We start from the raw sequence: 117,240 nt of genomic DNA on the forward strand, positions 1-117,240 counted from the left end.
TGACAAATAAAAAAATGAATCCATAACTGATAGAAAAAGAAACATGACATGGCCCATACCAGAAAAGCTTTTTCAATTACACAAAAAAGAAACCAGAAGCTGGAGTGAGATCGGGCACCAGAAGCTGCTCAGCGTTGGTGCAGAAGGACGAAGAAGAACAAGACGCAGATGAACAGAGAAAAGAAAGAAAGAAAAAAACAAAAAAAATTGCCCCGGGATGAAAATGCCCCCTTAGAAAGTGGCACGTGAGATGCATGTTCTTGCCATGTCCTTATTTGAAACAAATTTGACCACTTCAAACCCTTATTTAATACATTATGCACTCTAGACCTTTTTTTGATGAACGGATTTAACTTCAGGCCTTTATTTGGAATTTTCCAGAACATATATGAGACCAGCAAAACAAATTCAACAATTACCATATCCATAATATTATAGCACATTAGAATGGCATTTCTCAACCGACCAAGTTAAAAGTTTCAAGTAAATTGAACTAAGTTAACTCTAGAGTCTTCACTTACCTCGAATGGAACTTGATCAATTCAAAGCTCTAGATGGAGTCTTTCTTTCATACTCACACTTGAAAGTAGAGAAGATCAAGTTTTCCCCGATTATGTTTCTCATCACCTCAGAACTAATGTGCCAACTCTTAGGTAAAGAGAACACAAGTGTAAGCTTGCATGAAGAAGGAAGGCTACGTGTGATAAATTTACAAAGTTTTCATTTTACATTGCCATGTGCTGTACAAATAGAACAAAAAAGAGGATTAGCTCATATGAGAAGTAATGATGCCTAACCTATATGTATGAGTGTCTTCACCTTAAGAAGACCACTTAACCTTCCATGCAAGAGTAGAAGAGAACATGTGGCCTCTCATGCAAAGTTTCTTTCTTTAAGAGACAAATGGCTTCTTAGGTGGATTCATAAGAGTGATGAAGACGTTTTGTGAGAAAGAATCCTTCTTCCTTCGGCCAAGTGGGGAAGAGTTTGATTACTAATTTCTTATGGTAATGACACTTTGTCTTTAGGTGTCAAGTTAGCATAAGGTCTCACTTGGAAGAGACACATGGCTTTACATGTATCGTTAGAAAGGCACATGAGCATTATGTGTCGAGATTGAAAGAGTCTTGACACGTAAAGATAAAAATAAGTGGCTCTCATTCTATTTAAGAAAAACAAGTGGCTTACTAAGAGTGATTAATATTGTGAGAGTTCTCCTCCCACGGCCAAATAAGTAGGTCTCTATTAATATAAATAAATTGTGATTAGTATTAGTTAACTAGTATTATAAATAAATAAATAAATAATGTACTTTATGAGACTTGATTCAACCAAAATTATAAATAAATCGTATTGAATGTTAAGAAAGTCTCAGTTTAGTAAATTCAAACTCGAAAATCATATAATTTTGAAAATGTCCGCCCCCATCGACAAATAAGATGACGGTAATTTAATTAGCAACACTCCAATAATCATCGTATACGTCGACGCATATCAACTGAATTTCAACATGTTGAATTCGGGACGATTACGTTCGCGGGAAATCATCCTTCGCGACTCACAAGCTTTATGATCCAACTAAGATTTCTACGTGTCCACCCGATTTCTAATCTAAACAATACTTAATTTTATAGCCAAATTATTATTATTGGACACGGAACATTCCCAATACTACATCAATATGGTTTTGAAAAGTCGGGATGTGACAAAAGCGAGCTAGTATGGCTGGACAAATAAAATCCAGCCGATCGTTTCCGTTTTGTCTCTTCCTGTATTTACATTTTGTGCGAGCGTGCTGGCTTGAAGTAAACAGGACAGTCATCACCTGATTTGGTGGGATCTTGGCTCCAAGAGAAGACTTCCACACGCTGCTACTCAATAAATGAAGGGAGACTCCTCTCGTCTCCTAGCAGCACAATGTAGAAATCTTGAAGATAAGCAAAGAAAAGCAAGACGGCAATCATTGTTCTTGGAGGGTCCCTTGGTCCTTTTTGTCAATGTATCCCGGAAGGGACTTGATCTCATTCTCTTTGGCGCATTGTGAGATTTGTATTGGGCGTAATTTAGCCCTGAAAACACTCGAGTGCGAAAGTGATTGTAACCATCTAATTCTCCGATTAATAAGTGGATTAATTATTTGCTAGCTCTCACTCGTGGACGTAGGTTTCGACATTTGGACCGAGCCACGTAAATTTCCGGTGTCAATTATTGTTCCTCGTAATTATTTTCTCTTATAATTTCATCCTTTCATGTCTCGACATAATTGTAAAGATTCAATCCGTTTTCGCGACATTTTTTATGATAGTGGCAAGTGCCGTGATAGTTCATTGTTGTTTAAGCTTGCAAGTCGAGGTGTCAAGGTGGTTTCGAACCTCTTGCTCTTATACAAGTCATCATTGAGATTCTCCTTGACGGTGGCTTGAGTTCGTGATAGATTCGTAAAACTAATGTGAGTTTACAAGTTGAGTATTTTTGGCTTTGGAATCAGGTCAATCCAATCTGTATCGACAAAGTTATAACCATTTTCCCGAATTAGGGCAGAATCGAAATTTCTGCTTGTGCTTATGACGTAGTTTCCGTGTGTGCAAGTCACTTTCCCGATCATATTGTTCAAGTAGTCAACTTTGGGCTACATCAATCCCTAAAACATTTAATGAGTGGAAGATGCATAACCACTTACAAAACATCATCAAAATCATATAAACATGGTCTAATAAGATAGAGTTTCTTTGTATGAAAATTGGGTCAAAACTTATATGAATTTTGTCACTTTCAATTTATTAAGGGTCATGAGTCATAATCAAGCTTGGAAAGCCACACATGATTCAGATTATGACATTCCACGTCGCTTCTCCCGATCAAAAAAGTCGAATGTTGGACTAGAACGGTAAATTTTTTATAAAAAAAAACGAGGCCTAGTAGGCTAAAAAACGAGTCGTCTGGCCTAATGAATCTGAATAAAACGTTACGTAAGTAATTATTCAACGGAATCAAGATTCCGCAAAGAATCATTAAGGGGAATCATTAGACCTGCTTGCGATTTGTAAATATTGAGGGCAACAATTAGCAAACAAACCATGAAAAACGAAAGATAGGGGCACAAAACTGTCATGGCGGGTCATTAAGTTAGAGAGAGAGAGAGAGTTTAACCCATTTAACGTTCATATTTATTTGAGTTTTGCCGTGCCAAAACTCGTATACTAGATCTCATTAATTCATATAACGATTTAACTCATTAAATATCTTAATAAAAAAAATTCAAAAAATATGAAATTTTTTAGTCGAATAAATTAAATACGAATTTTTTTTTTTGTCAGAATAAATTAAGTCTGATTAAAAAGTGAGTTTATAGCTCATTTTGCCAGTTGTAGATGTAGTTGTAGAGAGGGAAGGGGACCAATGGTCTCACATTTTCCAACCACTTGTGCCACGTGACCATCGCCATGTTGTCCTTACTCTCTTCAGTCAACGCTTGGCCATTCTCCGCATTCACCGGCCCCCCGCCTCCCTCCCTCCGATCGCAGCTCTCTAATTCCACGGCCATGAACCCGCCGGAACCTTCCGCCGGCGCCGCCGTCGCGGCCGGCGATGCCGACCCTCGCGTCCCGCTCTCCAGCCTCTCCACCGTCCGCCTAAGGATGGACTCGGTGCAGCGGTTCCTGTCGCAGTCCCTCAGCAGCAACACCCTCCTGAGCAAGGACCAGATGGACATGGTGTCCGCGGAGATCGCGTCCGCGATCCACCAGATCATCGTCAACGGCGCCGCCCTGTTCAGCTTCTCCCGCAGCTCCGGCTCCGATCCCGAGCCGGAGCGCTCGCGTCCGAAGGCGCCGGTCCGGGGACCCGCGCACCCTCCGGCGGCGCCGCCGGCGGAGGTCGACGTGAAAGTCGAGGAGGACGAGGTCGAGCCCGGTTGCAAGATCGTGGAGCTCGACGCCGCCAAGCTCCTCGCCGAGCATGCCCACTTCTGCGACGTTTGCGGGAAAGGGTTCAAGCGGGACGCGAACCTGAGGATGCACATGCGCGCGCACGGCAATCAGTTCAAGACGCCGGAGGCGCTGGCGAAGCCCGAGCGGTGCGTCGAAGTCCCCCGGAAGACCCGGTTCTCTTGCCCCTTCCAGGGGTGCAATCGGAACAAAGGGCACGAGACGTTCCGGCCCCTGAAGTCGCTGATCTGCGTGAAGAACCACTTCAAGAGGAGTCACTGTCCGAAGATGTACTCGTGCAACAGGTGCAACAAGAAGAACTTCTCGGTGTTGGCCGACTTGAAGTGCCACTTGAAGCACTGTGGGGAGTCTAGGTGGAGGTGTTCCTGCGGGACTAGCTTCTCTAGGAAGGATAAGTTGTTTGGACACATGGCTCTGTTCGAGGGTCACATGCCCTCGGTCGCCACCGATCACGAGGAGAAGGCATCTGGGGTTGCTGCTATGGAGGATGATGAAGATGAGGATGTCAAGGTTGAGGACGAGGAATTGGCCGCGAATTCGGTCGAGGGTGGTTTCTTTGAGGGGTTGTTTGATGGGTTTGGATCGCTTGATAGCTACTCTTTTCAAGATCTCTTGAATGGGATGGGCAATGGTGTGCAGGGGTTTCCCGCGGTTTGACATTAATCTGGTGGATGAATTCATGTTTCGTGGGGTACTTGCTTTGTTGTACACTTGATGTTTCTGTAATCATATTGAGGATGATTCTGTCTCCGGTTCTGTGTTAATTATCGTTACTGTTATTGATCATCGTAGGATTTGTACTTCCTGGTCGTATCTTGATTTGCAATAAAGTTCTTATCTTTACTTAGCACGCCCTTCTCGAACCTGTGTTGATAGATTTAAGCAGGACGCCATCATTTTGCTGGAGTAATTAGAAATGCCTTACATAACAGAATTTGCTGGTGTTCATTCATATGAGCAAGCGAGCAAGTCCACTCCAAAACAATCTCTTTGTGCACACTGTCTTGTTCTCGTCCATGACTGTTGATTGAGGTGGTCATCTTGATCTGCATTTGCTGATGTGCCTGGAGCTCCCATTATCCTGGTTTATGTGTTATACGACTAGCTTTGCCTCGCTTGTCGCTTGACCGAGACATTGGGTTATCAAACTTGAGTAGCTATCTACAATTGTTAGCAATTTTTTCTCCTGTAATAGTAGTGGATGTGCATATTATGCGAGCTAGCTGTTTGTTAAATTAGCTGTTGTTTGATCTGGAATCTCATCATAACTGAGACAATTGGAACGTGATTATGTCCTTTCTCCAGCTGTCTGAAAGTTTTTTTGTTTGTCAGCATGTAGCTATCATTTGTCAAGCAACAATTTTGCACAGATTACTTGTACTTTTGGAAATTAGTCTGCTGTACATATCAAGCACATTCATTAGTACTCCCTTTACATGTAAGTTACATCTTACATGTGAAACTTGGTCAATATGTGGGTCAAGTCGGGCTAGACCGTGCTCTTGTAGAATGGCAAGTCTGAGGTTTGGCTCTGCTAATCTTGGTCCCCAGAAGCCTTTGCCAGGCTTGCTCATTACTTGAAAAACAAGAAACTTTATGCATCAAAGTTCAGGCTTGGTTGGACCTGCCAAGCTGGCTAGAGCTGTGGTCTTTTGAATGATGAATAAGATTTCACTGAGAAGGTACCAAGGGGGTACCGTTACCAGCACCGCCCCTATAAAGACTGGCTTCAAAAAAGGAGCCTCCCATTTACTTGATTATGAACAAAAATCTTAAGATAACCACTTGCTCATGCTGCTCCATTAATTTTTGTTACACTGTGCCATGCAGAGCTTGGAATGATAGGTATAGTTCTCTGCCCGAAGTAGTGATGGACCTCGGGGATCCTAACGCAGATCAAATTTAGAACTAAACCACATCAAATAGATTATTGAAGGACTGAAACCCAGTAATAGTAGAAATATTAGTGGAACAGCTAGAAGTGGGAGTATTAGGATTCAATCTCCTGACTAGTGCCCTCCTACTAGCCGTCTGTCCAATCATAAGATGGGCATGCATTGTGTATTCAGCATGCTTCTTTTTAGTTAACCTAGTTTCTAGCCATTATGGTCTTTCATGTGTTGAGACTGACTTTAGCGGGTATTGCAACTATTTGCAACTCATGGGTTGACTCTTTATGTTGCATCGATGAAATAGGTGATGGTTGCATGCAGTAAGGATCCCAGCCTAGTGAAGCTTAACTCGGACGGATGTTCAAAGGACTTGAATTTTCCTTGTAGCATGTAGATGTCTTAAATTTGAGTATGTTGTGAAAAAGTGATGATTTTCTGTTGCTTTTTACTCAGCCTACTCATCACTCCACAGTCTCTGAAATAGTGTTAGAGCTTTGTTCAATGAAAAAAATGGAAGGTTTGTTTACACATATTTGGTTTAGTTACTTGTATTCCTCATTACAAGCTATAATTGATGCTATATAATTGCTTTGTGGCTTCCATAGATTGAGACTGATGCACGATGGTTTTTTATTTCACTTGCCCCTATAAGCTGGAAAATTGAGCAGAAGATCTCTACTCTAGTGACCTGCAAGCTGCATTTAGTTTATCTTTGATGATGTCATTGTTAGGAAGTGAACCGCCATGTGCTGATAACTGGACAGACAGAAATTTAGAGTATTTGCTAAGCCAATTTTCGTACAGATAAGTACGAGGTTTCGTATCTTCTATATGATTGTTTGCAGGGATTAAATACTGCTCGAGCATCTATTATACTCATAAATACAAGTACTTATACTATGAACTGGGAATGAGTAACCTACTCATAAACATGCGGAAGCAATAGTTCGATGCTTTACATGAAAGATCTCTCTCCCTCTCTCTCCCCATATGTACATGAACGCCATACTGTTAAGTAGTTCTGAAATTACTTAGTAGGCGGGACCGCAGGCATTTTTTCTCTAGCAGCCGAAGCTGCAGAGTATTCAGCAGATTCCTTCTGAAGTCCCAATTTGGACCTCATTCGTGAGGTGGCATCTGGCAATCACTTCCAATGCAATTGTTACTTTTTCCGGTACTTGTTAGGACACGGTTCCTTGCAGCTTGTGGGTGCGTTGGTTTTAAGGTTTGATTGTGTCTTCGATTTTTGCATCCGCAATATTCCTTTTCCATGTACTTTTAACTTTTCAAGCACCCCTTTCTTCGCTGCCGATAGGTATCCGTGGTGACTGCTGTCATATCATTTATGGAGCACGTTGTCAGGTTCACATTCTCAGGGTTGAATGAGAAGCAAATTGCTGTTGGTGCGAGCGGAATACATGTTTATCTGTCGTCCGATGGGTAAGAGGATCTCCTCTTTCTCTTATAGACGAGGAATGTAGTTTTGTTGCGCTCAAGCTCGTCACTGCAAATCTGGCTTTAACTGTAAAAAGCCTTCATGCAGTATGTTAAGGTTTATAAATGTTTACCGGAAGGTTTCATTAGTTGTAGTTGTGCTTCCTGTTTACTTTTTCCGAGAAACGTTCGATTGTGTTCGGTGCTTAAACTCGGAGGCGACGTCGCTCAGTCGTTAACGTACGAGGAAAATGACTGCAAATGAATCCAACAACCAGCAGGAGGGGGGAAGACAATGCTCTTGGGAATTACACTAGATCTCCAACCAAACCTTGTTCTTCCAGTCCTATTGCATGGACTTGGGCTGTTACTTCAATACCACCAATAGTTCCTTGCTTCTGAGCAAAAACATGTTCGGAAGCTTCTTTCCATTCACAGCTTGTAAGCCCTTGCACTGCGACAGCAAAACAACGGGCGCACATATCAAACATATACCACACGTTCAGATCGAGTCGGACCAGAACATAAGTATAAAGTTGACAAAATTACAAAAACCCAATTCATGTAAATCAATACCATCATAGGAAATCGAATGTGTGGGCCCCTAGGTAGAACCCATGCGATCAATGGACATGATGGTATCGGTACATACAGACTGAGTCTATGTAGTAATTTCTTGCTTGGTACATCTGTAATTTGCCAAATGTACATTTGTACATCACTTCAAATCAATGTTTCCATCGGTGTTTGTAATTCGGCGCAAATTAAGGGTCATAATCCCGTGCTTTCTTCTCAATGCCAAAGCATTTTCGATAAACTTAGCGGCGTGTCAAGTGGTCGCCGGCTCGTACCAATGAACTTACAGAAACTGTCTTGGAAATCATTTAGCACACAATTGGAAATTATCATTTGATCTCAAAAATCACTTCCTTTTTTTGCATAGAACATGCCTGGTTTGAGCTGCCTCCCCATCTCTTGGTTTATATTAATCTTCAACCGAATTATTTTCAGAAAAAGAAGCCGAAGCTTATGAGCAACCCCCTTTATGCAATCATAGATGATTTTCTTTTTTTCTTTTTTTTACATATTTAAGGTGCGTTTGTTTCACGGAAAATGTACAATTTCTAGAAAATACTTTCCAGAAAGTCATTTTCCAGGAAAATGAGTTCGTTTTCCAATATTTGGCTAAAACCTAAAAAAGACTTGAAAAGTATATTCAGTTGTTTGGTTAGGAAAATCTGATGGCGAAAATTATCAAAAAAAATTTGTATTTTTTAAATTATTTTTATTTTGGAAAAAGAAAGGCCCGCGACCGGCGGCGGAGGGAGGAAGAAGGAAAAAGAAAAAAAGAAGAGAAAAGAGAAAAGAAAAATATTAAAAAAATTCAAGATGAGCAATTCCCAAAAGTGTTTTCACCTTATTAGATTAGGGAATTCACTTTCCTAATTTTATACATGAATGTTTTCCTTAATTGGAAAGTGTTTTCAGTTTATTTATCAATTTTGGCAAACCAAACGAGTGAAAGTCCGGAAAACGGATTCCCGAAAAACACTTTCGCTCAAACAAATGTACCGTTGGTCGAAAATAGATATCCCGTGTTATATATAATGCACGTTTGAGTAGTTAAACTACCGGGCTTTACCCATCTTGTTCTTGCAGCTCTATGTCATGGACGTGGGCTGTTTCTTCAACACCACCACAAGTTCCTGCTCTTGAGCAAAAACATGTTCGGAAGCTTTCTTTCCATTAGCAGCTTGTAAAGCCCCTTGCACTGCGACAGCAAAACAACGGGCGCACGTATCAAACACGCATCACACGTTCAAATCGAGTCGGACCAAAACGTAAATAAGCAAACAAACGAGCCGATTAAGGGGAAAAGTGCTGAATAAGTCCTAAACCTTTTGAGAAAGTGTCAATTTAGTCCTAAATCTATTTTTTATGCCAATTGAGTCCTAAACCTTTTGATATAGTGCCAATTCAGTCCTTTTGGCCGGATTTTGCTGACGTAGACGTCGGCTGGCCGGCAACCGGTCACCGGAGCTGACGTGGACAAAATTTAATAATATTTTAATATTTTTTTGAATTTTTTTTTCTTTTTTTCTTCTTTTTTTTTTCTTCTCCCTCTTCCTCCAGCCGGTCGCCGGAGTAGCGACCAGCCGGAGGCCAGAGGCCGGCGAGGTCGACCTCGCCGGCCACTGGCCAGGCACGCCCTCGCCGGCGACGGCGAAGGCGAGCCTCGCCATGGCTGGGTGAGGCTCGACCTCGTCGGATCTGGCGAGGTCGAGCCTCGCCGGCGGCTGGGCGAGGCTGGACCTCGCCAGATCCGACGAGGTCGAGCCTCGCCCAGCCATGGCGAGGCTCGCCTTCGCCGTCGCCGGCGAGGGCGAGCCTCGCTACTGGCCGGCGAGGTTCGCCTCGGCCCTCGCCATGGCCGGGCGAGGCTCGACCTCGCCGGATCCGGGCGAGGTTGAGCCTCGCCGGCGGCCGGGCGAGGCTCGCCTTCGTCGCCGGCGAGGCGAGCCTCGCCGCCGGGCTAGCGAGGCTCGCCGGCCCTCGCCATGGCCGGCGAGGGTCGACCTCGCTAGATCCGGCGAGGGCGAGCCTCGCTGGGCCGGCGAGGTTCGCCCGCCCTCGCCATGGTCGGCGGGCGAGGTCGACCTCGCCGATCCGGCGAGGTCGAGCCTCGCCCAGCCATGGCGAGGCTCGCCTCGCCGGCGAGGGCGAGCCTCGCGCTATTGGCGAGGCTCGCCCGGCCTCGCCATGGCCGGGCGAGGCTCGCCGGCGGCCGGGCGAGGCCCGACCTCGCCGAATCCGGCGAGGTCGACCTCGCCCGGCCATGGCGAGGTCGACCTCGCCCGGCCATGGCGAGGGCCGGGCGAGCCTCGCTAGCCCGGCGCAAGGCTCGCCCTCGCCGGCGACGGCGAAGGCGAGCCTCGCCCGGCCGTCGCCGAGGCTCAACCTCGCCAGATCCGGCGAGGTCGAGCCTCGCCCGCCATGGTGAGGCTCGCCTTCGCCGTCGCCGGTGAGGGCGAGCCTCGCCCGGCCATGGCGAGGGCGGGGCGAGCCTCGCCAGCCCAACGCGAGGCTCGCCCTCGCTGCCAACGGCGAAGGCGAGCGTCGCCAGTGGCCGGCGTGGCTTGCCTTCCGGCCGGCGAGGTCGACCTCGCCGGCCTCTGGCCTCCGGCCGGTCGCCGCTCCAGCGACCGGCTGGAGGAAGAGGGAGAAGAAAAAAAAAGAAGAAAAAAAATTCAAAAAAATATTAAAATAATATTAAATTTTGTCCACGTCAGCTCCGGTGACCGGTCGCCGGCCGGCCGACGTCCACGTCAGCAAAATCCGGCCAAAAGGACTGAATTGGCACTATATCAAAAGGTTTAGGACTCAATTGGCACTAAAAATAGGTTTAGGACTAATTTGGCACTACCCCAAAAGGTTTAGGACTTATTCGGCACTTTTCCCACCGATTCAGAAAGTCGGAAACATTACATAAACTCAATTCGTGTAGATCAACACCATCATAGGAAATCGAATGTTCGCGCCCCCACGATAGAACCCCCACGATTAATGGTTATGATGGTATTGATATATTAACAGATCGAGTCTATGTAGTAGTTTCTCACTCGGTACATCTGTAGTTTGCCAAATGTACATTTTGTACATGACTTCAGATTGATGTTTTGATTACTGTGCATAATCCTGCAGTAACTCGGCACGAATTAGGGGTCATAATACCGTGCTTTCTGAAGTGGAAAATTTCCGTGCGATCTCAAGAATCGCTTCCTTTTTTTTTGCATAGAACGTGCCTGGTTTGAGCCGCCTCACAATCTCACGGTTTATGTTACTCTTCAACCGAATTATTTTCAGAAAAAAAAGAAGCCGAAGCTTATGATATGAGCAACCCACTTTATGAAACAGTAGATGATCTTCTTTCTTCATACAATGCACGCTCGAGTAGTTAAAATTACTGGGCATTACCCATCTAGATGTTGGCTCAGATGAATTTGAAGTTCGCTGCTCTTATAGTGATTTTGGGTTCGAGCATCGATAAGAGCTCCTTCTTAAGAATGAGATCCTGAACGTACCAGATCGCTAAGGGAAGAGTCCCGTTGAGAAGGCAAACCAGTCGAGATAGCCGAAAGCTAATCCGGATACCACCTGACTACCGTAAAGAAAAGAAAGAAAGCCGACTAGTGAGATAAACCTGCAAAGAGGAAATAAAAACGATCTGGAGTTGATTACGCACGACGACCACGCTCGTCCGCTCGCCGCATAACCGAAGAGGCAGGCGGACGAGTACATACACAGGTCAACTTTGCACAAGGAAGACAACAAAAAAAAAAATTTTAATACCACGAAAAACCCCAAACTATTATACGTGTGATAAATTTACTCCCGAACTATTTTTTTAACCACGAAAAATCTCAAATTGGTACACCTATGACAATTTTACTCCGAACAAATTTTTTGACAACCAAAAACCCCAAACTAATATACCTGTGACAATTTTACCCCGAACTAATTTTTTGACCACCAAAAACTCTAAACTGGTACACCTATGACAAATTTACCCTTTGTTAGTTTCCATTAAATTTTACTGTCAAATTGTTAAGTTTGATGACACGTGGTAGTTGACGGATGTACTAGTTTGAGATTTTACCCCTCTGTTTATCACAAGTTTATAAATTTGTAATTTTTCGTGATATTAATCCAATTTAAAGGATACTAACGGATGATAAAATTATCACAAATGTATCAGTTTAAGGTTTTCAGTGGTCAAAAAATTAGTTTGAGGTAAAATTATCACAGGTATACCAGTTTGGGGTTTTTTATGGTCAAAAAATTAGTTCAGGGTAAAATTATCACAGGTGTACTAGTTTGGGGTTTTTGATAGTCAAAAAATTAGTTTTTGATAAAATTGTCACAGGTATACCAATGTGGGGTTTTTGGTGGTCAAAAAATTAGTTCGGGTAAATTTATCACAGGTATACCAGTTTGGGGTTTTTGATAGTCAAAAAATTAGTTTTGGATAAAATTGTCACAGGTGTACCAGTTTGAGGTTTTTCGTGGTATTAACCCAAAAAACTGTCCATATATATACATACACACATATATTATATACACACACACTTATTTATCGAAAATATAGCAAAAAAAAAAAGGAACCATGGGATAATGATTTATCTAATTGAATACTCATGTACAATTTGTCATTTTTTATGAGAAAAATAACATAAGCAGTCCCTAAACTTTAATATAATATATAAAGTGATTCCTGAACTTTCGATTTGTTCAATTTGGTTCTTAAAATTTTATTACATATTCAATATAGTTCCCAAACCATATAAAAATATTCCATGTTGTCCTCGAACTTGAATCTGTATAATGATAATATTGAATATTTTTTATATAATTCATAGACTGATTACCGAATAAATTAAAAGCTCGGGAATCATATTAGACATTTATCCAAAATTCAGGATTCATAATGTATATCAGATTAAAGTTTAGCGATCATTTATATCGTTATCTCTTTTTACGACGGTTTCAATGTATTTAGCATTATTTTTTTTTAGGGTGGGCGGGGCATAATTTAGCATTATTTCTTTCTTCTTCTTTTTTAGGTCAAAAGCATGTAGGCATGCCATGGAACGGAGGAAAAAGCAAACCAGAAAACAGAGGGAAGGGAGCCCACAGATTAAAGTCACCCCCCACTCACCATCACTATTTATATATTTCGTCGTCACCGTCACCTTCAACTTCGCACCATGATCGACGCTCCTCTGCTTCCAAAGCTTCGATCTTGAAGAGACTCTGAACCCGACCGACGCTCGCATCTTCTCCGGTAGAGAACCACCCATCTCCCCTCCCATGGCCGATTCCGTCTTCCATCACGTCGCTCGCGCTCCCGAAGATCCCATCCTCGGGGTAAAATCGATCACTCTCTCTCCTTGTCTGCGTGATCTGCATCTGCTTCTGGGTCTCCGGCCGAGGAAGCGGCGTCGCGAGTGGTCGCGATGCCGGGTCTTCTTTGGTACTCGCGTGTCTGCGTACGATGATTTGATCTCCATTTCGGCGCTGTGCCTGTCTGTCTGTCTGTCTGGCTGTGGGTTTGCCTTGTGTCGAGGAGGCTGGAGGTAGTGACTAGTGAGTTGTTGGGTCGTGATGTTTGGCTGCAGCTTCTTGGGTGCTTTTATGTTTTTTCTTTTTTTTCTTTTTTATCTCCGGCGAAGTTCTTGATGGTATGGTTGAATACGGATGGTGAAGTCGGTTGAAACGTTGGTTTTTGTGAGGCGTCGAGGTGTATTGGGGAAACTATCTGTTGACGGATCGCTGCTTGTCGGGAGTTGCATGAGATGCTAGACTGATTGCGAAGAGTTGTCCGTGCCCTTGTTGGGTTTTTAATCTAATGAGCGAGTGATCTGCTCTGAGAAACTGCTTTGATTTCTTTCATTCTTGGAGTTGTCTTGTCTTACAGACATTATACGCCACGCTTTGAGATTTTGTTTCTGAACCCAGCTCTGTTGCTAAACTATATTATGTTGATCTTTGTTTCCTAGGATTGTTTTGTCTTGTACATCTCGATAGTGAAAGCTTTGGCCTATTGTGCTTGAACAGGTGACTGTTGCATATAACAAAGATACTAGCCCAGTCAAATTGAATTTGGGTGTTGGTGCCTACCGTACAGAGGTAAATTATCTTCCATCTAAAACATTATGATGTATCATTGTTGGACTTAAGACACTCGAAGGTACAGCTTAGTTACCCAGTGCATGTTCTTCCTGGGTTTGGATGCTTTTATACCTTTCCTCTCTGCTCATGATCATATGAAAAATTTATGCCAATAATTTACTTCTCTAGAGTGCAAGGACGGATTCATAGTTTCTCCTTAGTGGGGCCAAACTTAACTAGTTATCATAAGGTCATAACTTATATTGATTCAAGCAAAGATGATGCAGCTTGTTTACTTGAAACAGACTGCTTGATCATTTGGTTAACATTTTTGTTTGTCTAGCTAGTATCTTATCATAAATATATAATGTCTGACAGAATTCTTAAATATGGGGCCAAAATGAAGAAAATATGCAGATCGATAGCTTATCTAAATGCTTCTTTCAGAAATTTTGTGCTGGCAGAATTCATATAATTCAAAAATATTGGATAATGTTAATAATCTGATTAAAAGTCAGTGGTGGCGATTGTCAGCAGTTCTTGCTAGAGTGTGCTTAGGTTCTTATGCACAAAGATGGATAGGTTTTGCTTCAGCATGATATTGGATGAATACAAACTGCCGCTTGGTTATTTATGTTCTATTGCTTGTGACTCATTGGGCATTAATGGCAAATAAGCAGTGATTCCTAATAGGCGCTACCTTTAGGTATATGTTAGTTGGGACTGTAATCTCAAAATCAATCGTTTAAGGTTTCTGATAAAAAAGATGGATCTTTTTTTTATGAGGTGAAAAGATGAAGCTGCATAAGTGACCCCTGAGCTTTCGTTTCAGAGTTGTTCAAAGTTGCAATAGTTGTGAAATGTTTACCTAGTCTCAGGGTTGACTTAGTATCCTGCAAGTTGGTTTTCTTAATAAGGAAATTAAATTGTCAGAAGACTATATGTTTCCTATCCTGATGCAAGCTTCTTCTCTCTTGGCTGTCTATTCATGTGAATGACAGGAAGGAAAACCTCTTGTCCTCAGTGTAGTAAGACAGGCAGAGCAGTCTCTTGTTAATGATGCGTGAGTTGTCTACTTTCATATTTCTTATCTGTAACGGAATTCAGGCCTATCATTGTGATTCATTGATTGTACGTTCATAAATTCAGATCACGGGTGAAGGAATATCTTCCGATTATTGGATTGGCAGAATTCAATAAATTGAGTGCAAAGCTCATCTTTGGTGCTGACAGGTAGAAAAGTTCACTTGGCATGATATGTTCGACGTAATTCAATCATTTGACTAAATTCTCATCTTATTTGTACCTCCTTTGTGTGTTGCATCTTTTGTGCTGTTGAATAGCCCCGCTATTCAGGAGAACAGGGTCACCACTGTGCAGTGCTTGTCAGGTACAGGTTCACTGAGAGTTGGCGGTGAGTTTTTGGCGAGGCATTACCATGAGGTATAGCACTATTTATTTATCCATTTATTCATCTTGCACGAAATCAAAATGACTAGATTATACACTTACGAAAGATCCGTCTGTAAAAACATTTCCTTGGTTTTTATTCAGCGCACAATATACATTCCCCAACCAACTTGGGGGAACCACCCGAAAGTTTTTACTCTGGCTGGATTATCTGTAAAATACTATCGATATTATGATCCTGCAACACGTGGACTTGATTTCCAAGGTGAATTACTTTTTAGCTAGCCTATTATTAAGCTCTCCTCTGTGTATACATATATATTTGCAGGCAGGTATGCACATCGGATTGTTTTCTTGAATTCATGATAGATTTATTTTTTTAGAGTATAACAATCTAGTCTCTAATGTGTTGTAGGTCTGCTGGAAGATCTTGGATCTGCACCATCTGGAGCAGTTGTCCTACTACATGCCTGTGCTCATAACCCAACTGGTGTTGACCCAATCGTTGACCAGTGGGAGCAGATAAGGCAGTTGATGAGATCAAAAAAGTTGTTACCTTTCTTTGACAGTGCCTATCAGGTGGGTTGTCGAACAGATTGATATACTTAGGATGGATACATCGTTTCATGTGAAACAACTGAAGAAATTTTTATCTTGGTTTAAAATTCTCTCTTGAAACCCTAGGGTTTTGCCAGCGGAAGTCTTGATGCTGATGCACAATCTGTTCGTATGTTTGTGGCTGATGGTGGTGAGTGCCTGGTAGCACAAAGCTATGCCAAAAACATGGGACTCTATGGAGAGCGTGTTGGAGCCCTAAGTATTGTATGAGCTATCTGTCCTTTTTCAACTGTAGAAAACTGACTCCAAACCATGTTTCATTTCCAGTAGATAATCTATTTGAAAGTTTGCTTCAGTTGCTTAAATTTCACTTTCTAATGTAGATTACATTTGTGTAAGCGAAACATGACAGAATGACTGATTCATTTTTCATGTCTGTATTTGAGTTGAATATTGACTGCTGGCCCTGAATATGTTTGAACTCCCATTTTAATCTATAGGTATGCAAAACATCTGATGTTGCTGGCAGGGTCGAGAGTCAACTGAAACTCGTGATTCGGCCTATGTATTCTAATCCTCCTCTTCATGGAGCCTCTATTGTTGCCACAATCCTCAGGGACAAGTAAGGAGTTGAGTTGTGTGCTGACACTGCAAGTGCCATGCCATAACTCGTATTTCAGAAATTCTTTATATACTCAAAAGAAGTTGATCAATTTACTTCTCTAGCCACTGATTTCTCTTGATTTTTCTTTCTACCCTCGTGCCTTGTGCTAACTTACATTTCCTCATGTGTCAGTCTTTTTTTTTTTGTGGGAACTATAAATATGGTTTGAGTGCTAAATTACATTTCTTCATGTCAGTCTTTTTTTTTTTGTGGGAACTATAAATATGGTTTCACTCAAATATGTCTACCTCATATATGCAGGGACATGTACAATGAATGGACTATTGAATTGAAGGCAATGGCTGACCGCATTAAAAGCATGCGTCGTGAACTTTTTGAAGCCTTGAAGGCCAGAGGTGGGTGCTTTTTTGAAGTTTTGTATCTGCTGAATTGAACTTGCTCAGCTATGTCGATTTATTGTTGTTTAGCTGAATACCCTTAGCTGTTTGGTTTTGTCATTTGTCGCTCTACTATGTGTATTGCATTCTTCAATAAAATCCTAATCGATTGTGTCAAAAGATTGAGTCAGCGAAACCTGGGATTTCTCCCTCCTTGTCTATCCCTTCCTCCTGAATGTGCATGATAGGTCATGCATTTCGGCGGCCAAGCAAGGCCGCGTCTCATGAATTTCAGTGGGGCAAATGTCTCCACTAAAGTCTAACTTTTGTTTTACTTTAATATGCTTTTTGGGTGGGTTCACTTCGCATATCTTTGCCCAATTCAACTCAAAACTCACTCATACTGTAACTATTACTTGCTGCTTTTGCTTGCAAGAGGAAAAATTGACTGATGCAATCAGATTATTCGACTTACTGAATGGGTCGATTTTTTGAACTACATCTTCATTATATAGGTTTATGCAAATTTCATAGTAAAACGCTTATATTTCACGAGTTTTCTTATAGGGATATTATCTTATCATTTCATTGCATCTACTGCCAGAATCTCTGAGCAATGCTCCTGCATTTTTAAATATAGTTTCTCATATCTTTGGTTGATGAGGTTGTAATTGGCCTAAAATTGCCTGGTTTGCCTCGACTCTTTAAGAGTGAGCTGTTTAGATGAAAAAATGTTTGTGCACTGACTCTAACCAACCACGGGGGAAATAATTTAGAATTATTTCACCCAAAGAAGGTTCCTGCTTAAACTGTGTAGTTCCTAATTAGACAGTCTGAACCATTTTAAATATGTTTGAGCCTGCCTGTGAGTTGGGTCTACTGTACTCATAAAGGATGAAAGGTTCTCCGGTTACTGGTTTTTCTCTTTTATAGGCACTCCTGGTGACTGGAGTCACATTATCAAGCAGATTGGCATGTTTACTTTCACCGGATTGAACTCGGAGCAAGTCGCATTTATGACACGAGAATATCATATCTATATGACATCCGACGGGTAACGAATTCTATACCCTCTTGGTTGGTTTATCTTGTATTCGACTATTTATTCCATTCGCTGTTCACGATAGTTGCTTTGAGACCATTATACCATCATGATTCTATACTTTCAGTTTGTCTGACACCTCCATGTAAGAGCATTCTCATGCCTTTTTTGAGCAGTATACCCTTTCCACAAGTGCTTCCTATGAAGTTTCTGGTTATAACCACTTAGTAACAATTAAACTACGCTCTTTAACGTAAAACCCAACACAAGAACATGATTAGTGTGCACAGAGTTGAATGGAAATCCATTTTTTCTCATAGCATTCTTATATTAAACATGCAGGAGAATCAGCATGGCAGGTCTGAGCTCGAGGACTGTTCCTCATCTGGCAGATGCCATTCATGCGGCTGTTACTGGTTCTTCCTAAATGCTCACAAGCATCATTCTTGTAAGCGTGCACGTCCTCGTTCGCGACGTGATTAGTTCATTACAATTTTGCTTACTCTTGCTTGTATCTGGTTTGAATAATCTGACCCCGACGAGTCAGGCATTTGAAGCATCCTCTTTTGTGCTGGGAACCGGAATTTAAAGACATGTTATGACAAAATATTAGGAATTCCCTATAAATTTGTTGGTGTCATTAGACCTGTCAAAATGGATGATAAATCATTTAATTAACTCACCTCTATAATTCTCTTTTCAATCTCTCTTGCCCTTACTCAATCTCGCGCTCGTTTATTACGTGCTCTCACCTCAATTTAGATGAGTTTTTCTAAATGGACAAGTATGAACAACAAATATGGATCGGATTGGGTATGAATTAGATATAGATTGCCAAATTTGTCTCATATAGAAATGAATCGAAATGGGTTAAATGTATTAATTTGGATCAGATCATTTTTTACTAGATTCACTCATTTGACTGACGGGTCTATATGTAAGGTCAAGTCGCTGGTTGTACATACATTCATTTTCTTTTCCATTCCGGTCAGTCCCAAGGGGGCCAGCATCAAATCATCTACATTTTAGTCGATAAAGCAAAATCAAAGCAACTCTGTTTTCTGATGTTCGACTAGAGCTTAGTCCTTAAGCCAAACCCCCAACAAATTAATAGCAAGTCCAGAGAGGACAAGAAATGGTTTTACCGAGGAGCACCGTGAACAAGCCAAAGACTGTAAAAGCTCTGATCACCTCAAAGATAAGCATAATAAAAGCTTAATAACTCTGATTCCTTCGGTAAAAAGAGTACAACAAATACGGACATTCTCGTACGGTGCTCGGCAAGACTAACTCGGCAACAAAAGAAGACAGATTGCCGGGCGGATCCGACCAATTCTACAAAACCTGTCCCAAAATTGATTAAGAAGTTTGGGCCTTCGACTTTCATCGGCCTACCTTCTGAGATTTGTTTGCACGACCAAAGCCAGAGTCATTCCCCCTCGAGCGAGGGTGCTTCCCACCTCTAAAATGTTTTCCTCCTCTGAAAGGAAAAAAGTTTTATCGTTACGAGAGAGAGAGAGAGAGAGAGAGAGAGAATGTTAATAAGACACGTGAACAAAATGTATGAGGTGACGAATCAACCGCACGGTGTGCATACTAACCTTCCTCGTCCACCCCTAGTATCCCGAAATCTATCCTGGCCACCACGAAGCAGGCCCCAGTATTCCTTTTCTGCCTCACCTGCGAGAATGAGATTAGCGGATCATTCAAACATCGTAATACACTTTGCAGCTTGCTGCACTCTCACCCGTGTGTGGAAAAGACATCAGAAAAAGCCCAAGATCTGATGAAAACGAAAAGAACTGAGACCAAATACACTTGCAAAAAATTTGCAGCTGCCCACGCAGTAATATTGTCTAAAGAATTTACCAAAAATTGGAAAAGAGATCAATTGTGCAGATTCAAACAACTCGAAGATAAATATCAATTAAAATTCACATCTAACCACAAGAAGAAGATACCACTCAAACCGTTATGAAATGCTGGCAAAGGGAATAAAAAAAAAGGCTCTAATAAAAGAGCATCTCCAAGTCTATTTTATAGGTTATCATACAACAAAGACCAACCAACAAAACATATCCTACTGCTGAAACTATAATTATTATACTTCCACGGGGCAATACCCACGGTCTTGAAATTGCAGACGGCACTTGAAATAGAAGCTAACATTTTCATCAATAGGAAACTAGATAGAAACTCAATATGGTAAGTGGCCACAAATGCTTCCATCAGAATACTGTCATCAATGGGAGGAAACAAGAAGCACCGAGTAAAAAGAAAGTCACTATCTACCTGTAACAGGTTCCAACGTGGCAACATAGTTTTTAACCAAAAGACCCCCTTCTTCAGCAAGAACTGCTGCAGCACGAGCTTTTTGGGCTGCTTCAGGTTCTTCAAACCTTATGTGACCCGATTCATCTCCCATCTTGAAGTCAACAAACTTCAGAAACACCCAGAACCATTAAAAGTAGTCAGATAAACGGAATAAGATAGCCACTACATCTGTCAACAAAAGAAATTCTCCGGTTCAAGGAGCCACTAACTAGACGACCAAAGCATAATCAAGCCACCGGCCTTCGCATTGTAAAGAAAGAAATGTAAGGATGTCTTTAGCTTTAAAGGTAACTGAAAAGTGCAGGCAATAATTTCCTCTTCTACATCACAACTAAATAAGCAAATTAGCGCATCTCCACAAACCAGAAAGAATTAGAGAAATGAGCAAAGTACCTTAACAGTGCCAAACTTCCCAAAGACATTCTTCAGATCCTCACGCATTACCACATTCATGTCCTTCTTATAGGTAGTGGAAGATCTCTCCTTCTCTCCATCCTTATGTGAGGCACCTTCAGCAGACTGCTCTCCACTTTCATGCTCCTTTTCGCTACTCTCTAGACCATTATTTGCACCTTCTGTTGTATCTTTCTGCAGCCCAGCATCATCATTGACATGTTCTGATGCTGCCTGATCAGCTTCAGTATTGATCTTCTCTGAAGAATCTTTAGACCCGTCAACATTTAACCCTTCTGTGTTTTCACTTGCTGCTGGCTCACGAGTGCCATTTTCCTCAGTAGAACCTCCATCTCCAATGCGCTTCAATGTGAATGCAACAAGTAAGCCTTTTGGGTAGCTGCAAAAATAAGAGAGTGGATGTCATCATGCTCGATATGTCTGAAGAAAGTAGGAAAAAGAAAACATAAGCTTAACCTCTACAATCAAGAGGCAATGTCTTACTTCAGCTGTGGATCAGAATTATTCTTGTTGTCTGAACTCATGGGAGGAGCATTCTCAAACTCTTCCATCATTTTTGCTCTTTCAGCATCAAAATCCTTCCTGAAGGGCACAAAGGCATTAGCCATACATACAACAACATAACCTCATCCACAAACCCAGCACTATCAATTCAACAGATCCCTAAACACCACAAGACACAGGAAAAGGTGATAACAGCTACAGAAGAGGATTCGCCAGTCAAATTGAACATTACAGTACAACAGCCAGCTCTACACCCCCAACTGTATCAAGCTAATGTCTCTTCTAGCAACTACAGTTTCACTAACAGAGTTTACCAAATGTAGAAAGTCTCTCTTTTCCAGCAACTTGACAAAAGATATGGAAGTGTGGTTAGGGTGCGGGATACTGGTATCTAGTGACTCTTCAAATCTCAGGACTATGATATTCCAACACCAAACACAAGTAAACTGGTGAAAATCCTATGAAAATCCTCCAGCGAAATATGTAAAGCACGCACGAATACTCATCTCATTAGCTCAACTTCACAATGTTACTAATAATTAGTCACTCATAAAAGAACTCCCAACTATGATGATCTAACACCAAACAAGTAAAGTGTCAAAAATCTTACGAAAATCCTCTCCAGCCTTAGTATCTAGAGCACAATGATCGCACAACCATCCATCTCATGACCACAAATTCATTTGAGTGAAAAGAGAATGACAATGTGATGTATCTTTTGGCAGAGTGCCCAAAGTAGTGCAACAATACATAAGGAAACTTCAAAGTTTCAAAACTAAAAGGATCTTTTTAAAACCCATGAGTCGGGTTTGTAAATAAGGAACAGAATTTTGTGTATAGATTATGCGAATGGCACAGGTCGATTCCTCACACCACCAAGTACAAAGCATTTCATGCTTAGGCCACCCACTAGGGCTTTGACTCGTGTCTTACCTGGTTCATGAAATTAGTGAGTTATTTCAAGGCTCAGGATACCAACTTAAAGTGGGCTTCCTTGTCATAAAATACAATTGGAGCTTTTATGCTCTAGCAGAAATTTAGAATGAAAGGTTGTAGTAGCAGGAAATTGAGAGCCATTAGTGTCAAAGTCAAACAGCAGATTGAGCTCTACAGTTTTATCGCAAAGATCAACCCTCAGGTACTTTTTCTGACATAGCTATCAAGACATCACATTACAAAACAGTTCCACAGACAGTAAAGTTACAGTGAACTAAGCACTTGCATGTCATTACTTGGTCCAACATTGACCATTTTCATAATGATGAAATAAAGTTACTAAAGCTTATGTTATCATTACACAATCCAATTGCCTGGAACTTGTAAAATAGCGCAAAGGTAAGCAAAGATCACTAAAGTAAATTCCCTTTAAAAACAATTGACATAAAAAAACTTACTTTGGTTTTAGCTCTAATTCAACTCCTGCATAAACTACACTCTCATTCAAAACCCTCTCAGCATCTTCCTGGGCTGAAAATTCAACCAAAGCTGTGCCACAAAATACCCTTTTGTCTGCAACATGGCGAGGTAGCCTCACACTATTAACCTGAAATAGAGGGACTCAGAACCATGTCCACATTCACAAAATGTAAAAAGAAGGGCATTATAGGAGACAAAAGAAAAGGAAAAGGTAAACCCAATCGAAGGCCTCATAAGTTAATTCTTGAAGCTCCAACTTCTACATTGCCCTATATCTCACTATGTCACAAGAGATGGAAGATCTCAAACAGAATTTCATCCACAGAACTAGTCAGGTTGGAACATCGATTCACTACATAGGTATAATGGTGACTTGGTAATCATCCAGCACATACATAAAAGCAACTTTTGCACAGATTCAGAAGGTCAAGTGCTTTGAAAAGACCTGGAAGCTTAACTCCGTCAGGGTAGTCAAAAGAGCACAAGGCACATGCTGAAGCGCAAAAGAAAGGCAAGGCAATGGCTTTTCGCCTCTGTGATGTTTAGGCGAGGCGCCTTCAACAAGCCACATACGTTTCTCACCTAAGCCATCAGGCGCACAAGGTGTCAGGTGCTCGCGTAATATAAATTGTGGGTTATGGAAACCCAGGCGAGTCTTTCTTTTACATGACACATATATCCTTTTATTTTAAAAACATAGAGAGAAAAGAGATCCAGAAAAGTAATTTTTAAACCTAGAAGAATGTGTTTGACTTTGTTTTCTTCTGAGTTGTATGACATTATGTTTGGGTTACTTTTCACTCCATCCCTACGGCTAAGAGCACAGTTTTCTTGCACAGCATTTATTTACATTTCTTATATAGTTCAAAATTTAAATATAAGGTTTATTCTTCTCAATTGCGCCTTGCTTTGCTTGGGTTTGCGCTTTTTTTTCGCCTCGCCTTAAGTAAGATAATCCAAAATTTTTGTTCCCGAATATTTAACCCATCCTAACCGACTGAATTGACCAAGTCAAACTTCCCAATTATAACCAAAGAAGGGCACAAGCTGTTCAAGTTATTCCTTAATATAATTGACTATAATTTACCAACAAAAGCAGCTTTCCACGTGCTCAGGGAAAAGAGACGATAAACATGCTGCTCTAGCATGATCTATGTGTCCTAGAACCTTGCTCTTGCAACCACTCAACACAAAAAGGAGAACCAGATCACCACCGAAAAAAATCAAATAAGATCGTGAAAAAACTCCTTAATCGACCAACACAAATGAATAGATGTGGTAGAATGAGTACTACATAAAACTCAGGAATGCAAATCTACCTATCACAGATGAAATCCATGACAAGGGACAAGAAACGCTAAACTTGCAAAAAAGATGCAAACAGAGAAGTATGAAGGCTGTCATCACCTTCGCAAATTGAGTGAAAAAGGATTCCACATTTTCCAGCTTTACATTATACTCTAGCGGTGATGCAGCAATGGTTCTTGTATCTACTTGCTCAATCACCTCTTCAGCTTTCAATTCAGTAATCCTACCAACTCTCTTCCCTGAGAGATAAAGAAAACATAAATGACAGAGTATGTGCAATACCCTAGCATCCCAAAAAGATTGTATGTGATCCAATGCTTACTAAGGTCATTCTTTCCATATCCAGGAAGTAATGTTTTTTAATGCATCTAAAGCAAGTCATGTAGCTTCATATTTCCTCAATAGCCAGTATGAAGGATCACGGGCAAACCTCCTATACTCCTCCCAATATCAACATGTACCCTCAAGCTACTTAAACCTAGGGAAAGATATTTAAAAAGTAATCGCACCACTATCTCGTCAACAATCTTACACACTGAAAGAAACCCCCCCCCCCCCCCCCAAAAAAAAAAAAATAATAATTAAATGGGTTAAATTGTAATGAAAAGAGAGTATCTCGCAGATGTATAAACATTATAGAAATGAATACACAGAGAAAATCACCATCTTCAGAAAGTTTAAGAAATTCAGACTTCCGAAGGACATCAGCCACTGCCTTCACCGTTTCCTCCGGTATCTCTTCAGGCTTGAGGGTCTCCAATCCCAGATGGCTCCTCATCCGCGTGAACGAGCAAATCAACGCTAAACTGACCACTGCAGCATAATTAAGCTCCACAACAACAGACAAGCAGAGAACTCCCAACTCATCGAAACCAACCAAAACCCGCAGACACCAAAAACCCACAAACGGCTATAAAAATAGATAAAAACAACGCAAACACGTGACCAGAGAACGCAAGCAGCAGAGGATACGCCCATCTTCGCTCTCGCCGATCGACTTCTTGAGGAAATTGTCCCTCGGAAGATTACTGTCGCTGAAATAGAACTCCACCTGCGCATTTCGGCAGATGTTAGCAGGGCTTTAGGCGAAGCGAATCGCCCCCGAAATCCCAAAAAAAGCGCGAGCGCGAGAGACGATTCGAGGAGTTCGGGAGGACCTGGCGATGAACTTTCTTGGCTGTTTCTTCGTCCAGCGACGGCGACGCCATTGATGCTTCTTCCTCTTTCCTTCTCTGCGTGATCGGAGGAAGGAATGGCGAGAGAGTTCGTCGGTGGGGGGTTTTTGGAGGCTCGGAAGGGAGAACGACTCCGCGAGAAATGGAGGTGATTTTATTAGGGTTTTAGGGGAAGGAGGAGGAGGAGGAGAGAGGGGTTGGACCGGGTTCGCTTCCGGACCGATTGTGGAGCCGGTTTCGCTCTCCATATTCCGGTTCGCTTTGGAGTTTCTTTTTCCTTCCTTTGGGTCGAAAAGAGAGAATAAAGGAAAATACAGTGTCGCCCTTTCGGAGACATCTGTGGAAAGTTAAAAATGTATTACTCATTGTACTCACATATATACCAGTTTGAAGTTTTTCATGGTATTATCTTCGTATTCCAATGTCATTTTCTTGCCATTTGGTGAATTTTTACGGTACGTTGGATTTGATGCTCAAATTACAATCAAGAGATTGATTAGAATCGAGCTTTGCTTCTATGCTGCATATTGCATATTGTTGACGAGAAATAAATGGTAAAATAGTATGGTGACGTCCCGTATTCAATTAAATGTCCGTTACAAAAAACAATGACAAAATCGGATGGCTGAGTTAGGGGAGTGTGGAAAAATAGCTCGTCTATTTGCCATTTGGATCTCTGCCCACCTCTTCCTAAGCATCGGTTCATGCTAGCTTGAGTTTGAAAAAGGCATAAAGCAAAGTGGGACTCTGAGCTGTGAATGCCCAAAATTCGCTCTTGAAATGAAAGATTCTTTTTGTGGTCGTTTAGAACTGCATTTGGAAGGGAAAGAACCGAGCTTGCCATAAAAACAAATGACTGAACATGTGCTGCGGGTCCAATTTTGAAACAGCATCTGATTCTGGGGTAAAGATGACACAGTGGGAAAGTGGAGATCAGTTTAAAACAAAGTATCACCCACATTCATTCAGGTTCACTTGACTGTGAGCTTCACTGAAGCTACTTTAGAGAACATGGATGTAGAACGAAATGTTGCAAGCTTCTATTATCAAGGATGATCACATTGATTCAAAATATGGATCTGGGTCTAGAAAACTACTAGGTAAGACAGACAATATTTAGCTTTTAAGAGTCTGAAGAAAGAGCAGAAGAGCGATAGTGTGCGACGAAATCAGCAGATTCTGTTTGATCTGCAAAAATTCATGCATCGACCTCTCTCTTGGAGTTAAAATACATGACAACCAACTCTCAGAGCTAGTCACCATAGCAGTTTAACGCAGGCCTAACAAATACCATAAAGTAGGGAAAAGAACTACTGCAAACCCATGAAATACCCCACCGCAAGCCAAACATGACACCAGATTGCAATAGACAGCTACACAAACCACCAACCAGAGCAGCAAACCGACGCAAACCAACACATAATGCATTCTGCTGCGTCGTAAGGAAGAAAAACGGATGTAACCTATGGTCAACTCTAGAAACAGCACTGATGTGACGACCAATAAAACCAAACACCAGGGGGCAAAAGGCCTGTAAGTAGCAAGCTTGTAACACCCAGAGCTGATGTAAGCAGGTAAAGGCTAACAGCGCATATGAAAAGTTGAATTCAAGAAAGACTCTTTGCATACAACTCGCAAGACAACATGGCACAAGATGATGTCTCATCAAGTTCTACAACTAAAATATTCAATCCACGAAAGATTGAGGAAGTTGTATCTGTAAGATTCTTCATAGGACACATCTCATAAAATTGCACCAAGGAACATGAAGTTTCCCCTTAAGCCTTTCCGAATCCAACACTTCCTCTCTGTACCAAGTGCACCCAGCACTTTTTACTATCATCAATAGTAGCTAGTTCCGTATAGTAGGGGAATGAATGGTGAAAGGATGGAGATCATTCATCTTTGAGGAAAGACTCCTTCTGGCCTAGGATCATAGCTGAATGACTAAATTCCCTTGTTGAGAGCAAACAACAGCCAACCACAATGCAGAATAACATTATCACATGAAGTCCTCCTCCAGTTCCTGTAAAGACTTGTTTGCAGAGGCAATTTGCTTGTTAGATGTCATATTTTCAGCAACCATCAAGCCCTTGTAGCTCCTTAGTTCTGCCTGCCTCTCTTTTTCAAGCCTTTCCATTTCCTCTCGTCGTTTCTGAAAAAGAATGTTATACTTCATGATCTAGAGCTATCCAAGAAGACCAGGAAATTTGGTCCAAGACTCATTAACACATAACAAAAAACGGGTAGTTATTGTAACAGTTAAAACACTAGCACCCCTTTTAACCCACCTTTCACCCAACCAAAATAAATCAACTCGTGAAACCCTTAAAATAACATACAATCTGGGCTATGACAAACTACAGAAAGTTCAATGCCCACTCTCAAACATTATCTGAAGTAGAAGCCGAAGGCTATAAGCCACTAACAAAACATGACAGGTATTGTACAGCAATCAGAGCAGAATGCCAATTTTGTATACAGAACAGTCAAAACAGAATGACAGTATACAGGCCTGTTTCTTTAGGCTAAAGTAAAAGCAAAAAGTACTTTTTCTGCTTTTCCACCAAAATCAAAAAATATTATACAGAGTTTACAAATTATGAAGCTATATAAGAATCTGGATGTCAACATCTATATGGTGTGACAGTTTCAGGTATTTCAGGTTAAAAAAAGTTCAAAGTGTGTCTATCGCAAAATTTGGATTAAGCAAAAAATATAAGTGAAAGTCTATCCAAACATGCTCTAATGAAACAAGCATTGCAAAAAGAACAGCTTTGGAGGATGCAAGTGTTTACGGGAAACTTTCCAGCTTTATGACAGATTCCCTTGACATCTAGAAGGAAAATATATATATAATTATTAAAACCTGAACAGTTCTCTACTCTACCCATACACCAAACCAAACATCTATCCTATGTTCCAAAGTCACGTAAGATCAAAACACAGACTGCTGTAGTTTATTGTCTATCCAACATGAGGTGTGCTGCTAAAAGAAGGATTTCCAAAGCAGTCCATGGGGAGAATCACTATTGAAGCCTCTTCCCGCCACAGTTTCCAAAAATGCAAGTATGTCATACTTAAAGAGCATCAAAACCTAAATGCAGCCAATTCAACCCAACATGAGGTGTGCTGCTAAAGAAGGATTTCCAAAGCAGTCCATGGGGAGAACCACTATTGAAGCCTCTTCCGCCACAGTTTCCTAAAAAGCAAGTATGTCATACTTAAAGAGCATCAAAACCTAAATGCAGCTCCAATTCAACCCCAAAGAAATGTTCTTTCTTCATGCCTCAAAATTAACTTTCTATGACAACTGATCAATCTGGAGAAATTTACAGCTACCCATCAGCTTTGAGGGACAGATGTTACATCAAAATACAATGATGACTGAGATAAAAATAGAAGTGCAGGAAACAGAAGAAAAGGTATATATTCAAACACAGAAAGGATTTACTTTATCTCTTAGCTGTTGCTTTCTTTCTGCTCTTTCAGCTGCATTGACTGCCTCACGCTCAGCTGCAATCATAGCCGACATATCAAATAAGCAATCTAAGCCAATATGTTATATCTATGGCCGACAACAAGTTAGGGTTGAATACCCAAAAAAAAAGGAAAATTCATACCATATAAAATAGAGTACTCTATGGGGAAGAGTGATTAAACCTATACGTCGACCATAGAGATTTGAACAATCTAGATAAATTACTGAACAGATACTCCCAGAAGTCATAAAGTACGTGACACACATAAATTACCTTTTAAGTCAGGTTTCCTTTCCACTTTTGTCCGGTTCAGTCTATTGACGACATCATTAAGCCGTTTCTCAACTCTCACAGTGCGAACCTGGATACGTTGTTAAGAAGAAACAATCTGTTAGAATCAAATATGAACCCAGTTCAGAAAAAAAAAATAGCAAGTTTGATAAACAATAGTTTCAACAAGAAGTATATACCAATATGTTGGTACAGCAAAAAATAACAGAGGGAAAAAGACTTGCCATTTTGGAATTGTAGAAACCAACTTGACCAACATCCATGGACGCCGTTTTCTTCAGATTTCCCCAAGGAGTATAAACAACATCAATGTTGTTTATCTTGTTGCCTATGGATACAATTGACATGGGAACACGACGAAATATTAAATAACCATCAGGAACAGTTCAAGATGTTTAACAGACATGCAAAATGCACAAACTCCAAGCAGGCCATAAATCTCAGATAAACAGTCTGTCCTTTAGTCTCAGATAGCTAAATGGTCAAAAAAATGCTTTGAGAATAATACAGAAAATAATAGTGGTGTTGGTACAGTAACAAAAGTGCAGATCATTTGCCTTGGATAGAATTTGCTTTGACAAGTTGAGCACAGTCCTCCAGCACACCTTCACTAATATCATCAATTGTCTGACCTTTGTGCAGTCTCAAATATACATGAGCAGAGGACATTTTATCAACATGGAACCTGCAAAAGACAAACTCATATGAACAAAGTTTCACTTGGTGTTACATTGATAAGCAAAGAAAGAATCAGTTAGCTTCCTCTAAATTCATAGCCATCACTAGCTCAAACCACCCCCATAAAAAAGTCAATAAATCTTCGAAAGAATCTTAGTGTTAGACGAGACAAAAAATAAAAGAAGCAGTGCAGAGATCTCACTTCAGAATGAGTCATTAGCCAGGTATTCACAAAAGACTGGACATGTAATGCATTTCCTAGAAAGTCATAGATTCAGCTAAAAGTACAACGCATGTGAATAAGAAGCCTTTTGTTAACATGCTTAGATGCTAGCAAAAGAAACAGAAAGGGACGACTACTTGATAGAGTAGATATTATCAGCATAATTATTACTACATACTCAGATGAAAATAGAGTTGCTAAGGAAAGCAACAATCTTCACGTCATTCAAATAGTTAGGAAAACAAAAATGCAACACCCTCTCCACTGCAAGAACCTATCTTCTGATGCATAAAGGAGGACATTCAAAAAGCAACATAATTTTTAATCACTCAGCAGCGTAACCGTCAACTAATTTCTCAGTAATCAAAAGATGCAGTGAACAAGTTCGAGAAAGCTTTCAAAAGCCAAAGACAGGGAAAGAAAACACAATAGCAAGTACACAAGCGACCTTAAATTGAAATAAACAGTGACATACTTTGACATTTCATAAGATTGAGTTACCATTCAAGCCAATATAAGAGTGACAATATGAAATGCAAAAACAAGTTAATCCTACCTATATCACCGCATTCATAATTCAAAAGGAGAACGTATTATTATCTGCTTTTCCAAATTGACCAAGATTCCACTCCATTTCTTTTTCTTTTCTTTTTTTAAAGTATCGTGATTTCAGCCTCTCCCTTTAATCTAATTCAATTCATTTTCCAAATTGAACAGGATTCCATTCCATTTCTTCTTCTTCTTTTTCAAGTATCATGCTTTCAGCCTCTCTCTTTAATCTAATTCAATCCATTTTCCAAATTGACCAAGATTCCACTCCATTTCTTCTTCTTCTTCTTCTTCTTCTTCTTCTTTTAAAGTATCATGCTTTCAGCCTCTCTCTCTCTCTCTAATCTAATTCAGTCCATCTTCTAGGCGCGACAAACAGATAGTCCGCCGATCGTGACAATTGCAGAATCGCAATGCCGATACCAACGGGAATCCCAAAGCCCCTTCCCAAAAATTCCATAATTCGACGCGCCACACTCGATTTCAACGCAATTCCAGAGGGCCGATCCGAATTCGAGAGCACCCGCGATCAGCAATCCACAATCGAAACAGCGAGAGACGGAACCGAGACGGGGTAAGAGAGAGAGAGAGGGATCGAGTACCAAATGTCTTCGGGGAAGCCGTACTTGATGAGCTCCTCGTTCTCGTACTTGTCGAGGCCCATGAAGAGGGTGTAGTCGCCTGCCTCCGGACGGGCCTTGAAGTAGAACACCATCGTCGCCTCTCGCGCGCGCGTCCGAGGAAACGAGGAAGGAACGGTCCGATCGCCTAGGGTTTTGCTGTGGAGGAGGGAGGCGAGCGAGCAAGCGAGGTAGAGAGAGAGAGAGAGAGTCAAGCAGGTTAGCGTAGGAAAGAAGGCGAAGGAAGTCTCTCTCTGGGAACCTCACCGCTCCTCCCTCTTCTTTTGTCTTCGCTTCGAGCTTCCCTCTTTCTTTTGAGGAAATTGCAATTTCGCCCCTGTTCTTATCTTTATTTGGCAAATCGGTCACCTAACTGATCTTTTCTTTCGATTGCATCCTCCAACTTTTTCTTTATAAAAAAAAATCGGATAAGTGCACTGGAAGCCCCTAAAACATATTACGGAAATGCAATCGAGTCCTGAAACTTTCAAAAAGTGCAATCGAGTCCTAAAACTTGTCACGAGGGTGCAATCAAATCCTAAAACTTGCAAAAAATGCAATCAATAGAAAGACTTGATTAATTTAAGTTTAGGAATAATATTGAACATTTTCATATAGTCCGGAGACTAATTTGAATATATACCAAAAATTCAGAGACCACATTGAACAAAGCGAAAATTGAGGGACCACATTGCACATTTAGTCAAAGTTGAGGGACCATTTGTGTCATTATCTCAATTATCAGCGCAGAACAATTTTCCTGTTCTTTTTTTTTATTTCGGTACAAATGGAACTTTAGAATTGTGCATTCTGATTCTTGTGAAAGTAATTCCTCTTATAAAGGTGGAATATGATTCAGAACTTTTCTTCCAAGCATCTCAAATTCTCAACTATAGAGGAGACAAATCCTTCATGTTGCCAGGAAAGCTGATCACAAATCAAACTATTCATACTTGCTAGCTTAGCAATACATACAGACACAAACACACATTTCCCAGAAAAGGCAAGCCAAACTAGTCACTAAAGTTGCACAAGTTGTCGAATCCCATGTATTCATGGCGCTCGATCTTCCCGATCATGTTGGATAATCCGACCACGCCTATCAAGAAGTGCAAAAAAGCAAACAGAAAAGTGAGCATCGAATCAATGTCTCGATCTCTCGGAACTATAGCGAGAGAGGATGAAAGAATTCACTTGCGGAGTATTATTGGGTTGATGCTCACCTAGCAAGATAGCACTGACGAATATTGTGAAGCACAAGATGAAGATGATTATTGATGCCCTTCCGGTTATGATTATCAGCTTCCTCACGATGTGTTGCCCGACAAAGGCAGCGACAGTTGCCACGAGAATGAAGTACAAGGCTGCAAGAGAGCATCAGATAGTATCTGAATTAGGATCAATGAGGCCACATATTATCATATCTAAGTTGAGTTGATGAGTAGGTTGAGCTTTTCTACGTTTGCTTCAACAGTTTCTGAATATGGTTCTTTAACACTGATCGTCCGCAGTAATGTGGGTTATTAGAAGCGCGAACATACCGTAGGGGACTGGAAAACGTTTCAGCAGATAGTACTCGACCACGGACATGGACGAGGAGAAGGACATCCCAAATGTGGCGGTGGCACTCGAGACCTACACAACCATGCAAAGATTGGCTAACAATTCAGAGTAGTTACGTTTCTCCTTCCGTCTTGAAATTAAAGCGGGCATGGCTAGTAAAAACTGTTCCAATATTGAAAGTCTAAAGCGGGTTTCTTCGTGGGATTTGTTATACTGACAAAACCGCTCAAACGTCGCGCTTTTCTCTACTTTCTGTCTGTTTGATGTTCCGCAAGAAAAATTTAAGAAGTCATTGAAAGAACTTGAAGGAAGTTCTCAAAGTTCTTTAACAATCTTGGAGGTTCCGAAAGTTTCACCTCGGGAGGGACGCCAAGCTCCAGAAACAGAGGACCCATGACAAATCCTCCACCGATTCCTAGTAGTCCGCCAATTATTCCGGCCAAAATGCCACAGGCGCCATATGATAAAAGCTCCCGCACTTGCCAATTCTTGCCCTTTTCACCCTTCGATGCGATCACTCTCCATCCCTTGTACAAGCTGATTGCCTCGTATGCATACACGCCAATCGACACTGGCAGCTGCAAGTTCATGGATTTTTAGTCTAACCAAATTAAAAATGTCGGCTCCAAATTAGCATCCAATTTGGAGTACAAAAGAGCGGGCATTTTGCCATTATTAACTTTCAGCTTTTGCATTAGAAACACTTTGGTTTCATATTCCACCAAACTTTGCAGAAAATGGTTGCATTTTGCAACCACAAACTCTTCATTTTGTCATCACATTTGCATCATGGACTGTTATTGCGGCACATTCTTTCTTAAGCGGGTCAAACAGAACTGATTAGTGATCCGAAATTCGGAGTACTTAACATAAATCCTATAATTCAGGGTATAGAGTACCACTGTTTATTCTTTTGCTAGAAGTGCAACGACGCTGTAATTGAGATCTAAAGGAAGTTTGTCTTGCTTCTATGAAAACAGAAATGACCAAATGTACCTGTAAAAAGTTCAGAACCCAGTATGCTGTTGAACAGGTTGCTGTTTGGTTCTGTCAAATTAGAATCGAGATTTCAGTACTTGCCCTACCATGCTCAAGAACAAACAGGTCTTCTGTGAAGTTAATATACTTGCCAAGAGATGATATGATGAACATAAGTTTTACCATGGAAATTTGCAGAATCAGATACGCGACCCAAACAAAAGTAAGAAGCGCAACCTCCTTCCAGTGAATGTTCTCGAGTAGCGAGACCTACCAAAGTCACCCACAAGAAAGATCTAAGTTCAAATAATTAACACATTACACGTACTGATTTCAAACGGCCAGGCTTGCAAAAAACCTGTGTCTTCTTGGTGTTGAATTTAGAGCTGCTGCTCGCCGCTTGGGGAAGAAGCTTTTGTTCCAGTTGGGCATCGATATCATCGTCTGCTGAATCAAATTAAAAGGAAAACTCAAGAGATGATTGGCGACAATCGTTATCTTAGGGAGTTGAACATAACAAAAAGGGAATGAATTAGTGAACTGACCACTCGACTCCAAATGTTTAGCTGCCTCCCAGAAAATGAGCATAAAGTTTGAAAATAGTGAGGCCATGGTTAATATATACACCTTATGAAGCAATTCTCTGTAAAATGTCCTAATGCATTGTGGCAGCACTAGCAATTTTGATTCCAGGAAAAACTTTAATGTCGTTGGAAGCTTTCCTTAATTTGAGTTTGCACGAGGATCTACCTCTTTCAAAACGGTTTCCCTACTCCAGGTTTCTAAGGCTTTGAAGAATGCTTTGGTTGAGGTGCCTGAGGACAAATCGAGGGCATCATTTAGGTCGAACATGGAAGAACAGATCGGAACATAAAGAACGCTATGTAATGTAAACAATTACCCAGTGACAAGAGAATAATCAAGATCGTAACCATCCAGTCGGCGAATATGAGGTTGAACATGACGCCTATGCTAATGCCAAGCATAAGCATTGGCTGGATGAGCAACACTAGATCGTAGTCGATTATGGGAATGTCAAGGGTAGGATGCCTCAGCTTGAGGTTGTACACGACCGTTGAGATTGCCGCACCCATGATCATGCCTGACAGAAACAACGATGCCAAATAGAAGTTTAAGTTCAAATCGACACTGCTCGTGTATAAATCGAAGACCAACACAAAACCAAGTTCAAGCTAAAGAAGTAAACCGTTAAAATGGAAATCCTAAGTCTAGTACCCGTCAAATTGTATCAAGTTCGAATTTTTCTACTTCATGTGAAGACAGGCATGGACTTGGAATTCAAATTTTGTTTCCTTCACCATTTTTTGCCACAAGGTCTGCTTTGGTTTCTGTCTCTTGTACAGATTTTATCCAAGTATATTAGCATAATCACTCAGTCCTGACTACTTACACTTTGATATGGCGGTTGATGATTTGGGGTCGAACCCGATAACCATGCTCAGCATGGGAACGAAGATGCCACCACCGCCAACGCCACCAACACTCCCAAAAGCCGCTCCGAAGATTCCAATCACAGTACCGACGACAATCCGCCACCCAAAATTCATCTCCTGGAGCGGAAAAATTGCTAGTTATGCTACTTCCCTTAACACATTTATTGTCTGGCTATGATAACGGAAATCAAACGGACGGGTCAATTTCACGAGCAAAGTTTCCATGTTGCCTTTAAGAAAAAGTTATGTTCATGTAGAGCATCGTTTCAAATTTCTGGTGAATGGTAAAATTACCGGCCAGACATGCTGATAACTAGATTGATTCAGCTTCCATAAGTAATCCACTGCTCGGAGAAAGTACTCGCTCCCCGTTTTTTCCGTCCCGCCAAGTCCCGGAGACTCAAACGGGAGGCTTCTGTCGGCCGAAACAAACACTATGGCCACCAGAACTTGGAACAGTACCATCAACACCAATCGAAAAGACTCGAACTTGGTGCGAAACTCAGGCATCGCGGTTTCTGTATCTGCTAAAGTGGGCAAATGTCGATGGCGAGGCAGAAAACAAGATGGCCGGAGAAACAGTGACCGGGCGAGAGCGAAATATCGTCAAAAAGGTAGGCGGACATATCAAAGAAAGATGCTCCTATAAATATGGAAACGGGAGGAAAAACCATCTTTTCCCTGAAGGAGTGACCCACCCTCTCCGGCACGTTTTGAAATGACAGAACAAGGGACTGTGCAAAAAGGCTTTCTTGGGACTCCAACCACACGTTTCACAGTATATCCTCAGGAGCCACAGGCTCCATTGCAGCAGTGACTCAAAAACTGGAGAAAATATTGGGCCCAATTCCATAAAAAAACCCCAAACTTTAATCTTTGTCCTAATTATATTTTAAATTTTTTTTTGTCTGCAGCCGGCGGGGCCGACCTCGCCGGCCCTCGCCTCTGGCCGGTCGCCGGACCGGCGACTGGCCGGAGGTTGAGGGTGAAAAAAAGAAAAGAAAAGAAAAGAAAAAAGAAAAAAATTCGAAAAAATAATATTAAAAAATTAAATGAATAGTAAACGGGGTAGATTTGGGACAAAAGTAAAAGTTTGGGGTTTTTATGAGACAAAAAAAAATTTGGGATATAATTGGGACTAAGGCTAAAGTTTGGGATTTTTTGGGGAATTTGGCCGAAAATATTGGGTACCCAAAGTGGTACCAGGCCAGTAAAAAATAAGTAAGTTCATTTTTCGTGCGTCACGTGTTCCTCGCGGGCCCACCTGCAAGAAAAACCCCTCTCTCTTCTGCACTTGCTCTCTCTCCTCTCTTCTCTCCTCTCTCCTCTGTCTCTCCTCTCTTCTCGGCTATGGCCGTTAACTCAAGTTCGACCTCCGCGTCCATGGCCGTTGCAAGTTTTCAAATCAAGTGTCCGTGACCACGAGACTCTAGGTCTAACTGCCATAGCCGCAAGCTCGAAGCTCCATCTACACGGCTTCTGAGCTTGAGCTTGAGCATCCATGGCCTCGAGTCTTCGCAACTCGGGCCGCCAGCTCAATAGACGGCAGCCATGGTCAAATGGTTGTGCTCGAGCTCGCGCTCTACTCTCGAACCTGAGCTCTGCAGCTATGGCGACGGCGAGACTCCGGATTGAGTATCCTTGGCCATAAGTCTCTAGATCTAGCGGCTATCGACGGGATTCCAAACTCGAGCAATCATGACCAGCCATGGCCGCAAGCTTGAAGCTCGAACATGCTCACAACCACGAGCTCGAGCTATGTGGCAATGGATGCCGAGATGTTGGGCTCAAGCTCAAGCTCCATGGCCATGGTGGCAGCAAAAAAGAGAGAAGAAAAGCAAGTGCAGAAGAGAGAGGCGAGGAGAAAGAGCGGAAGAGAGAGTTTTTTCTGGCAGGTGGGCCCGCGAGGGCACGTGGCACACAAAGAATGGACTTGTTTTTTGCTGACCTGGTACCACTTGAGGTACCCAATATTTTCTCGAAAAACTGAACCCCCAAAAAGCGCTCTTTCCGATCTTTCCATTCATGTGCATGGGGACAAACGCATGGCATAAGCTTTTGTTTGGTGGGGAACGAACCACAGAGGGGAAAAAGCCTAAGCAGACCCCCCACAAAAAGCGAACGAGGTGTCACGCTTGGCTTAGGAGATGATGGCCCTGTGAATTCATCGTCAAGATTCTGAAAAGAGTAAGCGTTAAGTTGCTGCTTGTTAGTCATGACTAGAAAGCAAGAACTTCATGTTGGCCACGAAAATAGCACACTTAGGAACACCATAAACAGAAATCGAAAAGCGTAAACGGAGAAGTTATCGATTCGCACACATGATTTGAAATCTATTGAACTCGACGCCGAATTGGTGACGGTTTCCGAACGCGAACTCAAGTGCTTTTCCCTCATACCCTTCGCCGGAACATTGGCCTAATGAGATTGCCACTCACGAGAAAAAATTCCTCTCTAGATTCGTATATAAGTCAAATTGTACATCATTAGGTAAGGGGAAGGACTTGAGCGTTATTTATAGAGTTTTCGACCACGGGCCCTCTCATCATAGGCCTGTTGACACCTAAATTTTGCCTAGTCATTTAGGATTTAACTTCATAGAAAATTAGGGATTAATTTTTAACCCCTAAATAAAAATAGTTTCATTAAATTGCTTGGCATATAGGCATTAGGTGCATCTGCATTAATAGGGTCTATTGGAACTTTTTTGTTTCTAATTATAAAAAATGTACTAATTAAAAATATAGTTTAAAAAAAATAAAGAAGTAGAAGAAGATTCGAGCCAGTTTGACCCGGCCCGTCCTGCCTGAGCCCATTCCCTTCCTTTCTTTCCCTGGCCTATTTCTCTTATTTTGTTTAATCTTGGCCCAGTCCATGACTTTCTCAGCCCATAGCTCATTTTCCCTCTCTTCCTCTCTTCCTCTCCGCGTGCGCTCTGACCGAGACAAAGAAGCAGAGTAGAGCAGCGTGGGACAAACTGATCAATGGCAGCTTCGAGCTGAAAATAGAAAGAAAAGGAGCTGGCTTAGTTGATTGACCCGAGGGCATTTTGGAGGGACGCCGAAGAGAGAGGACCGGCAGGAGTCTAAAAGGGAGCCGAAACCGAGAGAGAGGGAGCTCGAGAGAGATACAGAGAAGGGGAGGAGGGGGTCTCCGAAAAGGAAGAACCTTGCAAACCCCTCATCCTTCATCTCGCCCGAACAACCACCACCACCGTCGACCACCGTCGCCGTTCGACGTTCTCTAGCCGGCAGCACCCTTCTCGCGGCTTCTCACTCCTAGATCCCGACATTCCCGAAGACGAGGACCTGAACGGCAGAGGGGGAAAAAACGCCCGACCGAGAGAACCATAAAAGAGAGATTTTTCCTCTTTGACCGGTCGTCCGTCTCAGTTGCCGTCGGCTCCTATCGGGCCTCAAGCCGCCGCGCTTCATCACGATCAGCCCCGAACCAGGTAGGCCCCGATCTAATCTTGCTGCCTCCCTTCCCCTGCCTCTCGGGTGCCGGGCACACTGAACTTATTCGGTAGTCGTCCGGCCCCGTCAATGGAGGCTTACACTTGCTTCGCACTCAAACGAGTTGTTTTAAGCGTCGTATGTCAAGAAGGCCATGAATCTCGTTAAAATCAGCCCTGTAGCTTCATTCCCCGACCCCGCCTACCACCTGTTCGGCAAAATATCGAAATGAAACTCCGAATCTGTTTTTGCAAAACCGCCACTCTAAAACTTCGGTATATGCATGGTTTGCTCCAATATTGTCACTGACTTCAAGTTTTCTCTGTCTTTCATGTGGTTTTGTGGTGATTCGCACATCGTACGAGTCGGCCATGTGTGCATTCCGTACCGCCAGAAAGCTCTTCGTCGTCGGATCGATGCCCGCGGTTAGAGGCCGTTGTAGTTAGTTTCCCATCTTTGTTTTGTGTGTTTATGTATGTGTAGATTTAGAGCTTTAGATCTGTTTGAGATTCGGAGAAAAATGGGTAAGTCGACACCAACGTTCGGTCGCTCGCGTAATTTTTCATAGTCGAGGCTAGTTTATGGTTTGGTGGAGGCGGCAGCCAGCAGCGAGAGTGTGGGTCCAATGGCAGCCATCGGCGTTGGCGACGCGTGCCGACAGTCGGAGGTGAAGAGGTGGTCACGGCGTGGTCTCGACTGGATGCGTGGGGGAGGCCTCTGTGAAGAACAGTACGAAGAAGAGGATATTCTGGGTAGAAGGCACGAAGGGGGGAAGGAAGACCAGAAAAGACAAAAGAGAAAAAGAAAAAGAAAAAGAAACAAAAAAAAGGAAAGAGAGAAAATATGAAAAGAAAAAAATTAGAAAATAAATAGGAAAAAAGATCCCGGGCGGGTCAGAGAGAGTCGGGTTAGGTATCGGGCGGATCGGGTAAGGGGACCCGGTCTGGAATCATTTATTTTATTAATAAAAATTTTAAAATATATTTTAAAAGTAAAAAAATTTTAAAAAAAATTCGAAAATATTTAAAAGTCCAAAAAAATATTAAAAAGTCTGAAAAACATTAAAAAAACATCAAAAATTTAAAAAAAATTAAAAAAAATCAGAAAAATTCCAAAAAATCTGGAAAAACAAAAAAAATTATTTGGGCTTTGGAATTGGTTTTTCTTACCCTTTTGTGTGATTAGTGTAATGTTTAATTGCATGTTACTTGATTCACACACTTTGAAATGCACGTTTAATTTAACATCGCATGTGGTTGATTATGCATGTTATGTTTATGTATTGATTGTTGCTTCCCTTAGCCTGGTTAGAGGTGGAATTTTGAGATTCCCGATTAGTGTGAACAAGTTAGGCGGTGATTGAACAAGATTAGGTACCGAAAGGGCACTAGTTGGTCAATTAGTATAATCAAGTCCCCGTACCCATTGAATCTATGGTTCGTAGAAGTGAATCATTTCTCCCATGCTTTACTTGGGTGTCTAATCGACCCACCAAGAACTGATTAATGGCGACTCCTAGATGAAATTGATTTGCTTGTTAATAACTTAAATCTTAAGTCGCGAGTTGGTATAGGCTTAGGAAAGCTCGAGCTAAGTTTAACATAGTAATCCATTAGCCAAACTCCTTAGGCGACGAGGCCGGTTCGAGGAGGTCGCGACAGGGCCGAGCCGTACTCGGCCCACACTAGCCAGCCCCATATTAGACTTATTAAGAACCCATATATCTTACATTTATTAGACCAAACTAATACAGTTAATCTTAATTAATGAAGCTCACATTAGGAAATTTTTACATTCTCCCATTTGGGCGATATTAATTAAAACAGAACTGTGTTCGCACCCTTATGTTGGTCTAGAGATTATTCTTAATAGTCAATCCGATTCCATAAAGTCTCCAACATCGAATCATGACAGTAACTGCATGTACTCAAGCAGAGCCTTCCATGGTCACGAGTGCTTTCAACTTTGCTGATATAGATTCAATATGGTAGTGTGGCAAATGGACAATACCTCATAACGAGTGATACTTCATGTGTTGTCCATTTTGTTAGTCCAAATTCTCTCTCCTTAAGTATCACAAAACCTAGTGTGTCGCCAGAGAATATCCTTCATGATTCCGACGAACCTGCATATGTCTTACTCTTATAGTTAACTGTACCTTATGTGTAACAAGACATATCGTTACGGCTAATACCAAGAATGCCCCTACCCTATACTCAAGGTTTACACAATGCCTCGAGATTTTTATCAAATATATGTACTCAATTTGATAAAGTTACATTCACAAATACAACATTGAATGTAAAAGAGTTGATACATATCCAAATATTACAAAATGTAACAAAATCAGATACAAACTTGATAAGAACATCACAAAACTAAACAGCTCCCACTAATTAACAGTATCCCATAATACTCCTAAGCCCATGTTAATGACATGTCGTTCAAATACACAAGGGCGAAGGTCTTTAGTTAGTGGATCTGCAATCATGTCATCTGTCGAAATATGCTCTACTGCAATGTCATCATTTTGAACTGTTTCTTTTATGGTCAGGAACTTGACCTCCATATGTTTAGACCCCTTGAGACCTCTATTATTGTTGACAAACAATACTGTAGCTTTGTTGTCACAATACAATTGTATGGGCCTATCCACAAAATCAAATACGATCAATTCTCTAATAAGGTTCCGAAGCCAAATAGCCCGAATAGCGGCCGAAAAGCATACTACAAATTCCGCTTGCATGGTAGATGATGAAATGGATTTGTGTTTCTCGCTTTTGCATGATATTGCACCTCCTGCTAAGATAAAGATGTACCATGTTGTCGACTTCTTGTCATCCTGACAACCAGCAAAGTCTGCATTCGAATACCCCACTAGTTGCAGGTCTTGAACATGTCTGTAAATCAGCATATAATCTTTTGTCCTCTTTAAATACCTCAAAACCTTCTTGACAGCAATCCAGTGATCTTGTCTTGGATTCGATGATATCTGCCTAGACGTCCTATTGCAAAAGCAATATCTAGTATAGTGTAAACTTGAACATACATAGTACTCCCAAGTGCATTAGCATAAGGTACATTCTTCATTTGGGCTTTCTCAAAATCTGAACGAGGACACTGCGATAGACTCAACTTATCACCCTTAACAACATGAGCTATTCTTGCCTTGCATTGTTGCATGTTGAATCTTTCTAAAGTATGATCAATATATGCTCTCTGAGATAGACCCAATGTACGGCGAGAACGATCCCTATGGATCTCAATGCCAAGGACAAAAGATGCCCCATCGAGGTTCTTCATATCAAAATTCTTTGACTAAACCCGCTTTGTCTCATGCAGTAAACCAAGGTCATTGCTCGCAAGCAGGATATCATCCACATAGAGTACAAGGAAAATGAATTTCCTCCCACTGACCTTGCAGTATTACACTGATCTACTTTGTTCTCAATAAAACCGAATGAAGTGACAACACTATGAAACTTCAAGTACTATTGTCTAGAAGCTTGCTTGAGACCATAAATAGACTTTTTCAGTCTACATACAAGCGTACCTGAATTATCTGCCGTAAAGCCTTCGAGTTGCACCATATAAACTTCTTCATTAAGGTCTCCATTGAGAAATGCAGTTGTAACATCCATTTGATGTAACTCCATATCGAAATGAGCGACTAATATCATGATCACTCTGAAAGAATCTTTAGAAGAGACTGGAGAAAAAGTTGCTTCATAATGTACTCCTTCTCTTTGAGTGAAACCCTTGGCTACCGGTCTGATTTTAAACTTCTCAATCTTTCCTTTGGAGTCCCTTTTAGTCTTATACACCCATTTGCAGCCAATGGGTCTGTGACCTTTAAGTAATTCAGCAAGTTCCCAAACATCATTATGTTTCATAGACTGCATTTCATCTCTCATTGCATATAACCACAATTCCGATTGAGGACAAGAAACAACTTCTGCATAAATCACTGGATCAGCCACAAAATCGATATTGTAGTCTTGCTCTCCTATATAAACTAAATAGTCCGGTGGTGTAGCTAATTGTCTCTCCATAATGGATCTCTTAACTGGGGCAACAACAACCTCATCCTGCACCTGAGAGGCTTGAGGAACTTCATCGGGAGCTGTCTCGACAACAGGATTATGAGCCTCAACAGGTTCAGTCTGTGGTGTGTGAGACTCCACAAACCCTAAGATGGTTTAAGCTAGGCTTACGTCCAGTCCATAACTCAAAAGGAGTCAATGGAACAGCTTTAGTAGGTACACGATTTAGAATTTACAAAGCTATTTTTAAAGCTTCACCCCACAGAAAACCAGGTAAATTTGTCTTACTAATCATACTTCTCACTATTTCCATAAGGGTGCGATTGCGCCTTTCGACCACACCATTCTGCTCAGGACTTTCAGGCATAGTAAACTGAGCCATTATCCCAGAATCCTCCAAGTATTTGGCAAATGGCCCTTTAAGCTATCCATCATCGCCATCTTGCCATAATACTCTTCACCTCGGTCAGACTTAACAACCTTTATAACCTTTCTCAACTATTTCTCGACTTCAGTCTGAAAAATCTTGAACTTGTCAAGAAATTCAGACTTTTTCTTAATCAAATATAGATAGCCATATCAAGAATAGTCATCAATAAATGTGATGAAATAAAAATTTCTACACAAAGTTGTCATATAGGGTCCACTAATATCATTGTGAATGACCTCTAACAAGTCAGAACTTCGAACTGCAATTTTCTTCCTTATCTTGGTCATTTTACCCCTACAATAGTCTACGCATATCTCTAGATCATTTTTAAGAGTAGGCAGGATATTAGTCTTTATCAGTCTTTCTACTCTTTCCTTAGAGATGTAGCCAAGCTGTTTATGCCACAATGCATAAAACTGTTCATTAGGTAGAGGTCTCTTGGAAACAACATTTTCAACCGTATAAGCGACGTATATGTCATTGAGAGACAAATACAATTTGTACAATCCATTGGACATATTACAGTACCCAACCTTATTTGAATCAGGAAACAAAAAAACAACATTGTTCTTAATTTCAAAAGAGTAGTCATATATGTCCAAACACGATACAAAAACTAAGTTCCGTCTAAAAGAAGATACATAAAAAGTATCTTTAACATTAATATAAAACCAGAGCCTAGAATTAAGATAACATCTCCCACAAACACGATGTCGACTTTCTCGTTGTTTCCCACAGTGAGTCTTGATTCATCATGATTTAGCTTCCTCCGGTTTATAAATCCATGTATGGTAAACGCAACATGATTAGTTGCACCACTATCTAGCCACCAAGAACTGGATGGCGTTTATGATAGGTTAGATTCACAAACAAGTGCCAAAGAATCATTACTTGCAGGCTCATGCTTGGAGAACCAAGCCTTGAACTTTCTACAGTCCTTCTCTATATGACCTTTCTTCTTACAAAAAAAGCAGCGATCACCATCCTTCTTCTTGAAGGATATTTTCTTTAAACCCATATCGTCAGATTGACCGATAGTTTCATGAGTACCTTTATGAGTACGATTTTTGAACTTCTTATCCTTCCTCTTGTGGGAACCAGAAACATACAAGGGAATATGCCCTCTTTCCTTCTTAAGTTTTTCTTCCTCTACCACCACCCTAACTATCAGGTCGTTAATCGAACAAGTCTCATCTTGGGAATTGTAGTTGTCTTTATAATCCCAAAATCAGGTAAAAGGGTGTTCAGGGCTTGATGCACAATACAATCATCAGGAACCGAAACATTAAAATCTTGAAGTTTCGTCTTTAGGTCTATCATCCTAAGGACATAATCTCTAACCCCAGCAGTACTATCGTACTTCATATTGAAGAGCCTTTCGAGAAGTGTACCAACCTCAGCATTAGATGAAATGCGATTTTTAGCCTCTAAGGCTGCCATCATTTCCTTAGCAGTACAGTGTCGCGACCTAACCTCGGCTAATGGATTATTAAGATTAAGCCTAACTCGGGCCCTCCCAAGCCCTACCAATTCGCGACTTAGGGTTTAAGTTCTTAACGTGCAAATGATTTCATACTTGGAGTCGCCACTAATCTATTTACGGTAGGTCAATTAGAAACCTAAATAAAACATAGGGAGATATGTTTTATTTCTACAAATCAGAGATTCTAAGCTCGGAGACTTGATTACGCTAGATCTAGTTTAACGCCCTTTCGGTACCTTTTCTTTTAAAAAAAATGTTTAAGCAGGCAGTCTGGATCCATTTTATTATCTAAATACTAACATGTGGGGTGACCATGCGGGTGCGCAATCCACTAATTTAAAACCCAATAAGGAAAACAGTAAATAAATTGCTAGATTAGGAGAATAACGTACCTTAAAGCAACAAAAACATCTGCATTGTTAGAAAGAAAATCACACAAATGGTCCTAATATGATTTCTAATTAACATAGCAATCCACTCAATGTGTTCATTAGGGTTTTCTCTTTATTAAGATGAAAACTAACCTACGTGCCATGATGTACAAAGTATGACATGCGATTAATTAAACCTAACATGCAAACTATATGACATGCAATTAAATGACCTAACTCTAATGACGGGCAAATAATATTTTTTGTATTTTTTCCAATGAAATTCAGAATTTAAAAAAATGCCTAAATTAACATGCAATCTATTCTAAAAAAAGCAACTTTATTTATTCTAGAACAACTTCTTTTTGTGATATTTTTTAATTAAAATTCGAAATTAAAAATTACTCAAATTAACATTCAATCTATCCTAATCTATGCTAAAGTAACTCACTGTTTGGGATTTTCATGGAAATTCGAAATCTTAAAATACCCTAAATAATATATTAGGATTAGAATAACACCTAATTTAAACTAGGAAATAAATTATCTTAAGTCCCAATTTAAACTAAATAATTATCCTATCTTCTAGATACCTTTAGGATTCCTTAAACATGCAAAACTTCTAATTTAAATCCTATCAAACATATTTTTTGGATTTTCTTTTTAAAAGGAAAGTAAATTGCACACAAGATAACAAACAAAGATCAACTACCCATGCGATCCGCAAGATCTTTCTTATCATATTCGAATTAGGAAAGGGAATCGAACTAACATCATATCTATAGGGTTATAGATATTGACAAGGAGCCGATTATTTGAATTTGGAAAGTAGATAAAATCTATCATCGCATCCAAGTGGTTATGGATAAGATAACGATTTCCGTATCGCCGTATATCATACCTTAGAGTTAAGGTCAAATAGTTATCCAGATACATTGCCAAATTAGGAATAATTCCTAATTTCTAGTATTTTCAAATATTGCAAATATAGCACATATTATCTTAAGGCATCTAGCTAATCACGCAATACTCGTGGAATATTCAAAATATTCAAACTAGGAATCTAAATATTTTGAAAATATACAAGATAGAGATTTTTACCTGATTTACGGATTTCTTTCCAAATTGCAATCGCCGGCGGATCGGGATTGTGGTCATCGATGGGTGACCGGTGACGAGCGTTTGACGGCAAACGCGGCGGTGACGATGCGATGACGCTTAGTCAATCTGCAAAACAAAGACACGGGCCACGCCGATGTAGGGACGCCACAGCCACGCGAGCAACAAGAAACATCGGGACGAATTGGGGACGGTGCCGGGTGGTAAGCTCCTACTTAGCTAAGTATCGGACCAACGGGATCCTCCGGGATGGCGCTGAACGGCAATGAGGACGACGGCAAGAGCCGTAGCTCACGGCCACAGGCTTGGCCGTGAGCACGACGGCGACGGCGGGGGTCGGCGAAGGACTCGCCGGAGCAGCAAACCCCGCAGGGTCTCGACAGAGGCTAGAAGGTAGAGGAGGTAGCAGCTCTCCGAGGTCGGGTCGGTATGACAGTAGCACGACGTCAGGCGGTGGCTAGGCCGGGCGCAGCAGCAGGTCAGGCGACGCGAGGAAACCGGGCATCTCAAGCATGGCAGCTGGATGGCGCGGGAGCAGCGACGGTCAAGCACAGGAGCAGCAACGACGGCGTTGGGCTTCAAGATGGTGGTGGCGTCGGTCGTGGGAGCAGCAACGGCAACAGCAGGCAATCATCGAGCGTGGCCCAAGCTAGCGGAGGCAGCGGGAGCAGTGACGGGCCAGGCGTGGCAAAGGAGCAAGAGCGACGGTGGCTGGGCAGCTCAGGCGCGATGGCTAGGCGGCGAGGTAGGCGGGACCAGCGGTGAGGTAGGCGGGACCAGCGGCGGCGGGCAACAGCAGGGAGCGATGGCAGTAGCAGCGAGTGATGGATAGTAGCGGCGAGATACGGATGCGAGGCGGGCGCGGTGTGGTAGCGCGAGTGCGAGGCAACACGGCGGGGGGAGGGTGCAAACGCGGTTGAGCCCACCCGTGGTCCTCTCTCACTCACGTATGTCTCTCGTGCTCTCAGGAATCGTGTTTTGGAAATTGTGAGAGCTTCCCCAGATTATGAGGCATAACGACATATTTATATTGCATACCTAGGTTAATTGGCTAGGCTTTCTAATCCTAGTAGGTTTTGGTTTAGGCTTTATCATCTAATTTTATTTTAATTCCGAATGGGTTGAATTAATTTGGGCTTTTCTCTAATTAAGCTCAATTGGCTGATTTAAGCTCAAATTAAGACAATGAAGACCCATTACCCCATCCTCTGAATAAGCCGAATTTCGATTAGCGCCCGAGCTTGGTTTACGCGATGAATTTTCATCTTACTTGCCGCCACCGGTCCCATGCGGAATGCAATTAACCTATATGAACCTAAGTTATATGCTATGCAATTTTAATATTTTTGTTTAGAGGTTAAAATTTAATCCACAATTTTCTATGTAATTAATCACTAAATGATTGGTCGAAATTTAGGTGTTAACATATAGTGCAAACTACTTTTCAAGTATTCTTGAATGATAGCTTCATTATCATTAAGCAAATCCAATTGCTCTTTTCCCAGGTAGCATAGTGCGCTTTCTCAGCTTCAGTACTGGTGGCAGTGATATTTGCCAGCTTGTCCTAGTAAGAGCAATATGAACATCCGCTAACTCTATTCCAAATAGAAAATCCTCTTTTCATTTCTTAAAATTCAATCCAGTGAGGAGCTCAATGGAAATATAATTGCCATTTACAAAAAAGGTGACTGGAAAATAAACAAACAATATAATCAGCATCATGTGAGTAATTATCCAGAAAGTTACATACATCATCACATAATCACCTTTGGGCAGAAAATATTACATGCAGTTGTATACTCTTCACATGACAGCGGTCAAGAGAACATATTTCAATCTTTCGTGAAATCACCACCTTTTGGTGTATGAACCACTAAGAGTAGTCACTCCTCTAGCACATCCCTCCATGAACCAATACAAAATCACCTCCTTTGGAAGTATGACCTTACATTAGAACATGAGACATTCCACCACAATATGAGACCGATATTTTTCAAATCCAATCAAGTGTGACACTTTGGCGGTCACTACCCAACTAAATCCTCGAAACTCTCTTATACCAGGGATATGAACTTTATGTCTTACATTCACTATATACATGTAATTTTAGACTTGAAGACAGGGGCATTTGTCTCTAAAATTACATGTCATGCTAAATCTATTGTTCCATTCATTGATAAACAATGAATTACACTCTACACATTCCTTATGTGGTGATATACATTTGAACTACCACATGCATTTCTGAAACCATAGAGAAATATAAGAAAATATGCATAAATACCCTAAACATACGCATACATAGGGTTCCATACGTATTTTCACATCCACAAAAAGCCTCAAACATGTAAAATAAATGTACCACGGTGTAGATAATCTCGATACAAACGCATTGGTACCAAGAACGTCCCAAATGGACGTTGGACGCACCCTCACGCGCCACCAGAAGGCGCGACGCGTGTGCGCATGTTCAGTCGGTCAAACCGGTCTAAACCGCTGGTCCGACCAGTTGACGTCAGCATGACATCATGTCGGCGGTTTCCATCGCAGGACACGCCAGTTCGTTACGGCCGCGCATGGCCTTCATGCGCCGTCTCGCCCACAGCGCGTGAGGGCGTGTGGTCTCCTCAAGCGACGTGCCTCCCGTCAATCTTCTTGTCTCGACGAGTAGATTCCAAATATGCAATAAAATTTATCTTTTATCCGACAACAAATGTCAAAAATGGGAAAAAACTTCTCGGACAAAACGAAAACAATCATAATCCGCATGTTTCAGTTCTAATCTATGGCAGGCTCTAATGCCACATGTCGGTCACGAAAATGGCACACCCAGGAACACTACAAACTGAAACTGAAACGCGTAGATAGAGAAGTTATCAATTTGCGCACCTGGTTTGGAATCCATCGAACTTGACGCGGAATTGGCGACAATTTCCTAACACGAACTCAAGTGCTTCTCCCCTATACCCTTCGCCGGAACGCTAGCCTAATGAGATTGCCACTCAAGTAAAGAAATTCTTCTCTAGATCCGTATGTGAGTCAAATTGTGCATCATCAGGTTAGGGGAGGGACTTGAGCGCTATTTATAGAGTTTTCGGCCACGGGCCGGGCCGTACTTGGCCCACACTAGCCAGCTCTATATTAGACTTATTAAGAACTCATATATCTTATATTTATTAGACCAAACTAATATAGTTAATTTCAATTAATAAAGCCCATATTAGAAAATTCTTACACTTCATGCACAAACAAAGTGAAAATTAAGATGCATGGCAATGGCAAGGGCAATGGGAGGAGATTTACAAGGCTTGTTGGATTCGATTCTAACTTGGGGTTCGAGTTCGGGACAAAGGACGTGTTTGGCTACACCTCAGATTTTGCTCCTGCGAGTTCTAGGTTTTGTAGCTGATTTTGCATACTGCTATTTCGTCGCATGGAGCATTTTCCGTTTTCTTTCAATTCATGGAGGTATGGATGAAGCTCCAGAGACCTAGGCTCGTTACTTCCTTTTATTTTTTAGGAAAATGATACAAATGGTCCCAGAACTTTGGCTAAATATGCAATGTATTTCATGAAGTTTTAATTTGTTCAATATGATCCATGAATTTTAGTCCAATGTACAATGTCGTCCCTGAACTTTTAGGGCTCGCATGATAATCCATTATTCTGTTCCCAGAAACAGGTTTGGAACATAAATCCATTTAGTAACGCTATTTCATTTTTTTATTTATGGAACAAATTTTTTAGTCTAGAAATAGGTTTGGAACATAAATGAAAAGTAAAAATTTCTACTTTTCTATTTCAAAAAAAAAAAGATTAAAAACCCTTCTCATTATTCGCCCTCGCCTACCGCCACCCCCTGTCGGCCACCGCTCGTCGATGAATTGAAAAGAGCGTAAGAGGGAGAAATTTTGTGTCGTTGTCAAACGAATTTACGTTCCAAGAAGAGAATTTTTGTGTAATTATCAAATGCATATTTCTGCTCAAAAACTCGTCGATGGAATAGAAATAAAAAAAGGCCAGAAATCTATTTTTAAAACATAATGATTATTATCTGCGCCCCTAATTTATCTAATATGGTCTCTAAACTTTTTACACATGTTCAATTTAGTCCCAAGACTTGGACTATATGAAATTATACAATGTTGTCCCTAAATTTGAATTAATGGAGGACAACATTGAACAATTTCATATAATTGATGGACTGAATTTAACATGTACAAAAAACTTAGGGATCACATTGAATAAATAAAAAGTTCAAGGACCACATTGCACATTTGATCAAAGTTCAAAGATTATTTATGTAAATATCCCTTTATTTTTTTCTTGGTAACTTAAGAATAGTTTTTCAACAAATTATTATGTGAAAGGAACAGTTCGCGAACAGGGATAGGGTCCTCTATGCTTGATCAAATTTAGATAACTTGGGCCTAATTTCCTAAATAACTCTAAACTTTAAGTCTAGACCCAAATTTGCCCTAAACGTTTTTTTATCACATAAAAAACTATCAACTTTCAATGGATTCTCAAATTTACCTTCCGTTACATTTCCATTCTATCTACGCGTTAAAGTCCACTGTTGTGCCACGTGTCAATCTTTCTTTTTTTATTTGACTTTTTCTCTCTCCCCACTATCTCCCAAGTCCGCTTTTGTCAGAACTCTCCCTCTTTGTTTGTCACTCTCGTTCTCCCTGTCCCCCATTAATCCCTTCTGTGTGTCATGAGCTCTCTCTCTCTCCATCTCCCTCTCCCCTACAACACCCAAGTCCGCCCCTGCTCGACAAGCTTCCACACCTTTTGTTCATGGAGGAGGGAATCTAGCCCCCCAGCATCGTCATCGTCGGCAACCGGTCTTCCGACAAGTCGAGCATCCTCGAGTCCTTCGCCAACATCAACCTGCCATGACGCAGGGCATTCACACGCGAATCCCTCCCATCATGCAACTCCAAGACAACCCATACGCCGATCACCTAGACCTCCACCTCGAGATCGACGACAAAGTTGTCCCCATCGACGAGGACCACATCTCCGAGGCCATTACTGCCGCCAGGTCAGGCGAGAACCAAACCGAGCGTGGACTTTCCAATCCGGCTAAATACGCTGCTCTCTCACAACGACTGGCAATAACGCAGCGAAGCAATCTCAGCCATCGCGGATCCGATGGTGGGGAGTTACCGAATCGCGTGACGGTGAGCGAGGTGTTGAAGTACTCCCTCACCTGGGTGACCATCCCATTGGCGGAGAACGTCCAGGCATTGAGCGGGTCTAAGTCGAAGCCCTCGGTGATCACAGTGGAGCCAAAGGAGGTGACGGAGTCAGGGACAAAGAGGAAGGTGTCGGCCGACGTTGTGCAGGAGGCGCATCAAGAACTTGGGGGATGGAACCATCACTCGAGGTTGGGGCGAGGATGCAGTGGATGGCATCGCAGTCGCGGAATTGGAGGGCCTCGTACAGGGTGCGGACCACCGTCCAATTTGTGGGCTCATGGTCCTCCGGATGCTAAAGAAGAAAATGAAATTTTCCTGCTAACCTTCGCTTTGGGTTCGATGGAGAGAGAGAAGATGGAGAGTTCTAACAGTCATTGATGTGGAACTTGGGCGAGGGGAGAGAAAATGAAAATGAAAAGGAAAAAAAGGAATAAGAAAGTTAGACAGGTGGAATTATACATGGACTTTAACGTGGACGGAAACCTAACTGTGCGATAAATTTGGGGACTTATCAGAAGTTGATGATTTTTTATGATACAAAAAAATTCGGGATAAATTTAAATCTAAACCTAAAGTTGAGGATTTTTCAGGGAATTAGGTCGATAAAGTGAGCGGCTCGCCAGAATAGCGCAATCAAACAACTTTCACAAATTTCAGGCCAAACGAGAATCCTCGTTTCTGTACCAAACATATAATCGGGAGAACAGAAAAATGTACGGGAGTTTGCTATAACCAAACTCGAAAGTGAAAGCATTTTTGGAGATCAAACGCAACCGTCACATGCGTTAGTCATTTCAAGTTGTTCTTCCCATTGATTCTCCGAAGCACGAAGAAATTGATTCTCTGATTCATAGAGAATCTTGTTACAAAGGATGACAAAAGTTGTATGAATCAAATCAATGATGCATCGCAATAAAGTTCGAGTAGATTAAGTTAAAACGGCTCAAATGTTACCATCTGCAAAGGCCAGAATTGGTACCAAGCAAAAGGCACATTTAAGTTCCCCGCAGAATGCTCTGTTCCCAGTACACAGACCGGGGACGAGAAAATGATGGCAAAACGAATCGGACACTACGCGTCATACTTGCAAAGGTTATCGAATCCCATGTATTCGTGCCGGTGAATCTTTCCTATCATGTTGGATATGCCGACTCCACCTGACAAAACGAAAATCATAATAAAATTCCAAGGACAGTCTCGACAAAGAAATTAGAAGACAATAAGCTACTAATGGTGACACGAGTAAATTTTGAGACTAGGGAAGAGAGCATAGAGTACAAGACATGCCCTAAAGAAGTACGAGTACTCACCTAGCGAGATGGCACTGGCGAAAATTGTAAAGGCTAAAATGAAGATGATAAGGGACGCCCTTCCGAGTACTATAATAAGCTTTCGCACAATATGTTGTCCTACCAGAGCAGCAAATGTAGCAACCATAACAAAATAGAGTGCTGCATGACAAATGGTAACGATCATGGTTGTCAGAAGACTATGCACACAATCTTTTCTGCGTTTCCTTAAATATTTGCAAATTAGTTTTGGGAAGAGTTTATCATGACCGTTGACTATTGAGAATTTTCAGTGAGTTATAAAGATCTTATATAAATTCCATGGTGCAGGAACTTACCGTAAGGAACAGGAAAACGATTAAGAAGATAGTATTCTACAACAGACATGGAAGAGGAAAAGGTCATTGCAAAGGTCGCTGTGGCACTGGAGACCTGCATAAAAGCAACAGAAGCAAAAGGCATGAAAATTGAAATACTTTGTAAGCTTATATTGTGGTACTGTCGTCTCTTTTTTTTACTAAAAATCAGGTTGCCCTTACTCCCCAAAGCAAACACAAAAAGGAAATTTGATGCATTTCTCAAGTATCTTTCAGTTTGCAGCATCCCCAGATAGCACTCAATCAAGGCATGCTTGCATTTGGCAAGTTGCAAAGACTGTAACAGTTTAGTATACAGCAGTGCATCACAGGCACCTCTAGACCAGAAACATGTTGCTAGTCTGTATTAAAGCTTCTTTATCAATTTTTAATTCAGCCTGCATAGTACTTAAAACAAATTCCTGAATGAATTTTGGCAGGACAATCATGCCATTCTAGGCCAGCAATATCAGAACAGTGGTTAAGACTTAAGAAAAGTATGCTAGAATCTGAGTCGCATCATCTGTTTTTAAGCTAGGACAAAAGAGAGGTCAGTGAACAAACAGTGACATGTGTTGGAATGATACATTAGTTATAACTTGATCCACCAAAAAAAAAAAAGCAAAAAACTCACCTCAGGAGGAATTCCCATTTCCAAAAATAGTGGCCCCATTATAAATCCTCCACCTAGTCCAAGTAGTCCTCCTACTACTCCAGCCAGGACACCACAGGCACAATAAAGGGCCAATTGGTGCACCTTTAAATTAGTGCCATGATCTCCCTTGGAAGCAATTACTCTCCTTCCCTTGTATAAGCTAACTGCCTCGTAAAGAGATACTGCAACAGAAACTGGAATCTGCATAGGTTGGGTAACGCTTCAAAATTAGTTATAACTTATGGGAACCAGTATCTCCAGACCATAATCAGATACCAAGTCATGGGCCAACCTTGATCATTACTTATATCTACCTATCTATTGAAAGTCAATTATCAAAACATCAAAATTAGAGAAACAAACTTGTCTTAACGAACCTGTAACAGGTTAAGTACCCAGTACGCAACAGAACAAGTAGCTGTATGAGTCTGTCACCAAGAATTCAATAACAGTATTTGTTAGCCCCCATATCAATGCAGACAGAAATTTTCAGATTCAAAAATTCTTAAGAGTTAATTAAAGCAAGAAGAAAACCTTGGCAATCTGCAGGACAAGAAATGCAGCCCAAACGAAGACAAGAAGTCCGAGCTCCTTCCAGCAAACGTTCTCAAGGATTGTGACCTGCATCAGTACACCAGATTAGATACTTAAAAAAACTGTTTTGCTGATTATAAGGTCAGCAAAGTCACCTCCGTTTTTTTTATGCTTTGCTGTGGGCCATTGCCTGGACCACCAGGAAGAGGCTTGTATTCCACTTCTGTGCTACCATTTCCTGAAGAATATGAAATGGTGATTTGGAACAATCAGAGATATAGATTCCGTAGAGAAGAATGTAAAACAAGCAATCTAAAAGAATTGCTCAAACTCACCAACAGAATTGAGATTCTTCGCAGCTTCCTGTTGTCAGAAGCAATTACAGTTAAAATCGTTAGCATGGAGTTTGCCAGCATTAAAATGGCTATCAAACTCACAAATGCAAATAATTATAAAGATTCATTTAGTGGAAGGACACTTGAAACAATTTCTCAATCCATCTACTGGAATAGTCTTACTCATAAAAAACTGTTTTGCCTCCAATGCATACATATTAAGAATGATCATCTTTCAGTAGGGGTGAGCAAGATGGACCGCCCGAACTGGGACCAGACCGGACCGACCAGTTGGGTTCGGTTCTCGGGAATATCGGTCCGGTTCCCGGTTCGTAAAAGTGGAACCGGTTTCCGGGCGGTCCGGTTCCCGGTTTTAGGGTAGGAACCAGACCGGACCGATAAATATATATATTTTTCAAATTTTTCATATATATTTATTTACTTTTTAAAATTTTTGAAAAAAATAGAAAGCCTAATCTAATTTTCCCAATTCCCTCCCGCCTTTACCAATAAGTGATTGGTCCCATTGGAACCGGACCGGACCGGACCGACGATCCGGTCTGGTCCACGGTCCCAGGATTAGCCGGTCCTGTTCCCGGTCCTAGAAATTGGGAACCGGTCCGGTTCCCGGCTCTTGGGTTGGACCGGACTGGACCGGGAACCGATCACCCCTATCTTTCAGCACAACCAGGTTTTATCTTGGGTCGGACTGTTCAACTCTTTGCATAAAAAAATTCACATTACAAAACCAAATACTAAACCAAATACCTTTTTCAATATGGTTTCCTTTTTCCACGTCTCGACTCCTTTTAAGAATGCCTTGGTGGAAGTGCCTGTAAAGCACAAATAATTATCGAATGTTAATTCTTTGTGGAAAAGCTAAGTTCTAACCAAAATTTTGTCTTCGACAATACTTTACCAATGAAGAGAATAATTAATAAAACTGTGACCATCCAGTCAGCAAATATCACATTGAAGGCAACTCCTAAACTGATTCCAAGCATGAGCATTGGTTGGACGAGCAGCGCCAGGTCATAGTCAATTATAGGCATATCTATTGTAGGATGCCGGAGTTTGAGATTATAGTAAACGGTTGATCCTGCAGCACCCATGATCATACCTGGCAATATAACAAATAGCAAATCAGAGTCTCCCCATTGCATGAAAATACAAGGCAAATTAAGCTGATGGCCAATGAAAGGCAGCTAATTCAAGTAATCAACAGCCAGACAAAATTGCCAATTTAAATAAAAAATATCATTCATATACTTCAAATTATCAAATCCCAATTCTTGGCAGATCAAATTTTACAATTCAACACAATGATAATCAACTGAAGTACGAAAAAAAAATTTGATGCCAAGGACACGAGAAATCAGTTAGCTAAACAAATGAAACGTCAACACCATATTCAAGTTAAATCCAAAACTTCAATCTACAGTAAATTTGCAGTGAGAGATTGACTGTTGTATTTTAAAATCTTAAGTAAGTATGCATAATACCCTTTTTTCTTACATTTTGAAATAGCAGTAGCTGACTTGGGATCAAAGCCTATGATCAGAGTCAGCATGGGAACAAAGATGCCGCCACCGCCCACACCACCCACGCTCCCAAAGGCCGCTCCGAGGAAACCAACAATGGAACCAACAACAATTTGCCAACCGAGTTCCATGTCCTGCAGGGCACAATCCATCATTACAATTTGTTCATAATCCATCATTAAGAAGAGTAAAACACACGACATATGGCTAGATTGATCAGCCAGATGAAGCGAAAGAACCAAACATTTCAGCACTTTCATGTTCCAACAGGACCGACATTGTAATTCAGGCGACGAATGTTTCATATACCGCCTCGCTTGGTGATTTACCAGTCGAAGATGCTGATCCCTATGCGTTTGATCAGCGTAAAAGAAAGATAAACAATCACAACAAACGTAAGCTCAAACAAGATTTGCTTCAACAATCGTCAAAAGCATGCGAAACAAGCCAAACGCGCTGAAGCTGCAACATTGAGCTCAAAAATCCGAATTTACCGGCCAAACATGCTGATAACCCGCCCCATCGGATTGCCACAAGAAATTCACCGCTCTGGATAGGAAACCCGGAACAGTTTCGCCCGCCTCATCGACCCCTGAAGGCTCGCGATTCAGCTTCAATCCCCGCTCGGCGGAAGCAAGCAGAAGCGCGAACGTGAGGTTGACGAAGATCATGGTCACCGATCTCCGACCTCTCCATTGCGCCCCCCCAAGCATAGCCATCTGTGAAACTCCCTCTTCCTTCTCTCTCCCTCCCTCCCTCTCTCCCTCCCTCCCTCCCTCTCTCTCCCTCTCTCTCTACCCCTGCGAATGAAAGCTCGAGCGAGGGACTATATCTCCAAACCGAAGAAGCTCTTCCAAACCGGCAGCTTCCTCGGAGGAAGGACGGCTTCTTGCTACGCAACGACACGAGGAAAATCGTCGGCTTCCGGAGAGAGAGGACGCCGCGAAGGTGTCCGAGAACTTTCGGGGCCCTCCGAGGAAGCCGACACGAGAGGACAACCGGGGGGCGGAACGAAGACGAAGAACGCGGATGATCGAGCGCGAGGTGGCCGTCGCCGCCGCCGCCGCCGTCGCCGTCGTCGCAGGATCTGTTCCGGGGAAGAGCGAGAGAGAGAGAGAATGCGAGAAAATCCGCTGAGATTTTTACGGGCTGTAAGAGATTAAGCAGAGCTCTCTCTATTCCATATTTAAAGCAGCGATCTCTCCCTCTCTCTCTCTCTCTCTCTCTCTCTTCAAATTGAGATTCATTGAATTTTTAAATCTTTATTACCGAAATTTAAAGTTGATGACTTGTCAATTATTTTTTTTCCATTTTCGGCCCGGAACTAGTGTGTTTTTTTATCCTTTCTCTCTAACACCCTCCTCCGCTCGAGCCCGGCCAGGGTCATCGGATATTCTGCAAAGATAAATCTCGGCGGACCCTTATCTGAAACTCGACGTGACCGATTGGCTAAGACATGCGTGCTCATGTGTTCGTGTAAGAACAATCGTAACGAGTAACAAACACGTCGAAGTGAAGCGAAGCGATACTTTTACTCGTCATGATGCGCTTTGACTCGATTGGTTAATAAATTTCGGAATGTTTTTTTTTTCCTAATTAACATGACGTGTTTATTTACACCTAGAAAATGCTTACAACGTGTGAGACTATAGCGGGGTCGATTACAATTTCTGTGCTGTCGATAGAAGTGTGTGTCTAAGTCCCTAGCAAGACCTTAAAAAGCTCAATGAGAGATAAGGGAATGAACTCCCTAGTATGATGGAGTGTTCTTCTCTCTCGAAAAGAAAAATAACTGGAGGAATTTAGGGGCCTGCAGGTTGGGAAAGGTAGACTCCACGTTAGCTTCGGTTGCTTACTACCGGGTAGGCATATATAGCAGCCTCCCGCACCTGAGGTGATGCAGGAGAGCTTCGGCACCTGAGGTGATGCAGGAGCGCTTAGTTGGCCTGCATTTCGCATGATGTCTTTATAACCAACGTGTCAACCAAATATCCCTAAAAATGCTTACGACGTGTGAGAATACAATGGGGTCGATTACAATTTATGCACCGTCGATAAAAAAGTGTATCCTAATACTTAATATCCATATTTATATCCACATGTAAAGGATACATTAGGGATTGTGTGATTATTTTGTACATTAGGCTATATGCATAGAACACGTGACATCAAACCCAAAAATAGAAAAAGACACAAAAACTCACAAACTTCATTAGCTGTATTTTCTCCTTTTTTTTCCCAAGTAAATTACTATTTTCTTCACTTGCCATCGGCAAATTAATTAATTTTGTGACATTTTTTCGAAATGCGTCGGATAATTAATTAGATAAAACAAGAGAACATTGGATAGACACGGACAAATGTTTTTGGTCGGTGACAGGCGGTGGATCTTTGGACGACGAAGACACGAGTCAATTTCGAGACACGTGCCGCCCCAAAATTCGCTTTTTTTTGGCCCCCTTTTTTTTATTTTTTTCTTTTTCGTGTTTCTATTAGTCTTGTCTTATTTTATTTTTGTTCTTGTTTTTCGTGTTAATTCAACACCGGATCATTTTTTTCTAAACTCTGTATTTATTGTATTTTCTTGGGATTTGTGATGCGGGGCAGGAATAAATAACTTAGGGCGCGTTTGGTAACGTTTCTATTTCTGGGAACTATTTTTTTTTAGAAATAGTTTTTTCTATTTCTATTTCCTGGAAGAGTTTCTGAGCAAAATAATGCGTTTGGTAACTGCACAAAATTTCTATTCCTGAAATAGAAAAAGAACAGAAATGCGTTTGGTAACTGCACAAAATTTCTATTACCAATTTTTTGCGTTCAAATCTATATTTTTTATTTAACTATAAGTACAAGTTATAAGTGAAAAAAATCAATAAGCATGATTTATTGGTTTGGCTAATCCTTTTTAGGGGTTTAAAATCCCTTTTAATCCCTAAACTAAGGAATCTTCAAAAATACCACTTGGGCACCTCAAAAATTTAAATTTCACTTAAAGTGGGTGGCCACAGGTATTCTAAGCCATTATGTGAATTTTTTTTATATTTTTTTGTGGTAAAATTTATTAAAATTTTTTACTTTCCCTAAATCTGTTTCTTTTTATTTTTCTGAAAAAATTTTATGAAATTTTTTAAATTTTTTAAATTTCGGAATTTTGCAAATATTTAAGGGTTTTTTGAGTTTTTCTGATTTTTATGGATTTTCTGAGAATTTTTTTGATTTATATGAATTTTGGGAATTTTTTAATTTTCTAATTTTTTATGGGATTTTTCTGAAATTTTTCTAATTTTTATGAATTTTCTGAATTTTTTAATTTATTCTAAGCCATTATGTGAATTTTTTATTTTTGATTTTTTTGGGGAAAAGTTTATTAAAACTTTTTACTTTCCCGAAATCTGTCTCTTTTTATTTTCCAGAAAGCTTTTTATGATTTTTTTTTGAATTTTTTCAATTTCGGAATTTTGCAAATTTTTATGGGTTTTCTGAGTTTTTCTGATTTTTATGGATTTTCTGAGAATTTTTCTGATTTTTATGAATTTTTGGAATTTTTAATTTTTTATAATTTAATTAATTTTTTTATTATTTCCGCCGAGAATGGACCGGACCGGTGCTTTGAGACGGTTTGCAAACGACAGAGGATGGAGGAGGAGCTGAGGTCGCGGCTTGAGGACCGAACCTTTCTATTTCTATTTCTATTTCTAGGAACAAAGAAGTAGATTTTTTCTACTTCTTATTTCTGCTCCAAATCTATTTCTTGGCCACTTTTCTATTCCAGGAAATAGAAAAATAAAATGCGTTACCAAACGGATTTCTGTTCTTTTTTTGTTCTAGGGAATAGAAAAACAGAAAAATAGAGAAACAGAAGTGTTACCAAACGCGCCCTTAACTTCTGTAGTCTGCATAATTTTTCTTGCAAGTAGGTGTTATCTTTGAGCTCTTAGGGCAAATATCTTAATAGATCTATTTGGGATTGTTTCTACGAAATAAAGATAAGATCGGTGTAAATATGGCGCCGGCATATTAATTTGAAATTTTCTCAGACGTGAAATTAATTTGAGATAAATGTGATCCCGATGTATCAATTTGGGATTCTTGATGGTATTAGCCCAAAAATATAAGGCATCCCTAAACTCCGTTCGTTTCCTAAAATCGATCATTCGTATCGCTTGAAATAATTGATCAATAAAAAAAAATTGTTCGTCAATAATAATTTATGTATAAAATATTTTTCATTTATTTATTTTTAAATAATTAAATTTTCGCGAAATCTTATCGGATGGGTCAATAATGAGCGCTGGAGCTTCGCTTTGCGAAAAGTCAAAGGTCAACAAATGCTCGATGGATGAGAAAGAAAACACACGGCGGCGCCATTAACGAGCGCTGTCCGCATATCAATCAATGGAGCGTTGGAAGTTCGAATTCCCGCACGTGCCGCCCGCTTCCCACGTGCGTCCAGAAGAAGCCGAGACGGCGTTTCTATTTCTCTCCTCCGTTTTTGAAATCTTTTTTTTTTGTCCGGAAATTCGAGGTCGGCGAATCGCCATCGCGGCCTCATCGGGACGCCGGCAGTCGGGGAAGAGTTTTTACAATAGCGCGGGATGTCGGGTGGGGGGGACGCCGTAATTGGACAGTGCAATGCAGGTAGTTCAGAAGCTCGTTGCGAGGTTAGCACGGATTGCGATCCCACGAAAAAGTAGGCGATCCTCCTATCACCGGCCCGATGGCCCCGGGCCTTTTTTTTTTTTTTTGGATTGGCTTCGTCGTCACGACCGCTCGCCAGCTAAGCTCTCGTCCATCCCCCAACCCCACATTAATGCACAAAACAAAGGATGAAAAAGGTAGGGGAGGTCCCAAAATTGGCAGAGTATGGTATGGAGCGCCTGAAAAAGCGAAATTCGTGCTCATCCTTTGAAAATGCTGACAATAATGGGAGAAAAATCGCTCGTGGTCCTTGAAGCATTTGAAATGTTGCAATCCGAACCCTATGCCACACGATTTAGTACATAGCTATAATCCAGGGGGGCGAAATTTCGATCGTCCGGGACTTGAGAGCAAATATACTATGAATCTAATATATATGCTGAGCTCAATTTGGATCGTCGGATATAATGATATCCATACGAGATGCGCCATTTTTAATATGTTGGGTTCGGTTATTAAAATGCTGTAATTTTTTTGGAAAAAATCACAAAAAACACAAAACTATGCCCACTTTGACACCTTTATCTTGTCCTTTTTTTTGTGATATCAAAAATCTCATATTATGTTCACCATAACACATTTACCCTAAACTTCTGGTAGTACCTATGTGACAAATTTACTCTCCGTCAAGATTCCGTTAGACGATTTTTCAGCCAAAACGTCGTTTTTATTTTAATTAAGTCACGTGGGCGTCATATCAACATCGTTTGCTTTCTGGCATCCATGTAGGTAGATTAACGATTCTCATCGACAGGAAAAAAAATTTATGGTAAATGTGTCATAATAAGTGTAATTTAGATGGCTTCATTCCAAAACAAGCACTAATTTTATCTTGAGTAATAATTTTGGCCCGAATTTTTTTTTCTCATAAAAAATCACTAACTTTCACTTAAATCCCAAATCTAGCTTCGAACAATTTGAAAATTTTACATCACGGGGGCCAGATTTGGAACTCGAGCAAAAGTTTGTGTCTTTTATCGAAATAAAAAAAAAGTTCGGGCTAGAATTGTCACTCAAGATAAAATTGATGCGTTTTTTTTTTGGAATTAGCCCATAATTTAGAACTTTTGGGACTTTTGCCCTAAACTTTTTATATAATGATTTTTCAAGACTCGAAGATAAGAGCAAAAAGGACAGAACTGATAAGCCCACGTTCCTATGCGAATGGGAAGTCATTGCGCGTGGGGACAGATCGCGAGCCGCCGGGGCCACGTGAGGCCTCACGTGACAGGACAGAGGAATGTCGTGCGTGAGTGATGATGATTAATGATTGTATTTCACCCGACACCGGCGGTCAAGACAGCTACCTATGACTATTGAGGATTAAAATAGGGGGATGCTGACTCGGCGGGCTGATCTTGGGAGTGGGGATGAGCATCGGCTTTTTTGGATTCCTCCGCATGAATGGTTTCAAATCACTTGTCGTTTTTCATAATCAACTCTTTCGATATATATTAAACCCGATAAATGAGTGAATCGAGACAATGTGTCATTATTAGACATGTGAAAAACGGGTGAGTCGGAATTATGTGTGATTACTTGCTCATTGTTATCTCTTCAATTCCCGACCTAAATTTATGGTTACAGTGATTTTGCTCATTGTTATCGCGCGCCACGAGTTGGTAAAATTAGGGAATTTTCATCGTTTGCGAAATAAATAAATAAAAACCATACATTAGTGACAAGACATATGCCTGCTGCACAAAAAACTGAAATTAATGTCTCGAACTTGAATGCGATTGATCAAGACCCAACTTAAAGCCGAAACCCGGTTCATGATTTGTGCATGGCCTGAAACTCGTCTATAGTTAACCTGAGACCTAAGCCCGAACTTGTTTCGCGATTTATGAATGGTCCGGGCCAGACTTTCACATCACCTTCATGCCCCAGTCCATAACCCGACTCCCAAATTTCCTCACTAACTCGATGAGACATCCATGAAGCTGTCTATTCTTTATAGGTAACAATTTAAAGAGAAAAATTACTAATATTAGATCATGGATCAGGTTGGGTATGAATCACTAATCTACATTGCATTTAAAATGAGTCAAAATGAGTTAAATTGGTCAATTTGGGTCAGACCATTTTTACCCGACTCGATCGACTCGTTTGATAAGCTTAATATCAATCCATAGTCTCCTAGCATTAATCCCTTGCCCCTAGGTCTTGCCAACTTGACACATGATGAAACACCATCCGTTGATTCGATACATTTGGATCGCCATCCGGCAAGATCGTGTTTATTATTCATATCTTACATCTCTCTATAAATGCCCACGCACCATTTATTTTGAGAACAACACTTTACCTCAGACTCCATTATATATATTCACAATCATGCCATAATTACTTAAGGTAGACATGACTGCCTACTCGAGTGTCTCCATCTTAACCTATTTGCTTTCCCAACATGCACAAAGTATGAATCGCATGCTTAAGGTATGTACAGATACAAACACGGATTGGTCTAATTTTCTACTTATGGTGTGAATCACATGCCGCGGTGATATACTTGGAGAATATGTCAATTTTATCCATCATACATTTATAAACAGTGTCCATGTATGTCCAGTCGTAAAAGTTGTAGACGGTCACAAATTGGCATAGAAGTAGGCCGAACTAGGTTCTATCTTTTCTAGGGGTTAGCATATAGAAACACCAGATTCAGGAACCGTTTAGATCAGATCGAACCGGCTGGTTCTGGAAAGTTTCCGGGAGTGTCCAGTTCCCGGTTCCATAAAATTGAAATAGGTGATTTTCGATCCCGTTTTTGGTTACAGGGTGAGAACCGGACCGCCCGGATCATACCGATTTATTTTTTAATTATTTCTTAAAGAAAAGTAGTGTTTGGTTGTGCGTATGTGTAAACTCTAATCACCTGCCTCTCAAGCCTCCTCTTCCCATAGGCCAATCAATTAGGGGAAGAAAAAGAACTTGCTGGAATCGAAACAAGCAGGCAAAACAAGAACGGACAATATTGCAAGAACTAAGGATGTCCCTCATAAGCCTTGGAGATCTTCTTGAACATGGCCTCAGCGTCTTTCTTGTTGCTGGGTTCTTGTCAGGATGCCACTTCATGGCTAGCTTCCTGTAAGCCTTCTTCAAGTCATTGTCTTGAAGCCGAGAGCGATAGTAGGTTGCCCAAGCCAGCCTTGCAGAACGTAGAGACGATATAAAACCAAAAGAAAGAAAATAAAACCGTGCGCCTGTACATCGGTTTCGTTGAAACCCCGAGAATCAGAACGTACCAAGAATCGATTGCTCCTATTGTTTTATACAAGAAAACTTCAGGCTATTGTAATTGCGATCGCGGCATCATGTCGATTCTCAACAAGCAACTTTCAAGTAAAACGGTAAAAAGACATTGCTTGGGAAGGGTAAATAACTGTAACTACTTAAGAAAAAGGTAACACCTCCAAAAAGAATTAAGAAAAATTAAATGGTTCAATATAGAAAATGTTCAATTTCATCGCACATCCTCCGACTCCGCCATCTTCACAAATAAAGCAGAGTGATAATCTAAACCTAGCTCTCTATTATTCACTAAAATCAAAATAAATAAAAAATAAACTACCAAATAATAAACAAACAAAAAAAAATTAGAAAAACAAAACCACCCTGCTAACTTTCTTCGCCGCTCTACAAACCATTCAACATCCGATGTGCCTGCAAGGCATGAACAATACCGACCACTTCCGAGTAGGGGTGTGCAAAGGAGCTAAGAACCGCCCGAACAGCCTAAAATCGGACCAAATCGGCCCAGAACCTACTATTTCCATGGGGACCGATCCGGTTTCCGGTTCCAATTTACTAGAACCGGTGAGTACCAATCTGGTTCCACCCGCCGACATATTAAAAATTCCATGCTGTAGTTATATTGTGATATCTGCTTATTCGATATTTATTTGATTTCACAAGAAGTAACATGCATGCACAAAGTCCAATAATTCTGAAAGTTGATAAGGAAAAGTCTTATTAGATGAAGTGATGAAATGTTTCTTCGGATAATGGCTTTTGGTTTACTTTCCTTGAGAATAACTTTGTCTAGATGTGTTCGTATGAAATCAGTACTTTTTTTCTTAATTGTGTGATGAAACTGAAGAAGTATCCACATTGAAATTAGGTTAATCATGGTATTGATTGATGCATGCAATTTTGTAGGGATTGGGAACCTGTTTCATGGATCCACCTGAGAACTGGTCAAGTGAATCCATGGAACCAGCGAGCTGTTTTCGGTTTCAATTTTTTGGAACTTGTCCTTAGTGGGCGGTTTCTAGTTTCAGGGTGAAAACCGCCAACCTAAACCATACTCACCCCTACTCCCTAGCACTACAATTCCTACCAATCCGATCGCTCTTCTCATCAACTCCTAGTTTAGCGCTTTCTCTGTTCAAATTCGATAACATTAAATTGGTACTCATGTTATAAATTGACCTTAAATTAATTTTTGGATCACCAAAAACCCAAACCGATATACTCGTGACGTATTTACCCTTCGTTAGCTTCTGTCAAATTTTTCCGTGAAATTGCCGAGGTAGATGACATCTAGCAATGACTCAATTGACATGGCAAATCCACACGAAAATCCATATCCATTTGAAATAAAATTTATTATAAATATATTAATTTGAAATTTTTCTTGATATTAACTCTTTAGAATACCAGACCTTAGCTTTTCAAAGTTTCCCCATAAAAAGTAAGAGAAAAGGGTGGGTGGAAGGTGGGCAGCACTCTTGGCGAAGAAAAGAAGCAGGCCAAGCGTTCTGGAAAAGAAAAATAGAAAGGTGGGCGGGTCATGATGATTACCTGCCGAATATAGGCAAGATGGGGGGCATCATTGACATGGGGAGATTTCAATGGTCTATCCCCACACAAATTTAAATGTGCTTTTCAATCCGTGATCAAAACCCGAATCGAGGTCCGACGAATTTGTCGGAATTCGCTGCCAATCCGGGGCCGGCTCCGCGCGATCATTGATCCAGGTTTTGGCTAGTACGGCGTTTTCGAAATCGGCTCGAGCGATATCCCGTCTCGATAATTATTAGATGTTATTATTGCATGGGCAATCGGGAAGAGATTCGTTAATTATCGAGATAATAACAATGTCGTGATTGGAGAGAACCCGTGAGAAAATCACGGGTCGAATCCCATGATAAAGATGCAATGACAATCAACAAAGATTCCTGGTCCATGCTTTATATGATGGTCCACATGCAAAAGAAATCGTTTTTCATTCTTCTTTTTTAAATTAATAATCAATTCTTAACCAATAATTAACCAATTCTCTAAATGCATCTCCATCAGCCTCCACATGCAAATTGGCATAATTAAAATTTTTTAATCAATCAGTTAAACATGCTTAGCATAAATAAATAAATAGATCGTTTTAAACATGCCTGACAAACTATTTTTTTTCTCAAGAATCGACGTGGAATGCAACTCGAGGTGGGCAAGATTTGTTATAATATTTTTTTATTTGCCAAGTTGGAACAAAAAAAACGAGTAATTAAAGTTTTTTAATTGGATTCAACGATGATGACAGCTATGATTCTTTATAGGTTGGCTTGCACTAATCAAAGGCGATTAAGGCTTGTCTCATTGCTGATGAATGCGGTGCTGTCGGTAGAACAAAAACTAGGCAAGTGAGGTACTTCGTAAATCAACGTTCTTCAGGTCCGTTTATTTCGCAAAAAATAAAGAAAAAATAATAAAAAAGGTCCCTAAACTTTAGCTCAATATGTAATATAGTCATTGAACTTTTAATTTATTCAATATGGTACATGAATTAGAACTCAATATGCAATGTGGTCAATGGACTTCCAGTTTGTTTTATGTGGTTCCTGGACTTTTACTATGTGTTTAGTTTAGTTCTTGATTATCCTTAAACTTCAATTAATTGAAGAATAATATTGAATATTTTTATCTAATTCGGGGACTAAGCTGAACATCCACCAAAAGTCTAGGGACCACATTGAATAAATTAAAAGCTCAAAGACCACATTGCACATTGAGCTAAAGTTCATGGACCATATTGAACAAATTAAAAGTTTAGGGATCACATTGCATATTGGGCAAAAGTTCAAGGATTATTTGTGTTACTACCCCAAAAAATGAATGATTTGGAAGATATTTCCCTAAAAATGATCATTCGTATCACTTATAATGATTAGTCAACGAAAAGCATTGTCATTATCTATAATAATTATGTTTAAATATTTTTATGAATGATAAAAATATATTTCATTCATGCATTATTTTAAGTAATATAAACGATCATTTCTAAAAAAATTTATTAAAATTATTTATTTTTCTCGAAATAAATAAATAAATAAATTTTATTTTTTTATGTGGAGCAGTTGCATCAAAGCATCTCTTTTTGTCACGCGAGATCTACTTTAGGGAATTATTGAATATTCTCCAATTTTTTGGTGGTCCTTTTTTTTTTATTTATCGAAGTTTGGTGGTCCTTTCAGATGCCAACTCTTCTCAATCTTGTCGATGCGTTCACCATAGGAACGGCCCTAATTGGCGAACAAGCATCGAGAAGTTGTCGGCCACTCATGTGCTGTTGATGGGCCAGGCCCATGGGCATCTGTGGCCCATGATCGTGTGCCATTTTCACTTAGAAACGGCAAAACGAGCCCAAAAAGAGGATTAGGGCGTTCTTCATATGAAGGCGTTTGAATTCAAGATTGCAATCCCAAGTTGAGCCTCAAGATTATAGAATTTCATGTAAGTTGTGGTTACTCTCGGAAAGAATGGGCTTTTCCACATGGTTGGTGTGATCCGGAGCTTGTGGGAGGGGGCTCGTGTTCTTTGTACGGTCCTCGGTTTGGTTGATATCGAACTCCTTTGTGCTCTCTCGGTTCGTGCGGGATAGGTGGATTTTGGTCGGGCCCCGCGATTTCCCCCTTTCTCATTGCCACATAGATCTAGATGTGATTATTTTCTTTAATTCTTGTTAGGTACTAGAATTATATTGTGAAATTCGGGAAAGTGTCAGAAAAGTCCTAAACCTTTTGCATTTGTGTCAATTTAGTTATAAACCCTTTTTTTGTGCCAATTTAGTCCTTCTGGCTAATTTTGGCTAAATATTGCTGACGTGGACGCCGGGCGGCCTACATGGCACCGCCGGCGATGACGTGGATAATTTTTAATAATATTTTTCGAAATTTTTTTATTTTTTATTTTTTCTTTTCTTTCCCTTTCTTTTTTCTTTTTTTCCTTTTTTCTTCTTCCTCCAGCCGGTCGCCGGTCCAGCGACTAGCCATTGGCGATGCTCGACCCTCGTCTAGCCCAGCGCGAGGCTTGAGCCCTCGCCGGGGCTCGCCCTCGCGCAGGCGAGGGTCAGCCTCGCCCAGGCCAAATCTGGCGAGGCCGACCCTCACCCAGGCTAGGGCGACCTCGTCGGGCATCACCCGCGCTAAGGCAACGCCTGGCAAGGCCAGGCCAAGCCAGATCTGGCAAGGGGAGCCCTGGCCGGAGCTCACCCAGGCCTCGCCTGGTTTGGCTAGGCGACGACGACCCTCGCCCAGGTGAGGGTAGCCCGCTGGCCCTCGCCCAAGTGAGGGTAGCCCGCCGGCCATGGCCGGTCACCGGCAAAGGGAGGAAGGGGGGAAGAAAGAAAAAAAATCAGAAAAAATAATTAAAAAATCAAAAAAAATATTAAAATTTTATTTAAAATTGTCCATATCAGCGCCGACGATGCCACATAGGCCGACTGGCATTCACGTCAGCAAAATCCGACCAAAATTAGCCGAAATGATTGAATTGACACTAGTTCAAAATGTTTAGGATTAAATTGGCACAAAAAAGGTTTAGACTAAATTGGCATAAATGTAAAAGGTTTAAGACTTTTCTGACACTTTTTCCTATGAGATTTGGTACTTGACTTGATTAACCACGTGGTCATAGTAGAGGACTGTCATTTGCCTCCTAAACTAGCCGGCTCATAAAGCAAGGAGGTCCAAATGGTCGATCGAAGTCGGCCTGATTTGTCTTGATGGGTGGGCCACCGGTGAGGAGGTCGCCAGGTTTCTCCATGTGGCACAACCCAAAATTATTAGCTTCGTCCATTTTTTTGGTGTTCAATGCAATTTATATTGCTTGTTTATATCATCATCACTTTAGTTTTGTTGCTTCAATCGGGCGTTTGGTGCATTTTGAGCACTCGATCAATCCCCAAAGAGAGTTTAGTTTGATAATCCTTAGGGCCCATATGTATTTGCTAATCAGTGATCTAAACTTGTACATCAAATTGGAAAGACGAATGTGCTTATCATTTGAGCAATCCTAAAAAATTTTTGAAGCATCGGCCTCGATCAAAAAAATAAAATCTCGAATGCTATGAATTAATAAGTCAAAAGTAAAAAAGAGCGCCCCCAAAAAACAAGTGGAAAAAATTATGACACGACTTTGACTAGCATTATCGAGGGGCGAATTACGCTTTGCCCCCACCTGAATTTGATATTTGTTACGATTGCCCCCCTGGTTTTCCATCTTTTTGCAACATCTCCCTTGAATTCCGAAATCGGTCGCGACACTGTTCTCGGCGCCGACGACTCCACTCCGGCCATTTTCCGGCCAGAGGTCGAGCTAGCCTCCGGGGAACATTGTAAAGATTGGAAAAAGTCCAGGGCCAATTCCGAATAACTGCCAAAAATCTGGGGCCAGAATGTAATTATTCCCGCAGCGCGGGGGCGGGCGACAAAAAACCGCGACTCGCGTTTTTCTACTGCCTCCGTCGCCTCTCCCTCTCTTGCCCCGTCGCTGATACGCCGATGGCGACGCTTCAGCTCCAGTTTCAGCTCCGGCGACGCTCGACGGCGGCGCTGGCTCCCCCTCCTCCGCCGTCTCGAGCTTCGGCTTCCAGGTTCCGTCCTCCTCCTCCTCGGCCTCTCCCGAGCTCTTCCGTCGCCTTCTTATCCGCCCTCGCCGTCCGCCCCGGGAGAACCCGCGCCGCCGCTCTCCTTCGCCCGCTTTCCGATTCCCGGCGCCGGTTGCCGCCGCCGTGTCGAACAAGCGGTTCAGGTAACCTCGGCTTCCTCGCCTCGCCCTTCTTTCGGCCTTAAAGTTGCACAAGAATGGTGGGTTTTCTGTTCGGACTTCCCGCGAGCAGCTGGTGCGCCCGTTGTTGCATTGTGCGCGTTCGATCAATTTCCGCGTCGCATGCTTCTGTAATGAACTTTTGATATGGAGCGAAGCTTGTGGAATTGGAAGGGAGACACGTGTGGAAGGAACCTAATCGTGTGTTTGTCAGATATGATATCGCAGCTCGAGCTCGAGAAGCCGGAGCAGAGGCCGGTCAAGCGGGCGAATGGGATTTACTGGATTATACTCTTGAACCTTGGGATTTATGTAGCAGATCACTTGTTTCAGGTACTGAAAATAATTGGGTTCATCTCATTTGCGAAATTGAAAGCTGCCCGGCGTTGATTTCGGCTTGTTTAAAATCTTGCTGCCAATTGCGAATCCTTGTCGAGCGGCAAGTCGAAAAAGAGCAGAGCTTGCGATGTTGTGTCTACGAATGACACGTTAGGGAAGTGTGTTTCGTGTTTCAAGGCGATGCTGCAGCTCCGACGGAGAAGTAGTGAGTTCTCGGAAGCTGGAGTAGGTCTATCAAATGCTAATCTTGGGATTGCGAATTAGGCCTTAAGGGACACTTCCCTGGTCTCTGCATTCGGTATAGTTACGGAAATGTAATCCTAAACGAAAAGATAAAAGGTTGTCTGCCTGTGTATCGGAGCTTAAGTTGCTCTGTGGTTGAACATGACAAAATCTCTAGAACTCAGAAGTCTAACATGTGAATCAAAAGATGAAGGTTGGAACTTTAGGGAGGGGATCCTGTTTAGGTGTTGCATGTCCTATTTGGTTGCACCATAAGAAATATGGATGCGGGGTCTCGATTGATATTAAAGCTCACCTTTCTGTTTTAAGAGGACTCTATTTTGTCCATAATCAGCACGTTACATAGGGTGCAGGCGGACTGATAAACTGTTTTCTGTAATCTCTCTTTACTTTTTTAGGTCCAGGGAATCAAAAGTCTCTACTTGTACCACAATTGGCCTACTTGGTACCAGTTTGTGACAGCAACATTCTGCCACGCTGATTGGTGAGGCTGTTATGACAAGTTCCACTTACAGTGGTCGCCTTCTGAATTTGTAAGTCTTATCATCGTGCCTCGTGTCTAACTCAGGAACCATCTCTCAAGCAACCTCTTCTTCTTGTACATATTTGGTAAGGTCTTTTATATTGGGATGGATTCCTGGCTTTGATTCATCCTGAAATATGACTCTACTCTTTCTCTGTGGTTAGGTAAACTTGTTGAGGAAGAGGAAGGAAATTTCGCTTTATGGTTTTCCTACATTCTAACGGGGGCCGGAGCAAACCTCGTCTCATGGCTTCTTTTACCAAGAAATTCAGTTTCTGTCGGAGCCTCTGGTGCTGTTTTTGGGTTATTTGCCATTAGTGTGCTTGTGAAGGTGAGCCAAAGCGTCGTCAGCTGATCAGCAATTTATGTCTTGTGGAAATTTTTAACTCCTCCATTTTTCTGATTGAAGATGTCATGGGACTGGAGGAAGATCCTTGAAGTGCTCATATTGGGCCAGTTTGTTATAAAGAGGGTAAGCATTCATTCTTCTTCAAATCATATTCTGAGCACGTGAGAAGACTCGAAGGTCGAAAAAGAGTTTCTTCTGTAGCTTCAGTCCATGTTTATGCTATTCCCGTGTCCTTGATAGGTGATGGAAGCAGCCCAAGCTTCGGCAGGGTTTTCAGCCTCTTTGCATGGAAACTATTCCTTACAGGGTATTAATCACATAGCGCATCTCTCTGGCGCTCTTGTTGGTGTGTTTCTAGTATGGCTTCTTAACAGAGTTCCGCCAGAATCCCCTAACCAGGATAAATCGATTCTCCAGAGGAAAATGGATGGGAAGTAAATATTCGAATGTGATCATACGTGTAAAAGTTCCCTTTGTTGTAATTGTCCGATTGTCTCGAACTAGAACAGTCCTTATTCATACCTTTGATTCCTTTTACTTGCTAGTAAAATGTTCATCGAACAGTCCTTATTCATACCTTTGATTCCTTTTACTTGCTAGTAAAATGTTCACGATGAACGGATCTTCACAGAGTGGCTGTCTACAGACTGTTGCCCTTTTGAAGCTCCATTTTCATTTTTTTTGACTTTTGTTGTGCATGTAGTATGTCTATTTTCCCCCGAAGAACCGAGATGCACTTCTCACATTTCCATTTCTATTTCTGTTTTTGAGTTTCCTTGTAAATTACTTTTAGGCTGAAAAACCCATAGAGGAGAACACTGCTAACATGATCTTTTTGGGTAGGATCAGTTGACCAAATCACTGATGCATAAGTGACGATTATACCGTGTGCGTCAGGTGCATAGCCAATGGAACAGGTTGAAATACAAAAGGCGTCTGGAAGCCGAGCATAACGAAGAGCATTCGTATTGACAAGAAAGTTTCGGGCTTCAAGTATCGAAGCAAAAGCTATAGGAGAGCAATGCAGCTGATATAGACTATTCAGTCGACTCTACAAGTGAACCGCTCTCAGTTCCTCCGAAGGATAGACTCGATGCAATCCTAACACGTTAGTGCTTGAAAGTCATAAGTTCGACTAATACTAGATCTACTGGAACTGTTTTATTAAACTGTTATATTAAGACCGGTTTGCCTAGCTTTCCCCTTTCCGACTTTCTGTCGTACATACGTGACAGTCCCAAGTAAGGCCATAAAGAATACTCGCGACATTTTCAAGTGCATTTGTACTTTTGAAGCTTTTGAAAGAAAAACCAAAAGTTATGGAAAACCAAATGCCAAAAGTAAGGAAAACAACGAGCGAGAAGCGACTTCTTTTGACCTCTCACATCTGACTCCTTAAAGGTTTAAATGCCAAATCTAAATCAAATAGAGGTTGCCCATTTAAAGAACCAACAGAATGTACTGAAATTTGCCTCGATCGTATAACAATAGCCACGTCATCCTCTACAGGAAATGGAAAAACTATTACAAGAACCTTTGCAACGTTTCTCAATCGAAAAAAAGAAGCTGATTATCCGTTCTTCGTTGATTATGAAACATTTCAGATATCAATGGGGAAGTTTATAGCCAATTTGCAACACTGATAAGGTGTCGCAAGAGGGCACTCTACAATAGTACTCGATGACACGGCTCATCTGCAGCCCCAAGGGAAAGGTGCAGTGTCATTCACTTTTCGCTGCCTTCTTGTGCAATGTGTTACTAAGAATTCCTCCGCTCTTGTGATTTTCACCCATTCCCGAATGACGATGGCAATTGAACCAAGCAAAACTCCCTCAGAAGCTAAATATTGGATACATGGGAGACCAAGTTCACTGTACACCAAATTTGGACAAGGCCGACTGGAATAGAGTCGAGAAGGTCTGAGACATACTCTGGTCATCAGCTTTGATCTTTACTTGTGCTTTAGCTGATGATGTATTAATTATACATTCCACCAGAAAATTTGAAGATTCTTCCGCTTTCTGACCAAAGAAGAAAAACTTAAAATTAGGGGATTGACCACCTGATGCAATGCAGTGGATGGAATGGCCTTGCATGTGCCGAAGAAGGGCTTGGGGTGTGATCAATGCCACAATTCCTTGTGGACTTACTGAAAATTCCTGCAGCAGGCGATGATATGTCTATCAGAAATAAGAAATCATAGAACAGCACTACCTACTTCTCAATTAAAGAAAATCAAACTGATAAATGTAATACTGTTGCCTGCCAGCTACCCCGGTTCAATACCGTCACTGATGCACATATAGAAGGTTCCTTAGTAGATGATTGTCATTCACTCGGTGCCAGTAAATGGATAACAAACTAACTATATAGTTAACAAAAAAAATATCAAAAAAGGTTCCAGATACTTAATGAGCTGCAACATTGATAGCAAATCTTAATCATAGCATATGAGATTACTTGAATAGATTATCGCGTTAAACATGATAGTTGACAACAAAGAATTGATATCTATCAAAACAGCATCAAAAACCTGAGTTAAGGATATTGGTAGCTGCCGCCACTTCTGCTGAAAAGTTCCTGGATCTAGCACAGCCTTTGGATTAAGGCTCAGAGGAGGAGGTGAAGGGGCAGGCGCAGGTGTGACTGATAAACCAAGACCGAGTAAATCATCAATGGCCAAACTAGCAGCTGGCACATGACCTGGTAGACCGGATGTTAAATTTACTAGATCTGATTGGATCTGTGAGGTAGGAACAGATGCAGGTGCATCGTATAGAGGAGCACTATATGCAGAACCGTTGCTGCTGAGGGCTCTGCCATCTTCCTTCTCAGAGGTACTCAAAAGCAAATCCTTGTCATTTGCATCAACTTGCTGTGCAGGAACAACAGTATCTACAGCATCTGCTCCAATGGATAAGTTACTAAGCTCGTCTGCGAACTCAAATGGGCCACGATGCTCCTTATCCGTAAACATGTAAGACGGCTGCAAGCAATTAGAAAGGAGTTAATTTGACTCCCCATAGTAAATCCTAGCATAACAGGTCAACGTTTGAACGTATTCAACACCAATATAACTTAGACAATCAGATTGAAGAGAGAAACTTTTGATAAGAAAAGATAGATAGGAAACCAGTATGAACGGAAGTACTTCCTCATCAGAACATTTTTTGACCTCCTCCAGAGAACTTGGCAAATATATGTAAAAATCTATTTTAGGGTAATCAGAGATTCACAATGAAAACACATAACTTCTTTCTGCGTAGATCCAGACAATCTAAATGCAGAAATAGATAAGCACAAAGGACATTATGCTGGATTAAGCAAAAATACATTGGATGGCCAGTAAATGAATTTGCTTAGCAGAATGTTTTGGATGTTTGGAGACAGGAGAGTGAACTGGAAATGAAGCCAAACGTCTAGGGAGATCATTTTTCCAGCTGAAGGATTCATTAAAAAACTTGTTCATTTCACAATAAAGATAGGACCTGCATCTTTTCTCTTAGCAGGCTGTAATTCCAAAAGGAAGAGAAAGCAAAAGCCTCCGATCATCCAGGAATAAAAGAACAGAGCAATTTATACATTTCACTCAGAATATTAAACGAATTAAGGCAAGTTCTGTTTAAAACAGGCAGACAGCTCCAGCTCTATGGAAGGTGCATATAATGGGCAAAGAGTCGGAAGAAAAATGCAGAAATATAAGCAAAATATAGGCATCTTACTTAAATGTGACAAAACTGTACAAGAGGGAATAGAAGTTCCTAAGAAGATAGAACACTAGTCACCTTCTGGTACACAACAGATAGACTGTTGAACTCATCAAATATCCTGTCTTTGATTTCACTGTTTTGAGTATCGGCAAAAACTGAAACAGCTTGCTTGGGAGGGTTCACAACACGTTCTGCTACAGATGCATTATACTGCAAAAGCCTGTAGTAGAACAAGGCTCTATCATGAACATCCTGCAATGGGAGATTGATAACAACTAGCAGGTTAAGAATCCATTGTAAAGCGTATTATGTCAACACACAGAACGATTCCTACCTGGTGAAAATCAGCAAGCCCTGCAGCTAATGCATCTCCAAGGGCTTTCTGAGTCTCTGGTGGCCTTTTGAAGAAGCATTTCATCACAGCTGTTAAGAGATGTAAACGGACCTGGGGGAATAAATAGCACCAAAGGTTACCAAATGGTATGGCTAAGAATATTATTTTTAGATAAAATTGACCTTGTCTGCAGAACCACAAAGTCAACTTTTTTTGTAGAACCACAACTGATTTGTGAGAATAAGTGACTACTAGGAGACAGCTTAAGCACACATGGATATAAATGAAAGTTTTGTCACTATTTTGCTGTTGCGCAATACTTTACTTTTCAGAAAAACCAAATTTTCTAAGCAAATTGATCTCTTTGTTCCTTCCTTGATATAGGGGCATCGAGAGTTTTAACTCCATATTTCCCCTTCCCAAACCATTGGAAAGCAAAGCAAAAAGAGAGAAAAGATTAGACAGGATGTTCAAATTAGCGCACATTTAACAAGCGACGGACGAATCTAGAATACACCAAATGTAACGGAGGATGTCTTGAAATCTGGTTACTACACTGTTAAATGAAGTCAGCAACCAATAGGTATACCATGCAAGTTAGATCACTTCCAAGTTTAAGAGTAGGTATGGATTTGCTAATTGAGAAACATAAATAATGATAATGAATCTACGATGCTTTTCATATGAGTGATCATAATAGCAAGAGGCTTGAAGTTCTCGACAGCATACAAGATGAGGTACATATTCAGTTAGAAAATGCAAAGAGAGGTACCAATTGCACACTGGCACTACGATATATGTTTTCAAGTCCCTCAAGAGATAGACATTCATCGAATCATCACATAAAACTTAATCCATCAAGTGTGAGGAGATCCTTTGCCCTTTTACATGGAGGTCGCATCATTTTAAGCCCAACAAGCCACAAGGAAGGCTGTGGGCCATATACACTAGCAGAGAATGAGACAATAATAGTGCGGTAAACCAGCGTCATATTACCTCAGAGGAGTGCTCATCTTCCCAATTTTCAATCAGGCTTTCCAATATATAAGGAGCATCATCCATATCCTGTGAATATTCCCCCAACATCCATATAAGAGCTGCCTTCGCCTTTGGCTCTTGGACATTATTGGAACTGATATTTCCAACAACAGCAATGCAGTCTTGGCTCCATTGAGGATATTTCCTCAGCAAATCTTTTACAAGAACCTGCATCACAATTGGACTCAGATCAATAAGGCCAATTTCACAGCCGTAGCATGGACAAATTCTTGTGAACAACTACCAGAGTCTCTGCCGTCACATAGTCCTTCTCCATTTCTAGAAATTGAAGAAGCCTATCCACAATGGCATTAACATCATACTGCTGAAGCGCAATCTTTCCAACAGCACGAATTGACTCCCTTGCAATAGGAATGTCAACATTCGCAGCATATTCACATAGCTCTGTCACTGAGATTGACCCAAGAACACCAAGAATCAGTAACAATCAAAAGATAACATGATAGGATGTGCATATGTCCTGACAAATTTTCCCTCCTCCAAATACTCCAAGGTGGTTCAAAGTGAGTCAAGGTTGTGTTTACTCACCAATTTCATAAGTGTTACTCTCATTTGCGACCGCTGTCAGCATCTCGAGCTTCAACTTCTTCACATAAAATGGCTCGTTGTATTGGCAGTAAAAGTGTTTGTAGTCTGAGGAAAATAAAATTGGTGCACGCATCACTAAGAGATGCAGATGGCTTAAAACCGCGTAGGATTGCTCCGGACTGCCGGAGCTCACAAGTGTGAGCAAAGGGGCTTTAATACGTTCATAGACCTAATCAAGCCAAAAATAAAACCGAATTCAGGGCTAGGAACTGCGAATTGCTGAGCAAATAAATGATAACCATGCAACAAAATTACAAAAGTATCCATCTCAAACATTTAAACACATAACATTCATTCACTTGAGTAGTGTACATATAAAAAGTCTGCAGACGTATCACACACATCAAAATAGAATGGAGTTAGAAATAGAAGATGAATAAATCTAATTGGAATCCTGCTCACTAGCTTGAGAGCCACCATATATGCTTTTTCAGCTATCTTCTTTGCAACTATATTATGTCCGGTCAGCACCTCTTTATTAGAAACTAATTTTAGTTTGTCATGAGTGATGCCTTCACGAACATGACCAAAATTCAAGCAGGCTAGCACACCCAATATGTCATTTAGGCAACTCAATCTTTCAAGAACTAATGAATCGGAGGTCCTCTTGAATTCTGGAAGTTTTCAATATGCAATGGCAGCAAAATAACTGCTAGTATAATACCATATTTTGACATTGAAAAAAGTTGCAATAGGCACCTGCTGATGAACGTCAGTCATGGACAAGGTCAGCTGTAGAAACACCTTGATGGTTGCCAAGACAACAGCACCATTAGCATGTTGAAGTCTATCTTCAAGGAGGTTCATGATGTCAAATATCTCATTGCTATCTGTCGGTACATACTTAGCAACTAACTCCAACAGGAGAGATTGGGCCCACTCACTGAATTCCTTAATCCTGCATGCAGCCAAACATTTACATTCTACTTATGACATCCCACGCTGTGAAGAAAATTTTATGCTCTAATGAAGTGAGCCAATTGCTCAAGGACGAAAGCATCATAATGCATCCTAACAGCATTTCCAAGCACAAGTTATCCTCTTGGAGAAAACATCAACACAAACAACACAACTATACAATGAGTAGCGACAGATTAGTCATTGCAGGGTATTCGGATGCCAAATATGCCAATACTCAAAGCTTGCATTTCTGACCCCATATAGAGTTTTCCACCTCAAAAATCCGTATAACCAGGAATAAATTCAAACTTGTCAGAAAAGGCCCAATTAAGTAGATCAGGCAATTCTATCAACAGCCCAGATCGCAGTTATATGCTCTAGATTTTTTCTTTTAAAAAAAAAATTGGGGGCTTATTTATGTAATCGTCATTTGAGCTTACTTCTATGTAAACTAAGTTAAGACTTATAAGTGGCATGCATCCTCTAATATTAGTTTCTGACGACATTAAGAGGTACATCATCTCATGCTGCGGTTAAGAGATACCAACTAAGGCAGGTTTATGGACTAACAAAACAGCTCGCCAGACCTCAGACTACTGTCATCAAAGTACAAATTTCAATCAATTCTAGCTCCTAATGAAATTTGTACAAGCGGTAAAACATATGGCAATTGCAGATACCGATTCAAAAAGAAATAGATGAGTGGCTTGCTAATTAAAGCTTCTCTCTCCCTGGATGCTTCCTCAGAGTTGCTTGCCTCCAAGGTCCATATCTCTTGTAATGCTGCCAAACAATTTGCGATGACCTAATAAGACAACAATGTTAATCTCGTTCTGCAAAAGAATGGGACAATACAACATATGTAGATAAAAGGAGGTCATTGAGAAAAGATCGGGTAAACATGATCCCACCTGGGTGTCAGGGTCTTTCAGCATCAAATGCTTAAGCATCGCTGGAAAGTCTGCATCAATACATGTCGCAGCTGAAATATGATACAGTTTCAGAACCCCAATCACTGCCACCGTTCTCACATAACTGTTACTGTCCTTTAAACCTGAACCCAATGGGCCAACCAAGTACTCGACCAAGTTGGCAACTCTCAACGAGCACAAGCTTCGCAGTGCAAGCCCACGAATCATTGGATCCTCATCCTTGCAGTCCCTCTGAAGAAAATTAATCGTCAAAAGTGCGAGATCTGGATTGACCTTGGCATAGTTCCCAACATAGAGATAACACATCTTCTTCAGGACTATATCTGAAGTTGAGGAGCACATGACCATTTCACCGAAGACAGACGAGACATCAATTCCTACAGTCATGTAGGAGATCACTTTCTTGAACAAATCACGCTTGGAGTCATCAACACCCGGAGCTCGACTTCCAGCAAGCTGCCGGAGTTGTGATTTTAGATCCGAAACTTCACCTTTTCTGCCATTATTTGGATTTATAGTGAGAAAAAGGAGTCATCAAATCCAAATACTTCTTGAAACAAAACCATCCTCAATATGACCATTAAATAATGCAAAAACCCAAGAAAATTTCCTTCTCATCAAGCGACCAAAGTACCTATTTGGGGGCTGTGTTTGAGAGGGCTAAATTAATACGTCAAAAGCAACAGCAAAAGCAAAAAGCCCAATCGCACCAAACAAGCCGTTAGATTTTCTTTCTCAGCTTTACTCACGAAACAAACCATTTGGGACAACTAAATCCTCCCATTCATAAAAAGTGAAACATCAGACCAGACGGAATCACCAAGATAGGAGAAATTTCACTCTCGCTAACTGGGCAATTCTCTTCTAAAGCTCCAGAAACTGACAGAAACATGAATAGTACCACAAGCATCCAGATTATGGTCACACATATCAACACTAGGAGTTCTAAGCATGTTCTTCTATCTCCATGCAAGAAATGGAAATGCTGAGTAAATGCATATGCATCAGAACAATCCGAGAAGAAGGCTCGATGACGTAGACAATCGCAAACGATAGCAAGCGGAGCATTGAACTGAAATTTCCAACTCGATTTTCTCGATTCCAACTCCAGGAAAAACAAATTATCCTGCGCCGATATCGGCTCCTAGGCAGCTTTCGCTACAACGATTAAGAATGCGACATCCAATTGCACCGAGGCCGACCCAATCGCGACCAAAACCGCGATCATCACTAGAGATCGCAGCGAACGACGCAGAAACAGAACCGGAGGCGATTCCTCTTCCGAGAGAAGTCGATCGGGCGCGGAACTGCGGGGGCGATGGGATCAGGACTCACCCGGAAGGCTGGGACGGCGACGGCGACCGCTGCGACTGAGCCGGCGGAGCCATGGCGGCGGTTCCTCGGAGTCGGCGATCACGAGCTCCGCCCAGGCGCCGGCGAGAGAGATCTGGCAATTGAAGCGGGGAGAGGGATCTCCGGCGGGCGAACTCGAAGCTCGCGCGAGCCTCGGATATGGAGGTCGAAGAAGGGAAGGCGACGATGAAGTTCACGTCGCGAGGAGGTTTCCGTCCGTCACTGACTGCTCCGTGAACAAGCTATTATAGATCGTGTGCTTTTACGCCGTGCCGTTTTGGGGACGAAGAGGGCGTGTGTTTTTTGGCCAGCGGAGGACGACTGTGACTAGAAGAAGAAGGTGAAACGACCCTCCGTTTCGGAGCTGAGCTCGCTTCATGCGACAGACAAAATGGCCAAACGACTCAAAAAAGGTAAAAATCTAAAGGGATGATCATCACACAAATTTTCAACTCAGAGACTCGGTGCGCAAGTACCGTCCCGAACTTTCAATTTATTTAGTGCGGGCCTGGACTTTTAACCCCCGCACGAAGTATCGCCCCGACATTAAACTTTTCAACTAAGAGAGAGGCTACATTCGGTAACCCTTTGCCATAATTTTTTGGGGGGCCTCATGGGCTTTGGACATATGTAAGAAGGACAAATGTAAGTAACCTTGGCAAATTTTTTGGGAAAAGCATTTAGATTTTTGTAACCTAATTTAAGTAAGTCGGCCAAAAAAAATCCTAATTTAAGTAAGATTTTTTGGTTAAAAAAAAGTAAGATTTAGGGTGAAAATAAGGATTTGAATAAAGATCAAGTGATTTTAGTGCTTTAGTTAACCTTAACGTCAAGGAGAAAACATAATAAAAATTTAATTGTACTTTTTCAAAATTGCTTTTACGCACAATCTGTCAATCACATTTTCGCCATAAAGATTTTAGGAGTATTTCCTGACTATAAAACGGCCAAGTCTCTAAATTAGGGCACCGGATTTTGGGAAAAAAGCCACGCCCGCGAATGCTTCGTCTTTCCTCCAGAAGACTCGGAGAGTTCACCGGCGGAGAGCTAAAGGGAGGGGAGAGCCGAGCTCCGGCCGACGCTCGACTGGTAAGCCGCTCCGTCGTCCTTCCTCACCTTCCTTCCTTCCTTCCCTCTCGTTCTCGTCAATGCTCTGCGTTTGTCCGGCTCTCTTTTGATTAGCTAGCTAGGCAGATTGGGTTGTTGCTTTGACTGTCGAACCGACGCGGATTGCGTGCGCGTGCGCGTGCGAGATTGATGGTTTTGATCGTGGGGAGCAAAGTTGGGCGTCGCGGGATTTGTCGAAGCGGCGCGTCGGGTTTGTGATTTGAATAACCGGGGTTCTGCCATGTTGAATTGGGTTTTTGTTGACCGTACGTGTTGTTCGAGTCCTGGAAAATGGGGCGGTGCTGCCCCTTGCTTACAGAACGAGGTCGTGTCTCATGTTCCTTGTGGTCTTTTGTGGTACAGGCGGGGGAGAAAGGTCTATATTAGGAGAGCATGGCGGAGACGAGCAGAAGTGATGATATTGACTTCAAGTGGGGTAGAAAGAAAGGGGTTAGCGGAAAGAAAAGAGGGGTTCAGTTCTACGATTCCTTTTATTTAGATGGCGTGGAGTACAATCTCTACGATTGCGTCTACCTGTTTAAGGAAAGCGAGCCTGAGCCCTACATCGGGAAGCTCGTAAGAATATGGGAAGCTCCAGACAAGTCGAGGAGGGCGAAGATTCTCTGGTTTTTCCGGCCTTGTGAGATCGTCAATCACCTAGGAACCGAAGAGCTGCGCGAGAATGAGTTAGTTTTGGCATCTGGTGAAGGTGTAGGTCTTGCAAATGTTAATCCTCTGGTAAGTACTTGTTTTACGATGGTTGCAAATGCTGTCCTATACTTGATCAAAGTTGCTGTTTAGAAGTTGTCTACATGCTTGAGATGGTTGCTTTGGCATGATTCTGAAGTTCCTTTTACATTATAATATCTACTGATGTCAATGATCTAGTCTCTCATGTATGCTCGCTAATTTGCGACAGAAATGCTGTTGAATATGGCAATGCGATCCCTGTTAGAGTTACATTTTTGTGTAAATGTTTGGGTTAAATTGGACTTCCAATTTTAAATGACATTGTTGTTTGTTTCTCTGGAAACCAACCTGGAATAGCCGTTTTCAGTAATTTCTTGTACTTTCCTTTACTTGGGGATCCTGTAGTATGACCGTCTATGTCAGGGCATCCAAATACTAATCAAGCGCATCATAGTACTTGAGCGTCTAAAAAGTTGGTAATAGTCCCTCCAATTTCACACGTTAGTAGGTAAGATTGTTTAAATTTCCGGAGTTTCCTCATTCGCCACTCCATTAGGGGGAGCATATTACTTAATCCTCTATACTGAATTTCGATCTCTTTCACTACTTCACACCAGTACATCTTCAGAAGTTGGACAAACCTTTCAATTATACTAAGAATAAAAAAATGAGCAAAGGGCTTTGAACTCCCAATCTTGGGAACGTTAATGTGATAAATGTTAAATCACACTATCAGCTAACAATTTTTCTTTAGATAAGTTGCCTGAAGTCCCACTGTTCCTACTGAGCTTTTGATTTGTATGATTTTTTTTCCCTAGCCATTGTATTATGCCACACCCACCATGTTTTTCAGTGGCGATTGAGTTGATCCTGTTTGATTCACCTATCAAAAAAAGAAGAAATAAAGAAAGAACGAATTGAGCCTATTGAGTTTGAACGATTTCTTTTATCATCTTTTATTTGAATATCGGCCCTTTCTGATCTAGTGTTGTTTACCATATTTTTGGTTGGAGCTGTTTCCTCTATCAAAAGTAATTTGGTTTGTTATCTTAAGGTGTCGTCCCTTTGGTTGTGGAAAGAATCTTGAGATTTATTTCTGTATATCACATGCATAAATATACACGCGAGTACGAAGTAGATGCAGAAATGCTTTATGCCCTTGACACCCCAAGCAATAAACAATAAACAAGTAACAGAATAGATTAAGCCTATTCTTTGGTGAAAACATAAGGGTTTCAATCTAGCTCGTTGTGCTCCTGTAATTGCAACTTATTAGTTCAATCTTCCAATCAAGTTTGAGTTGCACCTAGAGGGATCTCTAAGGATTTTTTATGAGTCTGCCTTAATAAGGATTGTACTATTTACTTAAGTTGCTGCCTTAAGTTTGTTCTGTCCGGATGTGCTAAGTTATTAGATGATCTTTAAACTTGTCATTTCCTGTCTATTCTATGAGCTTTTACAGGAGACAGTGGCAGAATTAGCCACACTAGTTCACTTGAAGTTAAAATTTAGATGCTGACTAACATATGTACTGATATAGGAAGCAATTGCTGGGAAATGCCACGTCATCTGCACTTCAAAGGACAAAAGGAATCTGCAACCTTCAGATGAAGAGCTTCAAATGGCTGACTTTGTGTTTTTTCGTACATTTGATGTCGCGCAATGCAAAATAATGAACGAGATAGATGAGCAAATTGCTGGCATTGAAGGTATGTATTTTGCTTTTAGAGCCTACCATTGGATAATTGCTGGTTTTCTTATTATTTAATGAGAGAGAAATTGAGCTTTGCTTAGTTGGTTCTGATACCTAGGATTTATGGAAATTTCATTTTTGGTTATCACATGTAGGATGTTACTGCCACTTAGACCCGATCCACCCAAATATAGAGCATAGCTAAAACGGCCTTTTTGTTCGACTTAAAGACGAACTAAACATCTGTTAAGCTTACATAGGTCCCAACAGAATTTTATGGAACTGGAATCTCAAAGTAGGCCCAATATGGTCAAAGCTGCATATAGCGCTTGCTTAGGTGATGAGGCGAGGTGGGGCACTGAGATTCTACCTTTGTAAAGTTTGAATGAGGTGACAAGGAACGCACTTTTGGTGCTTTTGTCATTAGGTGCTGTTAACATTTTTGCTCACTTGATGGAAAGGTGAAGAAGTGACGAGCCTTGGACATAAAAGAAAAAACCTGTTGTCCCTCTATCCGGAGTAGATACATGCAGCATGGGCCCCGGTAGTGTAATTTTAAGCACTAAAATAGTGTTAAACCTGCTAAGGCTACTTCTCTCAGAAAAAGAAGTCAAAAACTAACACTGAAGGGTTTATCTGATTAATTTGGAATTTTAAGTGCTGAAAAGTTTAGTGAGTGCCAATAAGCATAAGTCAAGTTTGTTGGGTGCTCATTTAATATTAAATTAAGTAGGGGATTCAATAAAATTGTTTGATAAATGATTATAAATATATTTATTGAAAATTGGAATGATGTAACGCCAAGTTATCCTGTTAATCTCGCTTTCTTAAGATTGCCACTACTTTTCTATATTGCATTATAAACTTGCTCTAAGTATAAGTCCAATAAAAATTTTCCAGTTGAGGGCTTTTTCAGTATGCTGTATTCACATTTATGGCTGCATTTTTACATCTATAATGACACTGCCTTGAAACTTTTGAGATAGGTACAACCACCTAAAGCAATGGAAGATAAAAGGGGAAAAAAGATGAATATTCTCCTATTGCCATTGTCAACTTCGTGAATATAGATGTAAATTGAAGTGTAGGTGTATTGTTTATGCTTTAATAATGCTTGGCCTTGTTAAATGGGGATGATATTTTTAGATATCCATATTACTCATATTAGTTGTTTTTCAAATTGTCATGATTCCACTCTAGCATCTTTGATTGGATTGGGTTTTCTCTTAACATGACAATTACTATGTGCTTATGTGGAGCTTAACTAATGGTCTAGAAATGCTAGTCCTTCTCCATGGACATACAAGTGGAAGTCTGCGCAAGTTTGTTGAGAGCACGGAAACACTATGTAACTACTACGCTGACTAAATCAAAATATTAATAGACAAACATAATGGGTGTGACAAACCAAAATACATGTGGAATGAAAGGCATTTATCCAAAATGTGACCATAAATGTATTTTAGTTTGCAAGTGATGGTTCTTTATCACACAATAAAGGTATACTTTTTGGGAATTTTGGTAAAACTTAAAGATAATTGCTAAAAGACAAATGGTCACTAAAGCCATGTCTTAACTAATTGGGTTTGACTCTTTAATTAAGTAGGTTCATTCCTACTTAAGCTTTCAAGTGCTCTCTTATTGAGATCATTGCTGAGTGTGCTATTTATCGAGCACACTGAACATTTATGTAGTGATGAAACTTTTAATTTCCAGTACTTGATAGGATAATCAGACAAAATCATAAAGGAGTACTTGTGTGTGTTAAAACAATTGAAAATATATCTTTTGATCAAATGTTTTTAATCATCGCAGTTAAGTTCATCTTTAATAGAAACGGAAGTCTCAATCGCAATGCTGTTGAAAAGGTTGTCTCTCTTGACAAAGAGGACGAAGACCTTGGCAAAACCGCGTTGCCAAGTGAGGGATTGCCCTCTGGGTCAGGCACTCTTGAAGGAAAGAAGGTTGTTAAAGAAGAGGAAGCATCTCTGAACGCCAAAACGATTGGACATGCATGTGGAGATCATTTATTGGTTAAAGTTAAGTCTCCACGTGACAAAACAACCCCGCCGTTTGAAGTTGATCCCAAGCATATAAGTACACTTGAGAATGGCAATGACTATATGGTTAAACCCAAACCAATAGTTAATCCGTCAGTGCAATCTGACGATCTCAATAGGCCGTTGAAGAAACGAAAATTGGATGTTTCAAATATATCGTCGAGCGATAAGCGCAAGAATGATGGAGGCAAGTCAACCGATGTATTTGCTGTCGGGCATCAAACCTCAATACAAAGTGGAAGTGCATCTAAGAATGAAATGAAAAATAAATATCTCAATGAATCTCCAAGAGGAGAGAGAGGCCTCATTTTGAAGCCAGAGCAGAATTCGATGGACCTCTTTACTGGGAATTTGCATGAAGTGTCCTCTCATCAATCTCCTCAAAAGGATGACAAAAACAACCACAAAGCATTGCAAGCTCCTCTGCCGGTTGATGTTGTAAGTTCGCAGTTGGATATTTGTCAATTGAGTATATATTGTTTGTTTATGCTTCAACATATATACTTTTGCGGCCTATTTTGTCAAAGAGTGCTTTGATTGCATTTAAGGAACTTGCATTCCTTCTAAGAGTTCCTCCAGATTCAAGTAAGACTGTCAATCAATCGGAACTCATTGGAAAGATTATGGAGCGGGTGAAGCTTCTTTAGAATATTATAGGTGTATTTGTTTCACTGAAAACTTCGTGATAAAGGAACATAATTTCCATGGAAATCATTTCCAAGGAAAACGGTTTGTTTTTATTTGATTGGTGGTTGGAAAGTGATTTTCTTGTTGCTAGATTGGGAAGTCGTTTCTCCCTAATCGAAGCTTCTTGTTTTCAGTCCGTGGAAGATGTTTTTTGTAGATTGATTAGTTTTCGTCATCCAAGCACCGGAAAGTCGGAAAACAATTTCCGGAAACAGGTTTTCCTTCAAGCAAACGGACTCTAAATTGCAGATCGAATTTGACTCAAACGTAAGAAATCCATGTTGGGTCAATTATAAATGGTTGAGCTGGATGCAAAGGAGTTTTGTCTTCCAATGGCTTGGAGCTTGTGAATTAAAGGTCCTTCTAATTTGTCAGGAATTGTCAGGAATACACCACCCGTGGGTGTAAGTTGAACCCAACAAGTAATTAGATGATGTGGACCGTGACCACGTTAAGCATTATGTGAAGGACAAACATTTGGACAATATATAGTGACATGAGAGGGTGTTGTTGATATTCGGACCCTCGGTCTGACGTTATAATACCATGAGAAACAATCATTTTTCCCAAGAGCTTACGTTGTCAACCAACGTAACCGAGGAATGTATGTCAAGCTTCTATCCTAATAGGGCTATTAGTAAGGCCTTTTGATTGAAGTGGTGTTTGTTTTTGGTTGTGCTAATCTAATCTAATCCTTTGGCATTGATGTACATGTTCTCTTTTCCTTCTAGCCTTACTACTAACTTCAAGTTTCACTTTATAAATGCTCTTAAATGTATCAAACTTGTTGACAGGGGGCATAATTTTTTTCCAAATCTCTTTTTAGGTCATTTGGGTTTGTTTCTTAAATTCTTGTTTAGGCATTTTGGGTTATGATAGAGATTGAGAGTAATGGCGTAAAAGAATTTATATAGCTAACCCTGCTTGGAGGGACAAGGCTCGGTTTGTTGTTGGTGTTGTCAGTGGTAGTGGTGGCATGTCGGGCTCGTCGACACTTTCATGTATGTTGTATCATGATATCTTTATTTTTTTGACCAATAGTAAGTTTTCTAAGATGTTTATTTTCAGTTATTGTACAACTTTACTAACCTTATGATCTACGATTCATATCTAATTAAAAAACATAGGAAGTCAGACTCAGGCCACGCCCTTGCGGAATCACTAAGCTTATTGTTTGGATGGGGCTGTGGGTTTGCTTGCCACTGGACTATGGCACATTGTCCATGCATGTCCATTACTTGTATACCTTTTTGTTATTATGGAGGAGACTTTTTGGTCATGTTGGACAGAGGTGATTAGATTGATAATCGGAAGGCATGAGGAAAGCCTTGTGCTTGATCTAATTACTCAAATTATCTTAAGTTTTGGTTGGGATGGGTCAATTAGCGAAAAAACCTTAGCCTATGCATATGATGTGTTGTACTTTGAAGCCACTTAGCTTGTGATCAGATTTGGTTGAATTTTGCTAAGAAGAGTTTAGTGATCCAACCGGGCCCGAAAGCAGACCTCGTTTCACAAGGATAGATGACAATGTAGATTCAACTTTCCATCTGCTTGTGGGATCTAGGGTTGAATTGCGGGTTTTACCATGGCTACTTTTTTTGACGATCCTTACCTTATTTATCAATGTATGACAACTACTTTTCAAGCACTGGAAAAAGTAATATGGCGCAGCTAACGACCTATCTACATTATTCAAGAACCCGAGGTTGCCCCTTTCATTGTTGGAGGGATAGTACCTTTGTTGCCTTTTTTCCAGCATGCCATATTGGATATATGGAGAGAGTTGTAGTCAATAGGATTTTCCTATTTATGCCATCTTGAAAGGAAGAATCTGGAATTTTTTTTTCTTATATACGAGACTGGGATATTGGATTGATTCATGAGAGAATGCTATCCTGATATAAGTCAGTCTTTGGTCTTCTATGTTCGACCCCCCGTGGTCACTGCAAGCACTTTCTGTACTTTGGACCGCCAGGAGGTGTAAATAGGAGAAGTTTTGGAAAAAAAGGTTGCTAAGGGTGCGCATGAATACCATTCTATGTCCGGGAACTATTTCTGAACAGAAATGATTTTTTTGATTCTGTGCCCGGAAACAATTTCTGAGTATTTGAAGGCGTTTGATAAACTGTCCAAAATTTCTATTCCTAGAGTAGAAAAGAACAGAAATGCGTTTGGTAACTACACAAAATTTCTGTTCCCAAATAATATTTTAATAATATTTTGAATTGTTTACTTTTTTTTTTCTTTCTACCCATTTTCTTCTTTGGCCATGGCCGGTCGCCGGCGACCGGCCACAACCGAGGGCCGGCGAGGGCGTCACGGCCCTTGCCGGCCACCGGCGGAGGCGAGGGTCGCCCTCGCCGGCGAGGGTGAGGCCGAGCGACGGCGAGGTTGGCCTCGCCCAGATCTGGCGAGGCTTGGCCTCGCCGTCGCGACCCATGGTGAAGCCGACCTCGCCTTGGGTCGCGACGGCGAGGCTTGGCCTCGCCCGATCTAGGCGAGGCGGCCTCGCCCAGGCGGCGAGGGTCCAGCCCTCGCCCTCGCCGGCCCTGGGCTGTGGCCGGCCGCCGACCCAGCCCAGGGAAGAACAACACAAAAAGAAGAAAAGAGAAAAAAGAAAAAAAACTGATTCTCAAAATTGTGACAAGAAACAAGAAGTAACTTTTTTTTACTTCTTGTTTCTCTTCCAAAACTGTTTCTCGGCACAAATATTTGCAAAAATGTGCCCAGGAACAAAAAATTTACCGAACGCATTTCTGTTCCCAAACTATTCCTGGGAACAAAAGAACAGAAATTTTCACTATTTGGCACGTTACCAAACGGGCCCTAAGAGTGTCTATAGTGTTATTCAAGATGAAAGTCCAATAAAGAGGAAGTTTAGTAATCCTCTAACCCCACCCAAACAAAGGGGGATTGTTTTTATTCAATTTGAACCAAATCTAACTGAAGTGAAGTTCTAACATCTTAGCTTGGTTTTTGGATTTTAATGATGGAATAAGTCGTTTAAATGGAGATTGAATAAAACTGAACGGAATTGGTTTGACTTGAATGATATTTGTTTTGGTTTAGCCTGATCTTGGTTTGTAATTTATGGTAACAATTGATGGATATATAATTTGCTACGAAAATCTCTCAAATCCCTCATGGAACACCCTTATAGGAAGATTGCTACATGATTGCAAAGTTTGCTGCATGTATTTAGGAGTCTAGGGTTTATTATTTTAGAGTGATAATCTTTGTATGTATGTATGTAAAAGTGCACCAGGGGCTGCATCCCATTTGTGATCTAGAAGCTAGAAAACTTGTCTAACAAATTATAAAAAGAAAGACACTGTCTAGAGGGCGGCCTCCACAATGCCAAAATAAAGGTGGAAGGCCAAACCTTTACAGCAGTTATAGAATTTCCCTCATTTTCAGTAGCCTGCCTATTCGAAATTCAAGGTTGTATTAGGTTTTTATGTTTGCTAAGAAAGATGCTATACAAGCATCAGACTTTGAGCTTCACCTCATTGAATAGAGAGTAGATGGGGCTGTTTGCAGTATCTTAGGTTACATGATTATTTAAAGATTGATGGATTGGGTTTGGTGGTTCTCCCCTTACCATGGTGGTTGGTTTAATTTTTTTTCTTTTTACTTCCCTTTTTGCTGATGAGAAAAGGTTGAAAGAGTTGTAAATTGAAATCACCAACCAAAGGGTAAATGGGGTGAATAAGGTGAGAAGAATGGTCATCATAGAATGCATGTATTCAACTGAAAAGAGAAGAAACAAAATTAGCATGGTTAAAACGGACCGGATTGGTAGGTTGGAATTTGCTATGGGTTTCTGATGATGTGTAATCCTTGCTTTTACAATGATCTCTTACGGTTTTAGTTGTCATTAATTACTTCTTTCGTAGAGTATTCAATGGTGTTTCTTTACTGTACCTAAATTACCTATAGTTTCAAACTCTTATAATTGTCACAATATGATTAATTGCCAGTCATTTTTTTTAAGTTCCCTGGATCTAGCTTTTTATGTTTACTTTTGGCTCTTTGGACAGGACAAGAACACATGGTTCAAGGAGCCTGTAAGTACTTTTGTTTCTGTTGTCTATTGGTCTTTATTTCTCTGTATTATATCATTATTCGCTAAGTAAGAGAATTTCAAAATGAGGCACCAAAAGGTGCCAACTCAAAATAGAGTTGGAAGCTACAAAGAGAGCTTATCAAGACCAAGCATTTACATCTAAGATTATAACCCCTATATGCCAAAAGTGTGGAAGTTACAATTTTCAGTAAGTGTTTGGACCAAGGACACTTTCCCCTTGTTCTGTTCTTTTTAACCAGCCAAATAACAGAAAGATGATAATTGACTTTGATATATTATGTTGTTGATTGTGGTGCTAAAAGAGAAACAAATATAGAATTGACTATGATTTAGCATGGGAGTATCTTGTTGCCAAGAGACTAAAGCTTCCAATTGGCCCAAACTCTCTTTCTTTTCTTTTTGAATGGGCTGGGGATGTACCTTACATGTCAGATTGATGGTGTCATACACTGTTTTCAGCCTTTTGAAGAAAGAATGCAGACTGCATGCAAGGAAGGAACACTTGTTCTGCTTCGAAATTTGGATCCAACTTATGTCTCGACTGAAGTTGAGGTAATCCCCATTAATGCAAACTTGGAAAAACTTTTAGATGAGTTTCGTTCAAGCAGCTAGTCACAGCTCATTTCATCAGAGAAGCTTGTCTGGCTGGCCAAACAATTAGCATCCTACATATTATAAAGATCTTTTGCTAGTAGCACGAAATAACTATGAAGATCCTTTGCTTGAGCTTGACAAAGTAAACTGGTACAAATTTGTCCAGTTCCGAATGCTGTTACTAATAGGAAACTAAGGCACTTCTAAATTGGTTATTATAGAATTTCCATCTCTTTGTCAAGAGGGAGCTCTAAATTAAACCACTTTGTCAGTCTGTTACCTTACGTAGGAAAATACTGGTATGAGGTTTCTTAATAACTCAGGTGTTCCCGAATATGCATCGGTAATTCGGCATTTGGTATGATTGGGATCTTTTAAGTTTGATTTGGGCCTTATTTGATATTACTCCTCTTGCTAAAGCCACCATGCTAGCCGATGTTTCTCAAGTCACTATGTACTTTTAAGGTTCTTTCCCATGATATATTCTTGCTTCCAAAGCATGTGGTCTAGCTAGTGGAACAATTTTTCGGGGAGTACTATCCATTGGGGAGTTCCCGTTCTTCTAAATGTCGTATCAAAGCCCTGTGGCCTAGTGATTTTTTCTTTGTCTGGATTATTCCCACTGCAGTTCATCACTACAATAGTGTTATAACTTACAGGATATAATTTGGCAAGGCTTGGAGGAGAAATGCTCAGCAAAGATGCTTTCGCAGACTACAACTTCTAGCCCTCACTATGGTAAGAAATGCACAGAAATACCTGATTTTGTTGTATTATTTTTCACTTGCAATATCACACTTGGGTTAAATGATTCGACACTCTGAGATGTAGTTGTGATGTGACCCTGATGACTGGAATTTCCAGTCACCCTTATATAGGGCGTTTCTGGATCGACTTTTTCTTTTTCTTTTTGCTTAATCAGGATCTTGCAGCTCAAGTTCTTCTACTTTATTTTAATCTGGAACACCTGAAACCTTCTTCATATATAAAAGTTGACACAGAAGATTCACATATTACTTTTTAATAATTTTCTAAATGTAGTTAATATTTAAATTTTAGCGGGAAAGCAAAAAAGTATGTTTTGCTTTTGATTAATTGTAAGCAAACATGCCTTTAATAATACTGAGTTACTATGCTTGGATGATAAAGGATTCTCATACATGAGGACGGTATCATGGTTGTTGGTGAAAAAAACTACGTTGGGAAAATGCTGGATTATACAGCTGCAAGTTGTTCTATGGTTTTACCTATTTGCCTTTCTATGGCCAATTTATATTTTATATTAGTCATCATGCATCTAGTTGAGCGGGGTTATTGGCAAGCAGAATGTTTGACGGGCTGTGGAGTGTTGTGGTTTGGATCTTAACTTTTGTTTTGTCGGACCACTCTGATAGAAAAATTTATTCCAAATTGAATTTAAGATCAGCAGATTAATGATACATATCGCATTCTCTCTCTCTCTCTCTCTCTCCCCTTCGCGCAACGCTCACGCTGTTGTCCCTGGTTGGCCTCTCTTCATCCTCCTCTTAGTTGTGTTAGCTTCTTTTTGTTTTTTGTTTTCTCTTGCCTTCAATTTTCGGGCAGCATTCTCATTTAAGTTATCCACTGTCTATGTTACTGTTGCTTTTGCTGTACCCTGCCCTTCTAATCATAAAATATTTGTGTACATTTTCTGGTTTATTGTCATCAAGCTACCTTTAGCAGAGAGCTAGTTTCCTGAGTTCAGAGTGAAGGGAGGTTATGTATATGGGCTGCATTTATCGAGCAAATAGACGGGTACGTCACTGTGGAGGGCCAATTTCTGATTTTGTTTTTAAAGGACTGAAGAGGTTCAATCAAAGATAATTGTGCACAGGTGTACTTGATTAAGTGGTGGAGTTGCAAGGTGGAGTGCTTGGTTTGTTGAGGCGTGAAAATAAAAATTGCTGTTGTTCTTGAAAGATACAGGCATGGACAGATATTAATTTTGATGGATGCAAGTTGTTGGAGTTCTAGACAGATAATCATGTTAGAGGGATTTTGTTGCAGGATGTGGGTAGTTACTTCATGAGAAGATTTGGTCATTTCAAAGGCCAATAACAAGTTCAATAAAACAAGGATTGTGTGGGTTGGGCTGATAACACAGGGATGCGGAAGTTTGGACTGCTTATATTGTCATTTTCTGGCAGGTGCATATTCAGGGATTTTGTTTAAAGCTCTCCTTAGTTTCATTTGGATTTTGCTAGAGATCTGTGCGGTAATCATGGAGGTGAACATGTTCTAGATTTAGCTAAGTGTTTTCAGCAATGTGTGGAGACACAAGTCTTATCTCGAACTTACTCCCGAAAATAGCCAACTCTAGGTAATCGCGGTCGTGCTTTAGATTCTCGTTCATTAGTGATTATGATGGATCTTGCTTTGGGTGAATTATCAAATGAGAAGTCCCAGTCATCTGTCTCTTGAGAGTGGGGATTGAGCTTCAAGTTACTTGTTGGATCCAAGTCAAGGATTGTTGGGGGATGATGGATGTATTTAATATTCCTCTGTTAAGAAGGAGGATGGGGAAGACCTCTTCGCTTTGTGATGGTGTTCTCCCTGTTTCTCAAGGTTATGAATCTTTGGATGGTGTGGGCAGAATCGATCCACAGAAGATTCCCGAGAGAAATTGCTATTGCATATCATCTTCTCTCCTGCTTATGTGTTGTGATTTCCTGGTGAATAGGCACGAATCTTGAAGAATCTTTTTTTGGATTTTCCACCTTCAAAGTTAGTTCTTTGATGTTGCCAATCTCCTTTTCTGGATGTTATTTAACTTGTTTGAAAGTATGACCACAAAAGGGTCAACTGCTTTATTGGATTATTTTCTTCATTTATTGACAAAGTAGTGTTCCAACCGTGATGAATGAAACTTGAATGGATCTCAAGGCAACAGGTCTCCTTGTATCGACACTTGCAAATGACACTGAGGATTGTAAATTATGCTGTAGAAAACAGCACGAGTTATTTTAACGTATAGCAATGGTGCAGAACATTCCGGCAGTCACTTAATGCTCTCTCGTAGCTTTCAGTAACTGTAAAATGGAAATGTATAATCTGTTTTCTACAATTTTGTCCTTTGAGCATCTAACTTTTGATTTGATGTTGGATTAGTTGTGGTATTCCCAAAGTGGGAGCATCGCTTACAGGTCTCCCACAAGCAGGCAGTATATATAGATATTTCTTATACTGCTTTTTAGATGCTAGCTTTTACGACATTTTATTTTTGACAAGATCATTTGATTTTGAACTAATAATATCAGTTTCATGAGGGAAGATCGCTTTTGGTCAGGTCTAGATTCATAGCACTGTCGGTACAAATAGTTACGCGACCATATTTACTCAAAAACAAGTGTTTAGTTTGGCTCAATCAGTTCATGCTATATCAATTTTGAACCGAACGCTTTGGTTTGATGACCCTCGTTTAGAGTTTGGTTTGGTATGTATAGCGATTTTCTTTCGGTTTTTTTTTAATTCGTACTTTTAATAGAGACGAAATAAGGCGAGAACATCCCTTCCATATAAACTTTTTATTGGTATAGTTGTACTTTACAACTATCCATTAGCTCATTGCAGTTTTTTAATTTTGGATGGTAAATTTTGTAAATTTCTTCTGTTAACGATGCTTCATGCGCATGCTTGCTTACTTTTGACAATGTGAATTGTGAGATAGGTCAAGCTTTTGTGATATTCAAAACAAAGGAAGCAGCAAAGAGAGCCATCAAAGAATTAGATACTGGATGCTTGGTGCTACCTGATGGAAGGTATGTGTGAAGATGGTCATTTTATTTAGGTTCTGTCTCCTTTTTTTTTTCTTTTATCTTTTTCCCGTTTTACAAGTCTGAATTTTAATAGGCGCCACATTGTGTGAAAGGACAAAATGTTAATTTATTAATGTTACTCACACCAAACTTTTATTAATACATCCATAGTAAATAACATGGCTGCCGATGCAGCATGTGCCATGTCTTTTAGTATGTGTAGAGTCAGCAAGGAGGATAAAGAGTAGAATAAGGAAACGAAGTGCTAATTGGGCAAGAAGAATTGAAGGAAAATGATGTTTCCTTTTCTACTATTCCTACTTCCTGAGATTCTAGATTGGAAAATCCTTGCTTCTTTGAGATAAAATTCACTTTGGAGACTCTTTTGAGAAAACGGCTGCAGTTCAGGGGACTTTTTGAAATTTTCCCTTAATATGAGAAGCGAAATGGACTTGATGCTTTTTAATTCAACTTGTTGAAATTCTCCATATATAGAGAACACATCTTAAAGCAGGGTTAAGTTTCATTAACCAAAAAATTTGTGATTTACTTCCCATGCAAAAAGTTAGGTTAGCTAGCACTAATTGAAAGTTTATGGAAATCATGGTACCGTTCTAACCAATGACCTGTTCTTTATTTTTGTTTAAAGTCCAGTTCTTATTGTCTACAACTTGTTGAAAAAGTGTCATTGCGCTTCAATTGTCTTGCAACTTAGGAAGGGCAAATGCTAGAATAGGAAACATGATTTTCCTTTAATTGATTTTTCCTTATTGGTCTATTGTTTCCTTTGTCTACTCTTTGTCGTTACTTACAGCAGCTTAAAATAGATGCATGCTAACCTTTTGCTGAAAATATTGGAAAAAGGAGTTTGTGCACTAACATTTGCCATAAAGCTGTCGAGCCATGACAGATGAGATGCAATAGAACATAAATACAGTTACTTTGATATAATTGGCTACTTTAGGTTTCCCCTCTGGTCTATTCTCGTTAATTGTTTCTGTGAACATGGTAGCTTAATATTCCGTACATGTTCTGACTCTACACATACTATGTTACATGGTTGCACATAGGATTCCTGTCACATAAGATTTATCCTTGAATAAATGTTTGGTCCTTGTAGTGGTACTCTATGTTAATACTAGCTCTAAACATATCGGTGGATCGAGTGGTTGGGGCAATATGGAAATATTAGATTCTGGCATAACTTAAGTTGATAGAAATTACCTGGGGACTTGAAAGTGCAGATTACTTGGTTGACCAATTTAGGTCTTGATCAGGTGGTCTTCTTTGTTTCCCCATGCAATTTGGAAGACCGGTTGACAAATGTACCTTCTTTACAAGTTTATCTCGAAGTTCTTTTTTTTAGCTATTTTACTCATTAACAAGGGGCAAAAGGGTGACAGGAGCTGCTTCTGACCTTGTGCTGCGACAATATGCTTTTGTGTATTTTCGATGTTTATAATTCTCTCTCTCTCTCTCTCTCTCTCTCTCTCTCTCTCTCTCTCTCTCTCTCTCTCTCTCTCTCTCTCTCTCTCTCTCTCTCTGTGCTTTAAAAAATTTCCCAGACCTCTTGTCGGCTGTGTCGAGACTCCTTGCTCTCCTGGAAAGCAGTCAACATTTTACGGCCATCTATCAATTAGTAATCCAAAGCAGTCACAGACTCGGGGGATGGTATGTTCTCTTTTGTCCACTTTCTCCCTTTCCTTCATTATCACGTTCCTGACTGGGTACAGTTGGACCTTTCTTTATATTTGTGGCTCTTTTGCCATTCTTGCAAGCAGAAAGAAGCTGTATCTACTTCGCATTGTTCACAGCCCAACACCATAGTATATGATATGGCAATGGAGTGGTGTTTGCTGCAACAAAGATCAGATTTTTTGTTGGACAAGTTATATAAGGTTTGTATTTTCCAATTTTCTGGATAAGATGATTTCTCACCCTAGTATTTCTGACGGTAACTGTTTTTTGGTGTATCCTACTGATCATGTGGAAACTGCTGCTGCTGAATTTTTGTTTCCCTTTGTTTTAGCAACAAGGGGTGGAATTGAGAAAAATCAAGGCCCATTTGAAGTCCAAGTGAAGTATAGCACCGATCGGCACCTGAATAGGCAATTAGGGTTCAAACAAAGCAAAGGTTTACATTCAGACTCTTGTGAACATTTTCGCCTCAAATGTTGCTTTACAGGTGACAATTTACTTTCAGTGGCATTGTCTTTTTGCCCTTAAATTTAAAGGGACCGTTTCTACTGGGCAATGCGCCTTTTGTTCTTGGTTCTAGACGTATATGTTGGTGTCCCACTGTCTGTTTGCACTTATTGTCTTATTCCCTGATAACTTATCCAAACCGATGTATATAAGATACAATTTGCTCAAGCAAGACAGCAGCTTATTTTTCCCCTCTATTTCAATTCTGCTCGCTAGAGCTTTTACTTTGAGGCCCCTCTCTAGCTCAAAATTGACCTCGAAGTGCCACGCTTCCCTTTCAAAATTCTATTCGAACTTTCTTTGCTTTGAAAACTACGAGTTTTCAGAATTTTACTGTTAAGTATGACATTAACCCGATGTTCAATATTATCACCAGCATGATTTGCATGATTCGAGTGCCCTTTATCCTCAAACTGTTGTTTGATGGGTCAGTTGCTCTTTTGTAATTGTCCAGAGTAGAAGCAGAGGAGATTTTTTGGGATCAGCATTTCTGCATCTTCAAGATTTAGGTGGATTTTGGTAAGAGGCAAATGTACAAACGTGTTTGGCCATCTGATTGCAGGGATACTGGGGAATTTGGCCAGAAACCAATTAATCTGGCAACACAAACCCGGTTCCGGGCTTTTGAATACCAAACCTTTCGCTTCTTTCTCCTATGTTTTCGATTACGTAGATGTGTATATGTTTATAGTCTACTCTTCCCGCCTCTTCTTTTAGTGCCGGTTGTTTAACTGTTCTTCTCCACCCGAGTCATTTTCATGAGAGTGATTCTTGGAATCCCTCAGAACCATTCCTTGAAGGATTGGCGGCAGTTGAGGCTACAACAGAAATAGATATCACCGGAGTTCCGGAGTTACTACATTTTACGTAGCATCATGAGAAAATATGCTTGGTTGACGTGCTTATGTCGTGGATTGACTAAAGCTCCTTTACATGTTGCTGTCCGAATTGGCTGTAGTTGTCCGAGTGCTGTGGTTTCTAGTACGTTGCTTTTCAGGAAAATTGTCCAAAAAATTCTAAAATTTAGGTGACCGATTGATTATGAAATTTTTAATAATGCCAGCTTAGTCCTAAAACTTTTGATGGTTTGTCAATAAAGCTCTTCGATTAAATTTGTTCGGAAATTGCTGAGATAGATGTGATCATCTTAAGTGATATCGCTGATGTTCGCAATTTTTGTAAATTTATTTAGTTTTTGTTTTCTATTTTTTTATTTTATTTTTTGAAACCTTAAGGGCCGGCAGTAAAAGAAGAAAAAGAAAAGAAAATAGAGAAGAAAAGGAAAAAATGAAAAAAATTGAAAATTTTGCCAAAATTATCCACATTAGCAGCAAAAGCTAGTTTGGCTTTACACGTAGAAAGGCAGGTGTCCACAGCAGCGATTTTCAGTCAAATTGATCGAAAGGATTTATTTTGGTAAATTGATAAAATTTTTAAGATTAAATTGGTATAATTAAAAGATTGAATATTGAATTGATTGCCATGTAATAGATATAATTATTTTTGTACAATTATCCCACTGCTTTTCGGGTGTTGTCAAAAGAGTGAACCTATTGATATATTCAAGATGCGTTTTGATAGCATCTCCCGCGCAATCGAAAAGTCATTGAAAGATTATACGTCCAAGCTTAGAATATCCCATTTTTACTATGAAGTGGTTTCATGACCCTAGTTGCAAATTACTATGATGGGTGAGTTCATCCAAAATATAAACTCGAGTCAGAAAACTTCTAAAATTTAGATGGATTAAATCAAATCTTAGAAAGAAGAAATACAACATTCAAAGTCGAACTTGAAGGGGTTCGACCAAATGGACGAAAAAATAATCATAACGGCTATACACAAAGCTCAAAGAAGAAAATTTATATCAATGTACAATGTGGTCTTTAAAGATACCTAAACTTTTAAATTATTCGATGTGGTTCCTAAACTTTTGATGCATGTTCAATTTAGTCCATGAGCTATATGAAATATTTAATATTGTCCCTAAACTTAAATGAATGGAAAGACAACATTCAACATTTCATATAGTCTGGGAATTAAATTGAATATGTACCAAAAGTTCAATGAAAACATTGAACAAATTAAAAGTTTAGATACCACGTTACACATTAGAATAAAGTACATAGACAAATTAAAATTTTAGGGATCACATTATATATTAGTTCACAGTTCAGGGAACATTTATGTCACTATCCCTTTTTTTTTCGAAAAAACTATCACTTGTATTGCTTACGAAAATAAATTCACGCAAGATATTTTCATTGTCTACGAAAATGCTTAGACATAAATTATTATCGATAATGAAAAATATTTTTCATCGACTAATTATTTCAAGCTATTATTTTTCGAAAAATATTTTTTAAAGTCATTCATTATTCGCGAACCAAACAAGTCCGATTTTAAGATAAAATTATGCCCGATATTATTATTGCCGCACGGAAAATTTCATTATATAATCCTTTTCAGGTGGTCACCACCACACCGCCATGCTCTCACTCCCTCGTCATCGTCAGCACGTTCGTCCTCATAAGCGGACCAGCCAAAACCCTAATTTCGTCGTCCCCTGTTTCGCCAAGCGCGTTTCCCCTGTTGTTGATTTGTGTTGCAGATACGCGAAGCACCGACCGGTGATCCTCGCGCACGCATCTCGAGGCGCGCGAGCGACGATCGGAGGAAGAAATCGCGATCGATCGATCGTTCGTCTGTGATCCATGGAGAAGGAGCGGGTGAGGAAACGACCTCGGCTCACCTGGGACGTCCCGCCGGCGGTATCGGAGGTTCGTTGAGGTTAAGCGGGTCGTGTGGGTGTGGGGTGGTTGCGGGGGGGAGCTAGGGTTTCTGGCTTAAAGGACGGATTTTTGAGGTTTCTGATGGGGGGAATGGAATCGTCTTTTTTGTAGGCGCGAGACCAATCTGGTTTGGCGGGTGATCAGGTGGCGGAACGGCACCCGTCGCCTCCGAAGAGGGACGACGACCGTGAAGGGCATTACGTGTTCAATCTCGGCGAGAACCTCACTCCAAGATGTATGTTTTTTCCCGGAATTCTGATGTCCGTTTGTCCGCGCCGCGTTTTTGCCGTGACCGTGATTTGTTCCTTTGGTTTATGTCTGTTGGGTTTGGCTTCTTATCTTTTTGGAGCTTTGGTTGGAGGAGTTTTGCTCATTCGACAATGCATGGGTTTTTTCGTGTGTTTGTGCTTGTTTTGCTTGCGAGAAAGTTGTTGTCTGCGTCTTTCATTCTGTCGTCTCGTCTTTTCGTTGTGTTGAGGTAGATGAGGCAGGCAAAACCACTTGTCTGTCATTTTGGCCCTTTTGGGTATTGTAAACTGAGGTCTCAGGGTCTGTTCTGTTGTCATCCGAGGTCCTCAGTTTGTTGATTCTGTGATTTGTGTCGTAATATCTGCTTTTGAATTCAATTTGGCTAAGTTCTGGCTTTTGTGTTTTTGGATTGCTTTTCTTTACATGGAATAATCGGGCACCCTTGAAAGGATGTTTGATATATTTGTCGGAGGCCTTCTTAGGTTTGATCTGTATGTTGTGTCATCACTACATATCTATCTGCGATTCAAGCAACTTTTTTCAAATTATGTCTCGAGTTTTATTTTATTTTATGGACCTCTGGCTGGCATACTTGTACTGAATCTGGAGTTAACTCTTTTATTCGGTGGCATTGTCTCTTAGTGGGTTTATCCTAACTTCACATGCAATTTTAATGTGCAACAGATAAAATACTCAGCAAGATGGGTGAAGGTTAGCCTGTCAAGAGCTCCTGCTGTCCTCAAGATATTTGTTATTGAGATTCTGCTTGCATCGTTCAACATTGTGCTAGTGCTGTAGGCACATTTGGGCGTGTCTTGGAATGTTGGGATCGCCAAACACAAGAATATGTGGCTGTTAAGGTTGTCCGAAGTATAAGGAAGTATCGCGATGCAGCAATGATTGAAGTGGAGATACTTCAACTCATTGCCAAGAATGATAGGGGCAGCTCTCGGTATTATTTATGTGGTTTTGGCTTCTTGAATTGCCGGATCAGATAACATGGTCTAATTATGCATCTTAATTGCTCTGGGCAGCTGTGTTCAAATTCGGAATTGGTTTGATTACCGCAATCACATATGCATAGTGAGTAATCCAACAAACTTCTGCTGTTGTTATGGCTAATTTTGTTCTGTCCCCATGAAATATCTCTTGAAACACTCTTTTTAACGTCGAAGCTGTGTTCTAACTCTTTAAGTTTAACCACAATTATAACTTAGGTTGGTGATTTTTGTGTCCACGTGCTGATATTCAACTTGGCATCTGGTTGAACCTGCCATTCTCTTCTGCTAGTAGTTTGTAAATAACCATATTCATTCAATCGGAAACTAAACAGAAACCCTTTTGTTGGATGCATTTGAATGGTGTTATCAGGTGTTTGAGAAGCTTGGACCAAGCTTATATGATATTCTAAAGAGAAATAGATATCATCCATTTCCTGTGGATCTTGTTCGAGAATTTGGACGTCAGCTTTTGGAATCTGTAGCATGTCTGTGGATTATTCTTGGCTTTTGTTTTAGTTTCTTGTTCCAGTATTGTTCTCATAAACATTCCTCTCAGACCTCACCTGGTTATTTCGCCGGGTTTATGCTTTTTCATTCCTGCTGTATGTGACTTAGTGTCTATGCTTTATTGCTTTGAGCAGATATGCATGATTTGCGCTTAATTCACACTGACCTGAAGCCCGAAAATATACTTCTTGAATCTTCTGAATCTGTTAAGATTCCTAATCTTAAGGTACATGATCTCTTGCAAATTGGAAATTTTGCCATAATTAGGATAATTCTCTTTTATAAAAATTGTTGGATCATACAGAGGACGAACTCAGGTGCGATGCAGTATCGGTGCTTGCCCAAGTCTAGTGCCATTAAGGTGATTGATTTTGGTAGTACTGCGTATGATAATCAAAATCATAGCTCCATCGTTTCTACGAGGCATTACCGAGCACCGGAGGTTATCCTAGGTAACTAGCCACCCAACACATTAAAACCTTGTGAACATTAGCACATATAAATGTGTTTCCCCTGCTGTACTTGATTACCTTTGTAGGTTTATGTGTTCTGTTATAATAAAGATTATCTAATTATTTGATGTTGGTCTAGAAACTTCTAAATCTGTTATCTAAAGATATTTGATGTTGGTATAGAGGCTGTTAAATTCGATCCTGTTGATGTCTTATTGGAAGAATATAATATGTAGTAGCGACTGTTGTAATGAAGGAAATTTACAACACAGTGACTATTGGGTTCCTTGTAAGAGCTCTGGTTGGGAGTGTTCTCGATGTTGATGTTTGGGGAAGTTGCTGGGCTCAGGGATGTAGTGTTGCGGTTCATTGGTGAATGGCAAGTCGTCTTTCTTTTCCCAATCGTAGTAGATATTCAATTTATTGATGTTTACTAATCTGTCGTGTATTGCCTGATTGAATGGATGATGGAGTTATATGATTGGGAGAATGGATTCTATTGAGTGGTCTAGGGAGTTATTAATTTTTCCTTTCTTACCATTTATTGCTTTGGACTTTTTCCAAGTACCTATGTCCTAGCATGTGGAAAGTTGTCTCTTGGATTGTGATGAGGAGCTCTATAGAACTGATATAAAGTGGAAAGAAAGTTAAGATTAGGTCGACTTACATAGTGGAAGAATTGGCTATAAGATGGACATAGTTCTCTCTTCATGAGATTCGCCACTGCAGCTGGAGGTCTACTTGATAAGTATTGGGTCAGTTTAATCAGCACAATGATTGTTGATGTTTCTTCGACTTTGTGGAGTTAATGGTTAGCTTCACATTTTAACTCTGAGTCAACAAGGTCTTTTTTATGCCTGAGCAGTTTGTGCTGAGTTGTTTTTGTGGGTCAGGATTCTGCTTGTATGTTTGTGGTTATCCAAATAAGGTTGACTGGTTCAGCTGCCATTATAGTTTGTCAACAATTTTAACACTCACTTTTATTTCTTTTTTTTTGTTTTTGTGTCTTTTACAGGTTTAGGATGGAGTTATCCTTGTGATTTATGGAGTGTTGGATGCATACTAATTGAACTATGCACGGTTAGTCTTGTTGTTCCAATTGTAGCTCAGATATCAAGTCTAGTGGAGGAAGTCCTTTAAATTGGACCTGTGTTCTCAGGGGGAAGCTTTATTTCAAACCCATGAAAATCTCGAGCATTTGGCAATGATGGAGAGGGTGTTGGGACCTCTACCGGAGCATATGATTAGAGGAGCCAAGTAAGTTCCTTATAACATTTTTTTAAATTGTATATTTGTAGTCTCATTTGATTTAATTGTTCAATGGCAAATGTGTCTTTAGATGTCAATTTTTCCCCTGCTAAGAAATAACTTGTACATCAAAAAATGTTTTTTGATGTTTATCCTATTTTTAAAATTAATATTCTTCTCATTTACATTGGCAGTCGGGGCGCCGAAAAGTATTTTAGACGAGGATCACGTCTAAATTGGCCTGAAGGGGCAGTTTCAAGGGAGAGTATTAGAGCTGTGAAAAAACTCGACTTTTTACAGGTTTTTGCTTTGTTGTCCATTCTTCTTGGAGTTGTAAATATTGATTTATTGATTTCCACTGATGGAAATTTTGCATGGTTTTTGCTAATTTTGTTAATTGTACCGTGGCAGAACCTTGTATCTCAAAATGCGGACTCCTCAAGATCTTCTCTCACCAATTTGTTGCGAGGTTTGTTGAAGTACAATCCATCAGAACGGCTCACTGCTCATGAAGCCCTAAATCACCCCTTTTTCAAGGATATGGCCTGAGGTGTGTCGCCGCCGGTGTTTTACATGAAAGCAGCTCAGACTAAGGAGTTTTCCCTGTGCATATCTGAAAACTGGTTGGTCTGGAAGGGAAAAGGAACCAAGGAGGCGGTTGCACCGGCTATGTAACATTGTGTGTCTGATGTGCGTCTTTCCTATGGCTGAGGCCTAGAAGAAAACTCCCTCTTTTCTAATGGGGGAAAAGGCTGTGCTGTAGAAGCATAGAATTTTGATCAGGAAGTCATATTAAAGGCCGTCAGAAAGATAACCATGACTAGTTCTAATCCACGGAGTCAATTTAACAGAAACCTTCTTGTAATCGTTTATGTGAAGAGTAGTTGCCGCGGAATGAAGTACATTGTGGTCAAGCCTGGTCCTGAATTATACTCAAATAGGTTCAACTTCATTGGGGCGGAGTGACAAGTCGAGATTGAGTGGAAATGCTATCGGTAACAGGTAGGGTTCGTGAGTAACTGGCGATGTCACGGAAGTATAATATGTCATGGACGAATTTAGATTGCATGAGAGATGATACGAGTGTTCTAATAACATGTTTTCTCATAAATTGGGGTTAATTCCAAAAAAAAACACGAACTTTAGGTTGTGGCGTAAACTTTTTTTTGTCTTGTAAAAAAGCACAAAATTCAAGTCGAGTAACAATTTTGGTCTCAACTTTCTTTTGTCTCATGAAAAATCACTAACTTTCACCATGATCTTAAATTTAGCCTCCGTTGACTTTCTGTCTGAAGTCATTCTTGTTTGAGAAAAATTGTTATTGTGGTGAGCCTAGCGAATCTCATCCATGGTGTTTGTCGACGAGTGGTGGTCTACAGCTTCAGATTATGACAAAACGACGAACTCTGGCTAGAGAGATTCAATCTGGAGTTATTTTTAACTTGCCGATGAAGCGAAGGAAACGAACAGTTTCACCGTTATTCTTCAGGTTGTGGCTCAGAGAATAAGACAATGAATGGTGCTTTAAATTCAGTCAGTAAGTCACGTGGATTTATTACTAAAGTGAAATAGTTAAGTTGGATAATAAATGGTTTTAAGTCAATGGGAGTCAAATTTGAGATTTAAGTGAAAGTTAGTGCTTTTTTAAGCAACAAAAAAAGTTGAGGCCAGAACTGTCATTCGACCTAAAGTTGGTGTTTTTTTACGGGACAAAAAAAAGTTCGGGCCAGAATTGTCCTTCGACTTAAAGTTGATGCTTTTTTATGGGATAAAAAAAAGTTCGGGCCAAAATTGTCCATCGACCTAAAGTTGATGCTTTTTTTTTTAATTAACCCCATAAATTGTGGTCGAAGATCTCTTATTATCTTTAGATATATGGAAAAATGACATGGGCTTGAACATGAGCGTTCCGACATGTCCAACGTAAGACCCAAAATAACTAATTGTATACGGCTAAGTCATAGTGTAGTGGCATCTTGTCGTGTCTTCAATTGGACACTCCTCGAATCCACGAAAGTGTCTTTTAATTGTAAAGACATGACTGCGATAAATCAATATTTGCTAATTTCATGTCAAGATCAAGTGGGCTCTCTTGTCCTGTTATGTGATGACTTCCCACAAATTGCCTCATATTTACGCTTTACAAAATTTCACTTAGAATGCAAAGTACGTATTTTCTTACATAAATACTCAAATCAGCTAATTCTATGGTGCGACTTGTGCCATGTCTCGTTGTCTACCAACTTTCGAACTCATGACACGGGGTTCTAAGAATTTCTTGCAAATCCAATAGGATTTACAAATCGACAGTGAGAAACCACCTTTCACCGTGTCAATAAAGTTTATTTGTTAATTTCATGTCGAGATCGAGTGGGCTCTCTTGTCCTGTTATGTGATGACTTCCCACAAATTGCCTCACATATACGCTTTATAAAATTTCACTTAGAATGCAAAGTACGTATTTTGGTACATAAATACTCAAATCGGCTAATTCTGTGGTGCGACTTGTGCCATGTCTCGCTGTCTAGCAACTTTCGAACTCATGACGCGGGGTTCTAAGAATTTCTTGCAAACCCAACAGGATTTACAAATCGACAGTGAGAAATCACCTTTCACCGTGTCAACAAAGTTAAATTGACCGTAGCTCCGAGCAAGATGTCTCTCGAAAAAATCTTATCAGGCTCATTGGATGTTTATCAAAAAGAGGAAAAGGAATGGCCAATTCAATGGTGGCCACACATGTATTTGAACAAGACATGATATTGGGGAAATGGCATTGATGATCTTCTTGACCAGAGGAGAAGGACATTGCATTGGACTCAAATTATTAAAAATAATTTAAAAAGAAAAAAAGCTGTGTCAGAAATATTTGTCAGAAGTGGGATTTGAACCCACGCCCTCTTTCGAGGACCAGAACTTGAGTCTGGCGCCTTAGACCACTCGGCCATCCTGACTTCAATGAATGTGGTGCGGAATTTAATTAATGTAATGCATAACCGATGTAATTTATGATGAAAATCAACTGGAAAAGGTAATTTCCAACAAAGAGACCCAGTGAAGATGAGCCGATATTCATACGACAGCTTTCAAGAATAAAGTGGATTCCTGCTTTCTTTCTCCGGAAAATTTTGGCATTTCAATTTTTTCTGAAGCGCTCGTTTGCCCACGCATAGTTACACAAGAAGAAAAGACGATGGTATTAAGATTCGGATCAGTACGAGCAGTCTATTGTGGGAATTTGGTAAATGGAAAATATAAAAAATGAGAGAAGGGAAGATTTGACTGATCAAAGATATTCAAGCTCAACGAATTGAGGCTCGGTAGCAAGTTTCAGGTCAACTTTATAGTTCTTGATATAATCTACCAAAGAGAGCGACTTAACACCCAGGACTAGGAATCACGAGCTCACTTAGAACCTAGATGTCTTATTGGGGCTCAACACAATTCAAGTATTAACAAGCTCCCACTCAACTGCAGTTGATGCCAAAACAGGAAGTATAAACTACATGAATTATGATGAATTCAAATGGCAAATAGGCTGAACTTGAATAATTCCCTCTACGCTAAGGCAAGCGCGAAGGAGGTAGATTACCTGAAAAGCAAGAAAAACAACTTGCTGCAAAAGCAACCTATTTACACCGCTGCTGCGTGGAAGTGCTGCAGCTATCCAACAACCAAAACATCAATTTATGGTTTAGACCAAGCGGATAGGAGAGGAGTGACGGTACCCGACCATCACTCATTTGAATGTTTGTGGTTGAAGACGGTTGAAATTCAATGTGATATTGCATACATCGATTACCAAGCAACAGCCCAATCTTCTCAAAATTTTAACCCCCAAAGCCGCATGGCAGTGCATCGATTTCAATTATGCAGACCATATTACAATAGGCAAAAACCCACCCCTGACTCAATTAGCAGTAATATCATGAATAATTACTTCCCTTCCGCAGAAATTAAGAAAAGATGTCCTAAATCATTGTCCTGTCCTGGTAAGAGGGTGGTCCGGGTGGAGGCAACTTTCTCAATAGGAGTAGAAAGCATCCACAGAAAATTCTGCAAAAACTGACCCCGCCCTGCCTAGAGATAATGTGTGCAAAACGGTGCATCCTGTCATCCATGTACAAAGAGACAATTTCCTTGCTAGATCACAAAATTCAAGGAAACTAACGAGTCTATGCACATAACCTGACTCGCCTAATAGTTACATTTCGGAAGCTTCAGAGCTGTCACTGACCACAGCAGAATCCAAAATGATCTTGCTGTCTTCTAATGGGTTTTCATCGTCTGAATCTGGTATAATAGCCGAGTCTAGAGCAGAGTTTTGATTGGGTCTTTGTCTAAGCAACTTCGTCATGTGCAGTTTCCTTGTTTCCTCAACCGCATGAGCAGCAGCTCCAGCTAACCTTTTGCTCCAGCGTGGTCCAGCCACTCTATGAGCAACATGAATTTTCCTCTTTGGATGATTAATATTGGAAGGAGAATCTGTGCTCACAAGGCAGTCCTCATCCAAGTTGTTTGACCTACTGCCATCATCATCACTGCATTTTCCATCATATTCCTCATCCGTGTTGTCATTTCCAGCTTCTTCAAGCTTGTTAATCTGAGTCACAGAAACGTCATAGATATTGTTTCTATCAATCCCTTCACTTGAATGTGTATCCTCATTGTGACCATCATCCTCTTTACTAAGCTCACGGTGCTTGTACCGTCTCCTTGGATCTTCAGTAGTCAACCTCCTGAACGACAGATTATATAAATAGCTGGTGAGAGAATCTGTACTTTTTTGTATTTGGCATCGGCTCTATGAGACTGAGAATGCACATCAGCTCTGTAAGAATGAAATGTATAACCCACGCAAATGAGAAAAAACTATGCTTTGTCAGAAAATAAGTGTAGACCGCACCTACAGTCCCACTTTTCAAAAAGTAGCTCACTTCCAACTCCTACAGCAGTTTTAGCAACCAACGATATGGCAGAATTGCGATTTTTTTAGCGCAACAACATAATCGAGCATTTCTTGTCTTATCATTTCTCGACTTGCATAGCCTCTATCATTGTTCTCACTGCTTTTCTCGGCAAAAAGCTTAAAGTTTCTGAGACATTCAATGCAGACTGTGCAAAAAGCAGATAATATGTCATGCCCAGAATGGCCTTTTGCATTTATACTTCAAGAATCTAACATACTGGCTCCGCAAGCCCCTACAGTCTACACTTGTGAAGAGTGCTAGTTAGCGGTGGCCAAATGAAACACAACATGATCGTAAGGGAAAGACAATGATGGTACCAAGGATCTACAGAAACTATTTCCAGCTGCTAAACCAGTGAAAAACCCAAATCTAGATATTCCCTGGCAACACCTGACTTTAGAAGAAGAAAGTTGTAATCAATAGAGTATCAAAAGCAATTCAGAGAACAAGATCTTACTGTGTGACTTGTATAGCCTCATCAATGGCTCGATCATACTCCTCTGCACATGGAGAAAGTCTGTTTAACTTCATAAGCTAAATGACAACAAAATTTCTGCCCAGATATTGGCAAGCTAAACATGATGTTGTAATTGAAAACCCATCATACCAAATGTGTAACTTATCGGCCGACGACTTCGGCAGGATCGAGAACCAGCAACTGCATACGAACTCTTGCAATTATTTAGGAGCATCTTTTGTCTTTCTTTGCGCTTAAGAGCTCTTTCTTTGTTCTGTTTCAAAGCTAACTGATTCAGGTCCATATGATGAGAAAAAGCAAAATGTAGACAAGGGAGATAAAGTAAACATGAAACTTGGAAATCGAGTTCTTTCCAACGAAAATAGTGATAGTAACAAAAACAGAGCTGCATTTACATGAAGACCTTAGTAACACCTGCCTTTTCTATTTTCTGTAGGGCGGGTATTATATCAGATTGTATGATTCTACTAACAGCAACTTCAGCTACACCTTTGCTTGATGCAAGTTCTTCCTGTCATTGTTAGCAAGAAATGGGTGATTCGTAAAAGCTTAAAACTCCCCAAAAACTAGACTATAGAAACTACAATCATTTCCTTACCACAACTTCAGAAAACTCGTTGAGGTTAGTGGCAAGTGTTTCCCACCGAAACATTGTGGATGGTAGAGGTACAAAGCGTTTACCAGCGTTGGTAGCCTTCGACTTGGGAATACATACAGCCCTATATAGCCTGTGCCCACCAGTTGCATTTCCCTCGTACCTACATGACCATTAGAAGAAACATCAGCATTTGTCAAACCACTCATAATTAGGTTCAAAGGACACTGTTAGCAGTACCAGTAAGAAGTTCCATTTCCGTGACTAGCAAGATTTTCTTTGCGAAAACAAGATACGTGAGTTCCATCTTTAAGGGCATTGTTTATGTAAGACACTGCATCATCTTGCTGTCCAACATTAAAGTTCAGTAATGAGTTAGTAAAGCTGATAGAGAAGAAGACACTCAGAAAACTCATCTACAAAGGACAAAATTTTGTTCGGTTCAGAAATTTTTTTTGATATCAAGTGTCCACAATTCAGAAAAACAGAGTAAAAAAGCTGTGGATATTTCAATAAAATTTCCATCCAAAAGCATGCCAAGATCAGCAGATGTATAGGAAGTGAAAGGGAGAGAAAAAACATTACCATGGCTCGGAGTTCACATAGAGCTTTCAGTAAAAGTAATCGACCAACCGGATCAAGTTCTTTGTATTGAGATATTTCCTTCCTGAATACAAGGACATAAGGCTACTTAAGCCTATATGTTCGAGCTTCTAGGGAAATTAAAGCATTCAAATAGATGGCAAGTGGATAATTACCCATTAGCCACCGTTAATGGGATATTCCCCTCAGCAACCTGCAATTTGGCCAGTCTCTCATGGTCATCTACTCATTCAGGGAGAACCAGATGAAGAGAAATAGAGAACTAAAATTGACTTACCCACTGCCACCATGGATCCAATTTCTTACAAAGTACAGTCACCCATGCATCAGAACCATCCAATGCTTTGCTAGTAGGCGGAATTCCCTGCTTAGAGTAGATGTTAAGCTAAGAAAATAGCAGCAAATACTGAATGTCCAACCCATAGAAGGATGAAGAAGAAAAGTTGGCGAGTTGGGACATGGACAAGACAAGCCAGTTGCTTTATTCCACTTATCAGAATAAAAAAATGCTATGCTCTTATTCAGACTACATTGACATCACATAAGCCACAGCATTGACGAATCTTCCGGGCAAACTAGATAACAAGGTCTTGCTGACACTTCCATGACCGTTACAACTATAACCTGCTATTGAGAAAACCGTGAGTAGACCATCATAATACCTCCAAAAGAAGTTCCATCCAACATCAAAATAATCTAGATCAACTTAAGGAATGACATTCGCAGGTGCAAGTTGAATATTCAAAAAAAACTTTCATTTGAATAACAAGAGTCCAAAGAAAGCAAATTGGCTGCGCGTATTTGCAGAAAATGCGGGTCATTTTTACCTGCAGAAGTTCCTAGATTATTTTAGTCAGCCCAGCAAACTTCTTTTCAAGCAGATGCCAGCATCCAATATTCCCACCAAATATTAACCTTAAGCTCGTTTGAAATTTGTTTCCCTCATAAAAGTTAGCTTTTCGTTTCTAGTTTTGACCCCCCGAAGTCAAAATTCTAGGCTCTCTATTGAAGCAGGGATCATTTCTCTGGAAACATCACACCATCCAGATACGAAATCACAAGCACGTGTTGAGTAAAGCACTGAAGCAATGATCAGCAACAGACTGACTAAAGACAAAACCATTTCCTAGCTGAGACGACAAGCTGAATAATCATAGAAGCTACCAACATAAGCGCGGGGTCATGAATGTGTAAGAACCTTCAAGAGCTTGATGTGCAGTCGCGCAATCGAAGAGTTCGGCCTAACCAGACCTCCTTCGATCTCCTCGGCAGACAACTTGAGATCTTTCCCAATAACAGGCTCGAAAACCTGCAGGATCATCGAAATCGACGGCACGCTTCAGAGCATTTCGCTTCCTCGTTCGGGAACCAAACAAACATCATGCGTTTACCAAAAACCATAAGAATCAACGAGCGATCGAAGCGCGACACGGCCTTACGCTCAAGAAGTTGAGAACGGAGGCGAGCTCCCATTGCTCCCGCAGCTCCCGGAGGACCTCCGGGCCTATTTCTCCGCCGGTCTCGTCCAGAATCGACGGCGCCTCCTCCTCGCGGCGATCGTCGGCCTTCGTTTCGCCGGCGCCGCCGGCCGGAGCGTCGCCGGCCGGAGCGCGGCGCGGTCGGGGCATGGCGGCTCTCCGGGGGAGTAGAAAGGCCGAGCGAAAACGTCGCGACGCGACGGAGGGAGAGGTGGCGAAGATGATTTCTGAGCACGACGGTTTGTATTCGAGGGAGTGGAGGTAAAATGGTTTTGGTTTCCCGCCCAAAATGGCATTAACCGTGGTTAATCCTTTTTTACCACGGTTAATGCTGACCACGCTATGTACCCGCACACGAGTTAATTAAAAAAAATCTTAGCCTGTTCAAAATTAAGTATTAGCAAAAAAAAAAAAGGGAAAAATGTGCTTCTTAATTTCGTGGCGAAGCTTAAAAAATTATCTAAATCTTAAAAGTCATAAAATAATTATATGGGTAATTATGACTCAATAGTTATAAATTGTGAAAGTTAGAGATGTTTCGAGTTTAAAAAAAAAGGTAAATGTACTTATGCCATAAGATTTTTTCAATGAAAAGGTAAAGATAATTTAAACATGAATTTTTTTTTTGCAAATTCTAATATAAAGTGAAATTTCTAACTAATTCATATATAATGTTGATTAGAAATTTGGGCTTATCATATATTATTAGTATTTATAAATTTTAAATATCATGATTGAATTATTATCAAAACATAGTTTTACATAATTTTAAATAAACATATGGGCGGGTTTGGAAATTTTATCCCAGCCCACTTAAGAAGCGTGAAAAATCAGATCAAAATCGCCCATCTTATGAGCTTCATCATGGGACGTCAATTCATTAATTAGGTCTATTCTAAAATAGACGCTCCAAATTTGTGAATCACCTAACACGTGTTAGTGATTATGTAAACATCAAGGTCATAATTCAGTTGCCCAAAATTGATCCATGAAGTTTTTCCTTTCCCAGCAAATTTGGATAGGATCATTTATCCCTACAATGTACTCTAGATTAGGGGTGTCAACGGGTCGGGTCGGGTCGGGTTTTCATGATACCCGACCCGATCCGAAACAATGAATATATGTGCTTGGCCCGACCCGAAACAAGACCCGAACATGATATAGCCGCACAATCGGGTCAGGTCATGTTTGAGCGGGTACTTTTGACACCCCTAGTTTTGGTTACTTGTCAAACTGAACACACAGAAGCAAGACCCTTTTAAGTATTCAGAATGCTTTTGAATAGAAATTCTGTGTTAATTGTAGTTTAGATTGAAATCGACAGAGGATTTTGCTCCTGAAAACCAGGGGTTCATCGTGATACTTTTCAGTTCTTGATGTTGCGAGAAGCTGATCAATTTGGGAATTCTGATGTTGATAGGTGAGACTTCAAGAGTTGTTCAATGAAGAAGGGTGTGAGGCAAAGCTACGGTTGAGTGAAGACAGGAAGCCTCACGTGACAGATAACTCAAATTACATTGTAGACTTGTATTTCAAGACTCCGATTAAGGACGGTCCCGCCGCCTTGGTCATCTTGATTCGTGCCCCCGAGACGGCGACGCCTTGGTCATCTTGCGAGGATCGTGAGTCGCCGAGAAGCGATCGCCGCTCAAGAGGTCGTCGCCGATGGCGTCTCTGGACCGCTTGCGGTGGTGGTTCCCAGGGACAGAGACGGCGGCGGCAGCGTTGTTGTCGCTGGTCGATGATTTCACCGCGCAGAACTCGGGGATGATGCGGTATTTCCGGAGGCGGCGGCGCGATGGCCGCGAGATCTGGTTGGACGGCGTGGTCTCCGGCAGAAGGATGAAATCCTCCGCCGCCTGGCTAGGGTAGAAACAGGTCGTCTCGTTGGTGAGCTTGAGGACGCCGCGGCCGTCGATCTCGGCGACGCCGCTGAGGGTGATGTTGCCGGCAACGACGGCGCGGCGGAACCCGAGGAAGAAGAAGTCGGCGGCAGGGTCCTGGGAGGAGGAGGGATCTTGAGGGTTTTGGTTATTGTTTGGGTTGACTTATTGTTTGGGTTGGGCTTGGGTACCCAAGCCTAATAGATCCAAACAATACCCAATTCTTTTTATTGTTACCCAAATAAGTTGAGATCCAACCCGACCCAATAAAAAAAATTTCGTGTTCGGGTCGTGTCGGTTCGTGTTTCGGTTCGGGTATTGTGTTTAGTTTTGACACCCCTACTCTAGATAACGTTGCGGTTCTTCCTCAAGTAGACTATTGGTTCGTTATCGTCCCGCTTTCAGCAACGCCGACTGTGCCTCGCTCTACACTTGGGTGAACTTATTAGGCCCGTTAATCCGTTGTGGTAACTTCGCTAGCATTTGGTAAAAAAAGAAGGAAATAATGTGCTCGCTAAGTCCTTACTTGGCTGTAGTTGTTGAAAAGGAAATCAAAATGATGTGAAGTTCGAGCAGCTCTGAAATTTTCGCGGAGGGAGATGCAATCGGCAACTGCAAAACCGACAGTTCGGCTTCTTGGGGCCCGTTTGGTAACGTGCCAAACAGTAAAAATTTCTGTTCTTTTGTTCCCAGAAATAGTTTGGGAACAGAAATGCGTTTGGTAAACTTTTTATTTCCGGGCACATTTTTTCAAATATTTGTGCCGAGAAACAGTTTTGGAAGAGAAATAAGAAGTAAAAAATAGTTGATTCTTGTTTCTCGGCACAATTTTGAGAATCAGTTTTTTTTCTTCTTTTTCTTTTTTTTCTTTTCTTCTTTTTGTATTGCTCTTCTTGGGTTGTGGCCGGTCGCGCGGCGACCAGCCCAGCCCAGGCCGGCGAGGGCGTCACGGCCTCGCCGCCGCCGCGGCGGAGGCGAGGGTCCCCCTGCGCGGCGAGCCGCCTCGCCCGGGCGACGAGGGTCCGCCCTCGCCCTCGCCGGCAGGGGGACCTCGCCTCCGCCTGGCGGCGGCGAGGGCCGTGACGCCTCGCGGCCTGGGCCTGGCCGTCGCGGCCGACCGGCCATGGCCTGGGTAGAAAAAAAAACAATTCAAAATATTATTAATAAAAAGAAATTTGTGTGTAGTTACCAAACGCATTTCTATTCTTTTCTATTACAGGAATAGAAATTTTGGACAGTTTACCAAACGCCTTCAAATGCACAGAAATTGTTTCCGGGCACAGAATAAAAAAAAATCATTTCTGTTCAGAAATAGTTTCCGGGCACAGAATGATTGTCATGCGCACCCTTGTTGTTCTCTACGACCTCCGCATACTTCCGGGATGCATCCAACTCTCTAGGCATTTTTCTTGGTATCAATTCTAGGGGAAAATAGGCCGGAGAGGTGGCCAAGATGACTAAACATAACTTGAAGTTTCCGATGGCCTAAAGTTTCTGGGGTGCTCTAGAATATTCTTAAGGGCATAACAGAGAATGTTCACTCTCTTATGGAGAATTATTGTAATCAAAGAGATAAACGTAGATAAGGAAATTGCATCTCAACCGTTGGATAAGGACAAATTTATGATAATAATTTGGCGGGTCACGTGTATATATATATAGGGGTCATCTTCCATTTGTAACACTCCACAAATCCAATACAACAAGAGTACTAGAGCATTCTTTGCTAACTATACCATTAAATAAAGAGAAAATATACGTTGATAATTTGAGGAATCATGCATACATATCAGGGTTATCTCCTTATTTGTAATATCCCACAAATCCAACTCGAGCTTTCTCTACGTAACGATTCTTTCTTTTATTTGTGTCTAAGTAAGACAGGGAGAGTTTTGCTTTTTAGATGGATGTAATGAGATTATTACTCGTGATTTGACTGTTTGGATTTGAGAGGGAAAAGAAGTGGAGGTAAAATTATTTGAGTTTCCAACCTAAAATTTAATAACTATGGTTAATTCGTTTTTACCATGATCAGTCTTGACTTCAATGTTACCGAGATATCGAAACAACTAATTTGTCCTCATGCTAAATTCTAGAATTCGAGAGACCACAATAATAAATTTGTAAGCAAACACATATACGACACCAGTTAAGCTAGAGTTTTCAATGTCCGAAGAGATTTTTCTGTCAAGAGAGATTAATTAGCGAAAAGATTAACACTTCAAGTTCTTGGGCTCGTAGCCGTGGATCGGTGCCCATCGTCAAATCTAGAGGTAAGCTTAAGACTTGTGACTACTCAGTCGGTGAGCTTGAAGACTGCGACCTATGGCTTGAGCATGCTTGGCATTGTGCAGAAGAAGAGAGAAGAGCGCAAAAGACAGACCAATGGTAAAATATAAAGAAAGGGAAAGAAAAGCTTTTGAATGAAAATACCGAGGAACCGGAAAATGCCCACGGTTAATGCTGACTGCACTATAACTACAAGTGATATGATGCTAATTTATTATGATGATAAGGGATTGTACTCTCAAAATTATGATTTTTGTATAATTCACCAAAAACAAATATAGATGAATTGTGTTGACATATTCAGTTATTCATTGTCAGTTTGTAACAAAAAATTTGCTCATACAGAGAGCAATTCACAAATTCCTAATTTTAACGAGGAAAGAGGACAAATCAGGAAGTCCTCTCCGATTATACAAGGGCCTGACATTTCTTGGGGCGGGGCTGAGGCCACCCGATCTGGATGTCCCAGATTAACATCAAATTGACACGATTTGATTCATTGCATATTGATTTTAAGGTTAATATCACAAAAAATTCGAAACTGATATATTTATAATAAATTTATCTAAAATTAATTTTTTGATCGCAAAAAGTTCCAAACTAGTATACTTATAACAAATTTACTCTTTATTAGTTTCCGTTAAATTTTATTATCAAATTGCTGAGTTGGATGGCACATGGCAGTTAATGAATGTATTAATTTAGAATTTTACCCATCTATTTGTCATAGATTTACTAATTTGTGATTTTTCATAATATTAATACAATTTAACGGATGGTATATTTGTCAAAAATGTACCTGTTTTGGGTTTTTAGTGAAATTTATCACAGATATACCAATTTAGGATTTTCAGTGATAAAAAATGTGTTCGGGATAAATTGTCACAAGTATACCAATTTAGGGTTTTTCGTAGTATTAACCATTTATTTTAAGGGCAAAAGCCATAAAAAAACTCCAAATTATGTGCGCATTATAACACAACTACTATAAACTTTTTTCTACGATACAAAAAATCTCAAACTTGTACTATATGACATATTTACACTCCGTCAAAATTCTTATCACTTATAACGATAAAAAATATGTCTACATGGATGCTAGAAATCAAACAATGTTGACATGACACAAGTGATATAACAATGACGTTATTTTGACCGACAAATCATATAACGGAACCTTGACGAAGGATAAATGTGTCACATAGGCACAACTTCGGGGTTTAAGAACAAATGACTGTTGTTCTTTGTGTTTTTTCCCTTATTTTAGTGAAAAGTAATTTGTAATCTTGTTAAAATGTTTTGAGACTAATGCCTCATTTTGTAAATATTGGGCCTTTTTCCGTAAATTTAACGCCTCCAAGATAGATTATGGTTCATGAGGTTCGTATTAGAGTCAGCTCGGCTCGATCCTTAAGCCTAATCTACTGTAACAAAATCCTTAAAAATCTTTCTGATACCAAAATCAAGCCAAATTCAACTGACATGGGTACGGGAAGATGTTGAGGTGTGACGTGGATAAAATTTGGTCAATTCCCATGTTGGCTGGAAAAAATTACCCAAGTTTTGCATTAACAGAAACCAATTCGATTCCACGATCCAATTGAATCCCATTTCCTGTCAAATTTTGCATCTCTACTCGAGCTCATTCGAGCTCTAAATTATGGTTCGTAGCCGCTCAGGCTTTGTGGCGACACTCGAGCCTGAGGCAGCTGTTCAAGCTCCGAACTAGAGCTCACCGCCCCCTCGAGCTTGTCATGGCCATTAAAGGTGCATTTGGCAACCGGTTAAACAGTAATTATTTCTATTCTTTTGTTTCCATAATCAGTTTTGAAACCGAAATCTGTTTGGTAAATTTTTTGTTCCCAGAATTAGTTTTAGAACAAAATCAAGAAGAAAAAAAAGTTATTTATTGATTCTGGAAACAAGAATTAGAAATGGAAAAGAATTTTTTTTCTTCTT

General features: G+C 40.6%; 12 protein-coding genes and 1 non-coding gene across 18 annotated transcripts; 5 read left to right on the forward strand and 8 right to left on the reverse strand.

Annotated features, from left to right (window-relative positions):
- Positions 1-3,392: 3,392 nt before the first annotated feature.
- LOC115684264 (protein SENSITIVE TO PROTON RHIZOTOXICITY 1-like) lies at positions 3,393-4,794 on the forward strand. The gene has a single exon (XM_030609005.2). The coding sequence runs from the start codon at positions 3,444-3,446 to the stop codon at positions 4,602-4,604; it is 1,161 nt and encodes a 386-aa protein (XP_030464865.1). The 5' UTR covers positions 3,393-3,443; the 3' UTR covers positions 4,605-4,794.
- An 8,151-nt stretch (positions 4,795-12,945) lies between these two features.
- On the forward strand, positions 12,946-18,561 carry LOC115684243 (aspartate aminotransferase, cytoplasmic). Its single transcript, XM_030608982.2, has 12 exons — positions 12,946-13,198; positions 13,889-13,960; positions 14,944-15,005; positions 15,092-15,175; positions 15,286-15,385; positions 15,497-15,617; positions 15,768-15,931; positions 16,037-16,174; positions 16,411-16,532; positions 16,836-16,930; positions 17,846-17,966; positions 18,297-18,561. The coding sequence occupies exons 1-12, from the start codon at positions 13,142-13,144 to the stop codon at positions 18,379-18,381; spliced, it is 1,221 nt and encodes a 406-aa protein (XP_030464842.1). The 5' UTR covers positions 12,946-13,141; the 3' UTR covers positions 18,382-18,561.
- A 556-nt stretch (positions 18,562-19,117) lies between these two features.
- On the reverse strand, positions 19,118-25,244 carry LOC115684205 (la protein 1). The gene is made up of 10 exons (XM_030608921.2): positions 25,088-25,244; positions 24,903-24,981; positions 24,594-24,743; positions 24,030-24,169; positions 22,601-22,749; positions 21,186-21,284; positions 20,682-21,081; positions 20,247-20,394; positions 19,556-19,634; positions 19,118-19,434 (listed from the first exon to the last, which is right to left on the reverse strand). Exons 1-10 carry the CDS (start codon positions 25,136-25,138, stop codon positions 19,338-19,340), a joined length of 1,392 nt encoding a protein of 463 aa, XP_030464781.1. The 5' UTR covers positions 25,139-25,244; the 3' UTR covers positions 19,118-19,337.
- A 1,467-nt stretch (positions 25,245-26,711) lies between these two features.
- LOC115684206 (uncharacterized) lies at positions 26,712-31,185 on the reverse strand. The gene is made up of 6 exons (XM_056306512.1): positions 30,931-31,185; positions 29,436-29,563; positions 29,103-29,206; positions 28,861-28,948; positions 28,560-28,621; positions 26,712-27,260 (listed from the first exon to the last, which is right to left on the reverse strand). The coding sequence occupies exons 1-6, from the start codon at positions 31,041-31,043 to the stop codon at positions 27,108-27,110; spliced, it is 648 nt and encodes a 215-aa protein (XP_056162487.1). The 5' UTR covers positions 31,044-31,185; the 3' UTR covers positions 26,712-27,107.
- Positions 31,186-31,296: 111 nt separating this feature from the next.
- On the reverse strand, positions 31,297-34,153 carry LOC130134506 (sulfite exporter TauE/SafE family protein 3-like). 2 transcript variants are annotated; one of them, XM_056306509.1, is made up of 9 exons: positions 34,035-34,153; positions 33,848-33,936; positions 33,673-33,759; positions 33,508-33,558; positions 32,868-33,089; positions 32,490-32,583; positions 32,172-32,312; positions 31,924-32,047; positions 31,297-31,426 (listed from the first exon to the last, which is right to left on the reverse strand). In XM_056306509.1, the coding sequence occupies exons 1-8, from the start codon at positions 34,099-34,101 to the stop codon at positions 31,962-31,964; spliced, it is 837 nt and encodes a 278-aa protein (XP_056162484.1). In that variant the 5' UTR covers positions 34,102-34,153; the 3' UTR covers positions 31,297-31,426; positions 31,924-31,961. The 2 variants fall into 2 exon arrangements, with proteins under 2 accessions (XP_056162484.1, XP_030464779.2); XM_030608919.2 differs by lacking the exon at positions 31,297-31,426 and having other exon boundaries at positions 31,782-32,047; positions 34,035-34,146.
- On the reverse strand, positions 34,147-35,694 carry LOC115684203 (sulfite exporter TauE/SafE family protein 3-like). Its single transcript, XM_056306511.1, has 4 exons — positions 35,238-35,694; positions 34,901-35,060; positions 34,391-34,591; positions 34,147-34,304 (listed from the first exon to the last, which is right to left on the reverse strand). The coding sequence occupies exons 1-4, from the start codon at positions 35,451-35,453 to the stop codon at positions 34,213-34,215; spliced, it is 669 nt and encodes a 222-aa protein (XP_056162486.1). The 5' UTR covers positions 35,454-35,694; the 3' UTR covers positions 34,147-34,212.
- Positions 35,695-38,794: 3,100 nt separating this feature from the next.
- Positions 38,795-97,597, forward strand: LOC115684190 (protein ANTI-SILENCING 1). Of its 4 annotated transcripts, none has more exons than XR_008815237.1 (13): positions 38,795-38,805; positions 80,845-80,923; positions 81,305-81,679; positions 83,172-83,340; positions 85,140-85,822; positions 90,115-90,141; positions 90,621-90,713; positions 91,415-91,493; positions 94,444-94,534; positions 96,097-96,202; positions 96,313-96,429; positions 96,561-96,716; positions 97,191-97,597. XR_008815237.1 is itself a non-coding variant. In XM_056306477.1 (12 exons), exons 3-12 carry the CDS (start codon positions 81,335-81,337, stop codon positions 96,609-96,611), a joined length of 1,761 nt encoding a protein of 586 aa, XP_056162452.1. In that variant the 5' UTR covers positions 38,795-38,805; positions 80,845-80,923; positions 81,305-81,334; the 3' UTR covers positions 96,612-96,933. The 4 variants fall into 4 exon arrangements, 1 of the variants encoding a protein (XP_056162452.1); XR_008815238.1 differs by having other exon boundaries at positions 97,299-97,597; XR_008815239.1 differs by having other exon boundaries at positions 96,561-96,665.
- LOC115684249 (sulfite exporter TauE/SafE family protein 3-like) lies at positions 51,681-56,922 on the reverse strand. Its single transcript, XM_056306478.1, has 12 exons — positions 56,256-56,922; positions 55,736-55,895; positions 55,140-55,340; positions 54,989-55,053; positions 54,221-54,248; positions 54,041-54,123; positions 53,886-53,972; positions 53,729-53,779; positions 53,331-53,552; positions 52,679-52,772; positions 52,362-52,502; positions 51,681-52,208 (listed from the first exon to the last, which is right to left on the reverse strand). The coding sequence occupies exons 1-12, from the start codon at positions 56,478-56,480 to the stop codon at positions 52,123-52,125; spliced, it is 1,443 nt and encodes a 480-aa protein (XP_056162453.1). The 5' UTR covers positions 56,481-56,922; the 3' UTR covers positions 51,681-52,122.
- LOC115684189 (rhomboid-like protein 11, chloroplastic) lies at positions 69,184-71,643 on the forward strand. Of its 2 annotated transcripts, XR_008815240.1 has the most exons (8): positions 69,184-69,489; positions 69,719-69,837; positions 70,485-70,570; positions 70,655-70,695; positions 70,774-70,940; positions 71,019-71,081; positions 71,199-71,480; positions 71,536-71,643. XR_008815240.1 is itself a non-coding variant. In XM_030608889.2 (7 exons), exons 1-7 carry the CDS (start codon positions 69,240-69,242, stop codon positions 71,394-71,396), a joined length of 924 nt encoding a protein of 307 aa, XP_030464749.1. In that variant the 5' UTR covers positions 69,184-69,239; the 3' UTR covers positions 71,397-71,590. The 2 variants fall into 2 exon arrangements, 1 of the variants encoding a protein (XP_030464749.1); XM_030608889.2 differs by having other exon boundaries at positions 71,199-71,590.
- Positions 72,398-80,039, reverse strand: LOC115684231 (beta-adaptin-like protein A). Its single transcript, XM_030608953.2, has 11 exons — positions 79,817-80,039; positions 78,461-78,977; positions 78,230-78,354; positions 77,349-77,547; positions 76,590-76,818; positions 76,285-76,451; positions 75,999-76,208; positions 75,003-75,113; positions 74,744-74,920; positions 73,492-73,944; positions 72,398-73,117 (listed from the first exon to the last, which is right to left on the reverse strand). Exons 1-11 carry the CDS (start codon positions 79,867-79,869, stop codon positions 72,827-72,829), a joined length of 2,532 nt encoding a protein of 843 aa, XP_030464813.1. The 5' UTR covers positions 79,870-80,039; the 3' UTR covers positions 72,398-72,826.
- Positions 97,598-99,211: 1,614 nt separating the features above from the next.
- Positions 99,212-103,899, forward strand: LOC115684192 (serine/threonine-protein kinase AFC3). Its single transcript, XM_030608894.2, has 12 exons — positions 99,212-99,516; positions 99,640-99,763; positions 100,462-100,488; positions 100,576-100,729; positions 100,812-100,860; positions 101,149-101,263; positions 101,420-101,511; positions 101,590-101,737; positions 102,753-102,817; positions 102,897-102,994; positions 103,180-103,285; positions 103,397-103,899. The coding sequence occupies exons 1-12, from the start codon at positions 99,451-99,453 to the stop codon at positions 103,532-103,534; spliced, it is 1,182 nt and encodes a 393-aa protein (XP_030464754.1). The 5' UTR covers positions 99,212-99,450; the 3' UTR covers positions 103,535-103,899.
- A 1,956-nt stretch (positions 103,900-105,855) lies between these two features.
- On the reverse strand, positions 105,856-105,939 carry TRNAL-CAA (transfer RNA leucine (anticodon CAA)). Its single transcript has one exon. It is a non-coding gene; the product is annotated as a tRNA-Leu (tRNA).
- Positions 105,940-106,752: 813 nt separating this feature from the next.
- On the reverse strand, positions 106,753-111,350 carry LOC115684191 (DDT domain-containing protein DDR4). Its single transcript, XM_030608892.2, has 11 exons — positions 111,071-111,350; positions 110,830-110,940; positions 109,909-109,995; positions 109,787-109,824; positions 109,614-109,695; positions 109,269-109,375; positions 109,032-109,191; positions 108,852-108,944; positions 108,563-108,686; positions 108,413-108,455; positions 106,753-107,724 (listed from the first exon to the last, which is right to left on the reverse strand). Exons 1-11 carry the CDS (start codon positions 111,257-111,259, stop codon positions 107,190-107,192), a joined length of 1,569 nt encoding a protein of 522 aa, XP_030464752.1. The 5' UTR covers positions 111,260-111,350; the 3' UTR covers positions 106,753-107,189.
- Between the last annotated feature and the right edge of the window lie 5,890 nt (positions 111,351-117,240).

This window comes from Syzygium oleosum, unplaced genomic scaffold, assembly GCF_021117445.2.
Source record: "Syzygium oleosum isolate NSW1041296 unplaced genomic scaffold, Sole_v2.1 Sole_v2.44, whole genome shotgun sequence".
Classification (NCBI taxonomy): Eukaryota; Viridiplantae; Streptophyta; class Magnoliopsida; order Myrtales; family Myrtaceae; genus Syzygium; species Syzygium oleosum.

Coding starts and splice junctions, on each gene's coding strand:
- LOC115684203 (XM_056306511.1), bottom strand. CDS start 35,453: ATGCCTGAGTTTCGCACCAAGTTCGAGTCTTTTCGATTGGTGTTGATG. Junction 35,061..35,237: donor GTTATCAGCATGTCTGGCCG/GTAATTTTACCA, acceptor TTTCCGCTCCAG/GAGATGAATTTTGGGTGGCG. Junction 34,305..34,390: donor GATTATTCTCTTGTCACTGG/GTAATTGTTTAC, acceptor ATTTGTCCTCAG/GCACCTCAACCAAAGCATTC.
- LOC115684206 (XM_056306512.1), bottom strand. CDS start 31,043: ATGGTGTTCTACTTCAAGGCCCGTCCGGAGGCAGGCGACTACACCCTC. Junction 29,207..29,435: donor CAAAGCAAATTCTATCCAAG/GCAAATGATCTG, acceptor TTGTATCCATAG/GCAACAAGATAAACAACATT. Junction 28,622..28,860: donor AAGGAAACCTGACTTAAAAG/GTAATTTATGTG, acceptor CTATGATTGCAG/CTGAGCGTGAGGCAGTCAAT.
- LOC115684231 (XM_030608953.2), bottom strand. CDS start 79,869: ATGGCTCCGCCGGCTCAGTCGCAGCGGTCGCCGTCGCCGTCCCAGCCT. Junction 74,921..75,002: donor GGCTTGCTGATTTTCACCAG/GTAGGAATCGTT, acceptor CTCCCATTGCAG/GATGTTCATGATAGAGCCTT. Junction 73,945..74,743: donor TATCTGTTGTGTACCAGAAG/GTGACTAGTGTT, acceptor AATTGCTTGCAG/CCGTCTTACATGTTTACGGA.
- LOC115684205 (XM_030608921.2), bottom strand. CDS start 25,138: ATGGCGTCGCCGTCGCTGGACGAAGAAACAGCCAAGAAAGTTCATCGC. Junction 24,170..24,593: donor TCTTAAACTTTCTGAAGATG/GTGATTTTCTCT, acceptor TTTATCTCTCAG/GGAAGAGAGTTGGTAGGATT. Junction 21,082..21,185: donor AATTCTGATCCACAGCTGAA/GTAAGACATTGC, acceptor TTATTTTTGCAG/CTACCCAAAAGGCTTACTTG.
- LOC115684249 (XM_056306478.1), bottom strand. CDS start 56,480: ATGGCTATGCTTGGGGGGGCGCAATGGAGAGGTCGGAGATCGGTGACC. Junction 54,249..54,988: donor AGGAAACCATATTGAAAAAG/GTATTTGGTTTA, acceptor TTCTGACAACAG/GAAGCTGCGAAGAATCTCAA. Junction 53,973..54,040: donor AAAGCATAAAAAAAACGGAG/GTGACTTTGCTG, acceptor GTACTGATGCAG/GTCACAATCCTTGAGAACGT.
- LOC115684190 (XM_056306477.1), top strand. CDS start 81,335: ATGGCGGAGACGAGCAGAAGTGATGATATTGACTTCAAGTGGGGTAGA. Junction 85,823..90,114: donor CTCCTCTGCCGGTTGATGTT/GTAAGTTCGCAG, acceptor CTCTTTGGACAG/GACAAGAACACATGGTTCAA. Junction 94,535..96,096: donor TTGGTGCTACCTGATGGAAG/GTATGTGTGAAG, acceptor AAAATTTCCCAG/ACCTCTTGTCGGCTGTGTCG.
- LOC115684243 (XM_030608982.2), top strand. CDS start 13,142: ATGGCCGATTCCGTCTTCCATCACGTCGCTCGCGCTCCCGAAGATCCC. Junction 16,533..16,835: donor GCCACAATCCTCAGGGACAA/GTAAGGAGTTGA, acceptor TCATATATGCAG/GGACATGTACAATGAATGGA. Junction 17,967..18,296: donor ATCTATATGACATCCGACGG/GTAACGAATTCT, acceptor TTAAACATGCAG/GAGAATCAGCATGGCAGGTC.
- LOC115684191 (XM_030608892.2), bottom strand. CDS start 111,259: ATGCCCCGACCGCGCCGCGCTCCGGCCGGCGACGCTCCGGCCGGCGGC. Junction 109,376..109,613: donor TATGTGAACTCCGAGCCATG/GTAATGTTTTTT, acceptor AATGTTGGACAG/CAAGATGATGCAGTGTCTTA. Junction 108,945..109,031: donor ACGAGTTTTCTGAAGTTGTG/GTAAGGAAATGA, acceptor TAACAATGACAG/GAAGAACTTGCATCAAGCAA.
- LOC115684189 (XM_030608889.2), top strand. CDS start 69,240: ATGGCGACGCTTCAGCTCCAGTTTCAGCTCCGGCGACGCTCGACGGCG. Junction 69,838..70,484: donor TAGCAGATCACTTGTTTCAG/GTACTGAAAATA, acceptor TTACTTTTTTAG/GTCCAGGGAATCAAAAGTCT. Junction 70,941..71,018: donor CCATTAGTGTGCTTGTGAAG/GTGAGCCAAAGC, acceptor TTCTGATTGAAG/ATGTCATGGGACTGGAGGAA.
- LOC115684192 (XM_030608894.2), top strand. CDS start 99,451: ATGGAGAAGGAGCGGGTGAGGAAACGACCTCGGCTCACCTGGGACGTC. Junction 99,764..100,461: donor CGAGAACCTCACTCCAAGAT/GTATGTTTTTTC, acceptor AATGTGCAACAG/ATAAAATACTCAGCAAGATG. Junction 100,861..101,148: donor ACCGCAATCACATATGCATA/GTGAGTAATCCA, acceptor TGGTGTTATCAG/GTGTTTGAGAAGCTTGGACC.
- LOC115684264 (XM_030609005.2), top strand. CDS start 3,444: ATGTTGTCCTTACTCTCTTCAGTCAACGCTTGGCCATTCTCCGCATTC.
- LOC130134506 (XM_056306509.1), bottom strand. CDS start 34,101: ATGGCCTCACTATTTTCAAACTTTATGCTCATTTTCTGGGAGGCAGCT. Junction 33,559..33,672: donor TGATTCTGCAAATTTCCATG/GTAAAACTTATG, acceptor CTAATTTGACAG/AACCAAACAGCAACCTGTTC. Junction 32,584..32,867: donor AGCTTGGCGTCCCTCCCGAG/GTGAAACTTTCG, acceptor ATGGTTGTGTAG/GTCTCGAGTGCCACCGCCAC.